This window comes from Gallinula chloropus (genome assembly GCF_964237585.1).
Source record: "Gallinula chloropus genome assembly, chromosome: 11".
Lineage (NCBI taxonomy): Eukaryota > Metazoa > Chordata > Aves > Gruiformes > Rallidae > Gallinula > Gallinula chloropus.
This window is the reverse complement of record NC_140096.1, coordinates 15157668-15301846: the sequence shown is the minus strand read 5'-3', so window position 1 is coordinate 15301846 and position 144179 is coordinate 15157668.

The window sequence follows — 144179 nt, the reverse complement described above, 5'->3', positions numbered from 1 at the left end:
TCTCTTTTTTTCTTATTTCTTTTTTCTTCCCTCCCCCCCCCCCCCCAAATAGGAACCAAGTTGCTTTTGTAAAGAACACAGTGTCTGATGAGTATGTTGAAATTATTCTTGGGGGGGTAGGGGTGGGGTGGGGGAGAGAATATATCTAATTATGAATGGGAACACGTTTGTCTGTCGTTGGGGAAAATTGATGATCTTGTTGCTTACAGCTGCTTTCGCAGCTACGGGTAATCTCTGATCCAACCTGTGAGCTGCGGTTCCCGTTGGGGAGGAGCCCCGCCGACCCCGCTGCTGGCACTGCTGAGACGGATCCTTTTATCAGCATCAGCTGATGTTCAGCTGATCTAAGCTGGGATATAACCCTCAAACACAACCCGAACGTGAGCTGGTTTTCAGCAGCGCCGTGCCTCCTTGCAGCCCTGTGGGGCGGCAGGTACGAGCCCTGGGGGTCTCACACCCTAAAACCAGCGCCTTCCCGACGTGGGAAGAGCCGGCGGTGGCACGGTGGCTGCTGGGTGGCAGGCCAAGGGCTGCCGCGGGACTGAGCGCGGTACGTCTCTCGTCATGGTGTCTCCGTTGCCGAGTATATGAAGAATAAATTGTTGTATATGCTGATATGTATGTTATGTACATTTTTCACAGTGATTGAATCATTGTAAACAGCAAAATGGAAAAAAAAAAGGAAAAAAAAAAAGAATCACCATTCTGTCTATTTTATGAAGATGATAAAGCAGCTTTATTAAATTATTACGATTCTGTTTCAAAATGGTGTATCTGCCACATGGGGTTTTTTTTTTCATCTGATGAGAACTTTGTTTTCCACCTAAATGTGATTTTATTTTTTTTTCTTTTCTCTGCTTTGAGCATTTAATGCATTTTAGTATTAAAGCAATTATTGAATAAAATGGAAAGTAAGTGTTTGGTTAAATATGCCTAAGTGGGTTTGCTTTGATGGGCTCCAGGTGCTGGTCCTGCCGAAGCCAGCGCCTGGCTGGGCGCTTCTGGGGGCTCTCCCAGCCCTTTCCCCATCCGCTTCTTCCACAATTGATCCATTTTGGCACACAAGAGGCTGCGAACCTCGGACGGGGCTTGAGTGACCCACTGGGGCAGGCAGGCTCTGAGCTCCATCATGGCTTAGGCCACAGCACAGGCCCTCTCCTTGAACCCAGATAACAGCTCCTTGCACCAGCACCCCCTCACCTTTGGGGGAAAGAGCTCCAAGGGGTTCAGGAAACATCCCAACACAGGCTTCTCCTCCATGACACCATTTATTTTCCCTAGGTTTTCAGGAGGGCACTTGAGGCTGGGGGAGATGGTGAGGAACATCCAGTGCCTCTGAATTAATGATCCATTCATGGGCCACGGAGCACCCAAGTGCTCTGGTTAGTGGGGGGTAAATGCCCTTCCCTGACCCCCTCTGCTTGTTCAGTGTCCAAGACAAGGTGACACCCTGGTGGAGCTGAATGAGAGCAGTGACATTGGAACAGCCTTTCCTGGGGTGGGAAGATGCTCAAGCTGCATGTCTGGGCATCTCTCAGAATGGCTGGAACACACATGGAGCAGGAGGCAGATGGGGACCAGGATAGACACCCCCCTGCCCAACTGCTGTAACCTCCCAGTAAGGGCTCCAGCGATGCAGTGGGGTCTGTCTGATTGCCCCAGCACAGGGACCCACCAGCCATCCCAGCAGCAGGACCGGGGCCTGGCTGCCCCCTTGTCAGTGCTTTGTTCGGCAGGTGGGTAAGGGCAGCATTAAGGTAATGAAGCCAAGCTGTGTAGGGGCAGGGGGGGTGGGGTTGATTGGGGGTTTTCAGTCCGTGCTTGCCCTAGCATGGTTTGCAGACTGTCCGAGGACTGTTAGTGCTGCTGTGGAGCAATGCCTGTGCTGGGGAGGTGGTGGGCTGGGCTGCAGCATCCCTGAGCTGTGTCCCCTCCCTGCATTGGAGACCCAGAGCTGTGCCAGGACCATGGGCTTGTCTCTCAGGTAGGAGATGACCTGTTCTGGGGGGGAAATGGCCCCAGTGAGCTGCCCTAGAGCAGTGATGGTGGGAGGCAGGGGAAGGAGGGCAGTGGCTGTGGGGCTGCCTGTGGGGACTGTCTTTGGGGCTGCCTGGGGGCTGCAGAGCCCCAGCCTGGGGCCAGGTGTGAGCTGACTGTGGGCTGAGAGTCAAAACAGGGCTGAAACCTCCCTGGGGAAGGACTCCCGTCGTGATTTTCCATCCCTGCTGGGATGTTGTGGAGCTGGGCTGTCTCTGGATTTCATACCCCCTGTAACACCCGTCAGCTTGCCGTGCCGGCTGCGGGCTCCTGCTCGCAGCGAGCTGGGGGCTCGGAGATGTCAGGTCTGTGACACGTCCCCACTGTGCTCCCCGGCCAGCTGTCGCCGTCTTCTGTCCCTGCCAGCGTGCCCCGAAGAGATGCGGAGTCTCCTCCGCTGCGGCAGCGGCACTGAAGCCGGCACAAATACCGGTGCCGGGGAGGGCCGAGGTGAGCGGCAGGCGGGACTGTGATCCCGGGTCCTCTGCAGATAAAGCCGGGGTTTGTCTCTTGAGCCTGCCTGTCTGGAGACGCTGCTGCCTGTAGGGGTGTGTGAAGTTGTACTGCTCGTCGTCTTTCTTTGTGTTGAGGGCCACGTCCTGAGCTGGAGCCCTGGTGAGGTCCCTGTCTGGGCAGGTGTCCCCTGGTGCAGCTGGGGTGCCGGCTGTGCCCTGTGCCACGCACTGCTGGCAAACTGGAGCTAGCTGGTATGGAGAGCTGGGTGCCACAGGTGGGCTGGGCTCCCAAGGGAGCTCCTGTGTTCCCCCAGCCCCCAGAATGCCCCCGACCTGAGGGGACTCAGCCTGTGGTCCCCTGAGCTCCCCAGCATCCTGAGGAGATGCTCCATGGGGCTGTGCCAGGGTCCCCACTCTCCCATGGGAGACACCTTCCAAGGGTGCTCCGCTGTACCCCAAGGTGCTCCCAGCTAAGTGGGGGGCTCAGCCACAAAGGTGGGCTGTGTGAAGCCAGGGAGAGAATAAGTTAGCAAAGAAGGTGGCTATCCCTACTCGGGCAAGGTTCAGAGCTCATTCATGGCCATTATTTTTGGTTTATATTTGATGTTAAACTGGAATATCTAAATACAGCCAAATTGGCTGAACAAGCAAGGAATTATTGCACACTTTGACCATTAAGCCCACAAAGACAAGAACAAATAAATTGGAGGGATTGAAGGCCTGAAAACATGGAGCAAACCCTCTGTCCAAAGCAGGGTGCTGCAAAGTGGGGGGTGGGGGGGTGGGTCTCTGTCTGTTGGTCCTGGCCCCAGGCTTTGTTCCTGTGTCCTGGTACTGGTGGGGGAAGGTGTGGGATGAGCTGCCTGTGTGTTAGCTGCCTGCTTCTGGGCAGAAACCAGCATCTGACTTCGCTGGCAGCCCCATCAAGCCTTCCACTTGTTTAACTTCCATCCGGTTTTTGTTCTGCAGTGTTGTCCCTTTGTTTCAAATGTGATATAACTGAGTGTCCCCAAAGAGCCACCCATGAGCAAATGCAGGCAGGTGTAGGATTATAGAGCTCACCTCCGCTGCCGTGCTCAGCCCTTCATGGCTACCTCCTCCGCTCTGGACCTTCCATGGAGGAGCAGGCTGTGGCAGGAAGGATGGCTCCTTAACCCCATCACTGATTGAGCTTAAAAGCTTTCCCCGAGGAAAACGGTCTCTGGGCCACGGTTAAGTGATGGGCAGGGTGATTGCTGCCCCAACCCCATGCTGCTGGAGGGTACTCCCAGGGGGATGCAGGTGTGGCTGGGATGGTGGCAGAGGGTGGGAGGTGGATGAGGCGCATTTTTTGCAAAGCTTTAGAAGTGACAGAAGAAACTTGGAGTTGGCCTAGTGCTTTGAGGGGTGGCACAGGAGCGGAGCAGCAGCCTTGGTGGGAGCTGGTCTGGGCTGCTGGAGGGTGATGAATCGTCTTCCAAAGCCAAAATAAAAATGAATTACAATAATAAAATCTTCAGTAGAGAGGAGCTCAGTGCAGGGGTTTCCAGCTTCCTGGAGAGGAGGGGTGGGAGGAGCCTGCATCCCCCAGACCAGAGCCTGCATCCCCCAGTGGAGTGGTAGCTGGGCTAGAGGCTCCCCGCACCCTGGGGGTAGAGGGCTGATGTACCCTCTCCCCTGCTGCAGCAGGCAGGTTTCCCCTTTCCATCCCCACACCTCTGCCTTCCCACCTTTGTCCCTAGCCCCTTTTGTGGGCGGCTCTCCCCCCTGCATGGGACCACTGGCGTGTTTCATCATCACAGCGGGCTTTGCTGACCCATGTCTCCAGCGCCTTGGACCCACTTGAACCCCACAGCGCTGAGGGGGCTTCTCGGGGCAGGGACCACCTGGGACAGGCTGGGTGCATGGTCGGGGTCACCAGGGATGGAGACCAAAGCAGCTTGGTGCTGGCCCTGCTGTGAGAAACTCTTGGCAGCTCCCTGGGTGCCCATGCAGAGAGCAGACAGAGGCGGGGTTGTTTTGACTGGAAAAGGAAAAATGAGCAAACAACATTCTCCAGGTTCTTTTTTCTTTTTTCTTTTTTTTTTTTAACTTTCCTGATAAGGAAAGAACCTTTTTTTTTTTTTTTACCTCCCCTCTCTGCTGCACACTGACTCAAAGGCTGCTCTTTATCTATTTGAGTCTCTGTAAAATTGATCTTATTCTCTTTGGAGGAGTTAGGTTTAAATCACAGGATGAAATCCTGGCCCCAGTGAATCAATATCAAATCTCCTATCAGCCTCAACCTGGGGTGGAGATTTTGGCCGTGGGGCTTTGGTTCCCTGGGTCCCAGTGGGAAATGTCACCTGTTGATGGAGGATGTTTTTGTCCTCAGAGCAGCAAGCTGTTCCCAAGGTCTCTATTAAAGCACATTGCTTCTGCTGTCCTTCTGCTCCAGCCCCACATGCCTGTGCTTGGGATTGAGGCAAGGGCTGAAGTCTTCTGCTCCAGACCTCAGTGGAAAGCCCCTAACGCACCTGTCAGCTACCTCTGCAGCCCTCCTCTGGCTTGCTTGCCACTCTGTCGGGAGGATGCTTGTAGGCATAGTGTGGCGATGGCTGGCCTGGCTGGATGAGGAGTAGTGCTTGGTGAGAAGAGGCACCATCCCTCCTCATATCCGTTGTCCTCCAAACCCTGATGTGGCTCTGCATCCCCCAGTGCGCTTCACTGGCCCATGACATGAGGAAGGTGCCCAGTGCTGAGCACCCCTGGCTGCACCGGGGACTCCCCACGGGGAGAAAAAAACCCCTTTTATTTCTTCCTCACCCACCCCCGTTGCCATAGCAACCATATCCCACCTTCTCAGCAGGTAGCTGGAGCTGGCTGGGCATCTCCAGTGCCCCTGGGGGCTGAGGGCAGGATGTGACTCTGACAGGGACAGGAGTGTGCTGCCTCCCCTCTGCCTGCAGTGGGTCTGGTGGCCACAGTGCTGGGGCTGGGTGGCAGTGGGGTCCCTGCTCTGCCCAGAAGTCCCCGTGGCAGCCGCATCTCCCTTCTTGCTGCCGGCGGTACGAGGTTCCCCTGAGGCAGGTGGTGTGGTGAGGGTATGTCTTTATCGGAGGATACCGGTAGCATTCAGCTGCTTTTGAAGTCTCCAAAGAGAACTGGGATATTTCTTGATCTGCTCTTAAATAAGTCATCGCCACTGCTGTTAACTCGCATTAAGTGCTGGGAGATGCCGGGTGTGCAGGGAGAGGTGTGCGCGGCTCGGCACGGCGGGACGGGAGCCTGCCTGCACGGGGTATGCAGCTGTGGGGTGTAGACTTGGGAAGAGACTTTGGGGCTTTAAATATTTGATGTGCAGAGTTTATTTTAGCCTGAGCCAGACTGGAATAGCTGCTCCTCCAGAGCTGGTTGGTGGAACAGCCTCGGATGGTTTAGTGTTGATTGTGCACCTTGATTTCTTCTGGTGCTGATGCAGCTTCATTTCCATGTGTGTGGCCCCCTCTCCCCCCCACCTCCCCCTCCCAGCACAGACATGGCTGTGGGTTCTGTGCCTGGAGCCACTCTCCAGCAGCATGCCCTGCCTCTGTATGTGTGTCTACATGGACACCTTGAGGTACCTCATCCCTTTCAAAGGCTCTGATAAAGAGCTTCAGAGACAGGACAAGGGGCAAGGGCCTCAAACTGGAGCACAGGAAGCTCTGCGCCAATACGTGAAAGAACTTCTTCACGGTGAGGGAGCCCTGGGACAGGCTGCCCAGGGGGTGTGGAATCTCTTTCTCTGGAGATATTCAAGACCCGTGTGGACGCCGACCTGTGCAACCTGTCCTAGGGACCCTGCTTTGGCAGGGGGGTTGGACTTGATGATGTCTGGAGGTCCCTTCCAACCCCTGCGATTCTGTGACTGTGAAATATGCGCATCTCCTTGGCTCACACACACGTGGGTTTGCACCCCGATACCCTTTTATTTTCCTGGTTCACTGCTTCCCTTTAGCTGTGGCTAGCAGGGAGATGTGCAGCGGGCTGACGCGGTGCCTGGTGTCGGGAGGTATTTGGTGTTAACAGAAATGTCGACAGGGCAGACTGTGTTTTTTAAATGCTACTTTTTTGCTTTCTCCCGTTCCCCTTGGACTCTCTTCCCACCAGCAGCACCTTTAGTATTTATCTCATTCGAGTCCTCTAAGCAAATCTTACCTCTACATTTATTGCATCTTTGGGAATAGTAATTTTCAAGTCAGCTTTCACATTACTCCATATTTGTTACTACTCCTCTGTCGAGGGAAAACCTGGCTCGTTATTAGTTCTCTGCCTGATACAAAACATTTAATTTGAACAGAAACCACCAAGAGAGAGATACATATTGCTTTTCATAACCAAAGTGTCAACATCTTGACCAGACTGTAGCTGAAGCAATCTGTACCATATGGTGGATTTTTTTAATACTTCAACGTCACATCTGCATCCCCGCTGCCTCTCCTTTCATTCCGGAGATGCCGTGCTGGTGATAAAAGGCGCTGTCTGCATGTCCTTCCTCAACACAATCACAAAAGGACCCCTCAGCAGATAAGGAACTAAACCAGAGATACAATAGCTGTGGCTTCCCACTGGCTTTCTACTCAATAGCTTTCTGCCATGCTGTAAGAAAGAAAGAAAAAAAAATAAAAAAGAAGAAGAAGAAAAAGAATAGCAATGAGGGAGCATGTGTTGGGAAAATAAGTCCCTGTAAGTCCCAGGGAGGGCACGGCTGCAGAACATGCTGGGAATGGTGACTAGAAGGGGGCTCAAACAAGATGAAGCTGTTTGGGTTTTTTTTTTTTTTCCATATTCCTGTTAAATGGTACAGTACAGACAGCTTCTCTGGAGCTTGGGGGCTTTCAAAGAATCCAGGCTTGGGTTTTAGGAAGAAAATGGGTCTTTATTGTGCTGGCAAAATGTATGAAGTTTAGATTAATTCTGTTAGGGATGGGTTGCGTGAAGTTGGTAGTTCAGAGTCACAGAATGGTAGGGGTTGGAAGGGACATCCAGAGATCGAGTCCACCCCCCGTGCCAGGGTAGGGTCCCTAGGACAGGTCACACAGGTCGGCATCCAGAGAAGGAGACTCCACACCTCCCTGGGCAGCCTGTCCCAGGGCTCTGGCACCCTCACTGTGAAGAAGTTCTTCCGTGTATCGGTGCAGAGCTTCCTGTGCTCCAACTTGAGGCCATTGCCCCTTGTCCTGTCCCCACAGACCACTGAGAAGAGGCTGCCCATGTCCCTCTGTCTCCCATGCTTCAGATATTTATAAACATCGATCAGATCCCCTCTCAGTCTTCTTTTCTCAAGGCTGAACAGTCCCAGCTCACTTAGCCTTTCCTCGTAGGGGAGATGCTCCAGGCCCTTACTCATCTTTGTGGCCTTCCACTGGACCCTTTCCAGGAGATTCCTGGCTTTTTTGAACCAGGGAGGCCAGAACTGGATACAGTTTGAATGCCAGTTTGAAGCCACGATGCAGTCGAAAGCAGCAGGCAAAGGTTTTGGACAAACTGCCCGTGAGCTGGGGTCAGGACTGTGCTGACAGTGCTCAAGTCTGCTCAGAGCATTGCCTCTGCTTGCTGTGTGCTTGGGCATTACCTGTCCCAGCTCCGGAACAGTCCCAAACCCCCCCAGTGCTCCTCCCCATCCCTTCTGAAGGGTGCCAGGAGCTTCGTTCCTTGAAGTGTGCTGTAAGCATCCGTCCTTCTCCTGGAAACAGAATTTCTTGGCCTCAAAACTGGCTACAAATCCCTGTATTGATGGTACTGAGGTTGCACAGTCTCTGCCACTGGTTCCTTGCTCCTCAGCTAGGCTGGCCCAGAGCCCCGTCCTGTAAACAGAAGCAGGGTGCCCCTCTTACCTCTGCACCATGTTTCCACAATGGACGTTTTGCTCCTCCTTAGACTCTTGCCTGTCCTTTTCTCCACCCCTGGGCCTTCAAGTCTTGCCTTCCCACGCCTCTTCCCACATCCCGGAGCCTGTGAACATCACTTGGGTGCAAGGAAGAGCAGGGTCGGGCTCCGTGCTGGGCGCGTGCCCTGAACTCCTGCCTCAGCGTTTTGCATGCTGCATGGGATTTTATTGTGTGGCTTTAATGGAAGTCACGCAGCTCTGAACCCCAAACACACAGCTTTGCAAGAGTAGTGCCTGGAAGAATCCGCAGATAATTCAGTCCTGCCTCTCTTAAGTGAAATAGGATGTTAATACAATACAGCGGAGAATCGCTAATACAATCCTATTTTTATACTAGCACTTTCATGTCATATTAGAAGAAGATTCGACTTTTAGATCTTTTTTAGCAATTTAGCACAGTGAGGATTTCATTATACTGACAGAACTATTGACAAAAAGAAACACATTAGAATTGGGAGGATAATGGTCCTTGGGAAGAGGAAATTTTGCAAGGCTTTTCATTTAAAACTGGACTGGACAAAGTAACAGGCGCTGTGCTGTAGGGAATAATCCTGCATTAGCAAAGGGGTGGACTGGATGACCTTTTAAGTCTTGTCACAGACTAATAGAAGTCGGAGATGGAAGAGACTTTTAGGTCACATCAAATGTTTCTTCCAACCCAGCGCAAGATTATTTCTTGATATATTTGGTGGCGGGGTTTTTTTCCACTTCTAAAAGTTCCAAGTCATGGAGCTTTCTCTCCTAAGGAGTCTTTTTCACACCGTTCCACCCAGTAAGCATGCGCGTAACTTTGCGCGCTATCATTAATTCCCCTGAATTTAAGTCTCTGCGGGATTTAACAACTTTAATTGGATTACTCACAGCCTGCAAAGTTAAGCACCTGCACAAGGCTTTGCAAGGGGGAGGTTTAACAGATCTTAGCATTAAGTTCTTCTCACTTTTCCACCTTAATCTTTATTTTGCTTCACAGTCCTCTCACCTTTCTCTTGCCTGGTTCGGCTCCAACTCCCCTCCTCCTTCCTCCTGACAGTTCTCACCTTCCCTGACATCGGGTGACACAGACCATGCCAATCTCTCCTTGCTGGACTGACAGTGACTGTAGGCATGTGAGGGATGGAGAGTTGCATCATCGCCAGCGGTGTGGCTTCTGGCACTGAAGGAAATCAGGTTTGCCCATGCTGCCCCCAACAGTCAAGGTGCTTTTCCCCCTCTCTCCCTGCTCACTTTGGAGACAAGAGGAGAAGGCAGCGCGGGGACACAGCCTGGGATGGCGGCATCACCCAGACAGCAATCTGGCGAGGTGGTGAACCTCACTCACCACAGCTCTGCGACAAGAGGAGGAGAAACTTTCCCATTCCATCTGCTCCCAGCCTTCTCGACTAGGTACTCGCTTTCCACGCCGAGAGCAGATGTTCCTGCTGGAAATAGGCTTCCCTTCTGAAGTTGGAGCCATCACTTTGCATTAGAGCCTGCAAGCCGGCTTTCTGCCTTAGAGTGCTTTCCCTGCTGACAGGGTGTGAGGCACAAAACATTTTAAATGAAGATCTTTACAATTGTGAACATGCCGCAATAAATATTAATGTGAACTTGTTCAATGGCGAGCCAGCGATTTATATAACGGCTGGGGACGCCTCTCCTGAAGTGACACACGGTGGTCGGGCGTTGCTCTGTGCTCTCTGGGTCTTGCCCTGTTCTCCTGCTGCCCTGGGAAGATGCTCTGTGCCACGCTGTGGAGCTGTGGCGTGAGTGGTTTGCAGTGAGGGCTTAAAGTCTGAGCTACTCCAGCAGCGTGCTGGGTGTTTCTCTGTGTGGCCTGTCCATGGGGGTCCAGGGGCTGCCCTGTGGAGCCTGGTCCCCCCTCTCAGTGTGTTTGCAACCCTGATTCCCTCTTCCTCTGTTTAATCGCCTTGAAGGGAGAGACAAGACCCTCACAGCTTGGGGGGGGGGGTGGGAGTGGGGTGTGTGTGTGTGCGGGTGAGCACTAGTAGAGTCGTCTTGATCATTGAATAAAAGGCACCTCAGAAGCGCAACCTATTGCTATTAATTAACATATTACATTAATATGATGGAGATCTGAATAGACCGATCAAAGCAAATGCTCAGGTTCTGTTGTTTCCCCGGTGATCTGGGGGATGTAAATAGAGCTTGACCAGGCTCCAGCCCAGCTCCCCGGCTGCCTCTTACTTCCCCAGTAGCTGTGCATTGTCCAGGCAGGAGGTGTATTTTCAGCAGAGACAAAGGCAAGACAAGTTCCTTTTTTAGATTTTTAAGCTTGAGTTCACCCAGAGAAGACAATTTACTTCTCTTTGTTGTTTCCAGCATCATTCATCCCTTCTGTTTGTGCTCTGTAGAGGCTGAGTCTGGGGTATCATCTGAAAGAAGTTTCTCTTTCAGGATCTTTGATGTTAGGTTTGTTATATGTATATTTGAAAAGTACTTCTGCGACGACAAAGCTGGGTACTGCTCCTGCTGGGCTGATGTGCGTGTGAACCGTGCCAGTGAGTGGCAGTGATTAATCCAGTGGCACCACGTGCTTTTGCTGCTGAGCGGCTCGCGGTGCCGACAAAGCGGCGGGACGGTGGATTTAAATTAGTGACGCAGGGGACTGAGTAGTTTTTTCTCGTCCTCAGGTGTGGAGGACTTTGTGGAGGGATGCTGGTGTGAACCCCACACCTGACCAGGCTTTCCTGCCCGCAGTGTGAGGAGGGATGCCCTGCCCTGGCTGTCAGGGATGGGTGCTGGCTCTGTTCCCCCAGCTTCCAGCCTTCAGTGCCCCAGTCTGACCCAAAACATGTGAAATTCACCCTCAGGGGCTGCATGAGCTTATGATCTGAGCCATGAGGACCTGTTGCACATGATATTGATTTAAAAAAATAATTATAAATAGAAAAAACTCAACATCCTCTGCAGGTGGCTACCCCCACCCAGGAGGGCTCACTTGATGCCGGGATCTAAACCATCACTCAGTGCTGGCCTTGCAGCGGGCGGCTGGATCACTTGCAGGCTCCTGCCAGGGTGCCATTGACTCCAGGTTTGCTCTTTAGTACCTTCCTATCTGAAAGCAGAGCACGAGTGTGGCTGTGCCAGCCCAGCTCAGTACTCAGCTCCATGGTCAGCATCCAACACTGGCCAGCAGCAGACGCTGGGGAGAAGGTCTCAGAAAGCAGGGCTGAGCTTTCCCATGGCAGAGCCTGCTGGCTTCCAGCAGCGAGGGGCACGGGGATGCCCCAAGCCAGGGATGGCAGCCAGGCTGCCGGGCTCGGTAGCCAGCCAGCTGATCTGCTCCCCCATTTATATGTCTGGTCCCTTTTGAAGCAGCTTGTGCTCTTGGCTACCGCAACATCTGGTGACAATAAACTGCACCATGTAATTATGTTCTGTGTGGAAAAGGGTTTCCTTTTTTTCCCCTCAGCTTAAATTTACTACCTAATAATTCCGTGTGCCCAAGGATGGGCTGGGAATGTCATTGTGGCACTGGCAGTAATTTGCGGGGTGTTGTTCTTGCCACAGCCTGTGGTGCTGTAAAAGACCCAATGCCCATAGGGACACCCTGAACATGCCATACGGGATGAGGTGACCTGGCTCCTGGTTCTGCCAGCCTCTGCATCCCTGTTAGATGGGGCTGAAATCTGGTTTTGTTTGCTAGATGCTACAGAAATAAAATCCAGATCTGCCACATTTGCTGCTAATTAGCTTGCAAGGGTTGCTTGTTTGAGTTGTGGAGCTCTCACAGAAATGAGGTGACCTTTGGCAGTGCTAATGTTTCCCATGAAATCCCCAAAGCTCCACGCGTTCCCTTGCTCCTGCGGGGAGGAGCTGCTCCCTGTGCCTTCCCCACCCTGCACTCGGCTTCTCTTCCACAACACGTGACAGGAAAGCTGTTTCATCACAACGGGTTAATTAATGAGCAGCAGAAGTCTGGTGCTCAGAGTTGTGAAGAAAGGGCAAGGGAAGCAAAGCATCACCTCTTTTGGTGGCCTGTTTCTGAGGCAGCATTCAGGGCACCGGCACATCTGCAGGTGCTTGCTGGGCTGGGCTGCCTCCTGGAGAGGAGCAAACAGGAGAAAAATCTGCAGGAGAAAATCCTGGCATGGCTTGTATGATGATTTGCAAAGATCCTGATGTGACCAGCAGCCAGGACAGAGCTTGTTTCTGATGCCTCTCAGCCTTGCAGCTGATCCAGCCACACCGCTCAGCTTGGGGACCGGTGCCTGCTGCCTCCAGAGCAGCCCAGCCACTGTGAGGTCTCCTCCTGGACCCTGTCACCTCTTTTTCCTGTGCCCCATCACCTGCACCATGCTGTATTATGCATGGGTAGCTTTTCTGCTGCTTCAACTGCTCAGTCTGGCTCGGCACTGCATCGGTTAAGTGCCGGTGTTTGGACTAGGACAGGGTGACTTGGCTGGGGTGAGGGGTAATGTGGGACAGCACCCTGAGCCTGCCTTGCAGGAACTGCCTGGAGCCGGGCAGGATTTGTGCTGTTTTCCTAGCAGGATGCTTAGCTATTCCTTTCCCATCCATCCTCGCAGCGTCTCTTCTTATTATTCCTTTATTTGTATTGATTTTAGTTCACTGGAACCTGAACCACTTGGTGCGTAAATCACTGGAGTCTGGTTCTCCCTTCTGCAGGGCTCTGTCTGAAGTGGGGCATGATACCCAAAACACACACACACACACCCTGGCCTGTGCCAGCCCACCTGCTGCTGGCTATGCCCGGTGGGGCTGCTCCCCTTCATCATCCCTGCTCATCCTCTCGAACCGCCTCTGGGCTCTGCTGCTGGCAGGGAGTTTTGGGTGACGCATGCTCAGCCCCTTCTGTTTGTGCTCTCAGTTACCCGCTTAACCATGGTGATTTACATGGCAACCCGATGAGGCCTGGCATTTCAGTGCCTTTATGCATTAAGCAGCATCAGCTCCCGTGTAATTTAATTGTCTGTGTTTTAAACATAAATCAGCAAACTGTGGGCTGGAGATGAGCAAACTCCTGCCCGGGCATGGCAGGATGCTCCTTCCCACTGCCCCTCCAGCCATCCTGGGGTCCCTGCTCCTTGTGGGATGTGCTGCAGAGGAAATTTAGGCTGTGGGTGTTTCACTGAGCTGAGCCTGGCTTTTGGGGTGCCCAGTTTAGGCTGCTTCAGTCAGGCTGGAGCCAGGAGTCTTGCGAGGGATGGAGTTAGTGAGCTCCAGTTCCTGCACCCAACCCCCCTTCAGAGCAGGCTCTGCTGCCAGGGCTGCCACCCCCCCAACCCTCCGAGGAACATGATACCTTGAGGGCTGTCCTCTTGGGCAATTGTGCCTGAAATTGGCCAAAGGGCTTAGAATTCATTAGGCACTGTGACTAATAGTTATGACTCAACTGGCCTCATTTCCTGAGGAAATTGGGCTAAACACCCCCTCCCCCCTACCCCCAGTGTGCATTTTCCATCCCATCAGGACACAGTGACACAGAGAGCAGCTCCTCTGCAAGGCTTTGATCACTCAGATACTAGTGTCTGGGCAGGTGGTGAAAGGTGTCTGGGTTTCACTCCCTGTCACTTTGAGTGGCAGCTCCCTGGTCTGAATGGGGCAAGAGCGCTGGTGCCCACGGCTGCTTCCCAAGGTCCAGGGATGGGGTGCAGGGGATAGTGCTAACAGTGTGGGAACAGGAACCAGGATGTGCTAAGGGGACAGGGTTGGGCAGAGTGAGAGGCTTCCCCTGCCCTCCCCCTCCTGCAGCCTTGCTGACTCCAGGGGGGATTTCTGCCTACACGTTCCCACCACAGCAGCTGTGTCCCTGCAAGCCACGGTGGGAAGCATGTGCCAAAATCCTTGAGGGTGGCTGGTCCTGTTGTCCTTCCCACCCCCAGCAGGCAGCCTCTGTGCTGGCTAAGGCCACTAGTTCTGATGGCCAAAGCCAGGGATGAGCTGCATCTCCCTGCCAGGTCCTGGAGCCATGGGGGGCAAACAAGGCCATGCCCCCATGCTGGGCAGGTCACAGCTGCAGGCTGAGCAAGCCAAGGCGATGGTCCTTTAACAGGCTTCCTGCTGCCCATCCTGTGGTCCCTTGCCTGTCCTGCCCACAGACACTGCAAAGGAAGGGGAGGTGCTGGGCTTGAAGCTGCTGTGTGGCCAAAGGTCACAGACAGGGCTTGAATATTTCCAGAGAAGGAGACTCCACACCCCCTCGGGCAGCCTGTCCCAGCGCTCTGTCACCCTTACCCATCACCAGCTTTCTCCTCTTGAATGGGGGTCCTGCAGTACACCCCCACAACAGTGTCACCCACACTAGCCTGCCCCTTGATTGTCACCCACAAGCTCTCAACTGGTACATCACCCTCCCACCCTCACATGTATTGAGCTGGAGTTCAATACATTCTAGCTGCTCTCTCACATAAAAAGCAACTCCACCACCTCGCCTCCCTAGCCTATCTTTCCCCAAAAGCACGTAGCCATCCATGGATGCTATGGTACGTGATACTCTTCTCCTAAGTTGGAGCTACAGCTCTAAGGAGCTTCCTGATAGCAGCTTTTTGTAAGCCTTTTTGTATGCAAGTGCTCCTTGTAGTATAAAGCAGCTTCCCAGCAGTGGTTATCTCCTGCAGCAGTACAGCATCTACACAGGTTTTCCGGGATGGGAAGGGGCTGGAAGGGTCGGGCTGCAAAGCCGGCTGCATCCCGGGCACGAGCAGCCTGCCAGGCAGGGCTATCTCGGCATGGAGCTTGGCGCTGCAGGCAGCAGGAGCTGTGCTTGGTGGAAGTGTGTGGAGCTGATTACCATAGTTAATTCAGCGCTCTGATTTTTTGCCTGAGGGGGGTGGCATTTTGGGATGCATCAGGTGAGGCAGTGTGAACCAGGCTGTGACCTGCAGGCATTCGCACAAACAAGTTACTGGGCTGGAGCCAGGAGGGCTCAGGGTAGCTGGGAGCAATTTATTCCCTTAACTGCATTCACAGTCTGCAGGCTCGGATGGGTTGTTATTTATTTTAGCGTGTGGTTTCGTGCCCATGGAGAGACTTGCCTTCTGTCCTGAAGGCACATCAGCGTGGGAATACGTGGCTTGTGCTGGGCAGGGTCACCCAGTCTCCCGGGACAGGCTGGAGGAGGCTTCTGTGTGCATGAGAACAGACCTGTGCTGCAAAACCTCTCCTTTGTGTGGCTCTGCTCTTCATGGCTGGTGCCAGCTCTCTCCCCGGTGATGGAGGGCACCGTGGGGCTCTGCAACATTGGCTGTGGGGCTGAGAAGGTGAAGCCAACTGGGGCTGCTGAGCACCCCGAGGCAGAGGGGGGTCTGGCGGGGAGCAGGGTGCCTGCTGGACGGCTGGCCACAGCTGGGCAGGGTCCTGCTGGGGCACATGGGCATGGGATACTCGCTTAGAGCAGAAGGGTTACTGGAGTCCCTGCAGTCTCCTGTAGCCCCTGTTATGGCAGGAGGTGGTGCTGAGTTTTGTACAGGCTCTGGACGATGCCAGAGTGAAACAGCGTCCCTCCACAGGCACGCGATGGCAGTTGTACTTAGAGCAGGTTCTGCTTGGGCTTGGCCACTGCTGAGGGATGCTGCCAGCCCACTCCGAGGTCCAGTGTGCAACCTCTGTGTCTCGCTGCCCACCCAGGTCTGAGCCACCTCCAGCCCCTCCTGCTGGCGTCAGGGCTCTGTGCAGCTCCTGGCAGTGCGGGGAGGGGGCCAAGCACGGCTGCCGTGCGTGGTCCAGCCGCTGCCTGGTGCCTGGGCACAGCATCTGGGACCAGTGGCGAGTGGCGCTGGCCACGCTCGCTGCTTTCTCATCAAGAAGCTCCTGTATAATTTACATGGAGCCTCCACTGTGTGAATATTCCCCATGATGAGCAGCGAGCTCCCTTTCACACTTCTCTGCTGCGTTTGTTTTATTTTGTTCGCTTGTTATCACAGGAGATGCACTCTTGGTCTTGCTCATCCCCCACCCCATGGCCCGGTGCTCCCCCGTCCCTGGCGGGCTGCATCCCTGTTTCTTTGTTGGCTCCTTTCGGAGGTTGGAGCCCGCCTCGCCGTGGCGCGGCCGGCTTGGGGCAGGGAGAACAACAAAGGGAAGCAAAGAATCCCTCTTCAAAAGGCTGAGGAGGAAGGCAGGTGGCCAGTGAGCGTTGGGCAGGAAGACAAAGAGCTGGGAACAATGGGAGCTCCGTGGAGCACAAACACTCGCCCCTCTCATTATCCACCCATTGCCCAGATGAGTCACACGCAGGGGATGAACTCTGCGTCTCTGGAGCCAGAGAGGGGAGGAATGGCTGGAGGTGAAGAGCTGGGCTCTCGGAGTGCAGAACCTCAGGGTGACCTTTTGCAAGCTGGAGAGGGACTGGTTACAGGGGCTGGGAGTGACAGGACAAGGGGGGAATGGCGTTAAGATGACAGAGGGGAGTTTTTTATTAGATATGAGGAAGAAATCCTTCCTTGCCAGGGTGCTGAAGCCCTGGCACAAGCTGCCCAGAGAAGCTGGGGCTGCCCCTGGATCTCTGGAAGGGTTCAAGTCCAGGTTGGATGGAGCTTTGGGCACCCTGGGCTAGTGGAGGGTGTCCCTGCCCATGGCCAGGGGTTGGGACTGGATGGGCTTTGAGGTCTCTTCCAGACCAGGATGTTCTATGATTTTATGATTCTGTGGTTCTGCAGGGCTTGTCTGTGGTCTCAGCCCAGCAGCCCCATCAATGCTGGGGCTGTTGCTGGAGCTGGAGAAAGCTACAGGTTGCGAGGCTGGGGCTAACCCTGATGGTCAGAAGCTCAGCAGCAAAGCCAAGAGATAAGGAAGGGGCTCCTCAGGACACCCTGTGGTTTCCAGAAGGGAGTTTTTAGCTCCCAATGGCTCTTAAACAGGTCCCCAGGCAGAGAAGTCAAGGTGCACTTCAGGCATTTTACTTGGAAATCTTTCCGAGCGTCTCCTGTCCTCAGAGGGACCATGCTAAGCTGCTTCTAGGATGGAGAAATGTGTGCCTTTTGAAAGGTGACACTGTCAGGAATAAAGTAGAGGAAAATAAACCTCTTAGCCAGATGAATTCAGCAGGTCGGGCATTGGCTGCCAGCAAATACAGAGCTAATGACTGCATTCTTGTCATGTACCAGGCAGAACTATTCCAGGGACCCGCTGGTAAGCGGATGGAGGGTAGGGGCAAGTTTTATCTTAGCACACTCATATTCAAAGGTGCTACTCTGTGATTATGTCATTTTCTCCAGCTTTTTCCATTCATCTGTCTCTCTGTGATGAGCATCTGTTTGTGTCAGAACAAGGGGTTGTTGACTGCACTCGAGCCGAGCCGCTTTGACCTGCACTTCACAATGCACAAAGGCTTTTCTCTATGATGATTAGCTCTGTGGTGCAATATTAAGGCTCTTCCTTCCTCCTTACATGCCTTTTACAGCATCTGTTAGGTGGGGAGCTTCAAAGGGTCCTGCTGGAGGGTCCTGCTAATGTCTGAGACGTGCACTGCTGCCCTCGTTCCTCCCAGAGCAGGAATCCACCCAGTGCTGTACGACCACCACAAAATGTGCAGGGGGAGAAGAGGCACAGGGAAAGATTATCACATGAAAGTGGGGTGCTGCAGAGTGTGTGGTGCTGTTCTGGGTGAGACGAGACAAGTGAATGGGCAGAGGGAGAGCCCTGAGTTAGAGGAGCATGTGGGTGAGGGCTCAGGAGATGTGGAGGAGCCCACCAGAGGCACGGGGGTAGCGGGGCTTCTCTCTCTGCCTGTTCCCTGTGGCTCTCCTCCATCCTGCAAAACACCAGCTGTGGGCCCTACTCAGTGCTGAATTAGCTGGGGAAGAGTCCCAGAAGCTTCCAGACCCTGGGGGTAAGCTGCTCGGTCACTGAAGGTCTTTCAGAGCTATTTCATGGACTCTCCCATAGATGGAGATAGTATTTTTCCTACATGCAAAAAAACCTCCATTTCACATTGCTTGGGACTCCAGCTTTCTGGAAACATTTGGGAAGTGTACTGTATGATCCCAAACAGCTTTGGGCTTTCCATTGTCATCTTAGCTCCTGGTGCCACGTGGACCAGAGCACCAGGGTGACCATGGGCTGTGCTCCCACGGGGCAAAACCACTTGCTGAAGCTAGGCTTGAGCTTCAGCACAGCCTTCAGGCTTGCACAGCACGTGGAGCAGATGTGTGGACACAGGGACCACGCAGAGACTGCTCTTCCCCTGCTTACGTGCAACCAGAGAACTGGTCTCTTTGCTTCCCAACTCTTGGTAGGATCTGAGAAAGAAGGCCTCCCTCCCCCAGCCCCCACCCCTCCGCCCCCTTTTCCCTGATAATTAAATAAATAAATAAATAGAACCCTTGAGCAAATGAAATGTCATTTCACATTCAGGCAAATACATTTGGGTTAGAAATCTAGGTCAGAATGTAAATTATCTTGCTGCTTTTCTTGAAGGTGAAGTCCCTGAAATGATCTCAATTTAACTGAAATTGGGGATTTCCCAGTTTTTGCAAGCACTTTCTTTTCCTTCTAATGAATACAAGGAAGAAAACTTTCCCAAAACTGCCAGGGGATACAATCTCTCTTGAATGGCTGTAATGTTGTATAATAAAATAAACCTCCACAATAAATGCCTTATGCTCTTAGAGCCTGCATTTTGAGCACGATGTGCAGGGTGTTAAATTTGGTGGAAAATCTGACCAGAAGTCGGAAAATCAATTGTGTTTTTTTCCAAGATTGTTGCCTGGCAGAGAGGCCTTTTTCTTGGTGCCACGGAGAAGAAGGACCCAAGGATGCTCCTTGCATGGGGGCCAGGGCTTCAGTGGGGCATGGTGCATCCATCTCCTGGTGCTGATGGTCCCTCTGTGTGCCAAGGTGTGAGTACCAAGGCCAACTGCTGGGATAGGTGGAGGGGGAGGAGGTTTCCCCCCCTCTGCCCTCTGTGCCATTCTCCCATTCCCTGGAGATGAGAGATCTTTTCCCCTTGCCCTGCTGAAGTGGTCCCAGCCTGTCCAGCTCAGCCAGACACGAGCTGCCGGCAGAAGCTGTGGCAGAGGCAGCGATGCCCTGCATGGAAGGGCAGGCATGAATTCCATCTTGTATTTGATAGGAAAAGAAAAACTTCCAGTATTACACTGGGGCTACAACCATTTGTACAGCAAGAACTACATTAGCACTGTAAATTATGTGTAGGAAAGTACAACCAGGAACACAGGCTGCAGTCGGTTCAGAGGAATTCAACGGCAGGAGCTCTCCCCTCTCCTTGCCCCCTCCCTTCTCTTATTCAGGGAATTAAATCCTTGAGTGTTTCTATTTACCACACAGTCAGTGTTTGTTTGTCTCAGTGTTAACATTTCCTTTCTTTTTTGTCTTTAATCAGCCGCAATTATTCAGTTATATTCATGGGTAGCACTAAAATAAAAATAGGTGCATTATGAATATTAAACTCCCGCAAACAAAGCCCTGAATGAGATGATTTGTGTGCTCTGTATACATGGGGTTTTCTGCTTGGAGTATACAGTGAGCCATGTATTTTCTCCTTTCTCTTCCGTATTCTGTGTGCATGGGGTGAGGAGCCATGTGAGTCCTGGAGGGAAAGGCCAGGGACAGGGAGATGGGAAATTCCAGGTGCCTTCAGGGCATCACTGTGAGGTGCTGCTCCCAGCTGAGTCTGCAGAGGGGACTCTGCAAAGAGAGTGAAATTGCACATCTGGATTGCAAGAGGGACAGCGAGGGTAGTGGCAGAGGTGCCTTCTGCTGCTCTTCCTGATATCTGTCCTGGTTAGCTCTCATGCCCAAGCCCTGTCTGGGCACCGCTGGACTCACAGCAGAGGGGTCAGCCCCTCAGCATCCTTGCCTGCGTTTCCAGCTAGTCTAATTCAGAGGGTCCTCTCACAACCAGGTCTCTCAGTGCAGTCTCCTGTGAGGAACTTATCATCCATGGCTTTGGGTGGCCATTGGGTACAGGATTACATGGGGTGGATTTTGGGTTTTGCTCTGGATCACTAGAAAGCCCAGGAGGATGCCTGAAACCGGGTGTAGGAGATTTAGGATCTCTCCCTGCTGCCATGGTGCACACCATCATGTATACCCACCTTAGCTGGCTGGGCTGAGGAGAAGTTGGAGCCTGCCTCAGCTACCTCCTACCAGGGCTTCTGCCTTCATTATGGTGGATGTGCTTTTGTGGGCAAAGCCAGGATTAGACATAAGCTTTTTCTTCCTCTCCTCCTGCTTCAGATTCCTTGGGGTTTCTCGATGGGAAGCTGGGAACCGATGCCACAGCCTGATGGACCCGCCGTGGCTCGTGTGCTGCGCCTTGCCTGGGTGACTGGTTCTTTACATGTTTAATGGTATTTGGTATTGCTGTTCTTGTACTGCTCCTGGATATTTTGCACTAGGCGTCTTAGCGGGTGGATGCGATGAATCAATAGCGAATAATAATCTGAGTCTGGAGGGAGCGGGGTTTGCAGAGCAGCTCACCGTTCACGCTGCCTGGAAGTGCGGTGAGGAAGCACCAAGGGTGAGGCCAAGCGGAGAGAAAAACGACCCGGGAGAAGGACAAGGAGGAAATCCAATCTCTGCAAATGAAAACAGATTCTTTTCAAGTGCTGTGTAAAATTATACTTTTAATTCTTTCTCTTTTCGGGTCAAACCTCGCAGCAGATTGTGCTGTGGCAGCTTCCTTGCCTCTCCCATCAGCTGGCTCTCAGGAGCCGGGTGTCTTAGTGAATCCTTTTTCCCTGTCCTACTGTAGTTTTCCATCTTGTTCCTTAAAGGATTGGACCTGGGAGGCTTTTAAATTACGCCAGTCAGCTGGGGAGATGGGTGGCTTTGCAGGTGTCTGAAGGGGAAGGCTGCTGTCCTTAGCCAGGCTCTGCACATCCATCCCCCCAGGCTCATTCCCCGGGCTGTGCCTCCCGCCACTGATCCCCCTTGGGCTGAAGACGGACTGTGCCTCTCAGGCTGCTGTGCCCTGATGAATGTCCCCAGCATAAATAAAACCCCTTCCAGGGCTCAAGCTGCTGTCCGTGTTCGTTCCCACTCCCTTCTGCTGGGATGAATTGTCTCAATCTATCACCATTACGAAGACACTTGAACTAAATAACTTCGTAAAGATCTGCTGGGAAAATTCATTGGTTTGAGACCTTAGAAATGGATTTTATTTACAGTGGCCAGAGAATCATAGAAAGAGGTGAGCTGGGCCGTGGCCGTGACAGGGAGCAGCCCAGCCCCACTGTGGCATTGCCCGTGTCCTGGCCCTGCAAGTCTTCAGGAAGGGTATTAAGTGCCACACCAGTACACATGGGATTGCGGAGGGATGGCGCTTAACCCCACCTTTGCTGGGAATAAAGGGACAGGGAGGGATTGGGTGGTGGTGCCTCTGTCCTGGGCAAAGTTTTCCAAACCCCTTTCATGTCCACTATACCCATACCCCATTTTCAGACGTGTATTCACATCTGCAGGCTTAGGGGAGATAGGATCGGGCTACAGCAGCATAACAAATCACCTCCTGTCAGCTGAACCATGATGCCGAGTACGGCTGTGCTCTTACTCTGTGATCTTTCACTGACATTTAAACTAAGCTGTTTTAAGGATTTAAGAGCAGTCATAGCAGGTCACAGCAAAGGGCCAGCCAGCCTGAGCTGCCGGCCCAGGGAGGGCCTTTGGCCAAAGCCTTGGGAAGAGCGTAGGAAGAAGGAAGCCTGCCCCATTGCCTTCCCAAGGGCTCTCGCCACCCCCAGCGCTGTGGTGGGGCTGGAGGAGCTGGGATGGGATGGAACAGGACAGGATGGGACGGGATGGGGTGGGATGGGATACGTCCGCCCACAAGGGATTTTTCTCCTACTCATTTCCTTTCTTTTCTTGAACTCCAGTTTTTATCATCTGCAAACTATTATGGCAAGATATTTCACAGTTTAACCCCATGTTGGGCTCTGAGAAATTTTGGGGTGACAGCTGCTGTTCTCCTGTGTCCCAGCCCACATCTCTGGGCTCAGGGCGGGTGGGGCTGAGGCTCCTAAATTCCAGTCGTCCCAAGCTTTAAACACCGTGTTAGGACCAACAAGCACCAGCAGTCATGGTGGGATGCCCATTCCCTTCTCACCATGTGTGTCTGGATGCATGAGATCCTGTTGCCACAGACCCTGCTCCGGCTGTGTCTTTGCTGGTCAGCATCCAGGCAGAGTGGCACATTTAAGGGTTAATCATTTGTGAAAAATTATATGAGTGGTAGTAGAAGAATAAATAGTGCTTATTTAGAGCTGTCTGAGGGAATGTGCCCCTCATGCCTGCAACTCATCGCTCTCTGGAAGGCAGTCGTGCACGCTCTGCTGGGGATAACACTTGTTCCAAATACTAAATGCCAATTTGGCTCCCTTCGTTCGTTCCCATTTTACTACAATTTTACTACAATTAACTGTCTTACTGCTGAGTGTGACTGGGGTGGTGAGTCTGGGTGCTGGATGGATCCTGGTTCTGCTGTGAAGGGGCTGGTCCTGCCAGGGAGTGGGCAGGGAGCGGGGCTCCATCACTGCAGGCATTTGCATGGAGTGCTGCTTTGGCCCTGATGGGTGAACCTTCCTTCCCTCCCTAATTTAGATGCAATAATCTTCATTTAGCTACTGCAAGCAAATCCCTAAATATCGTAATTTTGATTGCCTCCCCAGCAGTTTAAAGGATTATATATGGGTTATTTTTAGCCCAGATCATTTCCTCGATCTGATTTACAGGCTATGCCCAGGGGGCAGCTGTCAGTAGGTGGGCTGCAGGGAGAAGCTGGCGGGGGGACTGAGCGTCCCAGGCCAAGGCTGCAGCCCACGCTGGGGGGTGAAGGAGGGACCTCGCAGGGTGTAGGCTTGGTATTTCCGTCTCGTGAAGAGCGATGAGTTGTATCATTGCAGCACAGCTGGGGCTGTGGAAGTGAACTCAGTGCTTCAAAGTGCTTGCTCATCTTTTGATGGGTTTGGGGGAAAAAAAATCCCTGTGATTTTCTTCACCTCCCTCTCAGAGCAGGCTTAGGACAGACAGGAGGTGCAGGGTACCCTTTCACAGCTCTATCTGCCTCTTTAGCACCTGTCCTCTCTCCATCACCTCCAGCCAGCCAGCACAAGGTCCCTGGGCTCCTTCTTCCCTCCCAGCCCGAGGAGAAGCATTATCTCCCATGCTTCAAAGGCAGCATCAGCAGCACAGCAAGCCCCTTGCTCCTTTCACCGGGGGATTTAGCTAATGCTTTCTCCAATCCATTTTGCTTCCCTGCAGCTTAGCATGGATTTCATCCCCATCTCGTCAGCCCACTTAGGGTGTGCAGCCCTCTGCCAGCCTAGGGGCATTTCAGCCCTGCCAGCGGTCTGCCCGTGCTGAGGGCACCTTGGGGGCTGAGGCAGAACTGGGGGTGCTGAGCACCAGGCAAGCGTGTTGTGGAGCAAACTTCAGAGCCAAGAGAAAGAGTTAAAAAACCTAAAAAAGAAAGAAAAGCCTACTATGGCATGTTTAGGCTCCAGTGACGGTGCTGTCTGTCCCTTGGTTCTTCATGCCTGCGCATCCCGGGGGGACCCCTGGATGGAGATCCCACGCAGGAGAGGCAGTGTGGCAGCACCAGCTGCGCCATCGGTCCAAGCGATGGCTCTCAGGCTGGTGAGGCTTCCCTGGTGATGGAGCAGGAGGTCTGGATTCATCAGTCATGTCACATTACATTATGTGATGCAACGCAACATGGCATGACTGATGCAACCCAACGTTAAATGTCATAGAGCAATGGATCAGCTCAAGGCTACGGTAATTTTATGTGCCCATTTAATCTGGTATTTAAAAACAAACACTCACAGCAATCTGCATCACACGCTACATTTTGCAAAATTGAGCAGCAAATCTGTACCAAGCAAATTATATAATTCTGTCATCTCTCAGCCCCTATGTACGTGTGTGTGTAAATACTGCAGTCTGGCTTAAAATCAGGGCTCTGACTTTCCTCTCATACCACGAGCGTCACCTGGGGGTGGTCCTTGAGGAACTGTTGCAGGTTACACTGTGATGGGGTCTCCACTCTTCAGCCGGTATTAGAGGCAGATACTGGGGGGGGCATATCCCACTCTGGGTTCAGCATCGCCAGCTGGGGCTGCCACTGTTGCTGTCTGCAGGCGGAGCAGCCCCTGCCACCCTCTGCTCCAGGTATGTCAGCTGGGCTGGTTTAGATCAGTCATTCACACTCTGAAGGTGAAGTTTTGCTTGCAACTCGTTTCAGGCACGCTGGCCTGAGCTGTATCTGGCAGGCACAGGCATGGGGGCCAAGGCTCTGCCCCCTCCAGCACAGCTGCACCTGCAGCTGTCTGTAGCCACACTGAAATTTGGTGCTTCCCTTTTGCTCGCAGCCTCCCAACGTGTCGGCTGCTCGTCCTCTCCTCCTGCAGCCTCAGTCTTGCTGGGTCTCTCAGAGCATCTTGGTGTTTTCAAAGGGAAAAGCCTCCCCTGTTGTTCTTCCTCCCAGCCCTCTGTCTGTGTGGCCTTGGTCTGGCTCTGCTTGGAGGAAGAAAAAACAAAATGCCTTAAGCAGTTGCTTACTGCAGCCCAAAAAGAGGGTAGTACTTGGACATGAGCTGCATTTTAAGCAGGTACGTCAGGGCTGTCCTGGGATGCTTTCCCAGACTGGACCAGGGCAGACGTCTCCACAGCAGAGACCATTCCTCCTTTTAATGGCTGGAGCAACAATAATGGTAATTAATGTTTCCCCAGCCTGTCATAGCTCTGCCACGTTTTATGACCAAAAGAAGTGCTTCAGTCCTCTCACCTTGCTGGGCTCCTCTCCTGCATCCTGCTCTCGGATGGGAGGGCAGCGGCTCTGTGTGTGGGTTCCCACCCTGCTGCCTGCCCTACCCAACCTGCCAGGCAGTAATCCAGTGCCAGGGAATGCTGCTTTTCCTTAAGGAAGGATAAAGAAAAATAAGAAAAAAGAAAGAAAAATCAAACCTAACCAAAGGAGCAGATCGCAAGCCGTGCCACAGGCAGGTTTCCCTGCGCTCGTGGGTGTTTTCTGGTGGCGGGTGCTGAGGAGCTGCTATCAGAACCCATCCGTGTGGATCTCTGCTCACCACGTCCCAGGCGGTTCTCACGGCTTTGGTGTTTGCTGTGCTTCACTGGCCTCTGCATTTGCAAAACACGCTTCTGTCTGAGCATCCCCTTTTTGACCGAAAATGCCCTGTTGAAGTCTGAAGGGGAGCAGAACTGGGAGAACACAAAACTTTCCCATCAAAAATATCTCCTCTCCGAGGCTGGGTGTTGCCAAAGCACTGTGCCTGAATCAGGAGAGCTCAGTACCACATAACCCAGAGCGAACATCAGCTGGGGCTTCATCCTTACCCACACGGATCTTTCCAAGGGGTCTGTGCAGTGTGCTCACACAGACCTTTCCAAGGGGTCCATGTTTTGCAGTGCTTGCTAACGATGCTGTGCAGAGCCAGGATTTTTTTCCCTTTGATTCCTAGAGCTGACTGACAATGTGCAAGCAGGTACAGATCCGGAGCTGGACCAGAGCGCGCTGTTTCGGAGAGGCTTTGCAGCAGCCGGCAGCACCACCGGAGAATGTAGCTGTCTGCAGGGTGTGTGCTCAGCAAACCCATCTCCAGGGCTCTGGAGGTGGGTGAAAACAGGTAGTAGATGCTTGCAGCCTCGGAAGTCTGTTTTTACATCTTGAATCAGAAACATGCAATGAAAAATTCATATTTCAGTTCAGATCTTATTTTTGGCTCAAGATCAGAAAAAAACCCGTTAAGTGGGGAATCTAATGTGCATTTATATTTGCGTAACTCGCTAGCAGTGGAACTGCTTTGTGTCTTATACAGCTCATGCCAAAGTGAAGGATTTGCTCTTTCATTTTCAGCCTGGGGTGAAATTTTACAGTTGAGATTATAGGATCCTGAAAATAATTGTTGCCCCAACCTTCCCTCTTACATTATAAATGAGGATGCATCATACTCAGCATGACTGGGAATTACAGAAATTAAGGATGAAAAAGACCTCATCTTCCAGCCAGCGTAGGATTATTTTGCACAGTGTATTTGATTTTTTTTAGAGTATTCTCTCCTTCCTAGCCCATGACCGCTTTCCTTTCGGAGAAGTGCTGCTAATGAACAGCTCCATTTCGATCGAGGCGCAATGGCTGTGTCCTCATGCTGCTCTTCTCCTACAAGGACAAAAGCTGTTTCTTCACCCCGCCCTGATATTCTTCTGGCTCAAGGAGCTCAAAGATATCCAGGGCTGAGATGGAGGCTGAGGTTTGTAATTCAAGGGGCAGCGGGTACCAGGGCTGACGGCACTGGGATGGCTGGGTGGATGCTGCCAATACCCTGGAACAGGCAGTGCTGGTACCTGGAGAGGCACCGTGTGCTGGTGGCAGCACATCAGCCTGGGAGCAAGAAGGCTCAGGACCCCATCCCACTGCTGATCCATCCCTCCTGGATGGACCTCCTCCTCCCATACCCCATCTTGCCCAACCACCTTCCCTCTGTTGTCCTGACACCCTGGGCTTGGAGCAGCAGCGCTGGGGCTGCCTGCACCGGGTCCCTGCCGTCCTGGTCCCCACCATCCTGCCTGCATGGCACTAGGGGAGAGGACGGATACAGAGACACAGCTCTAGAGACACTGATTTTTCCCCCAAGCCCATCAGGCCAGATTTCTGTGGTGGAACGAATAACTGAAAGCCCTAGAAGGGAAGTTTTCTCTCTGTGCTTTCTTTTTTTCCCTCTTTGCCCATCCAGGCTGGCTCCTTTCCACCCTCCTTCCACTTCTCTTTGTTGCTGCTAAAAAGATTAAACTTGTTTGACCAGGTTCTGAGTCAGCACAGTTGTAAGAGGAAGATGAATGAGGCTCTTTAACCCTGCTTATCCCTCCAAATGCCCTCCTCATGGAAAGAAACACACACACGTATGCTCCAGGAAACATCGGTTTTAATGTTCCTTTTATTTTTAAGTCATTCTTTCCCCCAGTCTTATTTCTACTTCTGTGAGATAATGGGGCTGCTCTCACTCCTGCTGCTCTCTGTGCTGAACCTTTCTCTGCTTTTCCACTCTGAAAGGGCTCTCCCTTTCTTCTGGATCTTCTGCAGTAAGCCAGAGCAGGATGCGTGATCCTGAAAGGGCAGCACGGCTCTGTTCTCTTTTGTCCCCAAAACCTTTCCCCTCTCAGCCCGACTCTCACATCTTGATCCTTTTTTTTTACCTCAGCCCTCAGAGGAGGCTGCTTGCAAAACCCTTTCATTCTGATGGTAAAAATCAGAGGTGTGGAGAGAAATCTGAAGGATGATGCAGAGAGATGGGGCTTGTGCCTGGGGAGAGAAAGTTTGGGACAGGATGAGATGCTGCTGGTCAGCAAGGGAAACCCCTTGGGGTACACACTGACCTTGCCATTTGCATCTCCTTGTGAACCACTGTTTGTCAGACTTGGTGTGCCCCATCAGTCCATTGCCCAGGACTGATCATGTAGCATGGCACTGAGCCCTGTGCACCCGTGCTGTGCCATTCCCAGCCTCAGTGAGCACCAATGGTACCCACCGGCATCCCAGTGCTCACAGCCCCTGCTGCAGGCAGCATCCCGCCTTGGCAGCACCTAGACCCAACCTAAGAGCATCTTCACTGAGACAGACCCCAAGGCCGAATGAAACTTCGGGGCAGGATTTCAATCCCCAGCTGTTTCTGGTTGCTCCCAGCATTTCTCCTCTCTGACAGCCTGCCCCCAAAGTCTGCAGAGCTTCAGGAAATTTCTTAAGCTGAAGGCTCGGGAGAGGCAAATATTTTCCAATTTTCTGTTTGGGGGATAAACAGAAGTAAATGGTGCATCCATAATCCTGAATTCTGCTTTACAAATGCCTCGTGGTGGTACTGTGTGTCATTCATGTAGGTGACTTTTACAATGAAAAATCCCATTTAAGCCTGACCTTTCACGTTCTGGAACATAATAGACTGTGCAACCAAATCGCATCCTCCTGGCAGGGACACCAGTGAACTGGAATATTAGTTTTGTAAGGGGACATTTGAATTTGCAATATTTGTTTGTTGGGAGTTGTGTTTCTAACTCTAGGAGCAGGCAGGAGGAAGGAGTCTCATGGGCAGTGCAGGGCAGAGAGAGTGCCCCCAGCCTGACAAAACCACCGTGCAAATAAGCATCCACCTGGCGATTTGAATTTGGGAACGTGTCTCCCAAGGGCCCTCTCTGCAGGGATGTCTGCTTGTCTCCCAGGGAGCAGGGGGAAGAAAGAACAACGATGGCAGATGAGGTAGTGAAACAAGATCTGCTCTCCACAGGAAGCTCTGGGCTTGCTGGAGTGCTTTGCCTGGAATGGGTGAGATGGGGTGGGATGGAGCGAGGTGGGATGAGCTGAGATGGGATGAGATGAGGTGAGGTAGGGCGAGATGGACTGGGATGAGGTGGGATGGTGTCTTGTTCTTGCTCTCCAGCACCTGCTCCCTGTGCTGCTCCTGCAGCTCATGCAGGTGGGCCTATTTCCAGCCCGACAATTAATTATTGCCGCTGCTTCCCTCGTAGGGCTCTTTGTGCAGCAGCTCCCCACGTCAGCTGATGAGGCTGCTAATTCCCCCTGTTCCTGCTGGCTCGCGAGGCCGCTGTGGCTGCTACTTGAAGCATTTATGTTAATACACTATCAGGCAGCCACATCCCATGGCTTATCATTTTCATCAAGTCTTGGTTTTATGGTTGAAAGGAATTACTTTCAAAAGACCATTACCACCTCCCTGTTTCTCATGGCCTTATGCCTACCTGCTGTTAAGCTTTTATAAAGGCATAATTTTTTTTGTGTAAAGCTCATAAAAGCTGCTACTCAAGTCCCATGCTCGAGTCCACTTCCCTCACTCGCTGCCTGGGACTCTGACTTGGGCAGGAGTGATCCTGGCTGATGCTGCTGGGAAGCTGGAGAGAGCAGCTGCTCCTTCCCTGGTGAATCTGTGGCTCTGAGTGATGCTGCCAGTGCAGGGTCAGACCATGGATATTTCTGATGAGGATGCCCCAGTTCTTTTCAGGGAGGGTAAGGGAATGCTTGGCTATCTCCAGGCACAGTGTTGGGCAGGATGCTGGTGGCCCTGAGCACCTTGTGATCCCATTCATCCCAAGCATGATATGCAGCACCTCCTTTCCTTGGGCATCCTGACTTCCCTCCACCACCAAACCCCACGCTGTGGGTGCAGGTGGATGGTTTCTGCACAGCACACCCCGGGCTGCAGCAGGCGCCGCTCTCCAGAGCCTGCTGTCAGGACAGCCTCTCCTTTAGCATTCCTGCTGCATTCACTGCTGCTTTTTTTGCTTTTTTTTTTTTGTGCTGGCAAGTGGAAAAGGGGCACACAGAGAGTCACACTGCCTGATAGTCGCTTGCCAGTAACATAAAAACTCTTACGCGCCAATATATCAATCAGCGTTATGTGTCAGCCCTGACTACTGTGCTCGGCTTCCATCACCCAAACAAAACCGCGCCGCAGCAGACAAGGAGGGGGCTCTCACTGATGGCTGGAGGCATGGCTGGGCATACAAAGCATGGGGGAGCTGAGGGGCCAAGCTGGCTGCTGGAGCTGGGGACAAGGGCTGGTGCAGACAGTGATGGGGTTTGCTGAACCCCTGGTGCTCGCTGCTCCATGGGGTTGGGGAAGGATGATGGTGGCCCTGTGTGTGTGCTGTCCCTTGAAAGGCCGCAGTGCTCCACAGCTTCATGTGACTTGGCAGGTAGAAGGGACCTGCAGCCCCGGGCAGGAATGGCTTGGGGGTCAGTACTCACAGCCCCGGCATCACCCCCAGGCTGGTGCTGTCAGCCTCCATGCTTGCTCCTCCTCCTTGCATCCAATTAGGATAATTGCAGCTTATTAAGAGGAGGTAATGGGTTTTAAGAGGGGTACTGTATGCTGTCCTAATCTCCCTTTTCACTGCAGCTGCTGGGGCTTCCACGAGGCTGTTGCTCCTTGTCAGTGCTTTAGACAAGCCCCAGTGCCCGTGGGATGCTCCTGGCCTGTGAGAGGAGATGTGCCCTCGCCCTGGCAAGGGCCAGTGCTGCCCTGTGCAGGACCACGTGCCTGGGGAGCCCATACAGCCTGTGCTGGGCCAGGCAGGCGCGACAGGCAGCAAGCACTCAGGTCCAAGGTATGTTTTAGATTAAATGTGCATGAAAACTTAAACGTGACTGGGAGGCAGTCCCCAGGCCCTTGGCAACCTCCTAGTGCAATGCTTGGTATCTGCATCCCTCCGCCTGCCTCTTGGAGAGGAGAAGGAATGTGGTGGGGGGGCTCCCTGGGGACCCTCTCCCAGACCACCTGCGTGCTCCAGCTGCCGAAAAGCATCCCCGTGCTGCAGAGGGGCTGGTGCTGCCCCTTGTCTCCAGCGGGGCCAGAGCTCCTGCTCTGGCTGTAGCTGGGCAGCTTTGCTGGATGCGACCGTGGGTGCAGGGCTGGTGTCATCCTCACCGCGCTTCTGCTGGCTGGAGAGGCACTGGCATCATCTCTCTGTGGTGTGGCCATGCCAGGGATGGAGAGACTGAGGTGTGGGTGGTCTCACAACAGCAGAAAGATCTGGGCTTTGTCTTTCTTCCTATTCAATATGTGAGTGGCCGCTGTATCTCCTGATTATTTAATTTGACATGGAATAAGAGAAATTTGTATTCATTTCCAGCAATGATGTACAGGCCTGATCTTAAACTGATTTAGACAGTATTGTACATCAAGAAAAATGAGAATGGGAAAATCTAATGTATGGTGTTTTTTTAAAACAGGGCACTTCACAAACCTGCATGGAATTACAAGTGATAGGCAAATGCTGTCACAAAAGTCTCTCTTAAATGACAAAAGGACATGAAGAATAGCACTGCTCAGCAGCACAATACAAGCTCCAATAATACGATCACATGCTTCCTCTCAAGTAGTTTGTAGTACCAGGGCTTTGACAGATGTCCTCTGTCAAATCTTCCCCTGGTAGCTGGAGATGTTACCTGCGTCTCCTGTGCCCTCTGCCAGCAGCCACTGACCTCTCAGACAGGGAGGTGGTTTCTCTGGGTGCCTGCAGGTCCCCTGGGCATGTTCACCCCTCCATGCCCAAGCTCCAGGTCTGATGGCATCATTGGGGCTCATTAAGTGTTTGCATTTCAGCTGGGCCAGGTACAACCTCACATTGTGCCCCACTGTCTGTGCAGGGGGATGGATGGAGAGCCTGGGGCTTCTGCAGCCTGGAGCTCCCTTTGGGATGGCTTTGTGAGGGACAGACGGGCTTTGGGAGGGTGATGGGGAGAGGTAAGTGAGCAGAAATGCTCTTCTGCACATGGGTAGGCAGCATGCTGTTTCTGCACATAGAGATACAGGTGCTGCTCAGCTACACCCAGCTGCTGGAGCAGAACCCACTCAGTGCTGGGGTGGGCTGTAGGCCATCCTCTGTGAGAAGTGACATCGCTGGCTTAATAGCAGTGCCCCAGCTCAGAATGGGAGCCCTGGCTGTGGCTTAGCAGGTGCTGTGAGGGCTGAAAGGTCCAGGTTTTAAATGGTTGTTAAAGCTGATGTGCTAAAGGGGGAGCGACTCGAGCGGATGCCCTGGCTGGGTCAGAGCACTCATGCACACCTTGCATTTCAGTTACAGTAGCATCCACCGGTCTTCCTTCCAACCCCATTGCAGAGCAGTGCTGGGAGCTGCTAGGAAACAGCTGTGTTATCGGAGGCGGCTGCGTGCCTGTGGGAGGGATAGCGAGCTGATCTTTTCTGGGAATCTCTTAGGATCAGTGCGAGCCTTTCCATGGAAGTAAATATGCGTTGGATGAGGGCCATATTTTGACCTTGGCTGGATGTGAGGTTTTAATTATCATCGCTGGCTGAGTAACACACAATGTTTTGCCACGAGCATTGCAATTTCTAGGAATTTATGTCAGCATTGCTTACTCCTTTCGGGCTTCGTGTTTACGAACGTGCAAACAAGCCCACTCCAAAGCAGGTATTTGCACCTAAGCAGCGTGCTGAGGGGGCTGTGGTTTTATTTACATGCTCTTTATGCTGCTTCTTTACCATGGATATAAATATAACACGTTGCGAAATCTTCTTTCTCTGAACAAATGTGTGAGATCCCAGCTCAGAGGAGCTGCACACCTTTGGTGAGTGCTGCAGGGTGGTTTGGGGGGTCAGACCTGAATTCACAGCTCTCCAACACCTGCTCCTGAGGGTGGGAGAAGAGGAGCTGTTGCAGGCAGCATGACTGTGCCAGGTCACAGCCTTTTCCACTCCACCTCATCGCAGCAAGGTGCCTTCAAAGGTGTCCTGCTTCCTCTGCTAAGCATCCCAAAGTGGTGCTCAGGCCATAGGCAGGATGTTTGCTGGGCTGGCCACCCAAAAAAAAATCCCAAACCCAAACAGGGGGGCAGGGATGTAACTGAGCTTTGAGAGGCTTGTTGCTGTTTCAATATATAATAATCAAATGAAACTGGTCTTTTGCCGACTCATGGGAGTGTTCCATCTTCAGAGTGGCATGAAGTGATTTAGCCATTAAGGTTAATGCTCGTCTTCCTGCTGTCTGTTGAAACTCTGGGCTAGGCAATGCAAATAGCTTAGCCAGTACTTTTAAAGGTCATTGTGCATGGAAAAAATAAAGATCATACACCGCTCATGGAAATGTCCTTAGTAATCACTGCCTGCTCAGGGGAGGAGGGACGAGGCGCTCCTGGAGTGTTTATCTCATCCCACTGATAGTTCGGTGACAGGCTTTGAATTTGTGGCAGCTTTAATTGCAAGTTGGCATCTCCTTCAGTATCCACGGCTTCCCGTGCTGTTTGTTTGCCTGCTGGTGCTGGCTGTTGCTGAGTACCCGGGATGCTGGCTGTTGCTGAGTACCCGGGATGCTGGTTCCAAGCAGTGCTAGTGCACAGCTCCAGTGATGGGATCAGGGGCAGGTTTCACCTCCAGTCTCTTGTTTGCGTTTCCTGTGGGATTCCTTTGGGTTCAGACCTTCCTTTCTTTGCCTTCCCCACAGGATGTCTTGCTCCTAATTTATCTTAGGAGGTAATTTGAATCACTCTCTCCTCAGACAACTGGCTACCCCAGTGCATAATTAATTTATTAACACACTAACCTACTTTAAGGTGATAATCACTTTAGGGTCATGGCAGATCTCAACCTGGCCTCGTGACAAGAGTTTTCAGAGGACCTAATTTCCTTGGCGGTGTGAAGCATCCGGCCGGATACCGACCGTGACGTCCTCTTCCCCTCAGCCCCACCACCTGCAGCTGCCCTGCTCCAGCTCCCAGGGATGAACCCCATCCTTATCCCCACTGCCCACAGCGAAGCCTTGGTGCGAAGGGGGTCTGCTTGTGCGTGAGGCTGGGAGGAGCTAATCCCTTTGGCAGTGTGCTTTAGTAGTCCCTTCCTCTTTTTGTCTTTCCTGAGTGGAGCTGCTGGATGGTGACTTCCCAGAGGAGGAGAGGAGGGAGCCCTTGCTTTGCAGCCGCTCTGATGTGGGTGTTTAGCACTGGCTCTAATAGCCTCCTCTCTCAGAGAAGTGAACTGTATCCTCCGCTCATTACTGCAGCCCTTCAGAGGAAGAGGAGAGAAAAAGAAAAGATCCTATTCAGTCTCACTGTTTCCAAACAATACAAAGAGGATAAGGACTCCTGTGTTTGTAGTGAGCTTATATAAGAAATAACCAGTAAATGAGGAAATCCTGGTGACCCACAGCGTGCCCTGAGCCCTAACGTTTCTGGTGCTTGACTGTCCGTGTACAGAGCTGCAAAGTGAAATGAAAGCAGCTTTTAAAGTCTCTATTCTTCTCTTCTGCTGTGAAATTCCTGCCTCTCTTTGTTCAAGTATGATCTTTGTTGGTGTTTTCTTTGTGCCTGGAGTAATTTCTGTGTTGAGAGTCTGTTGTGCCGCTTCCCAGCGCTGCTGCACAGTCATTGTTCGTCCTGACACCGACCCTTCCTGGGAAGCGCCTGCTCCACGGCTGCCAAACGGCTGCACTGGAGAAGTGGCGGTGGTGCCTTGAGTGCCAGAGCAGGGGGGACATGGGAAAGGCTCCCCATTCCCACCGGAGCAAGCGCCCACAGACTCCTGGGAGGCTTCGTGCAGCCAAAGGGAGTCATAAATCTTATGGCAATGGTCCCTGCCCTGGACGATTCAGAGATGGTCGTGGTTCAGGTGAAGGTGGGAGAGTGAGGGGATATGGTGCAGCCCACCCTGTGGTTCCTCTGGTACTGGTCTGGAGGGAGGAAGTCCTGCAAAGTGGGCTGGGAGCAGGATCCTGCCTTCTGAGAGAGCTCCTGGGGTTCCTGAGACTTCATTCTACATGGTATAGAATGGATATTAATGAGTATTAATAAATATTGACATTAATTATCTCAACCCGCTGGCAGCTGTGGAAAAGTACGTGTTTGGGGCTCTGTGGGGTGTGAGCTGACCTTGATTCTGCTTGCACTGAGCCATGTGTGGCAGCAGCTTGGCACGTGTGCCGATGTCTCTGTGCTGTTGGCTATCCTCAGGGACCACTGAGATTCCACTGCAGGTGAGAAGTTAAACGTGCCTCGTGTCTGCACAAGAGCATGTCTTACACACTGTATTTCATAACTTCTTCCTGCTTCTCATCTGTAAACTTCACAGTCAGGGTGACAGATGGGGACAGCTTGGATGCTGCAGATGCAGTTTGATGTCTATGGGCTTGAGCCAATAGCCTACTGAAGCTGAGGGTTGTCTTCCAGTCTGTGGATCACGGTAAATGAATTAATGGAGGCTCTGGGGTCATCATAAATACTTGCCCCATCCAAGCACCGACAGTATCTGCTGGAACACGGTACCTCGCAAAGGCAGGCTCTGCTCCAAAGCTATGCAGAGCTGCTTCATCCCCACCACAACGCTTGTTCTTGCTGGGAAGTTTTGAGGCCCAGCACAAGGAAGCATCCGCAGAAAGACAGTGAAATGGTGGAGCTGAGAAGAACCATCCCACAGAGGCATCTGTGTGACTGCCATGGGACCAAAAGCAAGGTCTGGGCAGGGCACTTTGATGGCCAGCTCCTCTCCAGAGAGAGAGGTCTGAGCAGAGCAGTGGGTACATGCTGAGGGCTGTTCACATCTGCTGTGCGACTGGCCAGGTCCTGCTCCTCAGTCGGTGGTGCAGGGAGGTGAGAGGCACCCAGCTCCTGCTTCGGTTGGAGGGTCCCTAGGGACTGAGTGTCAGATCCTCCTCCTGGTTTAGCCCAGCTGGAGGATGACTTCATGCTCCTGGACATCTGTGAGCTGCTCCACACCACTGCAGACGTGGGATGTTTCCTTCTTTCTGTCGCTCGCCTGTGTGCTTCAGTGTCTTGGCCTGGCTCCAAGGTATTACAGCCTGGGTAGGCAACATGATTTATTCTTTTTGTCCCTCTGTTAAAGGATGTCTCCTGGGTGTTTGGAGAGGCAAACCCAGGCTTGCACATGACTTGTCTGTGTGACTGTGAGCTGGGAAGTCATGCAGAGAAACATGTCACCCTGGCTCAGGATGCTCTGGTCATCCCTGGCTCAGCTAACAGTACCCTCACCATCCCCATCGGCTCTGGGGATGGGGGGCTATGCCCACAGTGAAACCTGGCTGTAAAACTTGGGTTCTCTGTCTAGAGGCAGAAATGGGGGATTGAGCCCTCCCTTTCTCCCCTCCCTCTCCATTATGTTTCTTTGGAAAAAAAGCTGCTTTAAACTTCTTCCTTGGCTTGTCCTGCCAAGGCAGAGCTCAGCGAGTGCATCTGCCTGTCATGTCACGTTAGTGTTTGCTGTGAGCCACGCCATGACATCCCAAGCAGACTGGCGTACCATGGAAAGAAAGTTGCTCTATGTGAAAATGGAAAAGTTGTCGCTTTCCAGAAACCAGGCTGGAGAACATCAGCTGCAAATGGGAAGGGCGCGGGGGGATGAAAAAAAGTCTTGCCTGAGTGGATAGCTTTTAAAAGGCAGACCTGGCTTCCACCGATGCCAATGGAAAGCCTTACACAAACGTTAATGGCTATGGAGTTGTGCCCTAAAGCATTATATTTTTTGGGATGATGTCAAATCGCAGTACCTCAAACAAAGCTTTCGTGTTACTATAATAAGGTCTTTTTTTTGATTCAACTACTTAGGTTAGCTCTTTAGCAAAGTCACTTCACCTCTCCCTGCCCCTGAAAAACAGCTCTCATGAAACCTGGGAAACTCTGATGAGTGCTTTGAGATCTATAGGTGGAGTTAGACTATCGGGGATGTATTGTTATCGCTCTTACTGGAGAACGATTTGAGGGAGGAAAAGTGTTTGTGATTCTTTGGGCAGATCTGCAGAGGGTGGGGAAAAAAAAAGAAAGAGTAATTTGTCCCCTATTAAAACACTGTGAAATACTCTGACTCTGGAATAATTTCCCTTGTGCTTTTCAAAACCCCCTGAGTTCAAAGCATCCGCCCCCTGATGCTCCAGCCTAAGCTGTATCTTGTAATCTCCGCTGTACCCTTTGGGAAATTTCCCCACGGCTTTGTGTACACAAGAGAGACTCTTCTAAGGAAATTTTATTAAAAAAGACATTTTTTTTAAAGTGGGATTTAAATAGTAAGCTACATTCTCTCTGTCAGCAGCTCTCTCCCTCCATACATAGTGGATCCTGTTCTTGAACAGATGTCAATCTCTTTTCCGGCACATATGCTCCTGTGATAATAATCATAGAATCATGGGATGCATTGGGTTGGAAGGGACCTCTAAAGGTCATTTAGTCCTACCCCCCTGCAGTGAGCAGGGACATCTTCACTAGGTCAGGTTGCTCAGAGCCCCATCAAGCCTGACCTTGAATGTCTCCAGGGATGGGGCCTCCACCACCTCTCTGGGCAACCTGTGCCAGTGGTCTACCACCCTCATATTGAAGAGCTTTCTCCTAACATCCAACCTAAATCTCCCCTTTTTCTAGTTTAAAACTATCACCTCTCATCCTGTCACTCCATGCCCTCTGGAACAGTTCTTCCCCAGCTTTCTTATAGGCACCTTTCAGGGATTGGAAGGCCACTATAAAGTCTCCCTGAAGCCTTCTCTTCTCCAAGCTGAACAAGCCCATCTCTCAGCCTGTCTTCATAGGAGAGGTGTTCCAGCCATTGGACCATTTTAGTGGCCTCCTCTGGATGTGGCCCAACAAGTCCATGTCCTTCAGTTGTTGAGGGCTCCAAAGCTGGACAACTATCTGGCCAAAGCAATGGAGGGTCATGGTGGGCTTGCAGCTCCCTGGCTGGTTTGTGAATGTCTGGAGTGGGTGTTTGGTGCTGTTAGCTGCTGGTGCTGGATGCCAGGAGAGGTGACTTTGTGCTGAAGCAGAAGAGGAATGCTCACAGAGCATCTCCATCGGCTCTGCTGCGGGAGGTCACCTCCAGCTGGCCCTGGGGACAAGCGCTTGTGGCACTGATGGTGCTTGCTGCTTGCAAGGCGTGTGTCTGAGTCACGTCTCTGCTCAGGGAAGCATCCTGGAGCAGTCTGATAGCTATTCTGGTACTGTCTCTGGTGGTCCTTGTGTGCTGTCCTTATGGGGAGGACCCTGAAACTTCAAGAAACATCATACTCTTATCATGGAGGTGGCAAGCGACAGCTGAATATTATGGATTCTCTCTGCGTTCCTCTGATAAATGCTGTCTACAGGGTATGTTGCAACAAATGATACAAATCCCAAATACAGCACTTTCAGAGGCAGTACACAACCCGATAATCTCATTATTTGCTACTCCTACACAATATTAGAGCAACATCAGATCAGCCTTAGGTGTTGCTGCGATATAAATAATTAATAAAAATCAATCTGCCACCTATAATGTTTTTAAAAAGCAATAGAGAACATGCAGAAGCTACTCAGAACAGCTCTGCCTCCCAGGGCCGGAGGTGGGGTAGAATCTTCTGCAACTTCTCACCTGCAAAAGGAAAGAATCAGTTTGCATTCAGATTCACTTTGAATGCTGTGAATATTTTATAGTAGTTTGCTGGCAGAAAATGGTGAATTTTTAAGGGCTTATTTGTAAAACAAGAATTTTGTGCTTTTAGGAAGATCTGTTTACAGCAAGTGCTTGTTCTAAGGGTTACAGGTAGCTGAGCAAGGCTGAGTGCTGGTGCTGGATGAGCTCACCCCTGCTGAGCCTTCATCACACGTGTGTTCACAACCATCTTCCCACGGCAATCTGCAGACCACACATTTTAACCTAGGTGAAAGATTACATTGGACTAACAAATCCTACTGACCACACGTTGGTTCTGAACTGCTCACTTGGTTTTGCCAAGGGCAAAGAAATCCACTCAACAAGCCAGGAAGGGTGGATGAAGGAGGAAGAGGAAGCATCTCTCAAGCTTCTCTCACAGAGGTTACAATTCGACCCAGGAAGAGCAATTAAGGGATGATGTTGCAGACTGCAGTGCTGCTGCAACAGCAGCTATTCACACAACCAAAAGAAGGTTTGTCCCTTGAGGCCATCACTTCTACGTTTCGGCTACATTTTGGGCCAGCCTAACTCAAGTAGGAGTGTTTCCATTGCAGCTTTCCTTATATGATGACCCTGGGATTCCTCCCCATCTGGACCGAAGCATGGCCATGCTTTGACCTCCCTCCCATTGCCAACCAGCCCTCCCACACCAGGGTTGGAAGTGCCCAAGCATCGATATGGAGGCTCTGGCTGTGTCTGCAGCATACCCTGAGGGTTTAGCATTACTAAGCACCATTTAAAAGCGGTAGCAGCAGCAGGAGCTCTGTATTCATAATGAAAAATTCTTCAGCAAGCAAAGCAGTGTAAGGAGATACAAGGGAGCCTGCCCAGTTGGGAGTCATTTGCAGATGGTTCTGGTTCATTTGTTGACTGCTTTTTCTCTGTCTTCATCAGCCACCACTTCCCTTGGCTTAGCAGCACTCTCTGAGCACATTCTTCGCTTCAAGCACCTGAGAAGTCCCATTGACTTCAATGGGGCGACTAATGCGCTTGATTAAAGGTAAGTACCTGCTCCAGTGCTTTGCTAAAGTTGAGGTCTGGGAATAGAAATAAATGGAAGGATCCTGCCTGCAGAGGGGAGACCTTCTGGGGAGATATTTACTCCGGAGGTAAAGGCAAATTTCCTGCTTACATCCCAGTGTCTCCAGTGATCTTTATTTCACACTGAAAGTTATCCACACTGAACATGTGGCTCCAGACAGAACTTGGACCATTTACTTGGATGGTTGCAGGAGGAGAAAATTTATTTCACTGCTGCGGCCGTTCTTACACGTAAATGTAAGAAAACTCTGAAAGTGAGTAACTCCCCTCTTGGGGGGAGGTGAAATCTTTAAATCTTATAGTAGGATCAGCTTAAAGCTGGGAAATATGAGCACTGCGGAAAATCCAGGTTACATTCCTGGCTTGTTGCCTGACCTTGGTCAAGCCCCGTTGCTATGGCTTCCTGCGTGTCCCGCGTGCCTCGGTTTCCCCACCTGCAAGATGTTGATGAAGAAATGGATCTCATTTGTCAAAGGCTTCACAACCTCTTGACATCAAATCTCTATTTATAGAGGTCAGAGTGGACGGGGCTGGACTTTCTGCTGGTGTGAAGTGCCCCAGCAGCGGTGGCCTGAGCTCTGGCAGCTGCTGCTCGGCCATGGGAGCCGTGGCTGGAGATCCCTCGTGGCACCCGTGTTAATACGCACAACAGATGCTGAGCTTAATGGACTAACAGCCTGATGTGGTTTGGTAATCTTTTGCCTCTAATAGTTATACCTGCTAATTATTAGTATTAATTATGTACAGAGCAGTACTCTATAGACCAACAGAAGATGAGTCTCCTGTCCTGTAGCATCCATCGTGTAAAGTCAATGATGAGAGAACCAAAGCAGACCTAAAAGGTTTTGGAGGAGTAAGAGGAAGGTGAGGAGGGAGTCCATCTCGCCTTCCCCGGTATGAAGAACATGGCAGGATGACCCTGCTTGTCACCACACTGGGATGACAGAGGTAAAACCAGCACTTCCTGAGCACATTGTTTGATGGCAGCTTTGTAACGCTCCTGGCCCAGTCGCAGCAACGCCGCAGGGCTGGTTGCCTACAAGGGCTCCTGGCTGGGGATGCCAGGCGGGATCCAGGCCGGCTATAAAAGCTCTGGCTGGTGGCAACAGGGAGGCTCTGTGAGAGCGTTAAGTGCTGGCGAGGACCAGGACAGAACAAATGGGCTACTAGCCTCAGGGGACTAATGGGCTGGCTAATAAGGACATGGATTTTGACATTGCAGAGCAAATAAGAATTGGCAGGCATTAACCTCAGACATGTCTGCTACCTAGAGAAATCCAAGCCCCTCTCTCACTCATCGTTCTGTTTAGCATATTAATGTTTAATTCCATTAGCATCAGCAGCGGTGGCTGCCGTTCAGCCCTGGAGCTGCTTGGGCGAGCCTTGGGAGGTGCCACTCTTGGAAGGGGGACCCCGTGGCTGGCCTGGAGCCAGGATCAGGCCCTGCCCCGGCTCATCAGCCGGCAGCAGTTGCTAACGCCGCGGCGGCTCCCAGCATCTGCCTCTTGTTTGCGCTCCCCTGCTAATTCAGCATCAACCGCTGCTGCCTGCTCCACAGACTCTCCTTCCTGACACATGGCTCGTGCACTTCATTTCTGCTCACCGGAGGGATTTCCTCCCTGTCTTTCTCTCTCTCCTCCACTTTCACCCCTTTCCCTTCTATGTTTAGGGTGCAATGCCTACATGCCTTCTGGGAGAGGCAAGGTTGCTGGGGCTGCTTCCAGGATGGGAAAAAAAGGACAGGGCAACCTCTCCTCACACAGAAACGAACCATGTTATTCATCTTCTCCAGCCTCCCTGCTCTCCTCTCCCTGCTAAGTGGCAGTGGCAGCAGCAGCATGGTGTTCAGCGGTGCATTTCCCTGCGTCCAACCCAGCAGCCCTGCACCTCTGGAGACAGGATTGATCACAGGAGGATGGGAAAGAAGCAGATCCGATGTCTGGTGTGAATCCTTACAGAGCTCAGAAATCTAATCAGCATGGTGGTGTTCTATTTTTCTCTCCTTTTCCCCCCTTAATGTTTCCCCTTAAACGAGATATTAAAAATAGGAATATTAATTTGGCAGATGGTGCAATTGGGCTTTTGGCAGGAGCCTGCACACTGTGCTGCAGAGTCACAGACCTCCGTCTCCATGCTGGAGCGCTGAGAGATGCTCTGGCTCTTCTCCAGGCATTGCCTTCCTCCAGCTCTCACTCTCTCCTCCAGTTCTCGGTGCCGGGAGAACCGTCTGGGGTGGAGGGAGCTCCTGCGGGTCCTTCCTCCAGCTGCAGCCAAAGAGCTTTGATTTCTGACAGTTCTGAGCCCTCACCGAAGGGTGGAGAGCTCATTTCTGCTTTCACTGCAGCCAGATTTGAGGGCAGTGAGAGCAGCACATGTGTAGCTTGTTACTTCTGTGGGGAAGTTGAGCCTCGGTCCTCAGTTTATATGGGGCTGCTGGATGCCTGTGGCTTCCTACAGCATGGAGGCACCTCTCCTCAGGAGTGTCTGCTGAAGCTGGGCATGATGGAGTTTCTTTCAGATCTAGTAGGTAGAGAATTTTCAACTGGAGCAAGAGTGATTTTACAGGCTTCTCTGGGTGCTGTGAGATTTTTGGGTGGGATTTTTTTTGTGTTGTCTTCTTTCTGCTGGTGCTCTGGTTGGCCTCAACTCCATCTAAGATGAGGGTTCTGGTCTTTTACTGCTCTTCAATGCCTGAATTTTCAGAGCTACTACAGAGTGAAATTTCCCCTGAATTTTCTCTGCTGGAGCTTTGGCCCAATGCTGTAATTTCACCAAGGGCAAAATGAGCCCTAATTAATCCTCATGTTTATGTATCATCCATTTTGCCCATTATTTAGCGTGCTTGTCCCCATGTTGTGAGTGAAACCAACTTCAGTTTCTTGGGGCTGTAACTCCTCTGGCCTCAGCAGGGTCCTGGGAACAGTAGCAACCAGGAGCAGAGTGACATCTCACGCTCCAGCTTCGTCTTTCACGCGCATACAAAGATTTCTGTCTTCCAAATCTTTTGGCATTTCCAATGTTCTTTGAACTCCTTCCGGCCTGTCTGTCTTTGTTACACCGTGATGCCCAGATCTGGGTGTGCTGCTTCAAACAGCAGCCTGACGAGTGCTGGGAAGAGCAGAATAATTACCTTGCTGGGCTGCAGCAGCCTGATGTTATTGACTTCTGTTCAATCGATCATTCCCCCAGACCACTCTCCGTTGTATAGCTGTTTGGCAAGATATCTCCATACAGCCTCTGTCCTTTTGTTTATTCCTTCCTATGTGTTAATCTTTTGCATTTGTCCTGCTGAATCTTTCTGTATTGATCTCAGGCCACTTCTTTAATTTATCAAGCTCGTGTTGTATTTTATTTCTGTCCTGCAAATTATTTTCTCCCCTCCCATCCTGGTAAAATGTTCAGGTTTGATTAGCATACCCCTGGTCTGGTTTCCAAGTTGTTAATAAAACTATTGAATTGTATTGACCTTGCAGGGTGCTCAGTGGGACCCCACTTAACATTTCTGCCCGCTGGGCTCTGAGCTGTTGAGGTACACGCGTGTGTGTTTTTAATCAGCAGAGCATCTTTGGTCTCGTAGTTCGTCTTATTTAGGCTATGTAAAGGTCCATATGATGTTTTCATGAGTAAAATGATGATCTGTGTAGCTCCAACCACCCACCTGAGGATCTTGCTGGTGATGGTTATAGTATCTGACATGATGGTCTCCGAGCCCTTGTCTGTTATGAGCTGCCAATACTAATGGGCAGGATTTGTGTAAAGTCTGAAGTTAAAATACCATATTGCATTGGTAAAGAAACCTTCCAGGCCTTGATCACCCACTCCCTGGAGCTTTTGGACCCAGCACCCCGGGCAGGCCTGGGGCTTGGATTTGTAAAATCAGTCATGTTCAGCAGTGTTCTGGGAAGGTGCATCAGCAAGAGACATGCTCAGAGTCCTGCAGGCACTGATTAATTGTGAGGTAAAGGTGAGCAGTTGGTAGAGGCAGGGGCTGTGCAAAGCTGGTGTGGGGTGCTGAGGGTGGTCTCTGGAGCAAGGGGTCAGGGTGCTGGGGTGGGTGGTAGCATCTTGCACCTCCTCTGGCTGTTCCAGCCCCTGGGTAGTCTTGCCTTGCAACCAGATGCTTTGCCCCTCAAAAGAGCTTATCTTTAGCAGGCTTTGCTAGCTCTGTTGGGGATAGAAGTTGCCTTCAAGAAAGGAGAGGTGACAGAGGGAAAAAAATCTCAGTAATTCAGTTACATGCTTCTGACTGCCAGAACCAGCTTGTGTTTCACATGCCTGATTTAGGTGACTGCTGCTTGCCAGCGCTGGGTACTGCTTCATTTGCCATCGTGAGAAAAGTCTCTGAGGCTAGTGTTTTCTGGGAGCATCCCCTTGGTTTTGGTACTGGCTGACACCACAGATCCCTGACTAACGAACCACTTGATCACACAACCACTCATGACCCCAGCATATGAGAAAATCAAGCCTTTATAAAGTTGATTTGTACTGATCTTGCAGCCACTTTAGGAAAGTTGAGGTTAAATTGCTCTGGCAAGCTTTACCCTGGACAGGGCTCACCCTACTTCCAGCAGCATCTTGTTTTTCAGTGGGTATTTCCCCTGCTTGCTTCATTAAATGCTCTTTCAGTTTATCAGTGTTGGTAGTAAAGGGAAGCTGCTCTGTGATTGTCTTCATTTCCCCTGGAGCTTTTGCCTCCCTGCCCTCCATCACCTTCCTGGGGGTCCCAGGGACAGGACAGCCCATGGGTTCCCCCTACCTGGTACTAGCCTGAGGGTGAGCATTGACACACCCTGCTGCTCCATGGGGTGCCTACGTGCCGGGGATCCTTCTTCTGCCTGTGACAGCTCCTTTTCCTGTTAACTTATTGAATTACACAGCATCTTAATTGTCTCCTTTTCCTTGAAGACTAAATCAAAGCAACTCTTTAGTTTATTAGTCTCCTTGCTGTCTGTCAGAACTGACTTTTTTGACTGAGCCTGTGTCAGGTGATGTTCCCTCTCCCCTCTCTCCCAGCAGCTCTGAAGGAATTCATTCTCCAGTGCTGTTTTTATGCCTCAGAGTTGCATTTTGGGGGGATCCTGTGGTCCCTAGCAAGAACTGTTCTGAGCTGCGTGAGGGGATCGACCCCCATGAGGGGAAGGGGTGGCTTGTCCAGCCCTGCATCCCTGGGGGACACCTGAGCTTCCAAAAGTGCTCGGTCTGAATCTGAAAAGCTGGCTGACAGTGATGTGACTGAAGTCTCTGGCCTATTGGGCAGGAAAGTCCCTTTCCACCACCTCTGTTTCCAGGGAGAGCTCCTCCTGGCTAGTGCTGTCACCTGCGTCTCCCCACCTGCCTCGTGCTTCCGCTGCGTGTCTGTCTGAACTGCTCTGTGTCTCCCTGGACACCACACACAACCTCCTGTCCTCTTCCCTCCGTGTCACTGGTGTGCAGTGCTGTGCTGGCAGGTGCTGGTGGCTGCTGGGCCAGAGGAGTTCCCTTCCTCCTCTGTGCAAGGAGTGGTGGCTGTGCCTGGCTTGGTGTGCGGGCCTGGGTTCAGTTTCCCCTACAGATAAGGGGTCTGTGGGGCTCCTAGCACAGAAGGGGCTGCTGTGGCCATGTAGCCTCCCAGGCTGCCTGTGCCAAGCCAAGCTCCTCTGGGACAGTCACACTTCAAGAAACCAACCACTTCTGCTAGCAATGTGACAAAGGGCCTTAAAGCCAAGGGGATAGAGATGCATTTAGTGAGGGCTAAAGGCTGCTCAAGAGCCAAATGTTGTTGTTTTTACATCATGTAAGAGCTGTCTCTCCAAACAGCATAATTTTCTTCTTTGGGACTCCCTACAGAACACAGAGGTGATCTTGCAAGCTGTGGAGATGCCCAGGATCCAGCTACATCAGACCTCAGCTGCTGGGAAGCGAGGCCAGAGGCACGAGGGTGAGGAACGTGGTTCCTCCCTGCTGCCCTGCATTACCATGCAGGTAGTTCAGGCACTTCTGATGCCTGGAAACACTGGGGAGAAGGTCCTCTGCCTTTCCAGCACCAGCATTGGCTCTGCTGCCTCCTTTCTCCCCCACAGCAAGCAGCGTGTGCCATCTGTCCTCATCAGCAATGGGTCTCCAGGACCTTCCTTAGAAAATGTGCTTTACAGCATCCTTCTCAGTGCTGTAGGAAGAGCCCAGCCCCAGTGACAGTGACACAGCTGTGAACCACCCTCCTCTCTCCCATGACATCAGACCATCCCTCTGTGATGCAGAACCCAAATTTGTGGACTTCCCCTTTGCCTCCCCATGTGGCCAGCCCCATATCAAGTGAGTCATTGCTGCTTGGGTGTTCCCACAGAACTCTGTGCGACTAGTCCTGTGTGAGAGTTACAGCTGTGCTTGAGGAGGACTGGCAGAATCTGGCCCCTGGCAGCTGACATATGGTGAGACGATATATGTTTCCTAGCATGTGGATCCAAAAAATTATTCCTACAAGGTGCAGAGTTGCATTGATTGTATTACTGGATTATCAAATGATTAAAGCCATTAACAATCCACTCTTGAGCAATCAACGTAACAATGTTTAGTTGCCTTGCAGTAACAATTAAAAGATGAAGCAATTTGCAATAATTAGGTAGTATCTGGAAAAAGTAGTCCTCATTAAGGGAAGTTAAAAAGACTTTTTCTTATGGTTGAGATGAACCTAGCAGGCCAATTTTGTTCATTCCTCACCCTCACTCTTTCTGCACCCCCTCCTGCATTTAAGGAAAATAATCTGGGTTTTGTTTTTAGCCTTTATTCTGCAAAAGATCAGAGGGGATCTAATGACTGGATGGGTTTCTCCATGCTCAGAGGGTAGTGGGAATTGCAGGCCCACAGCACGGTGTTGGGAGCTCCTTTTGGTGGGGAAGCTGTCCTGAGTCGGTGCCGAGTTGTTGGGGTGTTTTGCTGCCCATTGGGATTTTGGGCAACAAAGTCTCTGCTGTTCCTCTAGCAGGGGAGGCTCTTGGCAGCGAGCACTTGTTCAGGCATGCTCCTGACTCTTCCCCTCCCTCCACCCCTCACAGAGGACTGCACATCACTTCAAGACTTGTGTTGTCTTGGCAGCCCATCAGGTGTCGATGAGACAGACCAGGCTTGAGCACCTGCAGGTCCGTGGTGGCCCTGGCTGCTGGAGCAGATGATGTTGTGTTCTTGTGGCACTGCAGCAGCTGCTTGCAGAGGTGTGTTGGAGCTGCTGTGACCTGCAGCCCCATCTGTGGGGTGCTACTGCACAGCCAGCTCTGGCACCAGGGGATGGAACATTACTATGAATAAAAAACCTCTTGTGTGTGAGAAGGAAACGGTCTCAAGCTGTGCCAGGGCAGGGTCAGATTGGATGTTAAAAAAAATTCTTCACTAAAAGAGTTGTCAGGACCTGGAACAGGTTGCCCAGGGAAGGGGTTGAGTCACCATCCCTGGGTGTGTTTAGAAGATGGGTAGGTGAGGTACTTAGGCATATGGTTTGATAGAGGACAGGTACGGTTGCACTTGATCTTAAAGGTCTTTTCCAACCTAGTCTTTCTGGGATTTTGTGGAATGCCTCCTTGAGGCTCGGGAGTAGGAAAGCAAGTAAGAACTTGGCATTTGTTTTCTTTGTAGTTATTTGGCTGAGCTCAAAGCTTTTGGTGTCATGAGTCAGGATTTTGGAATACTTGATACTGGTTGTACCACTGCAGCCATCCTGGAGTGGCTGCTGTGCTGGTGACCACTGGTGTTTGCTTTAAAGGAAAGCTCACCTATGTATGTACATTATTAATGGCTTTTCTGTGTGCTGGTGGGTCAGAAGACTCCATTTCCTCATGCAGAAAAAAAGCAGACATGTTGCTCTTCTGAGTTCAGCCTTTAAATATTCCTTTGTGTTCAGTGCTGTCACCTGCAGGGAAACTGAGGAAGAGGGATGTGGGGTATGCCTTGAGCACAGGCTCCGTAAGAAACCTGTGTGTAGAAGTCTTGGTGTTTGTGTACAAAAGTCAAAACTAATCCAGTGCTGGTGTGGGAGGGAGTAACTGTGGTGGAAGTGTACTGAGGACCTTCTAGGAACAGGTTTGTCAGATCCATAGCTCATGCAGGGATGAGTATGTTACTTCACTTATAAATAATCTCCTTGGTGACAGTCCAATCATCCTGTCTGGACGATTCTGCTCCAGAATGTCAAACAGATTTTCCACCTGAAGGTACGAGCGAAGACGTTCAGGTCAATAAGTAATTACAGAAATTGGGATCTGGCTCGTGCCCTGGGATTCCCCCTCCTGCACTGGCAGAAAGAGCCGTGGCTGGGATCCTTCCTGGCTGGCAACAGGCAGGGCTTCAATTCCTCTGCACCACCCGAGTGACAGCCGATCTGTGGCCTCCAAACCATGCTGTGACATGCATGTCCCTGGGGAAATGCTCTGTCTCTCCCTGTGGAGTTTCTAACTGCACTGATGCTGCTCAGGAGCTCGCAGGTGAAGTGGAAACAGCACAAGTTCAGCAAACCTGCATGGGGAGAGTGCACACAAATAGGGTCACCACACGCCGGTGACTCCTTGAAACAGAAAAAGCTCTGGGTGAAGTGGCCTCCACCACCCTTTGAGGATCTGTAGCACCGGGAGCTTGGGCTGTGCAGCTCCCAACGCCATGCACAGGCTTGAGAGAGAACGTGGTGAGGGGGAAGGGCCTGGATTGCCACTGGTGATGCAGCACCAGTATGTCCTCCTCTGCTGCGTCCATATGGAGTACCATCTGGTGGCAGGATGCAAACTGTGCCTTCGCACTTCCCTGGAACACGCAGCTGCTGGGATGAGCATTGCCATTCGAGGCACAGAGATTAGAAATTATATCAGATACTGTAAAGTTGTCATGAGCGATATGAACTGGTAGGAGCCAATGTTCTTTAGCAAACTACTGCTGTCACGAATAGAAAATGAGAATGGATTGAGCTACATTAGGTCTGTGAGAGTGAATTATCTGCAGTTTCCAGAATATTTAGAAACACAAGGATACCCTGAAGGTATCCTTTGCTGATGGGAAGACTGGAGTGAAAAAGGCATTTAAATAGTGGATAGACAGGGAAGATGTGGTCACTGTGATTTATTTATATAGTTCTCAGAACCAGAGCAGCATTTGAAATAAATGATCACAAATACCTCTGACAATAAGACTTAGGACCTTTAAACCCAGACTCTTGTACGTACTGCCCCTAGCTTTTTGTGACCTTCTTTGTTGCTGTTGGCACAGGGCTGACACCAAACAGAGATGGTTCTGCATTCACCGATGGGTGTGATGGATGTAGATCAGACAGGTTTGTTCTCACATCCCATGAAAGATGAACGTGGATTACAATGCGGGTGTAGCAGCGAGGACCCGACTCCATACATCATTGTCAGTAGTCAGCATTGTCGGGCGCTGCTTGGATACATCATTCACTTCATGCCCAAAGCTCATGCAAACTAAGCACCCCCAGCAGGAATCCCAACTAGGGGCTGCGGTCCCTGGCACATGTGGGGTTAGAAGGAGTTGTTGGGTCAGCTGTGGTCAATGTGGTTACACCAAACCTCTGGGAAGGAGCTGGAGGTGTGTTTGGCAGCCTGGCCAGACCTGCTGCCCTGGGGTCTGAACATGGCTGGTGGGGGTGTGGTGTGCTTGGGCCACCTGGGAGCTGGCACACAAGGGTGGTAGAGCAGTGTGGGCAGCATGACTTCCTTGGTGGGAGCCCTGACTTGAACAAAATGGGATGTAAAATAACAGCAGAGTAACTGAAGTGTGTTTTGCCATTTCTTCTGACTGTTGCTCAGTATTATTTAATGAATACTTCTGGATGCATGTTTAGATGAGAAGCTTATTCTTCATCTAATTAAGGATGGAGCACTCCTAGTTAAGGAGGAAGTGCTGTCCTCCTTAACTCTTTCCCATGTTTTCTTCAAAAATACCAGTGGTCTTCCTCATCCTTGGGGAAGTGTTTGCTATTAGCCCTGCCTCTTTGGGATCCCAGTCCTTTCCAGTGCACCTTGTCTGTGCGTGCCCAGTTGTGCAATGAGGTTGCTGGCATCAGGTCTGTTAGGTGTGGACACAACTCAGCTCACAGAAGCCACTGTCTTGTGGTGATGGTTGGTGGGTTGAAGCCCAGGTGCTGCTTAGCATGTGGCAGTAGATTTTAAGTCCCTCGGTGCTGGACTTGGGGGCTGTGGGTGCAGTAGGAGGACTCGCACTGATAGCGCTTTGGCTGGAGCTCGACAGAGGTAACTTGGGAGCTTGGGACAAATGTTGCAAATGCTGGTGATGGAATGGCATTAGTCTTGGTCTGTATTTATGTCACGGGCTTGGTATTCAGACTGTTTCACAGAGTAATGGACTCTGCTGAAATAATTTATTCCCGATTCCAGCAGTGTGCGTGCATCTTTCTGCCTTTTATTCACAAATAAAAGTTATGTGGAATGCTGTCTTACAAGAACAGAAATATATTTAGTGATTCAGGCGGTGTTATAAAGCATGAAAATGAAGCTCATGTTGTCAGTCAGTGGTATGCTAAGACGTATTTATACCTTCGGTCATAATTTCCTGGCTTTAAAATACCTGGTTCTGGGTTTGAAGTTGCACAGGAAAAGCAATAGTGCTTAAAGAAGAAACGCAACAGAGATGCTTTAAAGAAAACCTCCGTGTGTGTGTATATATGTATATATGTATATATAATGTACACTTTGTAATATCTATTTATCTGTCTATAATAGGTTTTAAACCAAATACGCTGTCAGTGTAAGGCAGAGCTGTGTGCTTTGCTGAATTTGTTAAGAATTTTCAAAGTCTGAGCATGTCACACAAGTCCTGCACTGACTACACTTATTAATGCCAAGGGTTTTATTCTAATGGGGCTAGACACCCTGTTGTACTGGGCAACGTACAGCTGCCTCCAGCAGCTTACGGTGCTGCAGAAAATGAATAGAAATAGGTTATTCCCATTTCCAAAATGGGAATAAATGATATATTTCATGCTATCTAGGGAAACTGCAGCTGAGTAAAAAAAGTGAGCCTCTTGTTGCTGAGTCCTCTCCAAGCTCTGCAGATGTGAACCTGTCCCACCGCTTGTCCATATCGAAGGCTTCCAAGTGGCTTTAAGTCCTGAGCTCTGTTTGACACAGTTTTATGGTGCTTTTATGCCAATCTTGAGAGCAGTAATTACATAATTGCTTGCAAAATCACCTATAGGGGGAAAGATTATATAGTTCCATACTCTGATTGCTACTGCAGTTTGATGTCCTGGAATGCCTTTCAGGCTGCTGCCCAAGCCCCTGGCTGTACCTGTGTAGACCCAAGGTGGTCCTCCCCTACCATTGTGAAGACCATCATACTTCTGGCTTCATCCCTGTGTGGGTTCCCTCGCACAGCAGGCAAGAGGAATTCCAAGCCCAGGGATTCGTGGCAAAGGGTGCAGCAAAAGGAGGAGTCAAAGCACTTTGGGTAGCAAAGCAGACTGAGTGCTTCTCAGCTCTGATTTATGCTAGCACACCACTTGTCCATTCTCCCCTGGAGAAGCAAAACACATGCCTGCCCTTGCAGCAAAGGAAAAGCCTGAGACCTGGTGCACAACCTGTCCTCCAGCCCAGGTGATCTCCGCTGGCTGGTGGCTTGTCATAAATTCTCATTAGGGCTGGTGTTGCCACAATGACGGGTGGCCAGAGGTCAGCAAAAGATAAGTCCTCTCCTGACTACTCAGTCATACTCACACTTGGGCTAATTTCTGGTTGTGATGGAGGCTGCTCAGCAACACATACAGAGCACAGTACGCGGGGAACTAATTAGCTGGGTACTTCTCCAAGGGAGTTATTCTGCCGATGCCCTGGGCACTGCAGCGATAGTGTGCCTTCTCGAAACAGCAGGGTCAGCCCTGCCTTTCTGCTGCTGTAGCAGCTATAGAGCTGTCGGGGCAGAGTTTTACCTCTGCTTCTGCATTTTTCCTCCGATGAGGAGGAAGAAGCACATCCCTGGCCATCCCTCCAGAGGCAGCAATGCCAGGCTGGTGGCAGTACTGACAACTGAGAGTATGTCACCCACTCTGCTTTTCTGGTAAGGAAGCCTGATCTGCCAGGGAGCTCTCTGCATCTGCAGTGGGAGACTTGTTTATTTTACCACCTACTTGATCTTGTAGTTTCACCTTGGGCTGCCATACAAATAAACTGGGAGATGGGCTGCATGGTGGGGCTGGACCAGAAGCTGGCCAGAGGCCCTTCAAATAGCCAATTGCTTGATGTCTGCTCCCCCATCCTGATCTATATATAGCTGAGAACTTTCTGCAAATTTGAAATTTATTTTATGGAAACTTAACTGAAACTTTCCTTAAACGCTCCCTTGTCCCTGCAGTTCTTGTGGAAAGGTCAGGTTGTTCTCATCAATGTATTGATTATGCATTTCTCCTTCTATTGATCCTGGTTAAAGACTGTCATGATAGGTGCCCTGGATACTAATCCCTAAATGCATATCTTGAGGCTGCAGGAGAAGAGGAAGGATCTCCTAAAATCATTTGAAGGCTTGCTGGCTTTTACCTGCATGTCAGCCAGTGATGTACCCCCACAGAACAGCCCCGAAAGCTTAGGGAAACGGTAACACCTCTGATTTCTGAATTTTTGATGTTAGGCATTTAAGGGAACAACAAAGCTTCAGTGACTGTGTGTGGCTTGAAAAGGGGAAGCGTTTCTTCCTATTCTGGCTTTGTAAGAGTGTCTCTTTGGTACCGACTTACAGAAGGAAAAATATAATCCCGGGTGAGACCCGTCTGCGTGTAATTTAGCAGGAGCCTTTATGGCTCAGCTTCAGCAGCCCCTTACAGCCAGGAGGAGCTGTATTTCTTGTTTCCAATGCAAGGCTGCAGCTTATCAGTAAATCTTAATTTCTTTTACTATGGGGCGAAGGACCCATGGTGGCAGATGTGTTTGGCTGAATTATGTCCTGTGGTGCTGTCACGGCTCTGCTGACAGTCAAGTTTCACTTTCTTGCTTGGTGTTCAGTCCAATTCTGTCAGCCTCATTGCGAATTCCTTTCAAACGGCGGGATGTAACGTGGTAATTAGCACCGTTCCCCTGCACAAGCGCTGGGAAAGAGGCACCAGGGGATTGAACTAATCTCCCCTCTGTGGGGGCTTCTTGCAGAGCAGTGGACAGGAGCAGAGGAGAAGGAGCAAGCTTCAAACAAAATCTGCAGCTGAACATGCTCCAAAGGCTTGGCACAGCAGGGGGGACAGAAACCCCTGGGCTGGGAGGCCAGGCCAAGCAGGGCAACCGTGTCGGGGGTGTGATGGGGTTGTTCACCTTCACTGTGTGAAGCAGATAACTTAGCAAAAGCCAGTGGTTGATTGTGTTTGTGCACAAGGGTAGCTCCCAGCAGTGCACTGGGCAGGCTTCTGCCATGCCCTATAAAGGGGCTGCATCCATACCGTGCTGGCTTGGCATATATTGCTCCCAGGATGAGGAGGAGGAGTGGAGTGGCTGCTCTTGCAACATGCAGTGGGTCAGGTGATGCAGACAGCATGTGTGGTGCGTGCTGTTTGACTATGCCGCCCTGTGGTGAAGGGGAACTGGATGCCAACCACCTGCAGACCCAATCAAGCCACCCTAAGACTGTTCGGTGGCAGCTAATAAGTTGCCAAGAAAATGGTAATTGGAGCCATCTTTAACATTGCCAATAAAAGAATTTAATGTGCAAGGACCTTGTGCCATCTAAGACATGTGAGACCTTGAAGGTTGCAAGCAGAATTAACACAACAAGCTTTGAGAGGACACTGTCAATAGCTGCCTGAATCAGAGAGGTGCCAGCTCCAGCACTGGCCTGGTACAGCCCCTCGCTGCTACCGTGCCGGGTTTGCTCAGCCACGTTTCAAGACAGAGCAGTTCTGCAGAGACAACATTGATCTGAAATTTAAATCCGATGTAGTAACTTAAGCATTTTAAAATGCCTCTGAATCAATGAAAATGATTGAAGGCAAAATCCAGATGGCCACATAGCTGTAGCACATAATACTGGCCAAAGGTTGTCTTTTTCTGAGCAAAGGTATCTTTTAGCACAGACTTAGTCTTCAAAGAATTTTAAATGCTGCAAAGTACTTATCCTACTGAAAGTCTTTAATGCGAGCCTTTTTTCCTGCCCCCCCCTTAGTAATCGACAGTGCTGTCACTGGGATTGTGATCTAATCCTTTATGGATGTTTTTCTGCTTCATGCTTCCTAACGTGCTGGGAGTGAGTCATGTGCACTGGTGAGCCCAGTCACCAGAAACGGATCTGACTGAAAAACTCATGGAGATTGTCTGAGAATATTCTGATGGTCTCCCAGTACCTCTGCTGCAGGAGACTGTCACAGGAGCTCTGGCTGGATAAGCCAGAAGATACTAGCTGTGACTGGGTTTACAGGAATTGTTTTCAGAGCACAATCCTCTACTTTGCTCTTCCATTTGTGGATGTCCCACTCAGTGCAAGCATCACTGGACCTGCCTGGCCACAGCCGGTGGGATGATTAGGTGAAAGTCGTTGCCTTGGATTGGGCACAGGGACTTGGAGAGTCAAGGAGTGAGGGGCAGGATTTCCGATGGTACCTCAGAGGTCCTGTGAATATATGGGATTTGCTCAGGGTACCGGACTTGATAGAGGGGTTATCATGGGCGTGCTGTCTTCTGAAGGTTTGACTAAGCCCATGCCCACATGTGCCTGGGGAGTATTCTCTGATTCTTTTCTACTTAATATAAAAAAATCCTTCCCCACTTTGGGCTTAAGTGATGGAAAACACTGTCTGCCAGCAGAAGGTGTTCTGGGTGTGGTTGTGGTTTGACTGAACTACGTGGCATGGGAAAAAGTGCTTGTTTCAGTTTCTCTTGAACTGGCTGCTAATCGTTTCCAGACAGCGATGCCTTCTAATTCTTGTAGTGTGGGTGGAGAATTGTTCCCTATATATTCTTGAATTTATAGCTGCCTTGTGTATCCCTTTCCCAGGGGGAGGGAATCCCAGCCCAGGTAACGACTTCTTGGATGGGAGCCCTTTCACAGCTGTGGTCACATCTACACTCTTTGTGTACTGTTTCCAGTTGAATGTGTCTAGGAGCTGCAGACCATGATGGCATGATTCCCATTTCAAATGCAAACGATGCTGGGCAGATTGGAGTGGTGCAGATCCAGGCAGATGACCTCCTCCATTGCAGGTACCCACCACTTACTCCCTCTTTCAGTTCTGTTTCTAGTGAGCAGTTATTTCAAGAGATGCTCTTTACTTTCATACCATGACGCCTTAGTTTCTTACCCTCTGGTAAGAAGCATTGCCAACAGCACTTTGAGGACTCCTGTCTGTTACTTATTGGACCCCCCTTATTCCCACACCAGTGACCTGAAGAGTGACTGTCCTGGGAGGTGACTCGTGGAGAGCATCCTGCTACTGAAACCCATAAGATAGGAGGCTGACACATGGGTGGCATCAATGCTTGTGTGCCAATCTCTGCCCCTCATCCAAAATTTCCAGTTTTACACAGGCTCTACAAGGACAAGGAGTCAAGCGTGAGGCACTCAGCTATTCCAGTGGTGAAGACTATTGCGTGCACATAAATTAGTTCCACCTTTGGATTGGAATAAAAATTCCACGTGAGCCATTTGGGACTACCCAATCTATAGATATTATTGAGCTAGAATCCTGTCTTTTGAAAAAAAAATCCCTGTTGTGAGGTTTTGATTGTGTCTCAGAAACTGCTAGAGGAATTGGATTTTAATGTGGTTTATTTTCCTCTCCCTGCTCTTGGTAGGCACACACCCACATGAGGCTATTCTAAATGAAAGCATCGCTACATTTGAACCCATAGTAAAAGGGTATTTTTCAGCAGTTGAATTCATATGTTTAATTTTGATTTTTTTGTTGTTGTTGTTTTGTTTTGTTTCTGTATACAAATTAAGGTCTCTGCTGGTACAAATACAGGTTTCTAGTAAGCCCGGAGGTGTAAAGCAAATGTTGAAATGAAAATGAGAGCTGTGCAAAGCTGCTTTTTTTTTTATTAAATAAGCTCTGTAAGGCATGGGTTTGAGTTGCTACAACCTGCAACCTCAGTCCAGAGTCGTAGCAAAACACAAGTTACAGCAGGGTTCCCTGGCCTCGACAGCACTGGATGCTCAGGAGTGGTATGTGACACGGGCGAGAGGAACCAGGTCTCAGTGACAGCAAGCTCTTCCTCGATGCTGAGTACCCCTTCATGTGCTGTGCAGTCAGATGGGATGGTGAAGTTTAGGGGTTTGGCAAAGGTCAAAGAGAACTTGTGGTAGTTGTTGGGCCCTTTTGCATGTCCTAGGGATGCCTGGGTTAGGATATGCTCTCTGGGAAACACTGGAGGACTGACTGTTGTCCTGGTGTCATGAAACAAGTCACTAAGATGCCACTTCATCCCTCAGCACCAAAAGCAGTGCTTGTGTGTTTCCTCCAGATGTGGGATTTTGCCCTCCCCACTCTATCATGGGAGTGATACAGACCTTGATCCCTCTGCTTGCAATTAAGTCATGACCTGGAAAAGCAGCAAGTCCTGCTGCACTGCCCCTATCTGGGTATGGTAATGAGATATCTGTGTCTTGAATGATAATGTTCGGATACAGACACATAAAGCTTCCTGCCTGAAGACACAGAATGATCTGTAGCTATTAGGGTCTGCAGTTGAGTGTTGCTGTTTGGGGGAGTTTTGAATCCAAAGGCTGCTTGTGGGATTTTAATACTCTTGTCTGGAGCGGCTGGTGCAGTGGATGTGTGCTGGATGAGGCAGGTCTCATCATATCCCCCATTCCTCTCTTCATGTATTTTGATTTCCATTGGTGTTAGATGTGCCTGTGGCTCAAAGGGAGAGCAGAGAGTGAGCAGTGTGGATGGTCAGTAGAAAGGCTGAAGAGAGGCAGGAGAGCCCAGTGAGGTGGGAAAGCGGCGGGGAGGCAGAGCAAGACCAGAGACCAGGAGATGGCATAAACCAGTGAGACTCTTGGTGTGAGCCATGAGTGATGGGAGCTGGGGATGAAAAGACAGATGGACAAAACTCCAGAGGGAGACAAAAAATTGGGGACAGGTGAAAACAAAGAAGGGAAGAAGGTGAAAATGGAGGGTGGGCACTGGGCAAGAATTGGGCAGTGGGTGAACAGAAGTCAGCACAAGACATTTGGGAGAGGTGCCATCCCTGCACTGTGTGGGGAAACTCTGGACCCAAAGGGGGAAGAAGCAATTTACCTGTTGCTGCTGTTGCATTGGCAACAGATTCTAGGTGTGGAGCAGGACCACGACGTGTTCCTTGCTGTACAATAAGATTGTCTCCACCTTCCAAACCTTTTAACTTGAGAGAAACACAAATGCAGGCAATGTGATGGAAGAGTAGAGGATAATGAGATTGTGGTCTGGACATGCTACTCACCTTTTTAGATGCTGTTTACAACACATCAGCAGTCTAATCAATGCCTATTTTTTTGTAGCACAAACTAGGATCTCTGCTAGTGTGTTTGGGGAGAACAACAAAGCAAATATTTGCAAAGACGCTGTATAATCATGAGGGGGAGAAGGTAAGATTTTTTTTTTTTTTCCCCAGGGAATAGGACAGCAGAGGTTTGCCCTGTTGGGCTGGAAAGAGTGAGTGTCAGCTTGGGCTGGGAGGGATGATCAGTTGTGTGGAGAACACATGTGGAGACGTACATGTGATGTTTGGTGTGACAGGGATCAGGGCTGTGGGAAGGATGTACTAAGTGGTGGTGTGGTCAGGGAAGATGCTGGTTTTGGGAGCAGCATTCACCATGAGCTTTAATTCCTCAAGATCAGGGAAGAAGTTACGTTAATGAAGGCTTGAGATAATGAGAGCACAGACAACAGCTCTGGTTGTGTAGCAGAATACAAAATGCAAGGCGACATAATGCAGAACTTTTAACAATTCAGACATGCAGAACTTTTAACAATTCAGACATGCTCTGGATAGGAGGCTGTAAAGGCTCCAGGTGGAAGCTGGTGTCTGAGTAAGGTGCCTTAATGACCAGCGGGACAGGGACAGTTGGAGCAGAAAGGAATGACTGTATGAGGGCAAGGGGTGCCCTTCCCAGAGGGCCGAGAGTGCTATGGAGTTAGTTGCTCACCTGCACGCTCCTTGCCGCCGCATCCCTGCAGACAAGGACATGAGATCTTGCTCTTTGGAGCTCATTGACTTGTGCAGACATTGGAAGTTCTCCCAGTGAAGGGTTTGGTGTGTGCCACAGCAGGTGGGAACGGGGATTTGAGTGCATGAAGAGACACCTCCTTCCCATTGTTGGCAGTGACTCTAGTTTGCATCAGCCTCCCCGGTTAGTGTGTGATGGAGTCTCTACCTGCTCCTGGTCAGGGTTGTAACACACAGCTGGTCGATCTGGGGCACAGTAGAAAAGGACACCTGACATGGCTCTGGTGTGCATCGCTCCAGCTGCTGGCCTCGCTGGGAAGCAAGAACTGGGACCAATGGGAGCACCGGCTCTGCTCAGGCATGGTCCGTGGGGCTGAGGTGCCTGGACAAACCCCTCACTTTGAGGGGACGAGCTGGATCTGCTGTGTGTGTGGGGAAAGTGAGGGCAGTGTGTGATGGAAAGAATAAGTTATCTGCCTGTGTGTGAGGAACATTCTTTTTAGCACAGGAAAGGTTCACCCGCGGCAAGAGAAGAAATAACTCTAATCACCACCCCCTGCTCCTCTCAGGCATCCTAACTGACACCTTGCTTCAGCAGGGTGCTTCACCAGCTGTGACAGACCCTGATGAAGGACTGTAGTGCACAGCTCCTCCATTTACCCTTCTTTCATCTTCCCAGAAACCTCACAAACAACTGAGCAGAGGAATATTGCAGGGTTGCTGTTTGTCCGTGGATGCAGAGTGCAGGTGTGCAGCGTAGGCTCACAGCTGCTGAGACAACCTGTGCTCATCCCCAGCTGGGCAAACATCTGCTTAGATACTTGAAGATGATTATTCTGTTGGTCACTTATGTTTAACTCATCCTACATATCCCAGGACAGAGGCACAGCTGTAGGGGAAGGGGAGAAAATCCTAAACCCTTAACTGTGAACATCAGAACTACAGTGCTGGATTCTTATTCAGCTTTTGTGTCCTTAGTTTGGCAGCCAAAAGTCTGTACTTATCACTAGGGCAAAAGCCCACTGGCCAGAGGTTGTGCTTGTACTGTAGGCTTGTGATGACTTGAAAGAATACAGTTCAGCAGCGTGCTTTTTAGGGCTGGAAGTGGTTATCTTCTCACGCATCTCTCTGCATGCTTCCCATACTGCTCTACTTCATGCAGTGTCATCCATCACAGTGTGTGAGGCGCTTTGCTCCAGCGTTTGGTCATCACCCACGCCAGGCTGGGGATCACCATAACGCCAAGGTCCAGCTCTGTGGTTGTTTCTCCATCCTTCTCATACCCATTCTCCAGACTGCTCTGGGAAAAGGCATCTCAGCCTGTCTCATGAGCACCATTAAGGGGGGAAACAAACTGGCAGGTATCACTTTTGAGCTGTTCTTATCTGATTTATTGTGAAAGTCTCCCCTTTTGATTTAGGTGGCGCTGAGTGTGAATGAGAAAACATGTGTTTCTAAAACAATGGCAATGAAAACATTTCTTGTCAGGGACTGTAGTTTATTGTCTTACTGCTTGGAAGGTAAAATATCCAGCAGGGAAGGCACTGTGTCATCATAAAGCAAATGTGGATTATACAATACGACACTAAATTCCCCAGTAGTGCTGAGAGCCACTTCTGAGCACAAGTTACATGGAGTTCTTTGTGCCTCAGCAATGGTGCCGACCCCCCTTCACAGGCCAGAGTTTTTCCAGACCTGGGTTCATGGACCTGAAAATTTGGAGCCTCTGGCTGTGGCTCTTACTCTTCCTTCCCTATTAGCTCTTGCCCTGGGGCTTTTCTCCAGGAAAAGATCTCCACTGTTTCATTCAACAGCTCCTTCCTTTCCTGCGTTGGGTGCCCCTCACAAGTGCTCTCTGCTGGGACGTGTCTCACAGTACCCAAGCAGGAAAACCTTTTCAGAAGGTTTCAGAAGCCTTTGTGTTCACAGTTGGTGCTTAAGACAGAGCATAACTTCTCAGGGGGAGCTGCTGGTACCCACCATACGCTCAGCAGTGCATCCCACATCTCTCTGCCCCTCTCAGTTCTGTTGCCCGGGCTCCTCTCCCTGATTCCATTTGACAATGTTTGCTTTCTCCATTTGGCAAGTCAGCTCACCTCTAAGCCTTATCATATTTAAATGTTTAACTGCTCTCAGACCTTAATTAAGAGTAGTAGTAGCAGCAGTAGCTGTAGCTGTAGGAATAGCAGTGATTTCTCCTATCTTAAATTTTAATGGCTTTTGTACAAAGCTTTGCAGAAAGGGTGATTAATGGCACCCAAAGAGGCTGAGGTAAACGTTTCTCCATGCTGATTTCTGCCCTTTCTATTCATGACTCCTTTTCTTGACTCACGAAAAACTAAAAAGTCCATTTAGAAATAATTCTGTGATTATATTTTTTTTCTGGGGTTCAGTAGGTGCTTAATACAGCACTTAATATATGTGTTGAATAGGAGCTGATCTCTTAAAGACCCAGCTCTTGGTGGTCTCCATGCCAACTCAGCTTTGCTTTGAGCAGTAATTACTAATATTGTTGGTAGTCTCCAAGGATTCGGTGGTTTTGGAGACTAAGCTCCCCTAGGCTAACCTTTATTTTATTTTTTTTTTTCATCTTTTGTACTAGGCTGAAAGGAGTAGATGGACTTTTCATTTGATAGAAACATCAGTGCCGGAAGTTTTATTGTCTTAGGTTTGTGGAATGGGTCATTGAGTCATAAGATTTGAAGGATCTGTTTGCATTTGCAGTGAGACAGCTAACAATCTTAAAACCAAAAAAGAAAAGACAATAAATTAAAAAAAATAAAATCAGAAGATGTGAAAACCCTCAGGTCAAGTGGCAGCATCACGATTATTTTCTGGTACAGAAAATATTTATTGTGGCTTGTAGCTGTGTCCACCAGGTGGTTAATTAGCAAAGCGTAGATATTGTCACAGTGGAAGGGAGTGAGTGGAATTCATAGGAAATCCTCCAAGATAAGCAGCAGACATAAAGGTGATTAAGCTGTCAATAACGAAGGAACACAGAGAGCGGAGGAGAAGCAGGTGGATTTCAGGACATGACCACAAACTAAACCTACGCCACAACGCAGAGCAGCCGCTCACAGTGACAATATTTGTACTCCTGCAATGCCTCAGAGTCTCAGCCTTGAACTGGGATCCCACGCTGTACTGATCCCGGGCAAGAAATGCCTCTGCATTAAAGAGCTTATGATTTAAACATTAGTCAGGAGACAGTAGATGGGCACGAGCAGACAGACGAGCATGTACGTGGTACCGGCGAGGGCTGTTCAGCGCAGCACAGGCTGGCCCAGCACGACCACAGCCTACCTGCTGTCATTTTCTTATCTTGTAAGCAACATGGCAAAGGCATTGGCATTTTGACAGTGTGTGTACCGTGCAGAGATCTTCCCAAACATTAATTAAGCATCGTCGAGCCGCAGCAGTATTATTGCAGCGCTCGTTTTACAATCAGGAGATCTGAGGCAGCTCTGCGATGCGGGGATGGGTAGCCCAAGGCTACTCAGCTGCGCAGTGGCAGAGTTAGGGGATGAACCTCACCGTCCTCGCTGGCGCTCCCCTGCTCACCTCTCCCTGCTGACTACACAGAGAGATGATTGTAAGAGGTATTTACTTGTGCTTCAAAGAAAGTGAACAAAGGGCAGTAGCAAAAGCAAAACTTTAGATGAGACTGTGAGGAAAAATTATAAAGCATTTTTGATTTTGTTTGGGGTTTTTTTTAGAATGACAGTGTTGTCATTTTGGATTGGAAAAAGCTCTGATTTCAGCTCCCAGATTTTCTTGAGCTATACAGGAGCATCTCTGCTTCCTTTTAAACTTTTCACAGTCTAAGATGAGTCTGTGAGCTCCTCTGGCTTGCAGAGCCACACACCTTTTCTGGATTACCAGAGTACTGGGGCCAGGTCTCAACAGGTTGCTTCAATTTATTGGGCCACTTGTGCAGCGATGGACCTCTGCAGAACCGGTACCCTGCCTTGTGGTGTTTCCCTCCATAATAACTGGTATGTGGTGCTAAACCTAAAATTCTTCAAACAGATGTTTTTAGGCTGTATCTAAGAAAGATAGTAACCTTTGGTGATTTTATTTTGGCTTTCTGGAAACCTAATGTGTTTCCTATGGCTTATGACCACAATTAATTTTCGGAGTGATTTTCCCTTGGCCAATTTCCATTTATCATTTAAATAATCTAGCAACAAAGAGGATGAGGTATTCTGCAAGAAGGTATATGACTCCATAATCATTCTACCTTTATATCCCCTTTGGGGGGAATTATTAGAGATGAAATGACCTTCCTGGCCATCAAGCATTACCATTGTAACACGGATGGATAATATGACACCCCTGACACAGAGCCAAAGACAGGTCAAGCTGAGCATGCTGTATCAGAATGTGAAAATGACAGAGAATTGATTAAAATGAATGTGAGAAAGAAGACCAAGAGTGATGGGAGCTCTCTGCTAGCTTGCAGGAGAGTGAGGAATCTAGCTGTGATGCATTGTCTTTTCTGTACTTCTCATTCAGACCATGATGAGATAAATTTACCATCTTTACTGTCCTCTCAAGGGACTGTGTTGTGTTCAGTGAATGGTCTTTACTAGGAAGCCATGCCTAGCGGATGGAGAGAAGTTTTCCTGCCCCTGACATCCTGCACAACACTGCATGCCTGTGAAACTCAGTTTCCCTATTTCTCTGATGATGAATCTTGTACATCTTTTATAATAGCTACTGAGAGCTTCAGCTGGTGAATGTTAAGTGTGCTTCACCATACAAAACTACATGGAAAAGTCAATGTTCTACATTAGCATGGCTATTTATTTGTCCTCTAGAGAGTCCTAGAGCAGTCAACAGGGTATTTCAGCACTTATTTGCTCAACTTTTGGGCTGAGACACTTACGTAAGACTTCTGCTTTTTATATTCCCAAGAGCTCTCTTCACATTTCTTGGGTAGACAGCCATCTGTGGCATGTAACACTGAAGAACAACGTCTAACAGAACTGAAAATACAGAAGAAAGTCAGGAAAAGACCATGTGGGTCCTCAGACTTAAGTATGGCCAAAGCAAGTCCATCTTCTTAGTACTATCAAGTTCTTTTGCCCTTAAGTAGTATATGATGAGATATCAGAAGCGATATGAAAGCCTTAATAGCCCCTGAGAGGATATATCACCCCATTGTAAGCTTCCTTACAGGCTAATTTATAGTCTTGATAAATATGGATAGTGCCAAGGGCTTTTTCCTGACCTTCAGCAGTGAGGACTTTGGCTTTAGTCATGGCTGGAGTGACTGTACAGTTATTTTTTAAAAACAGTGTTCTATTTAGTGGGGGCAAATGTTGTAAGGAGCTGTTTTTCCTTAGATGCCATCTTCCTTTAAGAAACTTTCAACCTGGGCTTTCAGGAAGAAAAATAGACAGAAGGGACGGCTGAGAATTAACTTAGATGTGGGAAAGCAGGGCCAGAGGCACAGCTCTTGACATGAGCCGTGCAAGCCCGTGAGTCTGAGGAGAGATGACTGGTTCCTCTTGTGTCGTGTTCGTGCCATCGGGATGCACTTGCTGCTAAGTGTCCTGCTGACAAAGCAGAGAGGTTCTGAAGTCCTCTAACTTCATTTTCTGGTTCATCTTCAGGAATAGTTGTGCAAAGAGCATGATTTATCATGACTGTTATGGTGATCTACCTTGATTTAGTGGTGAAATTACAATGATGGATCATACTTAATTATGATCATTAAAAGACATCAAAAATGTAATCGGCTGTTCATCATATACCTTATAAAAGAAAAAAAAAACCCTCAGGTTTTTGAAGTCCAGGACTCTGGGTGTTGATAAAATTAGAATATGTTTTATTCATGCTGTGACACAGCGTTCTTTCTTCACTGATCTCCTCGTCCAGGCATTTCACTTCAGAGGCATCAGGGAAGGATCTGAATGTGACTTTAATGAAGGATAAACAACCATGGGTTCTGTTATTTCCACAGGCCCTGTGGGGTGCAGGTCATGCCCCGCGTTAAGGAAATCTGTGGGGCTCCATCCACAGGGAGAGCTGGTGCAGCAACACAGGCTGCAGATCAGCACCCTGGCAAAAGCTGTTTGGATTCTGGAAACGCAAATTTGCCCCCATTTGACCTTGATTAAAGTCTAGCACAGTTTAATGAGGCAACATAAAATACAAGTCAAATGCTCAATAGGGAAAATCTTGTCAGACATAAGGAACAATTGGGATCAAGTCAGTCAGGGCTTCCTTGGGCTTTTAATGACCTGTTAGATTCAACTTTACTGTAGGTTTTTATAGAAAAAAATAAGTGATAATGACTGAAGGGAGCATCATTAGTATTGGAGTGAAATGGCTAATGGCTCCAGATTGCTCACAGGTGTCAGAGAAGAAAAGTTTCTCCCTAGGCAGCGAGCTCTGTGATCACCATGAGCATTATTATTTGCGCTGCAGGAGTGCCTATCAAGGTTAATGGAGACGTGGCCCCCTTTTTTGCCAGGGAGCCATCGGGATGTGCGCGGAGGAGAGGAACCAGGAAGAGCGAGCTCAGCGCTGGCATCCCTGCCTTGGTGCACAATCAGCCGAGCGGAGTTTGGCAAGATCTGGGGAGGAACCATATGGCTGAAGGCAGGGACTGGAACTCTTGATAAACATTGCGATTGTAACGTGTGACCGTTACAATTTGGTGTCCTAGTGGGAAAGGGAAGGTGTGATTTGACTATAGTTTGTGTATCTATCTGAGGAGGAAACCTTTTTGTCGGACTTTCCTGCTCAGCAAAGTGCAGGAGACCGTGCAGGGAGCCGAAGGTAGGCACATCTATCTGTGATGGTAATTAACGTTGGCACCATTTACCACATTTCCTTTGGAACCTCAGAGCCTAGCTATGAGCAAATCAAAGCAGGATGCAATTTCTGAAGGGTTTGCTTTGATTCAAAAGAGAATTCAGGAAAGTCCAGTGGCCTCTATTATACAGCTCTCCAACTCTCATGATTGCTTATCCTATTTGGCTTTAAAACCTGTAACACATTATTATGCCCCAGTTAACAGATGACAAACTGAGGACCAGAGAAGATGTGCCCAAGGACGTACAAGGTTGGGAGACTCACAGGGTATGGAAAACATCTGGTAATTGCATGTTGTAGTGAAGCAATGCCACAGAGAGTGTCTGACTGTGGTCAGCAGGAAAAGCAGAGGAGGTCCTTGGGAGGTTTTCACTCTCACTGGGATGCTGGCTCCTGCTTGCTACCTGCAGCGTAGCACTCGCAGACGTTTAGTTCTGTGCTCACGGAGTGACAAATACAAATCAAACACAGTGGGAAGTCACTGGCTTGCTCTTCATCCTTCTGCTCTGACTCCCCTTATCACATGGGGTGTAAGGACTTTTGGTGCTGAGCAGGACTAACTCCCTGGCTGCCCGTACATGAGGGAGAAGAGACCGCTCTTCCTCTCTCTCCTAGCTGAGATGTGTCCAAGCTGTGGGTTGGTGGCTGATGTGGGGAAGCTGGCATGAAGGAAGGACCATTGCAGCGTGGTGGGACTGACTCAAATTTCTTCTTTCTGGGGTTGAGAGAGTTTGGTCCCTGATCTGGTCCCAGCCAGGTCCCAGCCAGTTGCCATAGAGCAAGATTTCGACCTTTTTGTTTAGAGTAGCTTCTTTTCTTGACAAAAGGGCAAACACTTAGGAGCGCGTTCTCCTCCCTCCTGTGGGCCTGGTACGCACATAACACACTTCTCATCTTAAGAGCAAAGTGTTTTTGCAGAGACAATTGAAAGAAATTAAGAATGGCACATCATGATCATTTATATCGTGTGTATCTCAGAAAGTTCATCAATTCATATTACATTAGGGAATATGTAAACTAAATGTGCACTCATCTGGCATAGTCCTCGGAGCAATTATTCTTCAGTTGATTTAGTACACTTGATAAAAATAAAGGTTAAGGAGGATGTTAATTTGGGATATTTTTTTTTACTGGTTTTTAGAAAGTGTTAGAATGCAGATTAATTCCAGACTTTATAATACTGCATCCAATTCGCTATCATATAAAAATAACTTGCATAAATCAGAGGAGCAAGCCTGATCCTCGTGCTCCAATACTCGCAGGGAATTTTGACATTGACTTCTATAGGAGCAAGCCCAATGTCAAAACCTAGATATAACATGAATCTGTGCCAGACACGTTAGAGCTCTGCTAGGAACATCCTCATTGGAGCATAATAATTTGTGAAAGAGAGAGACACACTGTGAGCACTCCTGGGGTTGGGGGCCCTGGGCAAAATGTTGGTGGCAGAACTAATTCTAGTCTGAGGAATTGAGAAAGCCAGTGTCGTGAAATGTTGTTGCTTCCAAATCTCAGCCCATCAGACTACTGAAGACCTACATTTTTCTGTCCAATTTTGGAGGTGGGGGAGTGTTGGCAGGACATCCTCAGGAGACAGTGAAAAGATATAAAACCAGCGCAGCTTTCCCCCCCCCCCACCCCGAGTTCAGGAGAGGGGAGAGAAAAAACCTGCCAGTGCTGCCCTAAAATTGCTAATGAAAGAGAGTGAGAGAGGCATTTGCTTCAATATGCTCAGCCAAAATGGGATTTTCAAAGGAGTCTGGATAAAGACATTAGACACAAAGAAATCAGTACCTAATAAAAGAACTTACCTGAGTCAATCCTGCTGATTGGCTTCAATAGCAGACATGTGGGTGTTGAAGCAGAATTCACTGCAGAAGTTTTAAAAAAAAGAGAGAGAGAATGAAGAGGAAAAAGAAAAATGACATGCAAGTAATAGTGAATGTTAATAACATGACTGGGAAAGGGTCCTTCCTCTGCAGGGTTAAGGCACTGCTTCACAGCAGCTGGGAGGAGTGCTAGCAGTCTTTTTTTTTTCCCCTTAGGAATAAATCAAGCCTATATCCCAGTGTGGACCTGGAGGCAGATAGAATGAGGGAAATCTTCATGGAAGAAAAGTGGGATTTTAAAAGCGAACAAGGAATTACATGAGAGTTACATACAGGAGATTTCACCTGAACCTGTGGCTTAGTTCAGAAAACTCCTACCTGAGGCTTTCTGACTGAGGAATTGTCTCCTCTTCCTCCCTTTATTGCCTTGTCCCCATTGTGGGGACAGCCCTTCTGCCCCTAGAGCTGCCTCAACCCATCATGACCACAGGAAAGGGCTTTCTTCCCGGCTTCTCCCCCACACCCATGCACTGACCCTTCCTCCCTGGTGCACCTGAGGTTTGCAGAGACACCATCCTTCCTGGAAAATCCCAGCAGTCACCACACAGCTCTGGGAGCAGCCGGGAACCTGCGCAAGGGAAGCAAGAGTCGCTCCCAGTCCTTTCCCTGTCCTCAGCATTGCCGCCCCCAGGAAATCTGCTCCCGAGGGTGTTCTTAGCAACAGTGTCTGCAGAGAGATGGGAATTTAGCTCTTATTATTATCCTTTCTGCGTTTCCCTTCTGTTCCGTGCCCAGGTGGGTCCCAGGTCTTGCAGGCTTGCATGCATAAGCAGGGGAGATTTTATTTTGCTCCTTTCACATAGAGTTGATTTGGATTTGAATGTGTAGGAGACTGCTGGATTCACGAGACATGCCAAGTTTCAGACTTCCTCGGTCCAAATCCTGTTTGAACCATGTGCATCCAATTCTCCTCCCTCCCCCGTGTCTGCAAGAGCGGGGGAAGCGCTGGAACACCCCACGCGTGCATCGCTGCAGAAAACAGCCTTCCCTTGGCTCAGGAAATGGGCACTATAATTAGGCACAGATCTTCTGTCCTAAACACAATGAGCCCAGAAATTTATTTCTATCATTTGCACATCCTTGGGTGCTTTTTTTTTGGTAGCACTCTCCAAGTGTAGACCTAAAGGTTTCCAATGTGGGTAGTTGGTAGCTCTAGAATGCAAAGGGGCTTTTCTTCAGAAAGCACAGGCAGAGCCGTGGTGCCTTACTTCCATTAAGCTCATTTTTTTGGACTGAGGAGTAAAACTACACATTTGTACGTTTTTGTAATAAGAGGAGCATGCTGAGCTGGAGCTCCTGAGATGCCAAATGTGATTTCACAGCCCCTATCCAGATAGGATTGCCCTTTAACATCATCCAAGAAAGTCCTTATATGCCAAAAATAGTTCTGTCATATGTAAAATGGCCCAAGTAACTTGGAGTGAACTATTTAATAAGCATGGTCTTGCTGTAATCCATGAACGATTTATGATGTTCTTGAATTTCCTCATAATTCAGTTGTTTTGGCTAGATAAGTTGGATGAACAAGTTGTGGCCTGTCAACTGCATGCAAGTAATTAATTAATTACAGGTTTCTTGATGGTGGATTTTAAGTGCATTGGTCAGTTTAATTGGATCAGTAGGCCACACGGTGTACTTCTGTTCTCAGGTTGGATGGATGCTTCTCCTTGAAAGGATTCTCCAAGAATAAAAATTCCTGATCAAGCATTTAAAGCAGGCATCCTGGCTGAAACACCAGGACTCAGGCAACCACAAACTCAATCAATTACATAAGTGCTGTTGGCATCCCTGATAGTGGAGTGCTGCATCGTGCTTGTCTTCCTCCAAAAGAGAATTTCAGCTCAAGAAAATATTCGTAGAAATATTACCTAATATTCCCCTTCCCTGGCTCGCTTCTGCCAGTAAGTTCACTTGTTAAAACACATGTAAAGTATGAGCCCAACCGAAGCAAATTTCTATGAAAGTTAGGTATGGAACAGGCTTTCATCCACTCCTCCTACCTCTCCCAGTACTGATGTCAAAGGCATCAGCAGCATCTCTCTTTGCACCATGTTTATTTTAGTTTTCTATAACCCAAATGCCGTGTACATTCTGGCTCTGTCATTAATTTTAAGCTAGGTCAAATTCATACATATTAGATAATAAGCATTTTTAGTCCCCAAATGTGTGCGTTAATTAATTTTATTTCATTCAGTGTAATTGTCCTTATAGCTCTGTGCTCATTAAAAGAAGAGGTTGAGAATCCTCCTTTGTGCTAGGCTTAATTTGGGTAGAAATCACAGAAGCTGCCTTACAACTTCTGTCAATGCAGATGAGTTCTGACTTGCGAGCAACCCCCCTCCTTCCTCACCACCACTATTACTAACTCAGGAGTCATTTCCAATTCCTCTGTGTAAGCACACATCACTCTGAGGAGACAGAAATTACATCCAAAGAAGTAGAAATAGCCAGGAAGACCTAGTTTCATAGATTTTTCCTCTTGAAAGGTGCAAGCTACGTTGCACTGAGTGGAAATACCTACGCTGAAGCAGGTTCTGAAGCTCCACCTGCTCATCTTCCTGTCATCCAATTAATTTGTCTGGGGTCTAAACTTTTACAAAAGTGCCTGTCCTCACCAATGGGTGCTGAGTGTCTCTTCCAGGGTGCCAGGTACAATGGGCTTCTAACGCCTGGCTGAGCACGTATAGGTGATAGATTCTAGTTTATAGTCCAATTGTGAGTGATCAGGTAGACCTTGATGTAATCCGTACTGGTTCTGCAACTAGTTATGCATTCTTTTTGTTATCTAGTGTTTATTAGCAAGGTGTGTGTGCCCCAGACTTGTCCTTTTTCCTTCTACAATGCCAATCACTCTCACCTTGAGACCACTGCATCAGCATCACTGCTGCAGCTGCTGTTTGTTACGGCACCTATTTGTAATTTGTTAGGAATTTGTAAATGGATCCTGAAGAGGCCCTTTGCTCTCCCCCCTCAGTGCTGTTAGTGACAGGTGTCTTTGCATTCTCTTGTGTCTGTGACTCGGTTTTACAATGAAGGGGAAGGGCTCTTTGGGGTTCTTGATGTGGAGCCAGTATTTAAGACATTGTGTTTGTAGGGAACGTGTGGATCACTCTCAGTTCTCACAGTCACAGCGGAAGATGAAGATGCTCAGCACCTGCTTGGTTTGTGAACATCCCCTGGTGGAAGCCTAACCACAGCTTCTGCCTCCTGTCCCACACCCCCCTCCCCAGTTTTCACTCGTGGTTGACATCTTTCCTGAGCTGACTAGACATGTAATGCCAAATAACACATTTTAGCTTTGAGTTAGCTACTTTGAGGTGTGTCTGAAAAATGCATGAAGCACTGGCCCGAGTCTTGGCTTCTTCGGTGAACTTCTGAAGCTGCGATCAGTGAGGAAGCGTTGGAGGAGGATGCAGTCCCAAAGGGAACGTGCCCCTCCTGGAACGTGATTATAAGGGAGTAGAATAACTCAACCTCTCTTATAAACACACCGTTTCCCCTCATCTGAAGAGGGCAATGGGTTCTGTGGTAAGCGCTGGTGATCATCAGACATGTGCAATTCCCTGACCAAGGGAAAAGGCAGTCTGAAACCGGAGGTGCTGGCGGGCAGAGCTCTTCCAGCTAATGGGCTTCCTCAGAAAGTGCCTCTGATGGCACCGTGCAGGGGAGGCCGCCTTTCCCTCGCACTCTTGAGGGTTTGTTGGGGTGGGGTTTTTTTTTTGCACCGTTTTTGCAATGCTGATCTTCTGAGTTAATGTCTTGAATTCCTCCGCCTGGTAATGCAGTGTGGTCCTTTGAGACCCCTGGGCCTATTTAATTTCATGCATGTGTAAGATACCTTTTCCCTTTTGGCACCATGATACCAGCAGCAGTCACTTTAAACACTGCCAGTCAATCCTAGTTATCAGAATCTGTACAGGGGACAGGAGGAGGGAGAAGATAATGGATTTGCCTTGAGAGCTCATCTAGAAATCCAGCCCTACACAGCAGACTGCCTATGTAATGTATTACTTTTTAATAATGTAAATATATTAACATCAGAGCGGTCTTCTCAATCTTTGGCACCTAAACATTGCATCACTATCAGGAGCAAACGTAATTAGATATCATAAATATGAAAAATATCGGGACATTAACATAAAGAGCACCAATAAGTTGCTTTGCCTGTCATGTAATTGAAAAGCATTAAGGGTGCACTCCGCGGCGTGCGCGCGCGGCGAGCAGGGATCAAGCCTAATGCGAAGGGACAGCTCTGGTATGCAGAGCCTCACCCGAAATAACTTCACAGGGACACTGTCAAGCTTGCTTTTGCTTTTTTTTTTAATAGGTCTGAAAGTTAACGTTTCTGTAAAGTTGATTAGTGCTCACAAAAGCTCCGTGCTATTTTCTAATCAGCGGCTCTCGCTCTCCAGGTTATTTAATGGTATTAGCGGCAGCAAAAAAAGTGGAACCATTTGTTTCAGGCCAAGCAATGGTAATCCTGCTCACTCTGGATGCTGGTATTTAAATATGCGTGGGATGCTGTTTTCATCCTGCATTCCTCTTCTGTAAGATTTTTCTTTTTTTTTTTTTTTTTGCTTTGCAAAGTTTTCCAGTCTCTTGGTCGTCTGCTTAGCACCCTCCAGGTAAGCTGAGAATTGAAGAAATGTCAACCATTTTAAATAAGGTACAACGCCAATATGACATATGGAGATTTTAAACTTCCAGAGCAAAAAAGGAATTATTTAGCATGGCTCTACTGGGAGTACAGACTCACGCTGAGAAAAATGGGATGCTTTGAATGACTTTCTGGCAATGAAATCTGTGAAATAGCCCAAGAGGGAAATGTCAGGTCCTTGTTGCTGGGGTAGATTAGATCCGCACTCGAAGATATCTAATCGTGGCTGGAAGACAGGTCAGTAGTGCTTTCCCAACTGGCTGTACAAAGGGCTGCTTAGGCTGGTTGTGGGCTCTGCATGAGCACCCGAGCTCACGTTGTCAGGGTGCTGAGGGAAGGCTTGGCTAGATGCTCAGGCAGTGCGGACGGGACTCTGACTGAGAGAGGACATCACCATCACACAGGGGGGGAATGGAGTGGTGTAGCAGGACTGTGCAACCAGGAACTGGATCCGACCTCAGATCAGGCTGTCCCTCCTTCTCCCTGTGCTGCGATGTTTCTCTGTGTGAGGTTTCTGAAGCATCTGCTGGTTCCCTCTCGGCTACGACAAACAAGAGCACACAGTGGGGACGTGTGGGTGTGTGGCTTAAGCCCGGCTTTGCACGGAGCACCTGTCATGCTGGGCTGAGCGGGGTGGCCTGGGCTTTCCCAAGGAGGAACACCTGTGAGCCCAAGGCTTGTCCTGAGCTGCTCATTACAAGCAAGCCTCAGCCAACAGCGTGTTGATGGACCTGCGCTTGCTTGGGCTGGCAGAGCTGGAGGTGGTCTGATGTGGGGTGCTCCCTTGGGTGCAAGTGGCTGAGCTGGCTGCTTGGAAGCAGTCCATCACTGACATTTTTGCCTTCAAACCCGCTGCTTTCTGGAATTAGTCTCATTCTAGGTTTTGATGCCAAATCCTCTTTCACCTTCCTCTGTTTCTCTTTCTGTACATCCCTTGTTCTCTAATTAGTAGATTTTCTGTCTCAGCTTTGCTTCTCCCTTTGTCCTTTTCCCAGCTCTGCTCTTAGATCTCACTTTTCTTTACTTTTTCTCTGCCCTCTCATGGCTGGATATTTATTTGCTTATTTTAATTTCTCTGGTAGGAAAGCCTCTCCTGCATCACATCTCACAGACATCAGAGGATCTTCTTGGCCCCTTCCTGTCCTTGCCATCCCTGAGCCGGCATTTTTCCCTTGCTCTCTCCTCTTCTTCAAGTCGTGCTGTTGCTCTGCTCTCACTGCCATGGTAACTTCAAAAAGATACGGCCATTTGATGTACCAGGCGAAGGAGAAGTCCACAGGAGCGTGTGTGTGCATGTGTATGTGTCAGGAGAGGGAACGGGACATCCTTTCCCTTTCTCTTTTCATTTTTATGTTCAAAGCATTTCATTACAGCTGCTGGAAAGAGGCACTCTAGCTCACGGGGGGAGCTGGGGGACAGGAGCCATGAGCCCTGTCGTCCTGCCTGTTTTGGGGCTTGGCTGGTCCCTGGGCCCCGCTCCTGGCTCTGCAGCAACAGGGAGGGAAGAAAAGAGGTAGCAGCATCTTAAAAGTCTAAGGCATAGAAAGAAATAGCTCTGCTCCTGAGGGGAAACATATGGGGCATTAGGAACACTTTCCCCAGCTTGCACATTTATACTTGAAAGTTAACAGTGAAAGAAAACAAACACAACAGCTTCAAACCAAACAAGCCATAGGGGATCATGGGCTGCAGCAGCTGCCGGGGTGAAACCAGCAGCACGTCGCGACGAGGACCTGCCAGGGAGGCTTGGTGGCACGTGAGCTGCCCTGTGTCAGCATGGGACGAGGTGTTGTGGGGCTCAGGCTTAGCATCTGGGCTGGAAGTGGAAGCGGTGAGGCCAGCCCTGCCTTGGCAGGGGTTTGTCAGGGATACGGTCCCATGTAAACCCACTAATCCCAGTGGCTCCGGCTGGGAGCACGCAGCACCCTGGAGCCAAACCCTGGGGCTGCAGACGCGGTGGTGGCAGCTATCGCTGCAGCTGTCACCCCCTTTTCCATTCCTGCCCTTCGGCGAGCAGCAGTGCCATGTCCACGGACACACTGTTTGCCCAGAGCCGGCCACAGACGAGCAGCCTGAGCCCGGAGCCGGAGCCAGGCTCTTCGAGGGTCTGGCAGCAAGGCGATACACAATTACTGGCTTGGACTCGTGGTATATTTTCTCCACAATCTCATTTTGAATGGGATAATGATCTTTCTCTCTCCCCTGCATGCTGGGGAAGCAGCTCGGGCGATTAGTTGCAGAGAAGGGCTGTGGGAACCGCTCCTGCCTGGGAGCAGGAGGGTGCCGGCAGTGAGGAGGGCAGACCTCTGCTTCTGCCTCCTCTGGTTTGTTACCACAAAAGGTATGCAAAAATAACCACTGCAGAAGTGTCTCTGTGTTGAGGAGATGTTTGTCTGTCTTACCAAGCTGCTGGGCAGGAGTTGGTCCTGTGTGTTTGAGACAGAGAGGTGCAGCCCCCAGCTTCCTTTCTCCGAGGGGAGTGAGGGACCATGGGAATCCCAAATCCTTTGTATCACTGGAAAGGAGTTGGGTTGTGCCCAGGGCTGGAGCAGTGCAGGCATGTCCTTGTCCCAGCCCCAGCAGGACCGCTGCTGGGGGTTGCACATCCGCCTACATGAGGGAGCTTGGAAAGCAGCTTTTCTGCTGCGTGGAGCTGGGGAAGAACAAACCTGGTGCTCCACAGGGACTGCTCAGAGGATTCTCTGCAAAGATTTCCTCGCATAAATACCCTCCTGTGGCTTTTAATATGGCTGGGGAGGAGGAGGGTGGAACAATCTGGGCCAGCAAATCTTAAAACCTGCTTTTCTAATCTGTGAAAACTAAGCAGGGAAAGAACGAGGGAGGACAGAACAAACAGGGGTGGCCCTGTCCCTGGAATGATGATCTGCCCTGCTCTGCTCGCCCTGTCCCTCTTTTTGCACATCTATAGCTCTGTAGTGATTGCACGGGGGACTGGGTGGCTGCTAATGAAGCAGGAAGCCTGTTCCCTAATGTGGTGCCACCTCTCATGTCTGTTGTGTCCGATAGCATCGTGACAAAGCTATATTAACTCAGAATACTTTTTGTTCACATGGCATTATTGAGGATTTGACCAGAAGGATGTGTTTCTGCTCCTTGGCTTGGTGGGGTGGTGGTTGTTGCTTTACTGTGTCCTCACTGGGAAGATGCAGCTTGAGACGTGCCAGACAAAATGCACTCCATCTTCTTCAGCACTGGAGAGAAACAGAGATGCACCTAGGAAGGTAGGGGCAGGTCAGCCCTCATATGGGCTGTGCCACAATGTTTTACACAGTGTCTGAGCTCAGGTGATGTGGCACAGGCAAGAACAGGGCCATGGAAACTCCTTGGGCTTGGCTCTGTGACCTTGAGCAGAGCTGCAGAGCAGCCACGTCCTCAGGTCCCTGGAGAGCTGGGGGCTGGTGGGGTGGTCTCGGGGGATTTTCTGTGGAAAGAGAAATGAAAGGGAAAAAAAAAAAAGAAAATGCCATTTGGGATAATTTGGGTTTGGTTTTCACCTGAAAACATTTAAAAATTGGAGGAAAGTTCTAAATGAAATGATGTTCTGAGCTGAAAGGACCCGAAAGTCTGCTGTTGAAGGCTTTGACTTCTGTTTTTATTTTTTAGAAGCAAATAAGCAGAAATGCACAGATATGTTTTGATGCTTAAGCTCCATTTATTTTTGTTGGAAAGGGTGTTTGGCTGTTTGGTTTTGTTTTCACCGGCTTTGTATTGGAGAGAAAACATCCTGGATGCAAACGCGTGATCCAGGAGGGAATCTGTGAGTCTGCCACCAAACACATCTTTTCAGTACAAAATGTCTCCAACACCAGAATCCTGGGTTAATTTGCCATTCTTCCAGGGCTCCATGCAAACTGTTTAGCTGATTAGAGATGTGCAAACACACCCACCACAGCATACACCAGTGCTCATAAACTGATAAATAACAACAAACCAGAGGCAGGGTTTTTTTTGTCTCTCCCCAGAGCCACTTTTCCCCCTGCCCAGCTCCTGCCTGCTGTAAGCATCAGCCTGTCTTCCCCAGAAACCACCTTTAGCTTCTGTGACCTCTTGCAATCACTTTATTTTCTTGCTGCCTTCACCTTTCCCCCTCCGGTCTGAATCCCCGCAGCCCCAAGCGATGCTCACTGTGCATGCAGCAGCCTTGGGGCTTCTCTCCAGCTGTGGAGCAGTGAGGAGCTGGAGCAGATTTGGGCACGATGCTGAGGTGCTATCAGCCAGCCTCGGAGGAGGAGGAGACTGGGAGAGATGGATTTGGTGCGGCTGCCGGTGTGATTTGGTGGCGGTGTGGGGGAGCTGGTGCATGTGCTCCATCACGAGCAGCCACGGGAAGATCTGCTCCCTCTGGCAAAGGACAGGCTGGATGCATTCCATTACGCTTCCCCTCGTGGGTATGCATATGTATGAACGGTGCATGCTGGGGTGTGTGTGTGTGCGTGTGTGTGCATGGCAGGAGGTGGAGAGAGACTTTGGCATCGAGCTGTCTGGAGTACCGGCTCATGCCTGTGGTCCTGGGGAAGTGGGAGGACCAGCCGACCTCTCCAGATGGGTTAGAGATGCAGGTCCCTGAGCGCTGCGAGGACAGGGATGCTCCCAGCCCTGCTGCAGCACCTGCTGAACCCGAGTGCAAGAGGACAGAGGCTCCAACCCTCTCTGCTCCTCGTTTTTCGGGGCACCTCCTTTACCCCCCGCAGTGAGGTCCTGGCGGGGTCGTTCTTGCCAGGGAAGGGGGGATTGAATCTCAGTGGCCGCTCAAAGGAGCTTCTTGTTGCTGGAGCAACGCAGAGCAGCCCTGAGTGCCTGGTGCCTAAAATGCTGCTCTGCCATTACAGCCCTGTCAGATTTGTGAGACAGGGAGACGGACGTGCAGCTCTCCCCTGCCTGCTCCCAGTCCTGCCCATCACTATCCCACCCCCTATACCTGAAACACATGGAGCCCAAATCCTCCTCTGCAGAGGAAAAAAAACCCAACCCACATCTCTTCTCATATGGCAGGGGGAAGAAAAGGTAATAATAAAAAAACACATTTAAAGTCTAGCTCATCTTTTTCAAAACTTCCTTTCTCTTTGTCCTTGAAGAAAGTCTCTTGGTTTCCTCTGTCTGGTCCCTGCGAGTGAAATTCCTAGCAGGGACACCTTGTCGGCTTTTTTCCTTGGGCTCGAATACAATGTTTCAAATGAAACGCCTTTTTTAGTCTCATCTGCTTCATCTACAAGAAGATGGGTGGAAAAAAAAAATAATCTATTTTCTTTCTTCTTTTTAAAAGAATTTTTTTTTCCCCTCCAAGTGGCCTTATGGCTCCTTTTAAGGAATTATATAACAAATTGAGGAAATCTGGAATGGAGCTGGTAGTTTGATTTCTTTAAGACTCTCCCTTCTGCCACTAAGACAAAGAAAGGCAGAGTAGCATTCAGTAGGGGGAAGAAAAAAATAATAAAAAAAAAAAATCAAAGTTACCATTTGGCTTTTGAACAAGGTGCAAATTAGTGAGTATTTGTTAAAATTTGAGACAGCAATTGTCTAAGAGAAATATTTTCAAAGACAAGAAGGGGTTTTTTTTCTTCTTAAATAAAAAAGCCCCCGAACCTTCCTTGCTTTTAACTTCAAAAGGGAGCCAGATTGCAGAGGAGGAGAGAAAAAGCTTAAATCTCCTCTGAAGGGAAGCAAGTAACTTAGTCAAAGTGATCTTATTTGTGAGGGACTAATTTTCTGTTACCTTTTTTGGGTGTTTTTTTTTTAAGATCATGATCAAGCGACTCCTCACTTTTTGCCTGAGCTGGTGAAACCTCTGATCTACCTACAGCGATGTCGAATGGCCGTTTATTTGAGGATGACTGGATTATGCTGAGACCTGCCTGTTTCAGAAAACTTCATCAGCAGGAGTTTTCTCTCTGCTTCGGGAAGCTGTTTTCTGCAGTACAAGAGTGAGTGAGAATGCTTCCAGCTCCCTGCGATGGCATTTTGCACTTGCTTCTGCACTGATGCAACAGCAACACAAACACGCTTGAGGTTAGGCATGGATCCAAGTCTTGGTGGAAGATAAGTGGTGCCCATCCTGCCTGGGGTCTCTCCCAGCTACTGCATTTGCAAATAAATAGCCATGATAAAGAGGGATTTTCAGATGTGACCCATAGGTATTTCGTGTTTATGCAAGTGATAATCGCTGGAAAAAAAAAGATGCCTGCTAAAGGATGCTCTTGTGATTTATCTGTGAAAGCTGGTGTCAGCCTTGTCCAGAGTAATATTAACCCTTGTGTGAGTTTATATACACAGCATCTGCCGAGTCTTTGGCTGGGCTTGTAGATTTGACATTGAACTCCTCATTTCAATCTAAACTTTAATAACGTGAGAGTTGCCACAGAGTAACAGAGCGCCAATTCATCCCGTGGCCGGGTCTGCCAGTGGCCCGTGCCAGATGCTTCAGAGGAGATTGCAGAACATCATCATACAGCTAATTGGTGGGAACACATCCTCCCGCTGCCAGCTTGTGTTCATCAGCTACGTGTCCTGCAGCACCAGGGCCTGATGAAAATAGCCGCGTGTAGTGCTTCTCGCCTGCCTTCAATCAGAGGAGCACAGGCCCCGGAGAATGAAACCCCTCGTGCGGTGGGTATCGCGTTGTTGCTGTCTGTCTGATTGCCTGATATCAGAGGACTGAGAGCTGGCATCCTTGATGGAGGTTCGGTGGTTACAATCATGGGGTAGAATCAGCACAGGACCAGCCTGCAAAGGATTCTGTTCTCTGATGTTTGCGCTCTCCTCATTTCCTACATGGTCCAGGAGAAGTCAGGCGGCTCCTGCAAGTACGTGGAGAGCTGCCCTTAGCACCGGGCTGGTGGGGAGATGCTCCTGCACAGGCAATAGCATTAAACAAACAGTAAGATTCAGACTGATAGAGGCACACAAAGCTGGGCAAAATGCGGTATGTGGGGGCAGAATTACCAACCCTGCAGCCTGGAGCTGGGCTCTGCCCTGACCTGCCTGTCTCTAGGAGATCAACGCTCCCCCCACCTTTTTGTAGAGCAGCAGAAGCTATTCTTGTAAGCTGTTGAGTCCTCCTTTTGAAAGTTAGTAAGCTTTTTTTTTTGCCTCAATAACCTACAGCAGAGAGTCCTACAGGCTAATTATATGTTTCATTTTAAATCCTTTAATTTTTTTGTAGTTCAAATAGATAACTATGTTTTTCTCCCACATCTTTGATTCAGACGGATGATTTGCTTCATTAATTGATATGTGGAGGAGGGGGTCTAGAAATGAGCTATATTTATGCTTCAAAAATAATCTTCTCCCAACCATATTTCTTTTTCTTCCATGAATCCTTATATTTATTTCAAAATTATCCTGAAGTGAATGTCATCAACCTTTGTCCAGGAGTCTTCTACTGGATTAACTAGTTTATAATGAAAACTACTTCTGGTCCTATTTGATTTCCAGCTTTCAGGTTGGCCCAATGTCAGACTGCACCCAGAAATCTGCTTTCTGAGCTGCCAGTGCCAGGAGGAGGGCAGGGTGCTGGGGCTGCTTGCAAAAACTGACGGCTTGGCAGAGCTGGGATTTCCACCACCGAGGTGAAAATGCACCTGGGAAAGTGCTTCTTTCTGTGGGAAATGGGAGAGTCTGGGATAGAGACATCCCAGAGCCCAGCCTGGCCCTGGTCCAGCCGTTCTGCTGGGTGACACAAGCATCCCTGAACCAAAGAGCCATGGAGTCACCTCCCAGAGACGAACATCTTCTGCAGCCTTGTCACTTGGATGTGATTCTTTCAGCCCTTCCTCTTCCTCACCAGATGGAGAAACTTGTGAAGGCCCCAGCCCTCCAAACCAGAAACCAGACTCCAAAGCAAATCACACTGTCATGCTGCCATGCCACCAGCCAGAGCCTCATGTCCCCAGGGAGTTTTCCAGCTCTGCTTCCTTGCTGCTTTCTCCTTGGCTCTATTTTTCTTTTTTTTTTGCTTTCAACACACTTTGGTGAAAAACGGGTGTGAATAATTTTTCATGAGAAGCTTCCATTGCAAAAAGCTCTTTTTTTAGGAATGCAGCATCTTTTAAAGTGAAATGCCAGAAATCTCACAAGCTGAAGCTGAAATGTGCTGGTTGCAACATTAGGTGCTAACAGTTGGCAAAGCTTTAGTCCCAGTGGCTAAAATACCAAGGAAAAATGGCAGACAGTTCCTTGGCTTTTAAATTTGGGCTGTCTCACTTGTGTGACAGGAGGAGAGAGGGTAGGACTCGGCTCAGGCTGGTTGGCTGAATGATTGACACATTTCACGGACAGTTTTTTTTATGGCACTCATCATGGTGATGTTCTGATTGCCTCCTCAGCGCTAATGAAGATCTCTGCTAATGGGCCTGTGAGGTAGGAAAATATTATTATTTCTAATTTCCAGATGAGCCTGATCCACGTGGATCCATTTGCCTGACACCCCTGGATTGTGTGACGGCAGCAATGACGCAGGCCCGTGCAGGTGGTGGTGCCTGTGCTCCTGGCCCCATGGCACAGAGGTAGCTGTATGGGGCTGGCTCCATGAGGGGTCTCCAGGACACTCCCAAAACCACTGAGAAACACTTCAAGACCAGCAGTGCTGTCAGCAGACAAATATAGAAAAAGAATTTCCTTGCCCACAGTTGGCTTTGTCTTGAAGTAGTGAAATCAAACCAGTCGGTGGGTTTTGGGGAGAACTGCCAGTGGTTTCATTTAGATTTTGGCTTTTTATAGAAATGCCTACAGAAAAGGGTGCCTAACATCTTAGTGACAGTCTCAAGAAAACTGGGAAAGAGGTTTTAAAAAAAAAAAGAGAATAGAAATGAATTGACTATTTTGTGAAAGTAGAGCTGTGAGATGCTGGCACTAGCGTTGGGGTAAGGTGAGGAGAAATGGTTTTGTGGAGAAATGGTTTTGTAAAACCATCATTTGGTTTCATAAAAGCTTAAAATCATCATAAAATCTTTCAGCAAGTCAGCTGTGGCATCTGCTTGGGCATCTGCTGATGTTTCAGACCCAGCCCCCTCTTGACTGTGGAGTGTCAGGGACATACCTGAGCCCTGGGACCTCCAGTGATGGCCTCGTACCGGACACCGTTCACTTGCTTCCACTCTCTCCATTGCCTGTAAGTAGCTACAAGCTGATGACAGACACAGACAAGTTATAGACAGGCTTGTAGATATGTGTTTTTAGGTCAGAGCCACGACGAGGATGGCTGGAATGCCAGCTTCCTAGATGAGGGACGAAGCCCCTGCTCTAGTTCCTTTTGACCCAAGCTGAGCAGCAAATTCAGCTTGCCCCCATGGGTGGGGAGGTGGCACATATGGATTTTGATAACTTTCTTCTGTTTGGAGGTCATTTTCCACTTTAAATATTCATGTTCTGAGGGACATTAAATAAATAATGCTGAACTTGTTAAGCTGAGCGGCTTGCAACTTCTGCATTTTGTGCCTTGTTTGCAATCAAGAAGTGACATGAGGCTGCCAAATGCAACCTGCCCTGTAATTAAGGAAGGGTTTTGTTGTTGTGCAGACCCAGTTATCTGCTAGCTGGGTTTGCAAAGCCAGACTGAAGTGGTTTGCATACAGGTCTTCAAACCGGGTATCTCAGATGGCTGCAGGCTGGTTGCCTCCTTGGGGAGAAAAAAGGGAAAAAGAATAAAGAGTGCTGCAAATTAACATTTTTATTTTGATCAGCCTCAGCCTATGTTACTGTTGGGAGGGGAAACGGGCCATTCCCTTCGGGTGCCTGCGATGTGGGGGCAGGCATGACGGCCCCACTGCGGTCCTGCAACTCCTTGACTGCTCCTGCCAGGGGTGTCCATCACTCCGTGTGGGCTGTTATTATGCGGATTCCGATGCATTGCCTGTAGGATCTGCATTAAATGACAATTTGGGAGAACTCCCTGTGGCATGAGATTGAAAATAAATGGCCATCGTCTCATTTTATTTTTTCCCCTGTTTGGTTGGTACCAGAATATCCCACCGTGTCTTGGGACTTGCAGTTCAATTCCAACACACGTATTTGCAAAAGATGGTTAATGAATATGAGGTTTCAAGGTAGGAGCCTCTCAGTGACATGAGATTTATGTAGAGACAGTTATTATAGCTTCCCCCCACCCCTCCCCAATCTGCTTCAGGAGGAGTATGAATCACCAGTTGAAGGCCTCCTGTATTTGTAAATCAGCTGAAACATAACGGTGATGTTGGGAAGTTGTACTGAGTTAACTGAGCTACTTCTCAATCTCAGAGCTTTACATAACCCCTTCTTAACGCACTGTTATTTCCTTTATAGATAGACTCATAAATTACTCCTGGTACACAAAATGCGTGGGAGGCTGCCTGTTTGCACAGCATGGGACCAAGACCTGCACATTCAAATATCGGCAGACAGCTGGAACGCAATCTGTGAAAAGGCACTCAGAGCCTCCAGGTCTATTAAATACAAACTTAGAACATCTACAGAGAATTTTATATCTTGCATTACACGGGTAATGCCAAAAAGAATAGGTGCGACACCCCGGGGACTCTGTCAATAAATGTCGCAGCAGAGTACCCAGAAGATCTTTCTTCTGCGGGGAGGTGGCTCGCTGCACGCACAGGGGCTGTGGGGATGGGTGTGTGGTTATGCATGAACACATATTTGTGCATGGCTCTGTGTTTGAGGGAGGAAGTTCAGCCTGCACTACCTACATTTAATTGAGCATCCCATTTTGGGCTGAACTCTCTAACCACGTCGAGAGAGTCGGGAAACGTGTCGCTGTGGGTTCTGCAGTTGTTTTGCCGCAGCCCTATAAAATTACAATGTTATACCGAGCCTGGGTTGTCCTGTTCTGAAGTTATTTACCTCTTAATGTTGGGAAAGTTCCCCTTACAGGCCATATTTGCTTCCAGCAGTACGTCCAATTTAGAGTTTTGAGCAGGTAGGTGAGGGGGTAAGAGGCAACCATTAGACTGATGGGCATACAGGGAGGCAGGGTCAAGTTTAGAGAGCCACACTGAACAGCCCCAGGTCCAATGTCCATCATGCCTGTATGTACGATGCTTCTCACCTTTTTATTTTGCTGAATCCTTTGAAAATCAGTGTCTGATTTGGAAACACAGTCCAAGGAGCAACTCTTATCCCCAAGCCTCCAGTGGTGTGTAGTAGTAGTAGCATTTACTCTGCTTTTCCCACATGTAGCTGCACAGACTTTACTAATGTATTTCAGTTTCCTGTTACCCACAGCCAATAATCAAAATGTAGAAAAATACTTTACTTCATCTTTAATCTAAAGGCCACCTCTTGATTAAGCTGTTTCTGAATAGGAGCCAGATACATTTCCAGCTGCAAATAACGCCTAGGTACTCAGGCTGGTCACACGTCAGGTTTGATTAGTAGCATAATTTGTTGGGCATGGAAATGATTCACGAACATTTCACGAACGGTGCTAACGGGCTGTAGTTGTCTGCCACGCAGGAGCTGGTTGGATGTACCTGGATTTGTAGAAAGAGAGTCTGATTATGAAGGAAATAATGCATTTGGGTTTTGGGATAGAATTCCAGAATCCTAGAGTTGGGTTGGAAAGGACCTCAAAGCCCATCCAGTCCCACCCCTTGCCATGGGTAGGGACACCCTCCACTAGCCCAGGCTGCCCAAAGCCCCATCCAACCTGGCCTTGAACACTGCCAGGGATCCAGAGGCAGCCCCAGCTTCTCTGGGAACCCTGTGCCAGGGCCTCTCCACCCTCCCAGTGAGGAATGCCTCATATCTACTCTCAATCTACTCCCTTTTAGGTTCATTGTTTCTTTTATTTCTTTTAGTTATGTTTCTTTTAATTCTTTTAGCTATATTAAGGTGCTGTCCAGAAGCTTTTTATCTTACTGGTGATGGCAGTGATGTGAGCTGGGCTGCATTTACTGAGGTGCTAAGGCAAGGCAAGCACAGGTAGGATGACAGAGGCCGAGCGGAAACAAGTGCTTGAGATACATCAAAGCCCTTCCACATCCAAACCAGCATTTATAGCCTGTATGCAGAGCACCCAACCCACATCATTTTCACCACAACCCACTGTGCCAGTGGGGGATCAGACCAGAGCCCGTGCCGCTGCTGCAACCAGAGCGCAGTAGCATCACACTCGACAGCAGGCATGGGCGTGCAAGCTGTGCTACTGACACCATCCTCAGAGGTTTGAAATATGAACAGCTGAGAAGGAAATAAAATTCTCTGCATTTCTTCCAAGGAATTGGTCATTTCTAGGATATTTTTTGTTTCTTTCAGGAATAATGTGTGGCCAGAAGGAGGAGGAATGGAAAAGCAAATAGGTCTTTCCGTGTGGCTCTGTTTTGAAGGAAAGAGCCTCTTGTGCGTTAGGTGAGTGCTGGGAGGAAAGCCTGTTCCTTTGCTGGGCCTGCTCCCTGTCCATGTATGAATTTAATTTAAGTTGCAGCAAGTTTAGTTACCTTGCTGCATCCTTCAGTTGCATGGGGATAAAAGCTCTTGCTGACATGGCCTACTAGGTGCACAGGAAAGTCTTTGGGATTTTGTGCACAAGAAATTGATAGAAACCCAAATAGCTATTGCTCATCTCACTGCTAAGGAATTTTAATAAAGTCTGGTTTAAGAGACAGGGATTAGGTGTCATGCTGTGTAAAAACATCAATTAGCAGAAGTACAACAAGCAGTCATACAGTTTGAGTTGGTTAGCACCTCCTAGTGAAGGTTTTAGGGGCATAAGTTCCCTTCTTGGTTCTGCTGGTGGCTTTCTGTTTTTAAAGCCAGGGGGAAACAAGAAAAAAAATTTAAAAAGATTAATGTATCTGTTTTATAACAATCTATCCAGGGTGGGAAAAAAAAAAAATCCTTCTTACACTTTGCCTTTCAGTTCTGCAATAATAAATTAACTATCACAGTTTAAGATGCAACTGTTGTTCTTTTACATCTCCAGACTAATGCATCATGACACCTCGATTATATGAGATGTTGATGGCTCCTCCTGTCCCCTCTCTTCTAGGTGAAAGCCCATGATGGCATCAAGGGAAGGCTCACCATCTGCCTAGGCAGGATGTGGTCCATCTGAGCTCCAGCAGCTGTGTTTGGGGTCCCTGGCTGTCCCCTACACTGGTGTCAGGGAGGACACGGGATACCTGTCCCCACACTGGTGTCAGATCTCCCCGGAGATGTCTCTGGAGGGGGAATGCTTCTGTTTGTGCTCCTGTGTACCTGCTGCCCTTAGCATTTCTGAAAAATAATAAGAAGAGGGAAATTGCAAAGCTACTGGACTAAAGCGTGGTGATGTGCAGGTGGAAGCTGGGGCGCCCGTGTGCCACTGCCAGGGGTGCTGTGTTACGAGAGTGGAAGAATGCAATCCACAGCTGTTGTGAGAGTAATGAAAAGAGCCTTTCCAGGCAGGAGGAGGAAGCACAGGGGGAAAAAACCCTTCTGTTTATTTATATTAACATCCCTAATAAAATTGCTTCCACTGGTGTTCTGTGACTGACACTGCCTTGCCCAGTGTCTGCAACAACTGAATCCCAGTAAGACACTTTAGCAAGTTGTGTGGGGCTTTTTTTTTATCCCCAAGAGAAAACAGCTTCTTGTTCTTTTATTCCACCCAGCTGCCTCTGCATCCCAATGCTTCCCTGCTCTGGTGTGCTCTGCCTCGGCCAAGGTGTGCTTTCCCAAGCTGTCTGCTCTCTGCAACTGAGGCTGGACCATCGGAGAAGCCATGCTGAAGCCATCCATCAACTGCCTGAGTCTGGGTCCCTGTGCAGAACTACTGAGTTTGGACACTTCCAGATTAGGACAGAGTTCCTCAGCCCATCTCCATGAAAACATGAGTGTTATCATTAAATACGAACTGTGCTACACAGTGTCTCTGCGACATTCCCCAGTGAGCTCATGCACCAGACCTAATGACTCCTAAACACTTGTTTGGTAAGGCACTACTGTGTGCTCGGCTCCTACCACGGATGAGTGGCCTAGGAAGCAGCCTGGTGATTTTCTGTGGGTGTGAGGCCATGGGAACGCCGTGAGAACCACACAAAATAAAAAGATGTCTCCTTTCCCTCCCTCCCACTCCCTGCAAGGCTCATTCTGCAAACTGCAGCTGCTGCAAATGGAAAGCCAGCTCGAGCAGCATCGCTACCGTGGCATCATGGGGCTGGGATGCTGAACAGCAGCAGGCAGTTGGAGGATGCACACTCCAGGCTCACAAAACATCGTGTTTCCATAGACTTTACTCTCCCACTTGTTAGATGAGACCAAAGAGCCGATGGTACCACTGCTATGTGGTCTGGCAGCAATGCCAGCACCGGTGGGAACAAGTGTGACCATGTGCTGCCGCTGCAGGCAAGGGCTGCAGGCAAGGGCTGCCGCCCCTCAGCACCCGTCTGTGCCCGTCCCCAGGCTTGGCTCCACACCCGGTGAGTAGCTGGGTGCCCTGGCCATCGGGTTGGTATGTGAATTCCCTCCTGCCCCATCCAACCACCATCTCCTCCTTTGTTGTTTGGCCCCTCAGGAATCTCAACAGAGCCCATAATATTTAATGGGTTCGCGAGTGTTAATGTCATTTTAAGTGACATAGCTGTGATAAATCGCTCCCACACGTCTCTGAATTCTGTTTCTAAATTTTTATGTATTTTTGATAGGCCAATTTATCCCTGCTGCAGCTCCAGCCCGTGCAGTCGATGGCATTCCACTGGGGGTGAATTTTGTCTGCTATTTACAGTGTGTGCTTTTAAGCAGTGATTGGTGTGACAGTGTGATCTGTACAGCTGTCTCCCTGTATTTATTCTTTTGCCTATAAGGTTGATTTATACTAGCTCAAAAAAGAAGGAGGAGGAAAAAAAAAAGCTCATAGCTTTTCATGTGAATGACTTTAAATAACTGATTAACGACTGTTATTAGCGTGACTATAATGGAACGGGGTTTGCAAAGTTTATGGGCTTGACTGAGCAATTGCACGTAGAGCTGTTGTGTGCCCCTCTCCAACTCTAAACCTTTCCTGAGTTTTTTCTCCTTTATAATTGGACAGTGCCCCCTGGGCTCGATGTGACTTGATGTGCCTGACACGACGTTCAGAGCCGCGTGTGTGTGTGTTTGGGGGGGATGTCTGGTGTTCGCGTGCATGGGGATGGCATCGCACCGGTACCCGCCGGGAGTGGAGGGGTGGGAAGATGGAAAGTGTGTGTCCCCTCCCCACGACAGTGGGGGCTTGCAGGCAGGGAATGTTCACGCGCTCTGCTTAAACCGAAGGGTAGCTGGCAGCTTCTCTGGCCTGAATTTTCTGAGTTTAAAATGGTAGATCCTGGAGGTGACACCCTGTCAGGCTTGTGCGATGCGCAGGGCCCCAAATGCTCTGTTTCTAAAGCCAGCTCTCTGGGGCTGGCTCTGCCACTGTGGCGAGTTGTCTCCTGCCCCACTGGGTACAGATCTGTGCCCCACTTGGGGCTTTTTCGTGCCACCTCTGGAGCCTGTTGGAGACTTTGGGAGGGATGCAGTGCTGGGTTAACACCCTCTGCTTGGCTTTGCTTCTCTCCTCTCCTCCTGGACTGACAGTAACCGATTCCTGGTGGCCAGCAGCACCTGCAAGCAGCAAAGATCTGCTCTGTAGTGCTGGGATGGCACAGGGATGGGCTTCTCGCTGCTGCATCCTGTCATGGAGAGCAGCACAAGCAGCATCCACTGCCCACCTTGCACTAACCCATCCCGAGGTGTCAATCAACATCATGCAAACAGCAACCTCCCTTCTGACAGAGCAGCTACTCTACAGTTAACATTTCCCAGGACTGAGCCTCCTGAGATGTTTATTCAGCAGCTTTATCCTGCTTGAGCTACCACCTGTGGTACCAAATAGCAGGAAGGATGGCTGCGTCATGAATACATTCCCGCCCTGAAAGGAGAAGGAATTTGCAAGCCAGGAAATGCCTGTGTGTGTTTTCCTGAAGGTTTAACTCCTGAGTGTGCTTGTTTTGATGCGTTTGCCAAAGGTAACCAGGAGCAGCCTGCGGAGCAGCATCAGTGGGGTTCCATGCCACCCAGCTAGGAGCACCCTTGCTGTTTAGTTGTCAGGTTTGTCCCTGCCAAGGTCTTAGCAGAGGAGTAACAGGTTGTTTGCTGGTTGTTTTGATGGTTTGGTTTTTTTTTTAAATAAGATTCCACTGCTTCAGAAGTAGTACGGGTAAGGCAAAGTCTGGTAATAGAAAGTATTACTATTGTTATTATTATTAATCACAGCTCAAGTAAACCTGCCTGAGAATCACTCCTATTACTTGCTCTGCTTTCCTCTGGTCTGTGTTCCCCGAGAAGAGTTTGATTAAAAACTGTTGCATCTCATTTTGCTCACCAGGCTTGGCGTGCTGTGTTGCTGTCACCTGTCTGCAGCCAAAATAACATGACATATGATGGAAGAGGTTGAATACTTGCTACTGGTTTTGATCTTCTTCAAAATATCGTTTTCACTTTATACAGCGAGAGAATAGCTGGCCTCCTGCCGTTCCCATTCACATCCTATCCTTGAACAATGCAGAGAAAATCTACCTGCAGTAAATGTTCAGTTTATGTTAGGGAATTTTTCCAATACAGAAAGAGAAAGGGAAATAAAGCAGCTTTATGAAGTAATGGTGCCATTCTCAGATAAACATGGATATTTTTGCTGTTAGCTTTGTGAATAAAGGGGACCGTAGAGGTCAGCTGCAGCTGAGCCCATGCCAGAACTGCTTGCCTATTCAAAGGTTTTTGGGCTTTTAGGCTTTTTGAGATTTATTTTATTTAAAAAAAAAAAAAAGACTTTTAACTCACACAGATTTTTTCCTTCCCGTATCTAAAAGGGGCAGATTTATTACAGGGGTAACAGCACGTCTCTGGTATTTCGAGACATGTGGGTTCCTCAGGGGCCGAGGATGCAACCTCCCTGCAATTAGCAGCCAGGGAGCAGGCGAGGTGAGCGGCACATGGTGAGGTCAGCACAGCGCTGGGCAAGGACCTCATAGCTATGGAATCATTCATATTTGTTACCGGCTTCGGCGGTGCCTGGGGACACTTGCTGTGGAGCTGTTTGGCCGTTTCCAGCCCTGGGACACTTTCCTGCTCACCTGTTTGCTCTGGCAGCATCGATGTGCAGTGGCTCCCTGGAAATGGGGATGCAAAGCAGGGATGCAAAGCAGGTTTGCTTGCAAGTGCTGCGGTGGTACGAAGCGCGCACACATTTGCTAGCGTGTCTCTGCAACCAAACATCAGCTCAACTACTTTTTATTATTAATTTCAAGCTCCAGCTGCTGCCTTGAAGCATTTTGTTTTGTCATTCTGGAAGTCGCTGCTCAGAACAAACAAAAGGGAAAGAAAAATGAAAGGAAAGCCCCTAAAACTCATTAGTAACGTAAAGTCTAGCGAGGATGGCTAACGGTGTCTAATAATCCATCAAGGTGGCTCATCTGTCAGCTATAAAAATGTCATCCCTAGAAGTTTACTAAAGCTATTTAAGGTCTAAGCAGAGCTTACTGCTCACAGCGGCAGCGCTGTGACAGCAGTCTGCAGGAAGCATGGCGTGGCTGAGGAAAACAGGGTGCAGTGCCCACACTGTGTGGGAGCAGCACTGGGAACACAGGCCAGATGTGTGCCAGCCCCAAGGACGGGGTGTCCTTCGGTCCTGGCTGCAGAGGAGACAAAGGCAGCCAGTGCTGGGGTACATTACTTTGGCCAGAGGAAATCAAAAAGCCAGTTTATATGGGGGGCTGTCAGCTGGCCTGAGAGGTGAGACCCCGCTCTGCAGGTGGGTGCTTGTGTCTGGTTTCATGCAGCATGGCTTGTCGTTACTCTCTCTTTCTTGCAAAGCTTTGCCCAATTGTCTCTACAGCATCTGAGTCATACTGGAGAGGATGAGGTACCTGCTGGTGGTGAGGGGACCAACCTGCCAACTTGCACTGGTCTCACCAAAGACACTGGAGAGAAACGCTAGCCCTGCCTGTCTCTTGCTAGCACAGCCGCTCTCCCGGCTGAAGCAGGGTGGCAAGCTGTGGGGCAGCACCACGGGAAGTTGGGATGAGCTGGGAGTGCACACAAGGAAGGCACATGGGTCCCACTGACCCCGGGAGCTGCGGTTGGTCCATCTGGAGTAAACCTGTGCTAAGAGCTTCACGAGCATTTCATCACTATTTATCACCATTGGATACTCTCTCCATGTTTCCTCCAATCCTCCTCTTTCCAGCGACTTTCCCTTTGCCCTCAACTAAGCCTTCCTCCAGTCCAGCCACTGGAATCATCCTGCGGTGTATTCGCTGGTTTAAACTGCTGACCTTTGGGCTTTGCTCCCGCAAATGCTCCTGGCCCTGGCTTATCCCTTTTCCCTTTGGAGGCTGCTGACACATTCTGGTTTTGAAATGGCTACATACAAAATGGGAAGGAACTATCAAATCCAGATCAAACTTAACAGCCACCGCCGTGCCCCCACGCACGCAGCCCCTTCCCGCCCACAAGTTTTAAGCCATTCTTTTCACTCTGCAGCTTCGTGGGGCTAATGAGTTCGTTGCTTCTCTTCCCTCTGACAAGGGGATGGGGATAGTCTCACAATCGCTGCAAAAGGCTTAGAAATGTCTGTAAGAGGTTTGGGTTTCTCTGTGAAATCTGAATTCAAATCCCCACACTCAGTAAAAAATAAAATAAAATAAAATAAAAAAAAATAAAAGGGAGAAACACCAACACTGAAGAGCAACAACTTTAAAAAAAATCATTCACAGGGAGTCAGAGGTTTCGCTGCCTTTTTCTCCAGACGGGAATGTTGTAGCATTGCCTACAGAGCCTTTCTTCTCTGCATTAGACGAGCGAGGAGATTTCATTTCATACATCATTTACAATGGAGTGCGTCAAGAGCAGAGCCGGTGCATATTAACGCAGGGATGTGGGGAAAGAGTTGGGTTCTTTGAAAGTTTCAAAGCATTTCCACTGAGGAGGGGAGCCTGGGCTGCTGATTCCCTTTCACTCCGTCGTAGAAGCTGCGTGAACCGAAAGCCCGTGAAATGGAAAGAGGAGAACAAAGGCACTGAAAGGCCTGTAATGTGCCAGCATTAGTGGGAGCTGGAGTAGCAGTGGGGATGGTGTCACAGCCGGCCCCGAAAGTGTCGTGAAACTCCTCTGTCTCTTCTCCTCACTCTCCTAGCTGCCTTCTGTCTTCCTTTCTGTTGGCACTGGAGTGAGCAGAGGGTCCTCCTGGTACTGGAAAGAATGGTCATGGGTTGGGAGAACACGAGGAAGACATTCTCCTCCTTTGTCTCCAGCGCACCTGGACAGCAGCTGCCCACAGTCATGGTCTTTTCATCCCCACGTCTTCAGACAGCAGCCCCATCTCTTGATTAAAGTCTTTTAGTTAATGACTTGGGTTAAGAATCCATGCTCTTCTTTTTTAAAATATATTGGGGTTGCTTTTGATTTCCTCCTGGAATTTGGACCCTTAAAGTATACTTGAGGAAACTGGAAATTGTAACTCACTGTGAACTCTAAAACTAAATCTAGGGAAGCTGATGCTGTCTCATCAGAGGATTCCATGCTTTGGAGCTTCCTGGAAAACCACAGGTAGGTACCACAGAACTTGCTATAAAAGCTATGGGACCAGCAGTGAAATGGCCACATCTTCTCCCTTCCCTTGTTCCTGTGGCTTTTCCTCCCTTGGCAGAAGCTGAACAGGTCGCCTTGCAAGAGGGAAGAGGAAAGTCCCCGATGCCTTGTGATGGCTGTGCCAACGTCTTACCACTTTCCTCACGTCTGGAGAGAGCCTTTAGCCAGATGTTCATGGGAGTTTAAGCATTTGCACATAAAAAAAAAAACCTCTCTGCATCTTATCCTTCGCCTTTTCCATGGAAGACCACTGAAGGGTCTTGAATTTTGGAGAGACGTGCTGGCAGAGAGCCTTAGGAACAATGCCAGTATCAAGGGCATCTTCCAGGACTGTTGCATTGGGAATGCAATGATTACCTTATCTGTCTGATGCTGCTTTTCCACACACACAGTTGTAGGTTAAGGGATTGGGAAGAGATTTAAATAGGAGCTCCCATGGCTCCTGAAATTAATACAAAGTCTTAGTTGACTGATAATAACATAAAGCCTTTCTTGGCTGTTATAAAATTCACCACATCCCATTCTGGTGGGTCACCTTAGTGCTGTCTGAGGGAGGGCACAAGCCACAGCAGGAGCACCCACGACGTCTGGGCATGTCTACCTGGATCCAAACACTTTTGGGTCTGCTCACTAATTGAAGTTGAACAGGGATGTTTCCCTGGATTTACAAAGTTTGTTTTCAATTAAACTGTCGACTGGTACTTGCTCAGTGTCTGTTCCAGAGCTGGTGATGGATTTAAATCACTCAGGAGAGGCTCAGCTTGCTCCAGGTGACTTCTACAAAGGTTACAGGAGCAAATAAAACCGTGCTGGGTTTCTGCTGGCTGCAAGGTTTGCCCTGTTAGACTTAGGAAATGGAAACTTTTCCCATCCCTCCCCCATGACTGTGTTCAAAACTCCACAATCTATTTTCTCTCGCTCTTCACCTCTTCTCCTTTATATTGGCTGCTTTGCACCAAAAGCCCCATAGTTACATGCACTTTGACACTTGCATTTCAAAATGCCTGATTGTGGAGTTCTGCCAATACCAGCAATTGATCTGGTGCCACAGACTGGCTTAATTATTCAAGGTCAGTCTCTCTCTGTCTCTTCTTGTCCAGGGAGCAGCAGCTATGGGGAATAAAACTTGAACAGTCTTTAAATTTTAATCATAAACTTCAGCAAGTCACAGATTTGTTTTGCTGTATGTGGGGTTTTTTTCTCCTATTGTACTTCCTGCAACTTTTCCAGCATCACCACCCGGAGCATGTCTTATCACTCGGTACAACAGTGTGCTTTTGTAAAGCATGGTATTTTACACTGCTATTTAAAATGCATAAGTTGTGTGATCTAAGCAGTTTCCAGTTCACTTTTGAGCTCCTGTAAAACGTATCCCTTAAGGCATTTCAGCTGAGCAACTAAGAAGGTGAGGGTATTAGAGGTTGTGAAATGGCTTGTCTGCTAATTCCTTCTCTGTGCATCTCTTCAGATAAATCTCCTGTGACCTCCTACTACAAGCAGAACATTAGTTAAGTATCTCCTTGGTAATGGAGTGTCCTGGACCAGCTCTTATATTACATTAAGGACCCTTCACGCTATCTGGGAACATGCTGGCCTTCAGAAAAGATAGGAGAGGTGTCCCTAAAAGCACACAAGGTGCAAGTGACTTCACTGAACACTGCTGGGCTGGTGCAAAGACCCTGGTCCAGCCCTGCTGCTGGCCATGGGCACCGAGCCGGGCTGGAGGCTTATTAGGTGTGCTCTCTGCTAGTCCACTACAGGCATAACAAGGAACAAGATTCGGTAGCCTTGGGGATGCTATGATTTACATCTGCCCCAATCTGTGGGAAGACAAAGAAGTCTTTGAACCCCTCAGTCCATTCCTGAAACTACACTGAGAGCTGATGGAGTCTAAGAAATACTACTACTACTACTACAACAACAACAAAAACAATATTACAATAACAACAACAATATCCTGAAAAGGAATACCCAGATGGCTTTTCAAATTAATAATACCACTAACAGGTGGTGGGAGGTGATATTGCAGGGATGCAGGAGGCACAGTTACCTCTGTGTCGCTGGGATGATGGGAAGGAGAGCTATGGGAAAGCCAGGAAATCGGGCTGTCAGACACTGGCAATGGGAAACGAATCCTACTGTGGTCCCTGCCACAGCTACCATGCTTGGGAGAGAGCCTGGGGCTGTGATGGCACAGGCAGTGCCACAGCTGCCTTCGCAGAGCTCTGTGGTGGCACAGGGCGGGAGGGGTGGTACCAAAGGCACCCAGTGCAGAGAGGCAACAGTGAGGCGGTGATCTGCGCTCAATGTGCTGGGTCTCCCCAGCCTCCCTCATCCCTTGCCAGGCGATGCTGGCAGCTGGTAGGGCCAGAGGGGTGGCACTTCTTTTATTTTTTTTTTGGGGGGGGGGGGGGGAGGGTAATAAAGCCCAGCTATCTTTGCTAATTTTTAAACTCTTGGCATGATTACAGTATCTCTGTTTTACAGCACCCAGCCATTAGTGGAAAGCACTATGCAAGTCAATTAATGATAATGTCTCTTTCCTTGAGATAAAATAGTTCATTCTTACAAACCGGCCGGGATGCACAGAAAGGCGAGCTGCGTGTTGCCCTTGATGGTGCAGGATGAATAGAAGCGTGGATTCGCTTTCTTCCCGTGCAGTTGCTGGCTTTGTTGCAGATTTAAAGCAGCACTGTTTGAAGCTTTGCCTCTATAGCTGTTTTATGCTGTCCTCCTTCGTAATGAAAACTTCTCCTTTTTCATCATTTTTAATTTCAAAGCCTTCAGGGGTTAGCTTCCTCAAGGCTACATCTCAGTGTATGAAGAACGGGGTGTCTGGCTATGCTTTTCCTTGCCAACCCAATGGCCAAGGCTAGTTGGCTTTCACCTTCGATAACAATAGTTTATAGCTCTTGGCTGGTGTTTACCCAGCACCTTGTCTTACTTTAAAATGTATTTCTAGATGCGAAGCCATTTGTTCCTGAGCTGAAGCACTCGCTGCTAGTTTGGGGGAGGTTTGTTTACTGCAGTAACCAGCTTGCTCCGTATGTATTCCCATCACTCTCCCTTGCTATAACCTACAAATCTATCCAACTTATCCAGCTCAATGCTGGAGACGGTTTTTGAAGTCTTCTTTAAAGTACAGTGAGTGCCCTTAAAATTTTTTCCCTCCTTTGAAAGATTCTACCTGTTCTAATGCAATTCCCTATTTTAAAGATAGGGAATAAATATCTTGGGGATGGCTGGCTCACATACAGCTCCTATCTCTTGAAACATTAATGGTCCATGCTGTTTGATTCTTTTTGAAAGTACTCTGTTCCTGCTTTGTTTATTTAATTTCATTTCTCTGCACTGGGACTTGCCAAATGGAGTCATGTTCCCCCTCCCCATCTGCCCCCCCCCACTGCCACCCTTTCATTCACAGAAATCAGTGAGATGTAAATGCAGCTCATTTAGTTTTAGTGTTGCCAACTTTTGTTTCAAAAAATCAGACAGGCGGTCCCTTGAATTTTGAACCTGGTTTCAAAAAAACCCTTCCTGAAGAAATAAATTCTGAGTAATTTCTGGTTTTGCTCTCTGTGTTTTGTGCCTTTGAAGGTGCACGCTTCCAAGCCTTCATGTGCCCCTGTAAGAGATTGAAACTTGTTTTACTGTTAATAACTGCTGCATCCGCTGCAATCACACACTTCCAAGAGGGAGCCACTGTAGGAAACCAGTCAAGTCAAATACTGCAGCTTAAGAAACTCCTAAGACTTGACAACAACTAATTTTGCTCCTGAATATTGCCCACCCGTTTGCCTACAGTAGCGCTGAGCTCTGGAAAAACAACATGGGAGCAGGGAGCGCCTTGGCTGCACTTAGGGCTATGCAATAAAATAAATCACCCCATATTTGCATCCCTGTGTTGTATGACCAAGCTAACTCAAACCAAAAGCTAAAAACCAAGCTTTGCTTGCACACCACCTGAGATACCTCTGAATGTCCCAGGGATGGGTACATCGCGTGATTAGGTGCCGTCCCCCAGCCACTGCTCCCTGATTCGGGGGATTACAGGATTCAGGTTTGAAGAGAGTAATGAATTTGTGCCTTGAAGGGTGTTTGCCAGAACCCAGCACTTTGTGTTAAAGCTGGTCTTTCAGCCCTGAGGCCGAGCTTGGGTTGTTTGAGCACCCCCCCCTCCAGCGACACCCCTCTGGTTTGCCCGCAAGTCTGTGGAGCTGCAAATCACTGGGCTCATTAGTTGGAGCTGTCTCTCCTATATTAGTGTCATTTTAGCTTGTCCTGTCCTGTGGCAGGTATCCACGGTCGCCTGGCTGGGTATGACTGATGTCTCCTCTAATTCACATCAAATGCCGCGAGGAGCAGGGGAGGAGGGAGCTGCCCTCGGCCAGCCTAGGGGAGCGGGTGCAGGGTCTTGTGCTGGGGCTGGGACCCCTGCTGCCACCCCAGGCTGGCACCAAACGGATACCCTGATGCCTTTGAAGTGAGTGAAGGAGCAAAACTTCTGCTGGCCACGTACTGCCGCTGTAGCTGTGCTGCAGGGTTTGGTTATTTTGCAGGAGGTGAGCGGGGGCTGAACGAGAGATGAAGATGATTCAGCCTGTCAGAAATATGGACTGGTGGGTTTTTTTTCCTTTTCCCTCTGGTACTGCTGCTGTTGGGATATGTTGACGACACCACACAGATGGTCAGGAGATGAAGCTTGGGATGTCTGTGGCTGGTCATCTCTGCCCCACGTCTGGGTGACGTTTGCAAGAGATTTCCTGGTGAAATCTTCCTGTGGTCCATTAATGACACCATCCAGTGAGGGAGAGCGAAAGCATATGTGCAGAGCCTCGGCAGTTAGGCACAGAAGCACACACAGGCAAAGGCTTAATTAATCAGATACATTATCTGGGCAGCCAGGGCTAGCAAGGGGGGGTCACCTAAGCACCCCCCCCCCCCCCCCCAACTTCAGTCAGTGCACGTAAATCCCCTTTTTTTTCTGCCTTTTAAGTCTTTTATCTTTCCTGTCTGTGAGATGTGAGATAGCAGCATAGGCTTGCTGCTTTCCTCCTTTTATCCTCGCACACACGATATAGATATATAAAAATATATATAATTTATAGAAAACGTACACATAAAGCAGAACTCTGTCTCGATACATGCAGACACACACACACGAAGCATGTTGCAGAGCCTGTGGGAAATACTGTCTGTAACAGAGCTTGCTAATTATAGCAGCTCTAATGGCAGCTTCCCCCCCCACCCTTCCCAACAGCAACAGAGATCAAAACCTTTTTTTGTTTAAAATATTTACTGTACAGCTTGCACAGCTTTAATCAACGTAACGTGACGTTTCCTTGCAGCAGCCAAGTAATAAATATGCAATTAATAGGGAACTGAAATACACCCATTAGCTGTTTGTGGAGTCTCCGCTTCCCCGCTCTAAAGAGAAAAGGGGTTTGGAGCATTTAATGCTCTGCCTGCGGTCGGCTGCGCCGCTGGAGTGTGGGGATGGAGGGGAGAGGGACCCCAGTGTTTGGGAGCCGCTCTGCAGAGTTGGCAGTGGGAAGGAAATCAGCCTTGCTCCTGCTCAGGCGACAGCTCCACCCACCATTCCTCTCCCTCTCTCTCCCGCCTGGGAATCGGGCTTTTCAGACTGTTGATTTTGTAAGTGCGACGCCACGCAGCGTAATAAGGGGTCCGTGTGTGCTGAGCTCCAGCAGCTTTGGTGCAGGGCTGGCAGCAGGCAGCTGGGTGGTTCCATACGTATGTGGCCACCCAGATGGGCTTGTCCCTGGCTCCGGTGGAGCTGGGAGGGGGTCGTAGAGGGTCTCCTCCAAGCCGGGACAGCCATTGGGCAGCCCGGCACTGGCTGGACAGGCCATAGCCATGCAGGGTTTGTATGGTGGTGGCATGGAGGACAAGCTAGCGTGGCCTTTCTGCAGCTTTAGAGCTGCTTTTTAAAGATTTATCATCCTGCTGTGGGTGTAGCACCATCCTGGCTCCATCTTGGGTAGCAGGAGACAGCACAGCAGCAGCCTGGAGACTGTTAGCAACCCAGTGATAAAACATACTCGGCATAACCATCCCCTCCGGAGTGTCCTCCAAACCCCTGTCCCACAGACTGTGTGATAAACTAAAGCCACGGTGTGGGACAAGAGCCCAAGTCACTGCAACAGCCCCGTCAGCTCGCCCAGCAACCAAAAAGCTCCTCATCAGCAGGGCTGGTGATGTCCCCTGCAGCTGCCCCGCTCAACGCTGCTCCAGCTTGGGCTGGATGACTCCCAGGTGGGTGTCAGGGCACCGGAGCTTGTGGATCCGCCTTGTATGCAGAGGGAGGACCAGCCAGGCACTGCCTCTCAGAAAAGCCTCCCCATTGCACGGGGAGGAGGCGGCACAGAGCCATGTGCCTCCCAGCTAAGCATTAGCGAAGCTTTTTAATCTCTCACTGTGGGATTTCTTTTTGCTTCGGCATCGCACCATAAAGTATTTCAGACAAGGTGACATTTTCCATCTGCATAAAGTGCTTGCAAACAGTGTGAATTTAACTTTTATTGGCCTGATTTAGGGGTATGGGACTGTGCATAAGTCTTGGTCTCTCAACCTATAGTCCTGCACTTTAAGTGATGAATTAGTCAGTAAAATAAACAGGGTATTATCTAGCTGTACACACGTCTGCATCTTCCAAAGAAAATTAAACCTCGTTTGAATGTACAGAAGCTAATGATATGAAATCAACTCAGCTATAAATTACCCAAAACTCAAAACTAACCCAGAACTTTCTGAGAGCTTGAAACTGCTCACTCAGTGCCTGAAGCGGGATGCCTAGCTCTGGGATGGCGGTGTGTGACCACGCCAAACCGCTGCACGGCACTGGCTGTGCCTCTCCATCTGTCTGTCTGTCAGCCTAGGTGCTCCCTGCTCCCTGTGAGGTTTGTGAAGTGGATGGGGCACGATACCGATGTTACTGCAGCTCCTGTTCCCTTCGCCACGCACCGAGGGAAAGAGCGATCCATCAGTTACCATCTGCAGCGATCGACAAACGTTGATGTCTTAATGGCAACCACCATACCTGCAGCTGGGGTGTGATGGAATACTGATAGAGCCATTAGTACCCAGGCTGGTGATGCGATTTTATATTTCATTTAACCCAGAACACAACGTGCTGCAATGTATATATTTGTAACTGCTCCCTTGACGGTCTCTCTGGAGTATTATAAAGATTTATCATGTAGTGTTTGGTCAATACTAAATACCGTGAAATGTCAGTAGAGCAGTTCTTGGGATTGCCTGAGCAGTAAATAACAGAATCCTACAATACCCAAAAAGAAAATGAGCAGGTGAGCAAGTAACCTCAGAGAAACAAAATGAAACAAACCCAATGCCTAACCTTTAGAAAAGCACAACAAAGCAGCAAGGATTTTATTATTAAGTTCCCTTGACTTTTAATGAGATGTACAAATACTTGTCATTTAAGTGCCTTGAAAAGGGTAGACATTTAGATCTGGAAATGCTGTGCCATGGATTTTCAGGCATCACATTGAGTTTTTTAACCTCCATGAGACCTCTTCTCCATTGGCTTGGTGACCCAGTGGCAGCGTCCATCCCAAGGTTAGTGAGACAGCCTGAACATCCTCTTCATCCTCCTCTCCTGAAACCTCTCTGAGAAAGAACAGCTGTTTTGTGGGAGGTGGGATGGACACCCTCTCCCAATGCTGACATGTTCCCTCCTAATCACTCCCCAGCTGATGGTGGGGATTGCTCTTAGAAAACCCTCCAGGTTGTTTTTTTTAACAGGTCAGAAGTTGGCTACTGCTTAAACATATGTTCCTCTTTCCCTGTCTCTGACTCGCAGAATAGCTGCTAACTAACCAAAAGACAACATGGTGAGCTGAGGCTATTAGTGAATAATAATGCCATTTGCAGGCAGCAAAGGCTGAAAGGCTTCCAGAGCAGTTAGCAGTCTGCAGGCATCTCCCAGAAATGCATGAGCAGAGCTCCTGTGCATCAGCCAAAGAGCAATTATTCTTGGAAAGCACGTCTGCCTCACACTTTAAAATCTTTTCTAGTGTCTTGAAGTTAAAAAAAAAATGCTGAAAGAAAGCAGAGAAACTGGAGTAAAGGACTTAATGTGTTGTGAAGGGACATGGCTGCATTGTGTGGACCCTCTGTCTCTGTGCTCAGTGCCCCACAGCAGTGATGGGGTAAAGGCAGACCCTGGCCTTGTGTGGGAGGCCACAGGTGAATCTCCTCAAAAGCATGGAAAGCTCCTCAAAAATTGCATTAGTAAGATGAGTTTCAGTCAAGCAGGCTTGTTTAGGTTGGGTTTGGGGTTTTTTTTTTGCTTTCCTGTGGGTTTTTTTTTTTTCCCCAAACATCTCATTTGTAGCAGAAGATTATATTCCTAACGGGGTCATTTCGAGTGCAGTATTGTACACAGTTCTGCTCTTTAAAGAACTAGCACGGATCCTAACAGCTCTCCAGACAGGAAATCTGGGGGGAACTCTGCTTTCCTGCTCACTGATCTAATGCTGGATCCTGCGATCCCACTGAGCCCATCAGCGCAGTGTCTTGGTAGCAGATAACGACACAGGGAGCCACCAAAGGACTGCTTTACGGTCCAGACTTGTTAACTTCAGAGAACAGTTATTCTGCAACATTATTATATTTCTGGCAAATCACCATGCTGCTTGCTAGCTTGTGCCATGTCTTTGTTTAACCACTCTGGTGCTATTTTTTTTCCCCTTTGAATTGCGTATTTCGGTTCCTACGTGAGGCTTATTCCGCATGCTGTTGCCTCTTTTCTTTGGTTCACTTCTTTTAATTATACATTTTATTTTAGGTACGTTGTTTTATGACATCACTTGTTAATTGTTCAATTATCACTGTTCCTCTGCTGCTCTGCAGTGTGCAGTAGCCTTGAAGTGCTGTAGGAGTGTGCTGCAAACAGGGAGAAAGAAAATAAATGGCCTAAAGACCCAAAGATGCATCACAGGCAGTTCTGCACTATTTAATTACATGTTGTTTGGCAAATAATTAGTAAGAAATTAGCTTCTTTCTAGGTATTGTATGAGCAACTTGCTACCAGGCTCCTTGCCGGCTGCTCCCAGCCAGGCTGAGGGCCGAGCTCATGGCGCTGCGTTAGCCGTGAGCGGGTGAAGATGCGATTTGCACACGTCAGGGCTGGCAGGACACAAGGGGTCACGGGCTGACGTGCCACTCTTAGGACTAATGGCATCTCATGGCACGGTAGACATCAGCAAGGGGACTGTGCTGGGCGGTGGCATCCCCCCGGCTCCACTGCACAGGCGCACTCCCCCGACCCCTGCCCAGCCCTGCCTCCCCCAGCCGGTGCTGATTCACTGGCAGAAGGGACCTCAAAGCACTTCAGCGAGGTGAGCTCTCACAGCTCCTTTGACAAAGTAGGTAAGAAAAATAACTAGGGTCTGTTTTTTGGGTTGGTTTTTTTTTGGTGCCCAAATAGCTTAACAGTGCTGCACAGCAGGAATGCTTGAGAGTGGAGCAGAAACCTGAGAGCTGTGAGGCTGAGGATGCTCTGTGTGTGTGTGTGTGTGTGTGTGAAGACAGGCTCTGCCACGGCATGAACAGCCTTTCGATGCCGTGTCTGGAGGGTCTGAAGTGCTCTTACACAGGAGGACTTCACTGAAGTTGCTGTACCGACACCAGTAGAATACAAGCGTGTGAGCGAGGAGAACAAGGCCCATAAACCAGCAGATGAGTCAAGTGAATTTAAGACGGATACCTGCCTTGTACCTGGTGTGCCTCCTCTTTGTCATCCTCCTGCCTGTGGCTTTGGCTCTGTGCTGGGGTTTGGTCCTGTCAGTAGGAAGGCGCTGCTGGCTCTTTAACAGACAAAATATTACTTGTAACCAAGAGAAACCATAAATAGCAAAATCATTTCAAGTGCTACCAGGGCTTGGGGTTGTTTATTACCTTCATCTACACCCTCATCCTCCTTTTTATTCACAAGGCCAAAGAAGTAGCCTTCTCTAGATGTGCCAGTCAGTTTTCATTGCTGTTTGAGACATGTTTTCCTCTCTGCACACTGCAGATGGGCTGAAACATGGGTACTTTGGGGAAATCAAGCCTCCTGCCAGCATGGGAGCCCTACCAAAACCCCATGCCAGCACTGCAAGGCCAGCAGCAGCCACCCCCAGTGGACCCCTTCCATCACAGCAGCACCTACCAGGGTCTGCATGTTTCTGGCATCACTTCTTAGGGGGTGCCACTTGGTGTCCAGAGGGAAGGGAGCAGGCGTGAGACACCCCAAGGAGCAACTGGAGCTGAGGGCAAGGATCAGCCTGGGTACCCAGCTCTGACACTGCAGTCTGGAGCTGTGTGATGAACTGCCGGGGGAAGATGCAGGTGAGGCTCTTGTGGAGCATCTCCCAGCTCCTTGCCTGGTGCCAGCTAACAGGGTCCAGCAGTGGTGTGAGGCTGGCAGGTGAGCTGAGGGGTACGGGCAGCCTCTGGGACAGATGGGGCTGGTTCAGCTGTCGGAGGTGCAGCTCCTGCTCTCTAGGCATGTGGCTGTATGCAGCAATGAAATGCCACTCATTGTATCTCAGGGACGTGCTTTTCCATCAGAAAATGGAAATCTGTTAAAATCTGTACACAAACAATTGTTTTTTGGTGGCATATTCCAGTGGGAAAGCTGAAAAGGTATTTCATGGACTTGGGCACGTCGGCTTCAGTCTGTATTTAGTTTTGTGCTCACCTGGGCTGTCAGTGACTTCTGTGAGTGGTTCTCTGTGTCCAGGAGCATGTAGTTGCCCTTCTGAGGCTGAGTCATCTCCTGCAGTTGGAGCCAAAGGGAGGGAATGTGGTACAGAGCACAGAAGCTGTGGGGAGGAAAGGATCATGATTCCTGCAAGGGCCAATGATACCTCCACTGCAGATAAGGATTAATGACAAAGCAAAATCTTATTAAATAAAATATTTCAAATTTATAGGACTCTGAATATTTGCATGTTTCATTCTTTTTGCTTTGCTTTCTCTCCTTCCCATGTAACGACCCACATAATGCCAAAATACCAAACTTGGAAGGGGGGAACTGGAGTTATGATTGTTTGTAGAGGGTTGATTTTCAAAGCTTTACTGTTCATGCCTTTCTTAGGCTAAGGTTTTCAAGTTGAAATATACACACACACCTTAAACAACAAAAGGTTACAATGACTGCATTGTCACCAGAAAAAACTGTACTAAAAATATATAAATGCTGCAGTTTGACATGATTCAGTAGGCAGGGGCCTTATTATTCTTCCACCATTGAAAAGAGTACTCAAATCTAGCATGATACACTCTGTATCTCCAAAGCATCCCTCATCGGACCCGTGCTTCTTTCGAAGTTCCTGCTCGTGAGCACAGAGGGTTAAGAGTCACCACAGGCGCCAGTGTTGTGGTCACTGATGCATATTTTTAAGTGGTAGGACACAGTGAAGAATCTTGGTTTAAGTGTAATAAAAGTGAGGTCCCGGTTTGTTAATGAGGAGCATTGTCTGCTGCAGACACTAATTTCACTACAGGGTGCAGTCTTCAAACTTTTCATTCTAATTAGAATGCATTTCCATATTCTTTATCAATTTCTTCTCTTACTGAAATCTTCTCAAATGACCTTTTTTTTCTTCACTTATGACTCATCCAAAGATTTTTATTTTCCCCAAAACAATCATTCAGATGCAACCGCATTTTTCCAGTAAACACGTTCAAAAATAAATGACCTTGCCAGCTCATGCCTACACAGTGGGAGAAGGGCATTAGCAGTGCAGAGGCAGCTACTAATAATACACAGGAAAATTAAGTATGGGAGAAGACCGTCGTCTCCTAATTCCTTGAGCATTTAATTTCCAAATGCCCTGCAGTGGAATGTGTCTCGAGCAGCAGCTTAATGGCTACCAATGGAGTTCCAGCAGTGGGGAAACACGTCCCAGCAGAACAAGGGGCATTCTGTGCACAGAGGAAAATAGGTTATCTGCTAAGGAGGCTTTTCCCCCCACCCCTCCTCCTTTCCTTCCACCCTCCACAGCTGTGTCCAGTTCCAATTTTTAAAATAAAGTAAATTATTAATGCAAGTTGACGGATTGGTTGGTGTTGGTAATAGGCTTTCAAAATGATTAGTGATATATACTCATTACCCAAATTAAAAAGCCATATTAAAAATAAGGAGAGGAAATGTAGCAGCATTATCAAAGTAATAATTTCTACTTAGTGCGCATCTTTCCTGAACTTTGGCAAATGTTGAATTATGCAAGACAAACACTAATCTGAAAGCATTCTAATTAATGATGGTATTTCTTTGCTATCAAATTAAAACCAACACATTCATAGTGCATCTGACTTAAATGTTATTGCAAGTTTTTCAGAGTTTGAGGAAGATTGTTGGTGGGGTTTAAAAGATAATACCTAGACCGGAGTTCCCAGACTTGAGCAATATCCTTCCACTGCAGAATAATTATTAATGGGAAAGACTTCTAAAACACAAAGTTTACCCAAATATTTGTTTTCTTATTCAGTACTTCAACCACCTCAGGAGGGGAAAAAAAACCCCCAAAACAAAGCAGAGATGAGTATCTTGACATCATTAATCACAGTGCTTTGTTATCCGGGGTTTGCTATAGTTTTCACCAACTAACAGAATCAAACAGTTGCTTTCACTTTAAAGGTGCTTTATAGATGAAAACACATTTACAAAACTTCTTTCAGAATAAAACAATAATCAGGCAGCTAATTAAGCACACTGTAAGTACTGAGCTTCCCAGTTAAAGACCTGTCCAGGCGATAACATTTTTACTTTGTTATTATATGCAGAAAGCTAATAAAATATAATTTTGAAAAAAAATCACATTAGTGATTTGCCAGAGTGAATGTAGATGTCAAAAATGCTAATCTAGAGAAGCTGTCAGGAGTTTAAATAGATTTTTCACTGACTTGCCGTTCTTAATTATAGCTCAGCACCCTGTACAGGTTAAAAATGCTGGGTTCCTTCGAAACAAACTATGAGCTCCTTACCATCTCATCAAATTCTCCTTCTCTTCCTTTCAAACGGATCAATCAGATGCCAACACATAACATTTTTCATTTACATCTTTTCTTAAGCTTCCTTATCCACCACAATTATATTTTTACCCAAACCTATCCTGAAGGGGATAGAAAAGATTTCATGGAAGAGGCATAATTGGCAATTGAGCTTGCTCTTTCATGGGCTTCTTTTATGAGAAAAGATAGCGTTTTGTGTTGCAGAAATTCAGCACTTAAATTAGGGGCTATGCTGGCTACTTAGTTAAATAATCTAGAATAATCGGGTCAGGAGGGAATAGCACATAGCTTTCACTTAATGTTTTGTACTAATTTTTCAGATAATGTAATTCTTCATACGATCCAAGTATTCGAGAGCGCATCAAGAAAGAGCTGCAAACCAGAGGATTGACAAGTTGCTAATCCAATCCTCTGACTGTCACAGGGTGCCATGTAAAAGGGATCCTTTGTTCTTTAAGAGCTGATTGAGTTCCATTAGTATCCATATTCAGAGCCCTGGGCACAATATTAATGCTAATACCGTTGTTACGGAGATGGAAAGCCGTTAAGAATGAACAATAATCAGCTCACAATATCATTGGACATATTCATGCAGCTTGTAGTGTGGTGAGATCCGATAGCTCTGAACCTTTCTAAAGAGAAAACGAAAATCCAATTAACATCTTCTGTGTAAACCTCCTCGGCTACTTTCACTGGAGATGACCTTGGGCAGCTGTGTTGCAATTTTGCCAAAACCTCAATTATGTCTTTAATTCAGCAGCGTCGTTGGGTTTTGCCCAAGCAGAAGGCCTGGCTCTGCAGCCCGCCCCTCACGCTGGGTAATAGTTCCTCACACAGGTTGTGTCAGCAGCCATTGGCGTGCTCTGCGCCAAGCTGCAACACAGATGGGCAGCAACCAGGCTTCAGGCTTCACAGCTCCATGGGGATGTTCAAGCCAACCAGCAAGAAAACCTCCTTTTCTCTCCCTTTCCCACCTCCAGTCAAAAACCCCAGTGCGCTGATGTGCCCTTCCACCATGACTGGGACAGTGCCCCTCTTTTCAGGGCAGATGGCTGCTGTGACCCGACAAGCAGTGAATCGTTTCCTGCTGATAAAGCACATGGGGAGGGGAGGAGAAGCTCCATGTGCCCCTTCACATGGATTCGTGCCAGCCCAAGGAGGATGGCAGACCCAGGCCTTGAAGCCCTGTTCCCTGGACTCAGGGTCATCCAGCCTATTCTCAAAGGAAAATCTGCTCCTTTAGAACAAATGTCTCTTGGTGGCAGTTTGAATTGATTGAATTATGAGTGAAATTTAGCCTGATAGAAAAATAAAAGGAGTGGTTTTCTTTCTGGCATTACCTGCATTAAATGCCCAAGATAGGGTGAGGATGTAACTGCCATGAAAGGACCCCCAAAGGAAGGATTTATTTATGAAGTATTTTACTGTTCTGTCCACCCAGTATTTTTCATTAAGCCAGAATATGAGTGTAAGTTTTCACACCCTGCCCTCCATACCTCTTTCTTTGGTTGAGCAGCCTGTAATCAAACCACCAGATATTCTATGTCAGTGATTGCTCATCCTGTTGGCCACGTGGCCTGAGACTTCCACCAGGCAACATCACCTATAACAAGGTCTGGTCCTAATCACCACAAGTAGGTCTCTTAAAGGAGTGAGGATCTTGATGGGAAGGAGCACATTCATTTCTAGCCACGATGGGCAGCTTCTGGACACAAAGCTTTCCCTTCTTGTGACTGTACAATTCACAGGAAAAGAGGCAAGAGACTTGTTACTGACTCTGCTGCTGCCACTGAGATGTTCAACATGAATTGTAAGTTGTGTTCAACCTGAAACTTTGTTAGAGCTGCTGTCAACACCACAAGTGAAGGATCCCAAAATATAAAGCATTTTGAACTCTTCCTTTTCATTTCTTTTTCATTATACTGGGACGATACTGCCTTATCTCAAACACACACTTGCATATTTGCACTCTATAATGGAGAAACAGCACTACGTACAGGTCCCTAAAAGTAAACACCAAACTCTGAAAATCTTGCGTATAATTAGGAAGATTCTTCTGGATTTATTATTTTTCCCCAAAGCTGTTACTGCTTGATTTGGCTGTCATCTGTGTCACTTCTATGGAAAGATTTTCTCTGTGCTAGAAAGGGAAAATCAGAACAGCAAGCTAATAACTTGTTACAACAGTGAGATTTAAGGAAGAAAATAATGAAGCAGAGCTGCTGGCTGCATGATGGTGGTTATACCTTGTCCTTAAATGAAAACGGTCAGGATCACCCTTTGCTTTAGAGGGTCTCTCCTGGGAAGGACCAGCACAGACTTTGCACCTGATAGATGCAAACATCCATTGTGTACTTGTATCTTCCACTGGCCAGGATTGTACATCTGAGCTGAATACTAGCTGTGACTTTAGACTGAAAAGAAAAGTTTCCCCTTAAATATCCCCACCTTGAGACTGAGAAAACAAATTCAGTCTCAACTTTATCTTTTCTATTTAATTTCCTAGTGTATTAATTTTGGCCACTCAATCCCATTGATCTATTGAGTCCATCTCAGCTGTGACCTTAATTTGATTACTTAATTGGCTTAGCAAAGCCGGGATGCATTAGTTCTGTAACGCGCTTGCTTGATTTCCTGTACGTGCTTGCTTATTCCTTCTTACAAAATCTATAAAACATAAACAGAACTTATTTTACACAAAATGGCAGTCAAGCTTAGAAATTCCAGGGCAAAGACAATCTCAGGTAGATGCATATCAATTCTCCTAGTATAAGCAGGATAGTTTAATCTTGCCTTGCTCAGATCTGGGAGCTGTTTGAACGCTGACATGTGCCCTTCAGTAAGACTTTCTAGTTTAAAACTCACTGTCCAGTAACATCTTGGCTGAGGCATGAGCTCTCATTTTCTTCAGATGACTGCTGTGGGGGTTGTTTCCGCCGGTGGATGCAGAGTAAGGAACAGCCGGTGGCAATATCTTCTGCAGATACAGTAAAACTTTCTCATATGTTTCACTCAGGATCCTATCATCATTATACCTGTGTGAATCAGATCCCCGCTGCTGCTGTGATTTTAAGCATGCCGACGCAATGCACTGGCATTTCTCTGTTTGCTTCATTTGCATTTAAACAATCCAGGTTTTTAATTAAAATGCATAAATGAATAATCCACTAAATGCCCTATCTCCCATGTTATTTATTTTTTATATTAAACCTTCAGTTTGATGGATAAGCCCTGTCATTGGTCATTGCAGCTAAAATGATCCCATCAGCCGTGAAATATTTGACAAATCTGATGCTGAATTTTTCATCCCTGGCTTTCAGCACTTGGGGTCCATTAAGATGAATAGTATTTCTCACACTTTTTGATCTATTCTTTGAAGCTCTCTGGGACCATCACTCTGTTAAAGAGGGAGAGGTACAGGTGAAAAGGGTGGCATAAGACCCAAACGATGCTCTCCTTATGGCTTGCTTTATATAGCCCAGCACATGCATGGTGGTAAAGAGTGTCCTTCACTGCCTCAGTGCCCTCCATCCCTCACACCCATCATCCCGTTCCATACAGGGACAGAATTTGGGTGCTTGGTACTGGCCTGTTGATGGAACAAAAAGTAATGTGGACTTTCTCTTAAGTGAAATGTTTGCCTTATGCTTTTTTTTATTTCTCTTTTTTTCTTCCCCTAACCCTGTGGCAGCGGTATCTGCAGTCACCATGGAAGTTCTCATACAGCCAGTGGTACTTTCCATCTGGGCACTGAAATTTAACTCCAAGGAAAGTAATTTGTCCCAAGAACTGCATCCTAATACAGAGAATAAAGCAGAAAACACACTCTGCTGCTAGCTTCTCTCAGAGGATTACTGCAAAACTAAACTAATAACAATGCAGCATTCCTTCAAAAACTGAAATCTTGCTCACATGCTAAGAAGCTGTAAGAGTAACAGCATCATCTGGTGGCTTCTGCCACAAAAAATGGATTAATTGATTTTTTGCTCTACTTTCATTTAAATTCCTCATCTCTCGGGTGAGGCCAGGTCCTGAAGGAATGTGTGAGAGAAAAAAACAGACGGAAAATGATAAAAAATGAGAGAAAGTAGTAACAAAATCCTCAGCTATACTGAGACATAAAACTGCATTCGAATATCTCAGGGCTTTTCCAAGGACTTTAAAGAACGTGGAAAACCACCGTATTCACCAAACTCAAGCTTCATTCAAGGCAATGCCAGATGTGGTTGGGATTGTCAAAACTTACGTTAACAGGAATGATCACAGGATCATTAAGGTTGGAAAAGACCTCCAAGATCATCTAGTTCAACCATCTCCCTACCACCTATCTTACTTACTAATAGCCCCAAACCTTAGACATGGGCTGGTGTAAACCTCAACAAAATCTTGAGGCGATTCCTTCCCACCACTCCTTTCAAAGCACCCAATCAAATCCTTCCAACTCCTCCTACATCTTCCTTTGGAATTCTTATTATTGGTCCTCTTAACTCTTGGAGAGGTTGTTGTGACGGAAAGACACTGAACCACAGGCTTTTAAAATAGAATTAATAGTAATTTATTCTAAAAAAAAAAAAAAACCAGAATGCAGATTCAGTACGTCACTTGCAGGTTATTGTTGGATACAATGGGGAATTCACTATTGCAGTTTGGAAGTATGACCACACTGATTACAATCACAAAAGATCCACAAAATACTCTTACTACAACCACTGTGGCTTCCCTAAAACATAGGATCACAGCTCACAAGCACACAAAATATTACCCATACGTTAGGCACCCAGAACGACACACTTAAAACATATCAAATAGCCACTTACCCCGTCTCTCAGGTAAGGGCTCCCAATACATTACCTCAGCCAGCCGCCCGGCTAAGGGGGAAGGGTCTCCTCCTAAGGTTGGAGGAACGGCTCCCAATATTAGCTCGAATGCCAGGGCTTTTATTTGGTTCATTTTGCTGATGTGTGTGACAGGATGCAGGGCTGGGCCTGACACCTCCGGCCCTATCTCTTGCATATTCCCATTGTCTTGGCCCATCGAAACCAAATGCGGACCCTTAGGGCTTGTCAAACAGTTTGAGTAGTGGTTTGATTGGGACTCAGGACATATGTTTGTGGAAGGAAGCCAAGGCTTAGCAAGGCTCCATACAAGTTTTTCAGGTTTTGTGAAGTGCCCGCTTCAGTCTGTTTACAACACAACTCAAGTCGGAGCCATCTACACAGCTCCCCATGAGGTGTCTCCGCAGACAAAGAGCTTAAAAGCAGCCCAAGACTGAGTTGTGTATTACAACTCCCCGTAGGCCGCCTGCTCTGTTTAGGCACTATTGGAACCTGTGTGTATAGCTCAGCCTTACATTCCACCCCGTGACCTGAGTCACAATTCAACCACTTATATGTTATTATTGGCAGATGCATGGGTTTCATCTGCATACTTTAGCAGAGCTACATATTCCTCGTTTTTTTAAGTGAACCCTTACGTGAGAGATGGATTTTACCATGATTCTTTTGATACAACTGATAGCAATACTTACTATAATAATGCAAATTATAATAACAATTAAGGTTTGCAACAGGTTAGTAATCCACCCCGAAAATACTCATCCTATTCTACCAAAAATATTTCCCAACCAAGTGTCCTTTATTTGTTCTTGCAGTTCATGTGTGACTTCAGCTATCTTCTTCATCTCCTGGAGGTTTTCTCGAAGGGGTAGTGACACATTAGGGATTGTAACACAGCATTCTTCCTGCTCATGGTTTGCTTTCAAGAGTCCACATACCCCTTGTTCTTTAAGTAGTATCATATCTAGCACAAGCCGGTTTTGAAGTGCAACTTTTGAGACGGCTTGTACTTGTTCATTGAGCAAATCAAAATTTTCATTAGTAAGGGCTGCTAAGGCTTCCACTTGTGCAGTTAAGTTGGACAACATAATTCTGGTCCTAAGATGACCTATTCCTAATCCAAAGAATCCTTCAGCCCATACTGTCAGCTTCTGAGATACAGTCCATCCAGACGTGTCTGTAGTCCGTTTGGTATGGGAATGCCACAACCCTGGGAAAATGAACTTCTCAGAGTAAAAAGATGGACATAACGATGGTATTCCAAAGGTACACTGCAAACCGGGATTAAGAGGGTTTAACATATCTGTAATCGTCCCATCTGAACATACCCAAGTTAATTGTCGTGGAGCATATATAGGGGAGTCATCACAATTGCCCATAGTTTGAGGGACTTGACAGAGGGATTTCTTAGTATGTTCTAAATTTTTATAGCTTGTGCTACTATCACACCTCATTGCTGGTGGGTATGGCTTTGAGTAATTCTGACACAAGCAGGCGGTACTGACTAGATGCCGTAATGAAGGGATCAGCCACAACCAACTGTTTTTTAGGTCCCCACCAGTGGTACAGTTTATAATATTTGTGCAATTCCACAAAGGTGTTGCTAAAACCCTTTGTCGAGACTGCCAGGGATAGCAATCCCTGCTGTCATCTCTCCTCTCCTCATGGGCTTGAGACCATAAACAATTGGCAGGTGGTCCTTGCATCACATCAAACCAGGTACATGAATTGCTAGGTGTTGGAGGAAATTCAAAACACCACTGTGTATTTACTGGTTCCACATACCTCAGGACCAAACGCTTTCCCCAGTATGGTTCATCCCCATGTCATGTATTCGCCCAAGGGTGTTTGTAACATGGCTGGTTTAGGGATCGTGGCTGTTTGCCTCTGCATCCCAAAGTCCTATTGTCTCAGCAAAGGGGGGCATAGGAACAATTTAGGCTCCAAAAGGAGGTTCAATTTAATGTATTGTTAAACAACCACTTCTATTTAAATTGTCCCCAGATTATAAACTTATTTTGGTTCCAGAGCCAATCTAGATTTTTACCCAGGTCCACAGGGAGAGCTGTTATGGGGATCCCTTGAGTAGGTGTATGTGGTAAAGGCAGACAGGTAGTGACCTGAGAAAAGTTAAGCATACGAGCAAAACCTTGTATCATTTTATAGACCACATTGTCTGGTTCAGCGTGATTTATAATAAGAGAACCATCATCATGTTTTTTAAAAGCTCGCACCTGTCTATCCCATATACTAGATTGTTCACTGTTGCCTAATGTTATCGTAGAAATTATAATTATTTTTACAATTATAGCCATAATATAAAACTTGTGTAAAAACAAGTATGCTACTTAAAAAAAAAGAGAGAAAATAAAAAGAAAGAGAAAACAAATACAAAATAAAACTCAAACAAATATATATATATATATATATAAACAGGTAAACAAACAGATGAAACCAAAATAAGAAGACCAAAACTTCCAGCTGGGCTTCAAGGTTGTAGTTTCTCAATCTCTTGTTGACACTTATGAGGCCTCCACCCCGTGTCTTCTCAGTTGTCCCTCATCCATCTACTGGAGCAGTCCTGCAATTGCAAAAAGAGAGCTTCTCGACCGTATATACGCTCGACAGTGAATTGGTTAGAAATCTGGCATAATCCATTTGTGAGGATATCACCAATATATTGATACATGCTTATCCTACCTGGGACTTCTATTTCCATTAATGTTCTTGCCAGTGTACTTTGGGCAGTTGGAGGAGTGTTTGAATCTTCAGGGAAGTCCATTAAAGCTATATTGTACTCCCTTCCCAAGTGAACACAAATTAAGGTTTATCCTTCTTTTGAAGAGTAATAATTTAAAAAAAACATATCCTAAATATCCAGAGTGGACATCCATGCATGATATTTAGCTTGGACTTGGGTAACAAATTCAGCAATGTAAGGACTGGCAGCTGTGAGTTACTCTTCAGCTTCCTACAGTCGATTGTCAGCTGCCACCCCTGCACAATTTACATACTGGACATAGAGGGGAACTATAGTATGAATGGGTGCCTTGAGTACCCACGGTGGGGATACAAAGCTCCACACTGTCCAGAAGACAGTTTCCAAACGTTTCCATCAAATCCTAGCATGTTATTTTTGTATGAACGAATGACCACCTCTATTTTCGTCATTAGGTTTTCTCTTAGAAGCCAAACACATACCATACTAATTGATCTGGTTTCAGGGATTCCAGTTACTCCTATTATATTTATTTTCTTAGCAGTAGGGGCAAGTCCTAACTTTTTGGCTGTTCTTTCAGTGATAACACTTATTCCAGTTCCACTATCTATCAGAATATTGGTTTGTCGAGGAGGGTGGGGATTATTTCTCTCGAAAACCGTGCTTGGCGGACCCGGCGCTGCAAATTTGGACCCTCTCTTCTAACCAGCCCATCTCTCTGCCGTAAATCACCATTTCTTGTAATAGCTCCCCCCACGTTAAAACAGGCTGTAGCTGGTTTGGGTTGTGAGCATTACAGTCAATTGTCCGTGCAATCTTTTCCTTTAGGGTTTGCATATAGTTTTTCAAGGCATCCGGGAGACCCCTAATCAATGGTTTAAGGCGGGTGGGGTCAATTGGAGCAGCAAGGGGAACATCCTGTCTCCCACGCTCATACATGGCTTGTATACACACAGCCTTTTTGCACTGATTCAGCCAGCCCAGATAATTTAAAGGAGCTAGCAGTTGTTCACCCAATCCTGTCCCTGGGGTAAGGGACGAGATCAGTGCATCTCAAGATTGTCTTATCTATCCCCTGGGCCAGGGAAGAGACATCATTAGATATTGACTGCCTTAGGGGCGGCCATCCTATAATTAGGCACAAACTTCACAGGGGCAATACATCCTGAGAGGGCCACACCTTAGTATCCAAATTTCCCCTATTCACTCTCCGGAGGTCACACTGTAGTTACACAGTTACGTTACACAACTCAAAGGGCAACATCATACACAAACCACATTGTTCACAAAACAGGCAAAGACCCGTTCCTGACCCTGGTCGGGAGACCTAAAAGCTCTCTTAAAAGTCCTCCTCCCATACACCACCGATTTTTATCGCTTTTCAAATCCATACACACCACTTGCTCAAGCTGGCTCGAACCAAAACCGCCATCCCAATCAGACCAATCTTCCTCTCATTCATCACACCAAAGATTGCTTCCAAATTGCATCACAACGTCCTGCTTACATACAGAACATACAAATAACAGTTTACAGATACACAAAAATCCTTAGATCCGCATACAGAGCACCAGGAAACAACACCTGCTTCAAAACTCATTTCCCTTACACTAACAGTTTAAATCTGCCATTCACTTTGTCCGTCCCCAGCTCCTCTCCTCGTGGAGGATCAGCACTCGCCCGCAGTCAGACTGGCTTGTTTACTCAAAAACAAAACAAAACAAAGAAAACCTCTCACACAAACCTCTCCAACACACGGTACCGGGCACAAAAACTTCTTGCACACACAAAGCTTAACAATGGTTATGAAAACCCCAATTATAAACACAATGACCCGCGGATCCGGGCCCCGCACTCACTGCGTACCTAACCGTACGTCTTTTTCACAAACTCCAACACTGTCTCCTGACTTTTCCTTTGCCTTATCCAGGAGAGAGGGTCTACAACCATGTTTCTGCAAAAAGTTCCTCCATTGTATCCTGCCGACTACGCCAATTAATGTGACGGAAAGACACTGAACCACAGGCTTTTAAAATAGAATTAATAGTAATTTATTCTAAAAAAAAAAAAAAACCAGAATGCAGATTCAGTACGTCACTTGCAGGTTATTGTTGGATACAATGGGGAATTCACTATTGCAGTTTGGAAGTATGACCACACTGATTACAATCACAAAAGATCCACAAAATACTCTTACTACAACCACTGTGGCTTCCCTAAAACATAGGATCACAGCTCACAAGCACACAAAATATTACCCATACGTTAGGCACCCAGAACGACACACTTAAAACATATCAAATAGCCACTTACCCCGTCTCTCAGGTAAGGGCTCCCAATACATTACCTCAGCCAGCCGCCCGGCTAAGGGGGAAGGGTCTCCTCCTAAGGTTGGAGGAACGGCTCCCAATATTAGCTCGAATGCCAGGGCTTTTATTTGGTTCATTTTGCTGATGTGTGTGACAGGATGCAGGGCTGGGCCTGACACCTCCGGCCCTATCTCTTGCATATTCCCATTGTCTTGGCCCATCGAAACCAAATGCGGACCCTTAGGGCTTGTCAAACAGTTTGAGTAGTGGTTTGATTGGGACTCAGGACATATGTTTGTGGAAGGAAGCCAAGGCTTAGCAAGGCTCCATACAAGTTTTTCAGGTTTTGTGAAGTGCCCGCTTCAGTCTGTTTACAACACAACTCAAGTCGGAGCCATCTACACAGCTCCCCATGAGGTGTCTCCGCAGACAAAGAGCTTAAAAGCAGCCCAAGACTGAGTTGTGTATTACAACTCCCCGTAGGCCGCCTGCTCTGTTTAGGCACTATTGGAACCTGTGTGTATAGCTCAGCCTTACAGTTGTATGTAGAAATGAGATGAACATACATTAGTTTGCAAAAGAGTTTCTGCTGTGAACGAGTGCTATTATGATTGTGACTGTTAAACAAGCTAATCCACCAGCGCTTACGTATAGGGTTAGTGTAGTACTAGAGGTTGAACCAGCCTGCCTTTGGTATTAAACCTCCCTGACCTAAACAGAGTGAAGTAGTCCCATAAGTATCCAAGGTCCCCACTCAGAGTTTTGCTGCAATCGAGATGAAGCGGAAGGGCCACGCTCTCCTAGAGAACCCGAAGTCTTCAGGATTAGTTGCTGCAAAAGCTTATTAACAAGGCGATAAAGTGAAAATTATTCCTTCTGGCTTTATTGGTGCACAATGTCTGTTTTACATTCATACAGTTTCTGTCCTATCCTTGGCAGTTGTCTTCTTTGTTGTATTCTTACAAAGAGAGAAATATCAAAACATTAATTTAAGCTGTCACAATGCAAAGGGCTGACAGTCATATAAAGAATTATCATTATGGCAGAGAATGGAGACAAGTTAGCAAAGGAAAATTAAAGTGACTAGCTAAACAGAACCAAACTTCCTGAAAAATCTAGGATATTGCCATGACAATTAGAATTGCTCCAACTTTTTCTTTTTAGTGTTTTTCAGCACTTTTCTACACAGTCTATTATCAATCTGATGGAAAAAAGAAAGAAAATCACTTCATATATGTGCTAGTTTTAGTGAAATATGTATTTCAAAAGAGAAGATTCATCACGTACAAGTTTGTGCAATAAGATAAATTGCAACTAACATCAATCTTTGTAATTCTCCCTAATTGTAGAAGTCAGACTGACCAAGATTACAGCCTGTCTAATCCTTCTCACTAATGCATACAGTATAGAAATGTCTCTTTGTCCTTTTCAGGGCTTTTTTGGAAAACAAAAATGATTCCTTTCTAGCAAACAATAAGACCTCTGCAGGTGGTGGGTCAGGGTATCAAAACGCTTTGTATGTTCCTAAGAATCATTTTAATTATTTTACAAATAAGATAAGGAAGAGAGTTGTTAAAAGAAAAAAATAACCACTGTGCTCTTGTGTTATGCTTTTCAGCAATAGCTCTTGGAACATTTCACTGGGGCTCTGAAGTGAGAGCACCAGAGTCTCAAGGTGCATGTCCATGCTGTGGCCTGAGTAGCTTGCTTTCTCCGGGAAAGCAAACCAATAGGTTCTTTGTCATCAGACAAGTTTTCAGCAGGGAGCACAACACTTAAGCTTGTGCTCTGTCCTCTCACTGTATGTTACCTGGGTAATAGGAGGACGTGAAGAATTAAATAGTTTGCGAAATCCCACATCCCATCTTCCACACACATGCCCGCCGCTTTCTAGCTATAGTATCTGCAGTGCAAATTAAGTCAGTTAGCATTGCAGTGGCTAACTGATCAGACTACTAATGAAGCATGAGTCCACAAGATTGCTTTATATAGTCAAAACTTATAATTAATTCTCATACACATAAGCAATCATTGAGTTAGTTCAGCTAGCACATCAAAACCAGATGAAAACACTAAAGGCTGAGCAAATCAGTCTTCCCAAGGTAGATGAACGAGAGGCTTACATGACTAATGCCAACAGGACAGAGGCACAAAACTCCCTGTGGATGTAAGGACATAAGATCCTTTCCACTTGTTCATCATCCTTATGTGGCTTTAAGCACTGTAATCCTGGAATTAGAAAAGCAGACTGTTTAGAAACACCACAGTAGGTAGCCTTGAGGTTGTGGGAATGTTCACTAGCAGTAGGCACTCAATTCAATAAACCAAGACCGACCCACCAGCATTGCCAGCCTGAGTTGTCTGTCCTCACAGGGTCAACCTCTCTGCACAGCAAAGCCCCACCTGAAATGTCCCCGCATATCACAAAATAAAAAAGAGAACAGGGAAGGACTGAAAACCACTACTATTCCTAAAAGAAATAATTAAATAATAATGAAAGGTACCAGACTTGGGAAAGCAGACAAGAAAACACTTAGAAATGTAATAAATGTGAATTGCTGCAGTCACACCAAATGTAGCTTCAGTCCCCTAATTGTATCAATTATTTTTTATGATTCTGATCTCAAAGATGTTAAGTTTTGCTAAGAAGATGTATTTGCAAATCACTTTGATTACTATCTGTGAACAGTGTGAATGTGTTTAAGAGCTTCTGCGTATTCGCATTGGCCCTCTGACCCCTCTTTACTGTGTCCTGAATCAGCTGGCAGAACATAGGCACTTTAGACACTCCTACTTGAAGCGTTCTGACAGTCCTGGAATTATTTGGGCTACTCAAATGGAGAGTCTTTGTATAAACTGTCCTTTAACTGATCTCAGGGCTCTTAACGACTGACTTTGCTTTTCACATCTGTCTGTCTCTCATTTTTTAATCAGGTATGTTTTACTGTGAGGAAGAACTTCACCATTTACTATTGTATTCCATGAAATAAGCCTACAAGACCAAGCATTCAAGGTAATTTCATTTTTGCAATAGGAGGTATAATTGAAGAATCATATTTTCAATGTAAGACACTATCTAAAACTAGTCCCTGGTATGAACCCTGGTCAACTACATACAATTCTCTTTAATGTGGCCTTTGATAGTATTCGTTTAGCTCCCTCAAAAAGGGCATTGAATGAAATTAGTTTCCAAAAGAACTGGAGTAAGTGACAGAAGTCTCTTTCTCTGAATTAATGACAATCTTAAAATCTCAACTGCTTTGAAACAGCACATTAATCCACAATGAAAATGTTTGCATAGCATTTAAAAAATACAAACAGGATTAACAAAGAACTTTCCAAGGACAAGATACATTTGATTTGCTTTTAAGACTGAACAGAAGGTTCAGTGCCTTAACTTTGTTTTTTTAAAAGAGGTTTAGAGAGAGAAGGTGTATCCAGATGAGGGAAAACAATGACCTTCCCCTCCTCTGCCCTAGTTTGAATACTGCAAAATTTATTTAGTAGCCCTCTACTACCAACGTCAATATAAATCTCACTGGTTATTGGTGTGACATGATTGGCAATAGAGGCCTGGAACACATGATTACTGCTGTAGGGCAGCCCAAGTCTGTAAGAGCCTCCTGTTCCTCAGAGCTTTCCAGTGTTTGTATCAGGATCAATAATGTAACTGCCCCAATGAACAGGATCTGTGAGCAAGTACTTTTGGGTCTTTTTAGCTCTACAGCCTCCTGTAAAGGGAAGCACTTAGCTCATCACCTACACAATTTTGTGCCAAAGGAAGGGTGCATTCCTTCTAGCTCAGACCCCTACTCTATGATGGGATGAATTGGCTCCTCCCTCTTGACGGCAGGAGAAGATCATGCAACAAGCTTGGACTAGTTAATCAAGCTTCTGAAGGCTAAAACTAGGTTAGGGCAATCCTACCAAAACCATTTTTGGGCCTGTTCTTCAGCTAATCTATGTATACTTAGGCCATTCCCATTGATGGAGTGCGTGCTGGTTTCCCCCAGCAAAGGTTTTGGTCTTTATAATACACACAGCATTCTCTATCTGGGAAAAAATGAGGGAAAAATCTTCTGTAGCACAGAAAACAAAAGGCTGCCAAAAAGAGAAGTAACAACTGCCTTGACTGCACATCCATGAGGACACTGATCCCACCTGGAGAGCATGTTTCTCCCTGAGGCTTTTCACCAGCTTCTCATTTCTCCTTCATGTTTCCTTTCGGGCTGAGCAGAGCTGTAGCACCAGATCTGAACTTCCTATCAGTGTTCAAAGAGAGATTGCAGTGCTGCAAAGTGTGAGCGAAGGACAAAGGCAGACTGGGGTAGAGGTGAGCCTTGGGAAGATGAAACAGAGCATCGTCTACAAATTGTCGTGTCTGAAAGGTATGGGCTTAAGAAAGCTCATCCTTGTACAGAAGAAACGATTTCTTACCCTGCACCAGTCTCTGGATTCATTTCTGCAGCAAGTCAGGTGGCCTGGTGACCATGGCACTGAATGTGAGATGAAGTCTTCCCGCTCACTCCGTCCCATTCCTCACTTCTAAGCCTGAGCATCTGCACACACATCTCAGCACCTGCACCAGGGGACCCTGCTTCTTAAAGTGAATTTAGAACAAGACGAACAGGGATTGGTTTGGGAGCAAAGAGCAAACCTCTGCTAAGCCTTAAAACCTGTTCTTAAGTAGACTTTCTGATTGCTCCAGGGGTGTTTATGCTCATATGTATGTACTTCAGCGGTGAAAAAAGTGCAGCAAAAATGATTAAACACATGAGGAAAGAGGCTTCCATCTAAAAGGTGATTAAAAAGACTAGCATTGTTTAGTTTGCAAAACACAGGAGTAAAAGATGATATAACAGAAGCAGGGAGAAGGGACTATTTGTTCTGTTTTTCTCTCAAGAACAAATATGCATGGAAAGGTGAAGGAAAAGGCCTGAAAACATTTGTGCAGGGTATAATCAACGCTGCAACTCATTGCTGTGGGATATCAGGCAAATTTTTCAGCAACATTTCCAAACACGTGAGATGCTACATACAAATCGTAAGCTTCAGGTAGAGAGGTGAAGGAAAAGCAAGCACAACCAACCTCCCCGAACTGTAAGCACGGTCAGTCCCTCTCCTTGTGCTTAGATTGGTTGGAGATGGAGTTTTTGTCTCCAGAGGGATGGCATTATTTATTTATCAAATGCATGATATGGGAGTCCTTGTTTCCTTCAAGCGGGAGGTGCTGGAGAAGGCAATTAAAAGGGTCAGTAAATGCAGCTCTATGAAGTCATTGCCAACAGATTTCTCCCAGAATACACAAACTTAGTAATGGTCAAGTGGCTCAGGTTCAGTTATTTTGTTCTCAGCTGGTTATTTTCCCCAGTGAACTCCAACTACAGCGAGGTAATAGTCAAGGCTGTGAATGAAAATGGAATTAAATATATTCATGTCCTTGGAAAGTTCTTTGCTAATCCTGCTTGTTTCTATGCACTTGTAAATGCTAAGTAAACATTTTCACTGTGGATACAGCCTGTTTTGAGTATAAAAGAGAAACTGTTGTACCTCCAGTATTACTCCAAGTTAGCAGTGAGTGGCATCTGAATTTTAATGGTCCCCTCTGCATCAACCAGTGCTGGAAGCAGCCTCGGAGAGAGCGGATCGGGGTGCCGGTGCGCCATGGCAGTGCTGTGCTGTGCTGCTGGAGGCTGCACTCCCTGCAGCCTGCGCGTCTTCAGTTTGTGCTGGCAGATCGGGAACGCGCTGGGAAGCAGGGAAGGTGCTGCTGTGGATAGAATCGGTACCTGCTTAAAACGTACATGTATACAGAGAACAAACTGTCTTTCTAAACGAATTTTAAATACTCCTTTTGGCTTATGAATAGTTTTCTTGCAACTGTCAGGCCATCTGCTTGGAGAGGGGTCTGTACAGTCATGAAAAGGATCTTAAAATATACTCTCCTCATAAACAGCTTTTGTTTGGAAAATCCACATGCATCACATAATGCAGTAAATGGCAGCACAGGCTGAACTGAAACATTTTTAAATGCCAAGGATGCAACCTTGGATACAGCTCCCCCCTCACCCCCCCCACCTCCCCTCTATTAATAAGCACGCTTTAAATGCACACTTAGCCACGTCCTCTTACAGACTCAGATTGGCAGCACCCACCTGCTGGGAAACATGCTAAGATAACTTCCTTGGGTACATCCAAAATACCAAACTGGGTTGTGGGCAGAAAAGAAACAGCCTTCTGCAAAGCAGCTCTCTCAGAGATTACATCATTCTCCCAGCCAATTTTCTGCCTACACTGCACCATTTTGTACAGGGTGTGTGTGGAAAGGAAAAAAAAACACCCCACCACAACCCAAAGCAAACGTCCCCGTGTACACAAGCAAAAAGGCCGAATTAAGGGTGTGTGAGCACATCTAATTCTGGCATTTCTGAAACTTGTGGGGGTTTAGCTTTTCAGAAGGGCTCGGTATGTGAATATACACAATACGTACAAATGCACATAGGCGTTTATTTTGTTCGCATGCCTAGAATAGAAAATTGTGCTTGTGAGAACAGTGCTGTGCTTTCCTTACAGGGCTTTTTCCTCCCTCCCACCCTGTTTATTTTCATCGTTCTTTGGTCAATTTTGTTTACCTGCTTTTTGTTATTCTAATGTAAGTTCAAACATACAAAATGCTAATTTTCTTTTACATAAAATGTAATAAAACTTTCTGGCTTTCTTTATAAACAAATTTCAGCAGGAATGTTGATGGGATGCCGTATAACAAGTAAAGAAGAAATACTGTTTAATTATCTTCCATATAAAATCCAATAAAACGTTCTGGCTTTTCTTATTTTTCTGTACCGGGGATTAACATCAGCGTCTTTGTGATGAGAAATCTGCATTCATGGCTCCTCTATTTAGATTTAAATAGGAATTATAGTTCTTGGCAGAAAGGGATCTGTCAAATATCACAGCATTTGTGGCAGGTGGTCACTGCATTGCTCAGTACAGACACTGCCTGCTTAACCATAGCCTGAAGTAAACATCAAAAGTCAATTATTCCCTTTGTAAATATTTTATTTATATTTTGGAGGCTAACAAACATCTTTTGAGTGCTTTGCTGAAGCCTTCCTCCATGGATCAAAATCCTACTGAACCCACTGTTGGGTGGTTCAAAATGTGTTCAGCAGCCCAAGGCTAGCCGTGTGCGCGAGGGTCCATACACAGCCCTCTGCTTGGAAACCTTTAATGGTTTGGCTGGGCTGAACTGGACAGAGCTAAAACTTGTCATGGTTGTTATCACTGCAGCTGCCAATTAGTACGACAATCATGTATTATTTTGCCAAAATCCCTTTCCCGCAGTTAAACTGTATTTTGAATATAAATACTGCAAAAGAAAGAAGGAATAGAAGTGTCTATTTCCTTGGCTTTAGTGTTTTGGGGGTGGGAAAGGAGGAGAACTGGTTGAACAGCAACATGGGTGTGTGCGCAGTGGCCCGACGGAGGCAACTTGAATGCACATTGAGTAGCAAATGTGGAACATGAGCTGAGCTCTGAGGGTCAAATGCCTTGAAGGGGTCTTGTTGCAGGGTAAGCCTACTAAAATAAAAAGACAGATTCTGCCAGCAGTTGCGCACATGTGGCAGGATCCATCTCAAAACCTCTACTGCGGGGAAAACGCCTAAAGATGCTACAACACGTTTTAGGTCCTTATTTCAACCCTGTCTGAATTCTTTGGGCCATTAACTAATCAGATCATCTCACTTAAACACTGTTATAAAAATAATCGAGTACTTATGCCAACATAAATACGTGTTGAATATATTTACCTTAAAGAACCGGGATTTTCTTGGGTATTTACTCACGACGTTCAGGAAACAGGAGGAGTACAAAACGTTAAGGAGAAGCAGAATTCTCTGAGATTGGGCTGTGGGTAATTTTCCCTGCAAGTCTGTTTGGTGGTAAGTTAATTGACTCCCACATTACCGAAACTGCAATGCACTAAAGCGCTGGGTGCTCGTTTTCCTTCGCTATTTGACTGGCAAAGGCCATCTGTTCTACCCCATCCATCCACATGCACAGCTCCTATTGTTGTCAACAGGATTCACACACACGTGGATCAAGGCAAGCATGTGCCTCTAACTGTTTTGATCCCTAGAACATGGATTTTTCATTTTCTTTGTTTCTTTGTGCTCACCCAGTAATAATACTTGTCATCTGAGAATTCATATTGATCTTGTCATTGCCTTAAAATTGGATGACAATTACTATCTTTGTCAAAATTCGATCTGATGAAATGGCTCCAATTAGGAAGGGAAAAGAAGGAATCCATCACAGCAGGGAGCACTGCATTTGCTTTTAAAGTAGGGAAGCTTCTCTTAAAGAGGCACCAGCAAATGGGAACAAGCAGAACAGAGATTAGGATGCGGGTGTCAAAAATCTGCAGAAATCAGGTATATACATTAAGTGAACAGCCATTTAATTTTTGCAGCCCATATCTGTCTGCAGGGCTGAGTGGGAGCTCCTCTGACAATAAATGCCAGTAACTGCTGTTTTCATTTTCTGATCTGGTCAGGCTCACGGTGACGCCAGCCTTCGTGCATTTTCAAATCCAGTTCTGATCATCAGTATAATTATAATGCATTATCAGGAGTGGATTTGCTGAAGTTTATGAAATGATAACAGCATAAATTGCATCATGTTTCCAGATACCGATCTCACCTTGAAACTAGATGTGAAGAGGCAGTGAAAGAATTAAAAACAGAAGAAGGAGAGCACTTCCATTGCTACTAATATCGACACTACTGCAAACAACTCATCTGTGCTAATTACAAATAAAATTGTGCTAATTACAGATTTTTTCACTCAAAATGAGCGTGTAGGGGTGGTGATATCTTTATGAAAAAAAGTAAAATTAAAGGATGCTTGTTTCATGTTGAGTGAGTGTTTTGTTCAATAAAAACCTGGCAGTGGTTTGCTTCCAGACAGGAAATGGAAGGTCAGACCGCCTGCCGGTCTGTAATTTGGGCAGGGCCGTATGTGGGAGCTGGGAGATTTATGTTGGTGCTCAGCTCTCACCGAAGGACTGGAAACCTCCGCCCAGCCAGAAAGGTCCCAGCTCTAGGTCATTCTTGTGTGGATTTCCCTGATCAGGCCAGTGAAGGTGGCTTGCTCATAAAGCAAATTGGGGCAGGCACTGGGCTGCTAGAGTTGTACAGTTATGTGAGTGCCTGAACGTGTGGCTAGAAGGTCACAGATGGTGATCCTCCCCCTCTACTCTGCCCTGGTCAGGCCCCACCTGGAGTCCTGTATCCAGTTCTGGGCTTCCTGGTACAAAAAAGACAGGGATCTCCTGGAGAGAGTCCAGTGGAGGGCCACAAAGATGATTAAGGGCCTGGAGCATCTCCCGTGCGAGGAAAGGCTGAATGAGCTGAGGCTGTTCAGCCTGGTGAAAAGAGGACTGAGAGGGGATCTGATCGATGTTTATAAATATCTGAAGTCTGGGACACAGGGGGAAATGGCCAGCCTCTTCTCAGTGGTCTGTGGGGACAGGACAAGGGGCAATGGCCTCAAGTTGGGGCACAGGAAGCTCTGCACCAATATGTGGAAGAACTTTTTCACGGTGAGGGTGACAGAGCCCTGGGACAGGCTGCCCAGGGGGGTTGTGGAGTCTCCTTCTCCAGAGATATTCAAGACCCATCTGGATGCTGACCTCTGCGACCTGTCCTAGGGAACCTGACATGGGGGTTGGACCCGATGATCTCTGGAGGTCCCTTCCAACCACTGTAATTCTGTGATTCTGTGACAAGACTACACAGTTTATATCCCCAGAAAATCACATTTTCTTCACTACATGAAGGAGCTCTACAAGAGGCTGAGGGAACCCAACCAAGCACACCACACTTCAGCAGGTGGTTACTTTCTGAGCTAAAAATGTAGCACTAGTATGATGCAGAGATGAATCACCTCAACTCATACAGCAGCAGGCTTTATTGGCAAAAGAAGGTGGGTGAGCTGATGCTAACAGGTCTTCCGTTAGCAAGCTGGGTGGCTGCCATTTCCCTTACTCAAAATCTTCCCCCCCCCCCCCCCCCCCCCCGTTAACTTCTCCCCCTCCCCCATTCATTAGCTAAGCATCCCCAGTGCCTCTGACCTACATTTGCACTAGTTCCAGAACGCAACAGAACTGCCTTTCTGGGGAATTTGCTATTTGCTGAAAATTTTAATCCAACCCATTTGAAAATGTTATATGCTAACTGAGCAAACACAGCAATCAGAAAAGCACACAAAGCCCATGCAATTGTCCTGGACTTGTTTGCAACACCCTGCTATTAATGAGCATCTGGGATGAGTACAGTATCTTGTGCTATGGATCTCATGATCTGTACAATAATGGCTGATTTTAATTGACTTTTGCTTCATATAGCAAATCCCAATTGGAGAAGTTCCAGGATGCCGCTAGTGAAGAACTGTGGGTGGGTGCATGTTTTGAAGTGATGGTAAACATTGTGACATATACTGTGTGTACCACATATTCTCATATGCACATTTTGACTTTTGTTGCCTTGGCTTTCACACAGAATTTCTAACATAGACATTCCTATTTGCCAGTTTGAGTGGAAATCTGTTAATATGTGAACAGTGCTCGCCAGCATGTACCACCATCACTGGACTTTCAGTACTTGTCTTCGAAACAGCCAGCCCTGGGTGCGCGGAGGGGCCCCACAGGACCATGGCATCTGTGCAAGCAATGCTGGTGGAACTGGGCAAGTGAGGCGTGATGAGAGCTGTGATGAGAAACCGTAACTTTGAGAACTTGTAACTCACAGCTCAATATGATCCCCCAATTTCCAATGCAAGTAACACCGCCAAGAAGGCCTCGCTCTTTTACTGCCATGAATTCTTTTCACTGTTCTAGAGATGCTGCTAACTAATGCCAAGTTTGGTCGAGCCATTTTAGCACTTAAAGTACTAAGAGTATTAAAAATACCTCTAAAGGTCTGAGACTAAGAGCCAGATTACCTATGTGGTGTAATTTAATGATTAGCCAACCCTTCTGCTTGAACTAGAATTTGTCCTGAATCCACAGTGGCTCTTTGGGAACCTGTCCTCAGCCAAGATTTGCACAGGTTTTTTAATCTGACCCATTAAAAACATCCCCTGCTACATATCCCATCCTGCCTGGCTGCAATATCATGCGGCCAATATTAGACAAACAATTTGCTTTTAGGCTCTTTCTAAAAAAAAACCACCATCACATTTGCATCGCATACAGAACAGCTACAAGGTATTCACAGGCATCAAAGCTACGTGTGTCCTCTCCCTAACAGTAAGATGCCCAAAGCACACAGGGAGGGTGCTCTCCCGCTGCCCACGGTCCCCAGAAATGTAGCCAGAGATCCCTAATGCCATTGCAGCAGACCCTCTGCTTTACTTCAGAATTATTAGGATTTTTTTAAAATGGAAGGAAGAAGGAGGACACACTGACTGCAGCACAGACACTTCTCATAGAGACCACCGGGTTGCAGGTGACTGCAAGGGTCACGCAAGAGAAGATTCTTATGGGAGCGTGGTGCAAGGAAGCTGGTGCCAGTGCAAAGTAGCTGCTCAAATCTACTGTGCCGAGTGCAATGAAATAAATGCTGGTGAATGGGTGTTTCTGTGAGGTAATACTTCCATCACATCCAATTCTAATGTTATCCAGCAAGCTGCCTTGCCAGGAGCCTCCTTTGTATTGCAGGAAGCCATCTGTGATGGTAACTAAAATGAGAACAGAGCAGGATTCACTATGAAATGCTTGTCAGAAGCACTCCCCTCAAGTGTGCGCTCTGGCTCTGCGGTTCCCACGTTGCCAGAAGCAGCATCTCTCTGAAGGTGAGGAAGCTATTACTAACCCAAGCTCCACAACTATCCCGAAGGGATGTTGTGCCTTTCACCTGCTACCTTCCATGAAGGGTCCATACAACCTTTGAACCATCATTTGTACTTGGCCAAGGCCATTAATTGCTATGGAGATGGTGGGCGGGATGATGGATCGTTTTGAGCACCTTATCTAAAGTCATGGTCTCAGTCTTTTTAACATATATCCTGGCAGAAAGTGCTGATTGTTTTCATTGATCTCTCTTGCTTCTGGCTTAATTTTTCTTTCTTTATCTCCAAGTCCATCTTTGGTCTCTTTCTTTGCCAAACTACTCATCTGTTGCTAGATAATCATGGGCTTATGTTTCAGATAGCTTCCTATTTTGTCCACCTTCCCATTCAATTGCCCACATACTTTTTCTCTGCAAATTTTGCCCTATTGTGCAGTGGCAAAGTGGCTATCTGTTAATGCCAATATTACTCCTTGAGAATTCTTTTCCCTTGCATCATCAAGGGTTTAAGTGGAAAGCCTTCAGCACAGTGCAAATTTCACTCCTGAGAATATCCATCTTTTGAGGTAGCCGATTTTAATTAAAGAATACTCTCTCTCCCTCTCTCTCTCTGGATTATACTTTAATTTCAGTCTCTATCACAACAGTAGATACTTCTCAGATATAATGTATTTTTGTCTCTTTTCATCCATGATTATCTGTAGTTCTTAAACACTTGGGGTCAGCAGCTGGTCCCCAGTTGATGTAGTTCAGGAATAATTCTATTCAAAGGAATTAATTCAGAATAAAATTGGTGGTGTTAAGTTCAAAACAAGGAAAAGTGTTCATAATATTTTGCCCTTATTATATATGTGAGAAAGAAACTCTAAGAAATAGCAGTAATAACGATTCTGGCAATAAACAACAGTCTCTGAAATGTATAGCACCTCTCACTTGAGCATTTTAGACATAAATGCATTAAGCTGCTGTCATAGGAAGAAATGTCATTATCCTAATTTTACACAAGGGAAAAAAAAAGATGGCAGGAAGTTAAGAAAGCAGCTGAAAGTCATATAACAAGAACTGAACCTACATCTCACGATCTCCTGTTTCTAATCCCCTAAGCACAGGGAGAATCTCTTCCCAAGGGATATAAAATTGAGGTCTTGAGAGTTAATAGTTATGGAAGAATCAACAGTATTCAAACACAAGTACAGTTTGAGTTTCTGCCTCCATCATCTTGCTAAATTATGATTGAAATAATATTGGTATCATATCTTAAATTGTTTATGCATGATTAATTTGCATAGTTAAACCATTTCCAGATTTCTCAGGGAAGAAGTTGAAGTTTAGTCCTGGGCAGAGAAAGCCTAGCTGCAGATTTAAAGCATCGCTGCTGCAAAGGAAGCTGGAGTGAAACCCTACAACCCTTCAGAAACCAAGGGCAAAACTTACTGTTCTGACAGTAAAAGGATCCTGGCCAGGGTCCTTGCAGTCATAAGGATCCCTCACCACCAACTGGAACATCTTCGTATGAAATAGTAATATGTGAGTGTCTACATACACACACGAGCATATAGAGGTAGATATGTGCAACAGAGATACAGATACATGTATACCCACAGAGAACTTATGGGATGAGTTCAAGCCTGCAAGATGAAGTTGATCTAATCCCAGATTATTTTGGGTTGGAAGGGACCTCAAAGCCCATCCAGTTCCAACCCCCTGTCATGGGCAGGGACACACTTCACTAGCCCAAGTTCCCTCAAGACCCACAGATACATCTCATTAGGTCCTATGGACTTGACAGGTCCTAGGTGGCCTGTTTCCTTCTGGAGAGGGACCCCATTTTCCCTAGTGTTCATTTTACCACTGACATCCTTGAGCTTTATGTTCCCCACCAGCTCCTTCTTGTTGGCATGAACAAGGTCCAGCACGGTACCTCTCCTCATTGGCTCCTCTCTCAGTTGGAGAAAGAAGTTGTCATCCAGGCCTTTCAGGAACCTTCAGTGCTGTCCCTCCAACTGGTATCAAGGTAGCTGAAGTCCCCCGTTGAGGACCAGAGCTTCTGATGTTAAGTCACTGCACCAGTCACTTTTACATTGTTTTTTCCACCCCCTTTCTTTTGTCTGCTCTTTGTTTGTTTGTTTCAATGCCCACTCCAATCTGCACACATCTCTGCTTGGTCATGCGCTTTTGATCTGAATAGAGATATGGAAAAAATACACATATAAGTGTGGGAATAAAACGTGCTTTGGCAAAGTGCTTTAAACTGCATTTCTGCCAGTAATCCATTAATTTGTGCTTCTTTGTTTTCTCCAAGCTCAGAATAATTCCCATCTGCCTTGACTCACCATCTAGTGCATAAAGGAAGAGGTCCCTTTTCTGACCGTGGATGAAATAGGAAACTTTTTGTATTAATGAAGAATGGAGCTTGGAACTCTGGGGTTTCTACCACTGGGACTTAAAATAACTTAAGGTCCTGCTATTTTAATTAATTTCATTATGATGAGCCTGCCTCTTTTGTATGTTTTTCCAGCTTTTGTGTTCCTGGCCTGCGTGTAACACATATGTATTCCCCTTCTTTCCTCTCACTGAGGCTGAAGATGCAATCGCATTTTTGAACCATCTGTTTTTTAATTTATTATTTCCCCCCATTGCATTGATGGGCTTTCTCATTTTTCTGTCAGGCTAACAGTTTGGCTCCTGTTTATCTAAGATATGTTAACATGCTGTTCCTCTTCTGGGCACTCAGTCAGCCTATTGTATTTTCTGAAATTAAACACCAGGGATTTTAAAATATTATTTTCTTCATCAGCCCAGGGAATATCCTCTACCTTTACAGCCTCTCTTCCTCCTTTTGTTCTTCCAGTACACATTTTATAACTCTGGCTAAATTTAGTCTAATGTCTTATTTTTCTGTCCTTTCCTGATCATTCCCAGTCAAAGTCTGCCTGGGAGAGTTCCTGTACCTGGTGAGGACCCAACTCACGTGAGGGCAGAGATGGTCCAGGATTCCCTGAGGGCAGCAGAAGAATCCCTGCAGAGCTCCTGACACGTCCCCACAGGACGGGACACGAGATGGCAGGAGCCCATGAGGGGCACCGTGAGGTGCTCAGCCTACCCCAGTGCTCATTTCTGTTCCTCACCTTTGAGCTTAGGAAAAACCTTCCAGGTTCTTTTTTCAGTGGTTTCCAGTGACAGGACAAGAGGAAATGGGCATAAACTTGAATATACAAAGTTCCACCTAAGCACAAGGAGGAATTTCTTTACTCCGAGGATGGCAGAGCCCTGGGACACGCTGCCTGGAGAGCTTGTGGAGTCTCCATTTCTGGAGACATTCAAAAACCATCTGGATGCTGCCCTGTGCAGCCTGCTGTAGGTGATCCTGCTCTTGCAGGGCGGGAGGTGGACTAGATGATCTCCAGAGGTCCCTGCCAACCCTGACCAGTCTCTGTGATTCTGCATGTTGGCTGGCTCACCCAGGAAATGCGGAGATAGGCACAGCAAAGCCCCTTGCACTGCCACTGCTGAGTGCAGCTGTGCTGCAGAGGACAGGCTTGTAATCCCAAACCGTACCAGGGAGCTGTATATCCCCGAGATGGCTGCAAAGTTCCAGGTAATCACAGCATGGAGCATAATGTGGATTTATATTTGTTACCTTACTTTTCTATAGTACCTCCCAGGAGTCTTCTGAGGCATTCCATTCTTTAATAAGGAGAAAGTGCTCTGAGATTTTTCTAATGAAAATGATATAGGAGCACACAGTGTTATTATTAAAACCTCTTCCTTTTCTCTAGGAACTGCTAAAATACATTTACAGTTTATATCCTTTCTGGTGAGCATTAAACTTTCTAATTTAAAATAATAAAGCCTGGTTTGCTTCCTTTCTATCCCTTCTATTTCAAAAATATAAAAAACTGACAGTTTTTTTAACTATTCTTATTTTGCTGAGTGATTTTTGGATTTCAATAAAAGTAACACTGTGGTTACAACACTTTGTGAGATAAGCAAAGAGATTTTTTTTTTTTTTTACAGCACAATTATGGAAATTTCAAAGAACCTTATAAATATCCTGCTATTTGCATATATGAGATAAGCATATTTTAGTAATGGTTATGACAGGCTAGCAAGGAAAATGTGTGGGACAGCTATATAGCAAACACATGGAAACATAGACACAGAGAGGGGGTGTGTGCGCACTTTTCTGGAGAAGCCCGTGCTCAGTGGGTGCAGGAGCCCCAGGAATGCATGGGGCATTTCCCCAAGGAAAGGGACCACCCCACTCTAAGACTCAGTTTCCCCACACGCAGATGCAAGACTAGCATTATTTCTGTAATGTCACCAGACATTTGGGTAGGTCCAGGTGGTGTGCGCTAGATAAGAATTAATAAGCCAGGCTTTTTAACTTTGTTTCCACTTAGCAGGGTACAAAGGCTCAGTTTTGCCAGGACCTCAGGGTGCAGTGGTGCTGTATCTCCTCTCACCAGGCTGAGGGCTGGGTGCCGCTGGGATGTCTGTGGCTTGGGACACCTGCGGCCTGCGCTGTCCACAGACCTCATGCCTTGCAGTGGCACAGGTTCAGGTCCTCCTCAAGGCACGTCCCTGTTGCCAGGGCACGGAGGCAGCCTGTCCAGCTGCACAGCACACCAACAGCGCCCATGGGCTGTGTGAAGGGCTGACACGGCCCTGGGTGATCCCCAAAAAAGCGACGGGGCAGCCAAGGCTGCCTCAGCATTCAGCACAGGCCCTCATCCCCACTCAAGATGCAACAGGAATGTAGCTGCGGCTGCCTAAAGTTTTCAAGGAGCTTTCTGAACCGAACCAGTGTGTTGTGCTTTTATTCTTTTGTTTGCCTTTGTATTTTTAAGTTGGAAATTGCTCTTCTGGTTATGCCTGAGAGCTGCTAGGAAGCTCAGAGAATTAGTGTGGCAATTTCCTCAGTCCTTTGTTGAAAAGGAAGAGTCCACACACACAAAAATGCACTGGCATTTCAGCTGTATAAATAGCATAAATTGCTGTCAAACAAAAAGACGATTTAACTAAAAGAAACCCCAAACAAACAGCCCCCCTCCACACATACTTTTCTGTCCCCATTAGAACTGCAGGTTTCCATTCTGTGGATCTCCCAGCCATCTGCTTGGCCCTTGAAAGAGTCCTTGAGAAACCGAAAAATGAAAACCACTTACTTTCTGAAAACTAATCTTGGCTTCCTGGTGCCTTGCTTTCAGGGGAGTTCCACTCGAGGCTTGATTTCTGTAAGTGCAGATACTCAGTATGTCCTGAACAATTAGATGCCTTTGAGGATGTTGAAAGCTAGACATAAAAAACCAAATCAATCAGGAGTCTTGTTTGACAACTGACACTATTTCTAATGCAGAAAAAACCAACCACCACCAAATAATATATATATAAAAAACAAACAACAAAAAACCAGAAAGACCAAAACTTAACAACAACAACAACAAAATCTACCGAACAAGCCCTTTTTCTCTTTAGATTTTAAACCAGACATTTTTCCTACAAGGTTTTCATCAGCTCATCTGGAAAAAAAATGCACATACACATCCATCTTTTTCTTTCCCCTGCTGAGGTAGACGACCTTTGCCAGAAGCTAAAGTTCCCCAGCTTGTGCAGCATAGCCCACCCTTGGGGTGTGCTTGGGGGCTGCTAATGGATTTCCTCTGGCCCTTGGTGCCCACAAACGTTCTCTTCTCCCCATAAACCTGGGAGGAGCCGGGGTGACAGAAGCACCTGGTGCCTGTGGACTCTCAGGAGCCCATCCACACGGCCTCTGGGCAGAAGATGAGTGCTGGCATGAGGAATCTGAAGGCAGCAAACAGGACTGCGAGCTGCCCAAACTGCAGGCAATTATGCTGTAATTTTTCCCCAAACTCTCATAGAAACCTGTGCCTCTGTAATGGAGACGGGAAGGATTACAAGCAATCGCTGCCTCCCAAGCAGTTGATATTCACAAGAAAAATAGAAGAGCAAGGGAAGGGGCAGTTTTGCCTCGTCAGCTAATGATCCTTGACTCTCTTACTTTGTGGTTTTGGTAGCAACCACAGAGAGAGGTCACACATGAAACTGTGGAAGTGTGAGGTGTCTTTATTAAATATATCAATGGAGTTTATTAAATGGAATGCGCTGTACTGGGTAGTGTAAGCCACCGTTGGACGGGCTCAGGGTCATGCAGGCCTCCTGCCTTGATGTCACCGGCTGTTGGATTAATACTATGAGCTCACAGCATGGGCCTGATTAGAAGGCCGGGTCCCGGTTGGTTTTACCTCTGCCCTCTGCTAAGTCTTTGTTTGCAACGTGAGCAACAAGCTTTTCAGCTCATCACCAAGGCTCCACGTTCAGAGCCGAGGCGGATCACTTAGGTCTTTTACCACCTCTGACAGACACCGGGTTTAGAATTCCCATCCGGCAGGAGGAGGGCGCAGAGGTGGAATCATTATCTCCTATTGTCCAATTGATTGTTTGGGCTCTGGAAAAGTCTTCCTTTTTGAAGATTTTTTGCCTTTTTTTTTCTTTTTCAGAATCTTCCCCCCCCCCGCCTTTTCTTCTCATTTTCAACCTGCACCAGGAGGGCAGAACAGAAAAGGCTGCTGAAAGACTTTTTTTTAGCTTGCTTTCTCTCAAGGGATTCTAGTTCATGGCAGAGAAAACCAGTCTCTCTGACAGGAAAAAAGTAGTGCGTTAGAGACCCTCGACAGTAAGGAGGCAGTTTCTCTGTTTGGAGCCACTGGGTTGCTTGCACAAGCTGGGGAAGGCCAAAGGTGGGCAAAACAAAGAGAAGCTCAGGCTGCATGGAAGGGTGAGGAAGTATTTCATCTAACTTGGAGGAAGGTGGATGGGACGAAGGGATTTAATGTGATGGAGATCATGACAAGAACAATAGCACATGGGTATGTCTACATCACTTGTTAGCTGCATGGTGGCTGCCCAGGAAAGAGGGATGTCTCCTGTTAAATAATAAATTGATTGTTTTTTAAAAAGTGGATTGGACTCAATAAAATTGAAGGAATAGCAAAAGAAACCAAATGCAGGGACTTTTTAACTTTTGGGTGAGACTTTTTCTAACAGTCACAGCAAAGCTTGAGTAGCTCCAGAAAAGTGACTAATACAGCTGCAAGCCATTCCTGCATGCAGCCAGTTCTGGATGATCAGAGAACTTGGACATCTCAGAGATACAGGCTATAGAGCTCGGGCTGCAGGCCATGCTGCTCTCCAGTACCTAGTGTATCACGTGCATATGATGGCTTTACCACACCAAGCACGCACCCTGACTGCAGAAAGCACTTTGCTCAGGCAGAGGGTACAAACCAGAAAGGAGATGGATGAGACTTATCTCAAGAGGCATCCCTGACAACTCTGCTCCTTCCCATCCTATTCTCCCTTCTGCAAAGCGCAGGCAGCACCACACTGCATGCCAAGCCTGCCCTGACAGAGCAGGCAGAACAGAAAGAGCCTGACACTGTTCGACAGAAATCCCACCTGCAGTAACATCGATGCCCCGTACAACAGCCGGAAGAGTTACTCTGACACACCATCACAAATCCACGTTTCTACACTGATCCAGGTCTGGTGGCTGGGTAACACCGAAGTCTTTATGTGATCCTGAAAAAGAAAGATAATGTTTCATATAGGTTAGTCTTTTTCTCCCCTCTAAATCCTTGGCTACAATTGATGAAACTGTCTCATCACATTGTCAGAAATTTCTTGAACTAATATACAATGGAAATCAGTTTGTACTGGTGCGAGATTCACCTTGCTTACAGCCCAAGGTGTGCTTCTTTCCACGAAGCCCATGATATACTATTCAACCCCCCTACTTGCCATTCTTCATGTTGGTTATTTACCATTTTCTACCAATTATCTATTCCACGAACATTTTGCCCTAATTGCTCAGCTATTTGTTGATTATCCTGATGCAGTTGTTTGTCAGATTCTTTTATCCATTAATCTGTGAGACCTTTCAGTTGCTATTCATCTGATATAGAAGTTTTTAACCGTTGATGCCGTCAGTCACATCTCCCTTCATGTTATGGGCTTAAAAGGAATATAAATGTGACTGACTGTAGTCGTTTGTGAAGCCATTTAGTTAAGAACACCACATCCTAATTTTTGCCATTCACCTACACTAACTTCCTCAAAGCTTCCTTCAGAAGTCCAATTCTTCATATCCTGAGGTTTGTGGGCATTCTGCAGTTGCTGCTTTATACCCAGCCGAGCAAAAAATGTGTTCAGTAAAATGACATCCTTCACCCTTGTTTGCTCATACAGCGGGGGAGGCACACCTGACAATGCAGCTGGGATTTCTGCCACTTGTTCAGAGTGAGGTGAGACCTGCCCCACTGCCTCCTGCTCCTCTTTACATGGACTGGAGCAGATCTTGCACAAACCTTATCCTATGGGAACCTGAGCCACCTGCAGAGCCGATTTCTGCAGATGTGGTTTGACAGAGGTGATTACACCTGCGCGGGCCACCGCGCCTCAGGAGGTTGCAGTCCCTGACACTGGTGTTGAGCACCCTCCATCATTAATGTGTGGAGGTGCTTGTGTCACGTCTCCTTTTCCAGTCATTACTGTGAGAATCCTTTTTGACAACCTAAAGCTGGATATGTACCACATTGTGCTTTCCCAAACACAATGTATTTCAAGGAAGCACGCCTGGTGCGCTGTGCCACTGTCCTCCTTCTAATGATATAATCCCATTTTTCTGATTTCCAGACGAAACATATCCCTTTCTTTTGACAAGGAGCTGGGGTATCAGTAAGATTTAAGATGCAGAGACAATAGCTTATAACATAGTCTCTTTCTTCAGTGCCAAATTGGCTCTATCTTCCTGGCTAGAAGAGGGAAGCCATGGACGAAGAAGGTTTCCAGGTCCATACAACCCACCACTGCAGCTCGGGCTAAGGACAGCTTCAGTTCGACCAAGCTCCCTGCTTTTCTGCACCCTGCTCCCACTGCCTGGTTTTCTCTAAAAGCTTAGCTGGAGGACGACTCACTTCAGTGAACATCAAAATAAAATCCTGCATACAATTAAAAGCGCCTTTCAGTGCTCTGAGCTAGGCAGAGTGGTGGGGCTGGGTAGCTTCTGAATTAATTCCACACTGCTTATCAGGAGTCTGGCCTTCAATACCTCATACGGCTCCTAAATATTTTACCTCTTGTTGCACTAATTGAACCTTTTGTCTGTTGACTTTCAATCCTTCCCCCAGATTGCAACCAAAATATCCTTCTCCTGATACGCTCATCCATCAGACTTCCCCCAGTTCAGGTGTGATCCATACATGATGTTACATGCTTCCTGGACCTGCAGGCTAATTTCTCCCATACTTGAGTGATGTCTATGTGACAGGTCAGAGGAGCTTAGGAAATCCTTGAGGAACTCATGTGAAACAGGTTTGTTTTTATCTTCTGAACTGTAAAAACAAACCTTTACCAACACTCCTCTGCTAAGAGCCTAAAGAAAAATGTGCTTGGTGGATCTATGACTGAAAACCACTCAGGTCCTTCTACTAGTGCAGCTGTAATTTCTGGCATTTTAACAAGAAGAGGTGATGTTTGCAGAGTTACAGCATTTAATGCTCTGAAATCCACAGTCAGATGCATCTTTCTATCTCCCTTTAATACCAAGCACACAGGGGAATTACACACACTGGGTCACTGCATTGGCACTCCTTGATCCACCAGGCTATTAATAGTGGACAACAATCCTTTCTGGGCTTCGCTTGGGTACTTACATCAGTTCTGCAGTCTTGGATCAAGCCCTGTTATTAAAGCAAAGGCATTAATCTTCCCATACTCCAACTTACCTCAAGCTTATGCTTGCAGAAAGGTAACTCACCCTCATCCTGAGGTGTTCTGACTATTTCAGAAGCCTTTACAGTACATCATTTTGTAGGTAAGATAATTATGAGTTCTTCTATTTCTGTATTACCCTTCCACAGTTAGTCAGATCTAAAGTAACCTGTTTTGTTTAAGGAATAGGCTGCTGAAAAGCCCGTTTTTGATCCTCTGCATGATGTTGAACAAAAGAAAACTCAACCACTCACTCCAGTAAGTAGTTTGCACTGGGACTGGGTGTAGGAGCAAAGCTGATACACTCCCTGCACCAGAGGAGACCGTTGCACACTTCTGCCTGTACGGGGTACCTTGTAGGCATGCACACTCTTGCAAAATAGTCTTTTCAACAGTCACTGAGGCACCAGAGTCTAATAACAGTTTGTGCTCCCAGTACCTTGTTTTTCATTACTATTCTACAACTGTGCCAATTTATGCATTAAGACGCTAATTGGTTTTATATTCCACCTAGCTATATATCCTTCCAGGCCCTCTAGCTCCTCCCAAACCCTGTTTTAGATCTGCTTCAAATGCCATTTCCCAGACTTATGCAGTCCAGGGTGAATACCCTGGGTCCAAATACCCTCTGCCTTCCTGTGGGCAGAGTGCCATACACTGCAGGACTTTGTAAAGGTTCCTCCTCCAGAACTTTGGGTTGGTTTGTCCTCAGGACCCCGATTAGTGAAAGTGATTACTACTGGTACCACTCGTTTTGACCGGATTCATTTATAGTTCCTTTCCTTTCCAGAGAATCTTCCTGGCATGTCCTTCCACCCCTGCCCCTCACTGACGTCAGCAGAGTTCCCATGTCCCACAGTCATGCCTAACACCCAGTGTCCTCCAGCAATAATGTGGCAGCTAACTCAGGAGTTATTTTCTAGAAATATATCACTCCCTCACCTGATTGATTCTTTTTCTTCCATCTTAGAATCACCGAATCATAGACTGGTCTGGGTTGGAAGGGACCCCAAGGATCACAGAGCTCCAACCCCCTGCCACAGGCAGGGCCACCAACCTCCAGGCGTCATCTAGACAAGGTTGCCCAGGGCCCCATCCAACCTGTCCTTGAACACCTCCAGGGACAGGGCATCCACCACCTCTCTGAGCAGCCCGTTCCAGCACCTCACCACTCTCTCTGTAAAGAACTTCCCCCTAATATCTATCTCATTTAATCCTTCCCTCCTTCAGTCCATTCCCCCTAGTCTTACTATTGTCTACCCCTTTAAAAAGTTGATTCCCCTCCTGTCCCTTCAGGTATTGGAAGGCTACAATGAGGTCCCCCTGCAGCTTTCTCTTCTCTTAGATGACAAACCAGTCCAAAACCTTGACACTCGTCACAATAACCACAGTTAATTCTCCTTCCCCACTGCGGGCTTGTGGAGCTCAGTGTCATGCAGAGTCCAGTAAATGGACATTCAACCAGCTTTAGCTCCAGGATTTTCATCAGAGTTGGTCTAACTGGGCTGTGTGCCAAAAGCCACAATCCACTCCAAACAAACATCCCTCTCTAAAGTCCCAATTCCATAGCAAAAGCTCAGTTCTGAGTGGTAATCAGCTCCATTTAACGATGAGTCTTTCAGTGGTCTCTCGGCTCTGCTGGTCCCCGTCCCCATGAACCAACAGCATTCTTCGCCATACGGGACCCTTCTCGCCTGCATACTTATAGCTCATTATGCAAAGAAGCATAAGGGTGAGATGGGATAATTCAAATGTCTCCATCCCACTCTTCAGGGTCACTACTCCTTCTCCAGTTTGTTCTGCAGTCAATATATCCAGTTTAACTGACAAATTCTGTTTATTTTTCTCACTTACCTGCTTACCGGAGTCTCCGAATTCAAGTGTTCTTGTTCGCCCTATGTGGCAATGATTGGATTTCTATTCCTGCTCCGCTCAGACTCTCACAGCCTCACTCTCATGGACTTGACTGCTGGGTTACCACCAATCTGCCACCAGTGAAATGCAGTCTGATGATGCATTCAAACATCCCTGCCAGCACAGAGTAGAATAAAACCGTCTTGGCTAATACCTCTTTTACTAAACAAAAATTGAGAAGCTGAGAATTGGTCGTACTGCTCTGCTACCAGACAATTTTGGGGCATTTGTATGTGCATTAACATGTCCAAATGCCAAAGTTGAGGGAAAACCAAGCCTGACAGTGGTGAGTGCACATCCCTGGATGGTAGGTGGCCTCTTCTGGCTGCTGGTGAGGACTATGGTGGCCCGGCACCCTCACACCCTCAGGTTTTCCCTTAAATAGTCTAGTTTCAAAGGATAACACTCCTCATCTGCCAGTTCAAGCCAGTCTTTTCTCCAGTTAGCTTTGCAAATACAGCAGTGGGAACGTGATTATATTATGCACAACAAAATGATCATTCTGTGAAATGGACCCTGGTCTCCAACAGTTTCCCAACCCACTCGCTTCACATCTACCAAGCTACTTTAGGCTGGCAAGAGACCCACCATGTGCCTAAGGCATCTAAGGTAAGTTGTGCTGTAGACAGTATCTTTCTCTGTATCCTGACCCATTTCATGAAATACCTCCTCTCCTGGCCTCTCTAACCTTTCCTTGCTCATGCAAGCTGCACAGCTCCCTCAAAAGCATGCTTGGGACATGTGAAGCACACAGAAAATAGATCCTCCTGTCCTTCCATGGCACGGCCCAAGGACCATACTGCCCTCCTTTGTCTATCAGACAGGGTCTGGTGGCTGAAGGACCTTGAGGAGGAGCAGCTGCTGGTGAGGGCTTGCCTGCCCTGTGGGGGTCCTCCTGCAGTTTGGGACTCCCTGACGGCACCTGTTCCTTGCAGGTCTGCCCATGAGAGTTGTGATCTGTCATGTTACACTGCAGCAGCAACGTTACTTGTACAGCTGTGGGCCCTGGGAGTTTTGGTGTTAGAAAAACTCCCATCATTGCCTTATATATAGTTGAAAACACAGTAATTGAAGGCAATGACAACTAAAGAAGGCAGGCAGCACCCTTGGAAACACATACACACACACACACGTTTGCGCGCACACGTGCACACACAGCCTCCTACTGCCAGCCAGGCAGTGCTGCGTGACTTGTCTTAATAGAAGGCTTAAAATAAATCAGAATTATTTCCAGATTAGAGGGAGGAAAAAAAAAATCCTGTGAAGATGTTTCAGTCTGAGCACAAAGAACACAAAGAGAGCAGTCTCTTTGACAGTCGGCACAGCATTTTCCTTCCTCTGGTCCTTTGCTCTCTGCCCTCCTACTCCCACCACGTGGCTTAACCTTTCTGTTCTCTCTGATGCAGTGAACATAGGACATTTTAAAGCTGCTGCATCCACACTGGTGTATCTGTGAGCAAGTTATGTGTCTCCCAGACTTTTGCTTCTCATTTTCTTGACAGAGATCTCAGCCAAGCTTCCCAAACCTGTGTTGTTCCTTTCTGAACTCAGTTTCAGCAGCTTAAAATTCCCATATACAGCCACAGTACCCAAGACCATAAAGCTTTGTTCCTCGGTAGCACCTGACCAGCCCCTAGCCCTGCAGAGCCTTTGACCTATGGCAATGTCATCTGGCAGAGTTCACAGAGGGGCATCAGGAATACACGGCAGTGCTGCCCATATCTTTGTGAGCTCAAGGGTCCCGAACGTCTGATGGAGCTGGTGCTCCCACCTCTGTTTGATGCCCACTGCTGGCATTTCAGGGCAGTATGGAAAGGTTTAAAGATTTTTCTCTTCTCCGGTGTAGAGGGGAAGAGCCTCCGCAGGCAATTTACTTACATCAATGTTGAAGAATGTGGGGATCTTGCAAGATTTCCTTGATGCTTTCTCTGGGGGACAAAGCCTGGAAGATGTGCTGCATGGTAGTATCTAGCGCAGCATATGAGTAACAGCATTGAAAGAGATGGGAAGGATGAGGGCAGAGAGAAAAAGGCTGAAAGAAAAGCAAACAACGCTCCTCAAACCCCACCAACACTCCTCACTTCAGTGATATACGCTGGGAGAACTGTTCATTTTTGACTGCCTGAGCGTGCCATTTTGCTTACCTTGGGTGCTTTTAGGGCAAATTACAGAAACAGGCCAGTTTGCTTCACTCTCATTTTTAGACAGTTTCACTTTCAGCTTCTCCTGCACAAACAACACGCTACAATTTGGGGGTTGCACAGGCTGTAGGGAAGTATTGATTTCCTCACAATAACATTGAAACGGTTCGACCCAACATTTTCTGAAGACTTTTTACCAAATATACGTTTTGAGGGACAAGTTTGACTTGACAGATGTCTTTTAAAGACAGCTGCCTCTCTTGCAGCCCCAGCAGAGCTGCTGTTCACTACTTTTTATTACAGAGAAAAAAACATTGATGCTAGAAATTTCTTTTACTCAGGTAAATAGCTCTGAAGTTGCAGATTCTCTGGCTCTGTGAAAAGCTGCACTGTAACGCAAGAAAAATTCTAATTATTCAGCTAATTAAAAAAGTCTTAATTATAATATGGAATAATTAATTTCTTTTGATACTTACAACTCAAGACACTCCCTTGTATACCTCAGGGGTCCAGAAGCCTTAGCAAATGTAACAATGGGAATTGCTTCTTAGCAAAGCCAGCTTTCTCTGAGGCTTTTCTTAGCTCGGCAGTAGTTCTGTATACGAGGATAGGGACTGATGGCCGATAGTATAGCTGGAGATTCCTGAGCCATCAGATCTCAAATGCAGAAGGTCATATGCCACCTCTGCTATCAAAAGCATTCCAAAAAAAGACACCAAAGTATCACGAACTGCAATACTACTAGTGCACTACTGCACTATGTGAACCACAGCTCATCTCATCTTGGCATCACAGCCCCAATCACAGCCCCTGCGGGGTACCGCTGGACTAGGAACTCCAGAGCCAGTCTTTCTTCAAACCCCTCTGTTCCCTGGTCTCATCACAGGCTTCCAGTCTATTCCTGCCTTGTGAACCTGCTCCATGTCATCCAGCCAGCTGACACTCCAGGAGCAGTGCTGCTCCTCTACCACACACAACCAGCTTTAATGTACCTTCTGCCAGAGCCACGCTTATGGGAACACCGGGGATCACAGCTAACCCCTGCAGAGATAAGTAGCCAAGATGGACACACAAGGTCAGGAGATGCTGAGATGGGAAGGAGGCTTATGCCTTCTCTCCGAGCTATTACAGTGGCCTTTTTCCTCACTTTATGCCATTTGCCTCAACTACACAACCTTCATCAGTTTAATTCCAGGAAACAGATCCGAGCTCCTGTCCTCCCAGTCTCATCTAGCCCAGCGTGCTGGGTGGTGACTGCTGTTGCCAGCTGCTCTGACATTCTGGGGCTTAGTTGAAGAATCCCACAAAGGACATGGGATTTATTTGTAAACGGGTCCCTCACATCCAGAAGCACTTGGAGCGTCAATCTTGGGGATGGGAAAGCTAACAGACACCATAAAGACAGCTGGGAAATATTAAGTACATTCCAATGTTACAAACTTTGAGAGTAAGGGGTGGGGAAGGCAGTGCAGGCCCTCTGGGTGTGCCAAGAAAGGAGTTATTTCTCTATTTGCATTTTTCCAAAGTTAGCTAATAGGCAGGACTTGATTTGGTGAAGGCCTCCAAACAATTGCTCTGTGAGATCACTACCAGCTAACATATTAAGTCCATCTTTCCATACATCCTCACTCTTGTGTTCTGCTTTTCCAGACCCAGTATCAGTGCAAAGCAGCCACTGGGAAGTGTGGCGTGACCAGGGACGGCCTATGACATGAAGCCAGCAGATCCTGAAGGTTCATACTGTGCTCCTTCCTTCCATCAAGCACTGCAGGAGGACAGATTTCGGAATGCTTTTGAAGCTCTCAGATACAGTACCTCAGCCTTAGACTCTGCATTGCTTTCGCAGCACCTCTATCTTTCCATGTTTCTTACAGCTCATCACACAAGAGGATCCTTTCACACCTTCATCCTCCTGGAAGCTTCTGCAGGTCAAGGCAGGACAGTAACACAGCACACAGCCGTGTGCTCAGTGGAGCTGGTAGTTAATATTACTCATAAAGAACAATATGTTTGCCCCATTTCTGCTCCTGGTGGAACACTAATTCCCAGTGAAAGCAATTGTGGCATCTTATTTCTTGCTCAAGGCTCTAAATCTCCTCTCCACCCATTCATGTGTCATAGATAAGAGCTGCATTTACATCCCGTCAGTCACACCCGGCTGCACAAGAAGGTGAAGCCACTTTATGCCAGTTAGTTAGTAATGCAAGACCCTTTCCCAGAACAGTAAACTTCTTTCTGACATCTTTGATGGCAAAATAGGAGAAGGAAAATTCAATTACATTTCAAACCCAAATAAAAATCACTTATCTCTCCCCTTTTCCTATTTTTAAAATATACCTGCAATTGCTGCTTTTACTGGATCTTCTCCCTCTTAAAATTCAGTAAACCTTGTGTGCATCCTCACTCATCTCCTCCTCTGTGAAGAATTAGAAAGAATTAATAAGCTGGGATATTTGAATAAAATCCTTTTTATTTCATGGCCTGATTTTACTTCCATAAACTCTGCATTTATAGCAACCTCATAAATTACCAACATATATGGAAAATAAATACTCCTTGTCTCTCCTACTAAGCCTGCAGACTTAGCAAACAGATCTCTCAAAATCACAGGCAAAAGGAAACGTTATTTTCTTTTCGACTCATTCAACTGGAAATACAATTTTGAGAAAAGCAAAGCAGTGTTTCCCCTTTCACTGCTTCCATTTCATTTGGGCTGATAAATGCCTCTGGGACACAGCATTTCTGGTTTCACCTCTTCTCAGCCGTCTGTCTTTCGCTCTTCCCTTCTCTTTCCCTCCCTCTTACCCCCTTTTTCAATTGGCCTAAAAATGAGCGGCGCCTGGCAGCTGCAGAGTGCTGGCTGTCACAGGGATTGTTGGCAGATGACCTTCCGTCTGTAGCAGAAGAGAACCAGTTTCCTCTAGACAGGCATCGAGCAAGCTGGAATGGGGTTTGACTATCTTCTCTGATGGCATTGACCAAAGGATGTTCCAGAGATGTCAAAGGCCTGTGGTTAGGTAGGCAGCCAGATGTGAATGATGAGACCTTATTACAAACAGTCCCATCCAATAAAAGCATGCTAAGATGCTGAGAGAACAGAAAGCCACTGTGAATTCATGTCCTTCTTTGTGCTTCTCCTGGCAGGAAGGCACTGAATTAGTGTGAAAATTGAGCAAAAATTAATCTTTGCCTCATAATCCATTATTTAAAATGGAACACTCACTCACTATAATTTTCAAGTCACTGCTACAGCAAAGTCATTCTGAAATCTGTAAGTTTGCCATAGGGGAAAAATAGTAACATGTCTTGAGATTTGCCAGAGTGCCAGACTCTTAATCTGCTTACTGCATTTACCATTTGTGATTTTTCATTGTAGTTAAGAGCCTCCCCAAGGTCACCCCAAACATCTCAAAGCTCTTAACCATCTGTCCCCAATTCCTAAAAATTTACACGGTGATGGAGAGAGAAAGACCGACTGACTCATTGGGGTCACTGGCTTCTACTGGAACAGCAGCACCTTCACCAGCTGCACCAGGATCAGAGCCTTGGGCGGGCACAGCAGCAAACCCAAAGCCTTCAGTCCTCACAGCTACACCAGCAGCCAAGCACAGCTCGGCACCCAAGTGCCTGGCTGCCTGCTCCCTGCTGACACCCGTAAGGATGCGATGGCAAGCTGGGACCAGCTGCACCAGCTCTCACTCCTGCCAGGCCCAAATCCTGTGGCAGGTGGAGATGTGTGACTGGGCACCTCTATATGACTGCCTCAGCCTGAGAGGTTGTAGTGTAGGAGAGCCTTGGGCAGAGAGGATTAGTCCCTCTTAGTCAGGGTTTACCTTCAGCACAGCTGTCATTTTAACATCAGTTTCTTAGTCCATACCATGCTTCAAATGAGCAAAGTTACAGGATCACAGAGTCAACAGGTTGGAAAAGACCTTTAAGATCATTGAGTCCAACCATTCCCATCCTATGCTAAACCACATCCCTAAGTACCTCATCTACCCACACATCCAGGGATGGTGACTCAACCACCTCCCTGTTCCAGGTCCTGACAACAAAGTTGTGCAAGAGGCAGACCACATGGATGAGTCTCATTTGCCATAGGACTGCCCACTGCCCTCCAGCTTCCCGTGTGATCTGGGAGAGCAGGGATAAGATTGTGACAATAAACCAAACAGAGCAACACCAGTCTTATGGCTACGGGAACCGATCCCAGATCTTTAGGAAGGCTTGAACCAGTCACTGAATCTCTCTGCATCTCCTTTCCCTTCCTGAAACACAGCAATAAAACACATTTATTGCTTATGTATGTAGGCTCTGATGTTGCTCAGGCTCCTGCTAGCTGTCTTGCAACCAGGGATGCTGGTCTCTGTTGGGGTCCATAAGATTTAATGTAATATACCGATACTGCTAACAATGAAATACATATGTTACCGAGCACGACACGCATACACACAAATCCAGCTCCTGCTATGACACAAGAAAGGACTAGCAGGGAAATTTGTATTTTGTTTCTGCTTTTAGGAAAAAGGAAACAAACAAACAATAATGGTAGACTATAAAACAGCAATAAAAAGAATGGAGATTAAACTGCAGCGTGCCAGCACTTTAAAAGAAATAAATAGCAGGAAAAGTCTAAATTTGCTTCCGTTGGGTCTGCAAAACAAATCGGGGACAAAAAGAAGAGAAAAGCCACAGGCTGCCTCAACAAAGATATTATGGAAGGAAAAGAGCGATGAATGCTTTGTGAATGTGTTAACTTTTAAACAGCTTGAATATTCAAATTGGAATAAAAATATTCCTTCAATTAAAAATTATTAAAATTAGCTCAAAGTATTTTTTGGTGTGCTCACTGCAAGAATTTAATAGGATCTAGTACTCAGCAAAGCTTTGAAGCAAAAATAACGTCTCAGGAGCTCATTACGCATTAAATCCTATCAAAAAGCAGAATCCCACTATGAAATTAACACAATTTGCAAATCATTATTGCAGGCTACTCCTTCCCCTGCTCTTTTGGTCACTTCTGACTTGAATCAGCAATGCTGTCAAAACCACACAGCCTAGAGAACACACTCAGGAAAACAGGCATCGTATCTTGAAACATCCTGAGCTGTGAACAGCACGGTGCAATAGTCACACAGAACAATGTACACGGGAGAAGCTGTCAGGAAAGCCGAGAAGTAGAAAGTGAAGGGAACCAAGGGATGTGGATCAA